Source organism: Patiria miniata, unplaced genomic scaffold, assembly GCF_015706575.1.
Source record: "Patiria miniata isolate m_02_andy unplaced genomic scaffold, ASM1570657v1 HiC_scaffold_20, whole genome shotgun sequence".
Taxonomy (NCBI): Eukaryota; Metazoa; Echinodermata; class Asteroidea; order Valvatida; family Asterinidae; genus Patiria; species Patiria miniata.
This window is the reverse complement of record NW_024037059.1, coordinates 24,096,179-24,218,074: the sequence shown is the minus strand read 5'-3', so window position 1 is coordinate 24,218,074 and position 121,896 is coordinate 24,096,179. Positions and strand designations below refer to the sequence as shown.

At 38.4% G+C, this 121,896-nt stretch overlaps 3 protein-coding genes across 5 annotated transcripts in view; 2 read left to right on the top strand and 1 right to left on the bottom strand.

Moving 5' to 3' along the window:
* The first annotated feature begins 8,107 nt into the window (after window positions 1-8,107).
* On the top strand, window positions 8,108-11,563 carry LOC119727920. Its single transcript, XM_038200000.1, has 8 exons — window positions 8,108-8,325; window positions 8,437-8,682; window positions 9,011-9,087; window positions 9,277-9,482; window positions 9,785-10,120; window positions 10,470-10,616; window positions 10,743-10,953; window positions 11,265-11,563. The coding sequence occupies exons 1-8, from the start codon at window positions 8,129-8,131 to the stop codon at window positions 11,561-11,563; spliced, it is 1,719 nt and encodes a 572-aa protein (XP_038055928.1). The 5' UTR covers window positions 8,108-8,128.
* A 4,057-nt stretch (window positions 11,564-15,620) lies between these two features.
* Window positions 15,621-63,783, top strand: LOC119728265 (lysine-specific demethylase 4C-like). 2 transcript variants are annotated; one of them, XM_038200430.1, is made up of 18 exons: window positions 15,625-15,886; window positions 25,029-25,185; window positions 25,999-26,174; window positions 29,945-30,123; window positions 33,149-33,278; window positions 33,937-33,986; window positions 35,752-35,855; window positions 37,103-37,240; window positions 38,117-38,283; window positions 41,250-42,424; window positions 44,564-44,727; window positions 46,100-46,316; window positions 49,904-49,977; window positions 50,903-51,067; window positions 51,921-52,121; window positions 52,663-52,833; window positions 55,129-55,341; window positions 61,764-63,783. In XM_038200430.1, the coding sequence occupies exons 2-18, from the start codon at window positions 25,051-25,053 to the stop codon at window positions 62,151-62,153; spliced, it is 3,849 nt and encodes a 1,282-aa protein (XP_038056358.1). In that variant the 5' UTR covers window positions 15,625-15,886; window positions 25,029-25,050; the 3' UTR covers window positions 62,154-63,783. The 2 variants fall into 2 exon arrangements, with proteins under 2 accessions (XP_038056359.1, XP_038056358.1); XM_038200431.1 differs by lacking the exon at window positions 51,921-52,121 and having other exon boundaries at window positions 15,621-15,886.
* A 5,034-nt stretch (window positions 63,784-68,817) lies between these two features.
* Window positions 68,818-121,896, bottom strand: part of LOC119728263 (receptor-type tyrosine-protein phosphatase S-like) — a gene marked incomplete at its 5' end in the record, with an annotated part of 56,155 nt that continues 3,076 nt past the window's right edge. Inside the window, 27 exon segments of one of the 2 annotated variants that reach the window (XM_038200426.1) lie at window positions 68,818-73,295; window positions 77,272-77,407; window positions 77,779-77,933; window positions 82,524-82,649; window positions 84,255-84,389; window positions 87,485-87,561; window positions 90,062-90,155; window positions 92,279-92,564; window positions 93,139-93,290; window positions 93,802-93,987; window positions 94,331-94,570; window positions 96,586-96,683; window positions 96,861-96,961; window positions 97,076-97,299; window positions 98,044-98,350; window positions 99,475-99,577; window positions 101,636-101,840; window positions 102,546-102,652; window positions 105,467-105,772; window positions 106,546-106,839; window positions 107,052-107,144; window positions 107,635-107,823; window positions 108,491-108,608; window positions 109,613-109,630; window positions 111,041-111,237; window positions 116,533-116,847; window positions 117,560-117,841. In XM_038200426.1, coding sequence (XP_038056354.1) covers window positions 73,230-73,295; window positions 77,272-77,407; window positions 77,779-77,933; window positions 82,524-82,649; window positions 84,255-84,389; window positions 87,485-87,561; window positions 90,062-90,155; window positions 92,279-92,564; window positions 93,139-93,290; window positions 93,802-93,987; window positions 94,331-94,570; window positions 96,586-96,683; window positions 96,861-96,961; window positions 97,076-97,299; window positions 98,044-98,350; window positions 99,475-99,577; window positions 101,636-101,840; window positions 102,546-102,652; window positions 105,467-105,772; window positions 106,546-106,839; window positions 107,052-107,144; window positions 107,635-107,823; window positions 108,491-108,608; window positions 109,613-109,630; window positions 111,041-111,237; window positions 116,533-116,847; window positions 117,560-117,841 — 4,610 coding nt within the window. 2 annotated transcript variants of the gene reach the window in all.

The window sequence follows — 121,896 nt, the reverse complement described above, 5'->3', positions numbered from 1 at the left end:
TTGGCATGCCCCATCAGTACAAATGGGTGCTTGGCGTACCTTTTTACAAAGACTAAACACAACCTGTTAAATGTTTAACATCCAAATTCCAAGTCTTACTTCAGAACTAAATACCCAACTTGTTTATTTAGTTTGAATTGAGGCACTGCCTGTCGCTCCCAGGACCTTACTGCCATTTAAAAATTCGTAAAATATGGCGGATGAAGGGGAGGAGGTTTTTTTTTTTTTTTGATGTAGCGGTCTCAAAAAGCTACGCCGAACTGGCCTTTCTTGCGCGCGTGCATTGCAATGCACGCGCGTGAACTTGATACATTTGTATCAAATTAGCAAAAAAGATCAATCCTTATGCCAAGAACATTTAAGCCATCAAGGGGCAGATAACTGCAATTAGGCCAATCGATATGTTTACTTTTGTTTCCTTTTCCTACACCATAGCAACCATCAGCTGATAAAAGAAAGTGTAGGACTCAACTGTGCGTTTGTGGAGAATAATGTATTTTATCTTTCAGTGATAAAATGTATTATTTTTATATATTTTTTTGCACTGCACTGCGGGATAGATCATGATGGCCATCGTAGCTAGCTAGTGCGAGCGTTGTGCATAGCTACTTTCTCCGTAATTTTTAAGAATCGTTGACCTGAAATACGCTAGTTTACATTAATTGAGACAAGGGTTTACAACATTTGAGAGTCATTTCCAATAGCTTTCGGGGCGCAAATTACAAAAATTCAGACCCACCCAAAATACACAATACTGCATGTTTTCTATAGCAAGTGCGGTGTGCAATGTGATATGACTATTTAAAACATAGGCGTGTCCTAGTAAAGGTAATTTGCATGCGAGTTTCATTATTTAGCTCAAAAAAACATTATATAATATATAATGGTTTTGCTGTAGGCCTAGTCTTGTTCCCTTGTTTGCTGAAAATCATTATTTATAGATCATAGCCTCGTTCGCCTTGGACCGAACCAATTATTTATAAATAATGTGTGTGGCGCACAATTATATAATAAATAATGAATTATATAATAAATACTGATTTATATAACAAATAATTAATTATATAACAAATAATGAATCATATAATAAATAATGAATTATTTAATAAATAATGAATTATATAATAAATAATGCATTATATAATCAATAATGCATTATATAATAAAAAATGCATTAAATAATTAATAATGAATTATATATAAATAATGAATTATATATAAGTAATGAATTATAAAATAATTAATGGATTATTTAAGAAATAATAAATTATATAATAAATAATTAAAGTGTGCAAAAAATTATATATAAATAATGAGGTACCAAATAAATTATATAATAAAAAATTAAAGTGTGCAAAAAATTATATATAAATAAAAAGGTTGCAAATAAATTATGCATCAATAAAAAAGTGTGCAAAAATTATATATAAATAATAAGTTTGCAAATAAATTATATATAAATAATTCTAGTTTGCCCTAAACTATATGTAAATAATTAGGTTGCAAAAAAAATTATATATAAATAATGCGGTGGCAAATAAATGTATTTACATATAATGCAAACGGCCAAACAATTATTTACATATAATTATCCGAAAAACTGAATTATATAATAAATAATGAATTATATATAAACAATTTTGTTAAATAATTTATTTACACATTGCGCCCCATAGGCACGACGGTTTTACTCACAGGCACGATGGACCTGCTCACAGGCACGATGTTTTTACTCACAGGTACGATGGTTTTACTCACAGGCACGATGTTTTTACTCACAGGCACGATGTTTTTACTCACAGGCACGATGTTTTTACTCACAGGCACGATGTTTTTACTCACAGGCGCGATGTTTTTACTCACAGGCACGATGTTTTTACTCACAGGCGCGATGTTTTACTCACAGGCACGATGTTTTTACTCACAGGCGCGATGTTTTTACTCACAGGCGCGATGTTTTACTCACAGGCACGATGTTTTACTCACAGGCACGATGGACCTGCTCACAGGCACGATGTTTTTACTCACAGACGCGATGTTTTACTCACAGGCACGATGTTTTTACTCACAGACGCGATGTTTTACTCACAGGCACGATGTTTTTACTCACAGGCGCGATGTTTTACTCACAGGCACGATGTTGTTACTGACAGGCGCGATGTTTTACTCACAGGCACGATGTTTTTACTCACAGGCGCGATGTTTTACTCACAGGCACGATGTTTTTACTCACAGGCGCGATGTTTTACTCACAGGCACGATGTTTTTACTCACAGGCGCGATGTTTTACTCACAGGCACGATGTTTTTACTCACAGGCACGATGTTTTACTCACAGGCACGATGGTTTTACTCACAGGCACGATGGACAGATAGGTGTCCTTTATAGTACACCATAAGTCTAAGCAATTCCTAAATTATATACTTTCACACACGTGGTGGTACGGTGACAAGGTCACACCGTGTTTGGGTTCCTCGCTCTATGCTTTATCACAATGGCGACGATCTTTTCGCGTTGTGAAAAATGGAAGTTGTTGGAAACATTAGGTGTACATCGAATTCTTAAAATATTAACGACATCACATTCACGAGATTTTTTTTGTAGATGAAGGTTCACTCTTTCGTTTGATTACCTCAACATTTGGGAGACTTTCGTCGTTCTCGAAAAATCCGGAAATTTCATGACCTAATTTTTAGTCGATTTGTCCGTGAAATAATTTCGTCAAAATGCATCGAAATCCTTTTTTTTTGAGAAACAAAAATACCTTAATCAGATGTATGAAGTAGGTCTTTAACTACCTAAAACAACCAAGTTGTTGTTTGGATCAGTTGTGGTTTGAATTTTCTGAAGCCCTTTTTACGGCCATCGTTCGCTGGCCTCGCGTTGCTATCAGTTGTGTGGACGAGAAAATAGAGCAGCTACGCGTGACACGGCAACTGACTGATTATTTACACTATATCACAGAATAATGTACATGTACCCCCTAATCAATAACCAAGCTGGATCTGTGCGTATTTTGTGCAAGGCGGACATTATTACTAGCAAAAACCATTTGGGTGTCGGAGCAGGGGGGGGTTTGCATTTTTTTTCCAGGAATTTCTATGAAGAAAAAAAATTGACAGAGGTGTATTTTTTTATTTTTTTTTTAGACTCCCAAAACTCCCCCCCCCCCCCCGCTCTGGATCCGCGCCTGCTAATATGAAAAGGGCGTTTTGTCAGTAGCTATACGGCCCGACGACTAGCTAAGGGCGTCACGTGAGGATCGTGATGGTCCGCGGCTAGGCTGAGCGTTCGATTAGCCCGGCTGTCGTGGCTGACCCGTCTGCCTTTATCCGCGTCGACCCGGCGGGTCGTGAGCTAAACGAACGCGCAAAATAAATACCCGTGCGCAGTTGCAGGGCGACGTTCTCTGATCCTACAGAAATGGCTGTCTTTGAGAGAGACCTACGGGTGCACACCGGTAAATAGGCCTAAATCCATCTGCCGAGCTGATGAAAAAAAAGTTATACCCTCAAAATATTCTATATTCGAGTTCTCAGAGCCATAACATTGGGGAATTAAAGATATGGCAATGAACCTCTGGCTCTGACTTGGGGCTTCCAATTCTGAGCATTTTGGATACAATTGGGCTCGAAAGTGGTATTTTGCCATGGTGTGGATCGGAGCAGCCTCGACTCCAGGGGTGCTTGCTCGTTCCTTACACTAACCCCTGGCAGTGATGATGACGGGACACGCCGGGCACGCCCATAATGCGCTCGCGCTCGCGTGCCTAGCTAGCTTTGCACGTATCGTCACGTACGAAAAAAAAAATTATGATTCAAAAGTCGCGATGCCTGTACGATATGGATTATGTCAGCCGCGTTTTTCGCTAAAAAAAGCCCCTGTATCTGTGGTTGTAAAGGCACGAAAGGGGTACGTACATACAAGACTTTGCTAATTAACACAACGTCAAAGCGTTGCGTTTGAAATGATTGATTCTTCAAAATCACAACTTTTAACATTTTAAAGATGGCGTCGGCGCGTAAAACGGATAAACTGCAGCCCTAATTATAATGTACCGTATTTCGGTATATTTAAATTACACAATTCCAGGGGTTACGATCGCGCAAGGCATGATGGGAAACAACATGACGCTGCAAGATCGTACCCACGGGGCACGAGGTTGGGTGTGGAGGGATCGTTTTTCAAGATGGCTACCGTTCCGCTTTGGGGAAAATAGGGGTCGTCTTTTTTGGGCGAGAATTTCTCGAAAAGTAATGGTCAACCCACCAAAAGTTGAAAAGAAATGAAAGATGACAGGTTGATCATCATTTCATGTGCAGCTTACCTGTGAGAGTTCTGAGTATTTTTAAAGGAATTTTGAAGTATGGGCATTTAGCACTAGTGTCTATGGGAATTTTAATAAGGGAATAAATGTGTGCTCCGGAGGTTTTTATCACTCGTTTAATACCGCTTAGAGTCTGGGTGCTGATAATTACCCGAGCCGGAGGCGAGGGTAATTATCAGCACCCAGACTCTAAGCGGTATTAAACAGAGTGATAAATACCGACCGAGCACATATTTATTCCCATTCATAAATACCTTATCCGTAAAAAAATATCAAATAATTCGTTCAAAAAATCCCGATTTTGTTCAACAAGTTCACTTCATGCTTTTTGAAACATCCCTCTAGCAAAATAATGGAGTGTTCAGCTGGCGAGTAAGATGTAAACAACCCTTTTATGGAGATTGACGCGCGCGTAACATGTTCTGCGCGATGTCACGCAGAACGCACCTGGGGCGTTGCGTTTTGAATTTAGAACTATAAAATTCTGACTCGCTTGTAGTGTTGCGCATGCCTACGTGAGGATTGTGAACGTTCAACCAATGAAACGGTAAGAGGCACTGAATTTTAGGAGTCCACATTTTATTGTGACACTGGAAAAGTGTTTGAAGACCAGCTAGCCATGTCTTTATCATCCGTTTAAGACCGGCCACGTGACGGGCTCTCGACCAATAGGAATAGCTAAACTGTCTGAGGTATTTATGAATGCAGGGTTGCACCCACTGATCTCTATATAAAGACTGGATAGCTAATACAGAGCCGCACAATGTACGAATTTGACGCCATATTGGTGAGACCGGCTGGTGATCTACTAAGGACAAGTTGCCGTTTTTATAGACAGCATGATTTCTTTTGTAGCGTCGCGGTTCACTTGACTTATATTTTGACCACCATCACTGACCAAGGTTAACTACAATTTTTCTAACGTCGTGGTTACTAAAATGCCGCAAATATAACTTTTTCGGCGTTTTGAAATAATAATCACTACGGAAATGTGTCCCTTTTAGAACATCATAATATGTGTACGTGACCAAAATGCGCGTCAACTGTTGATTCAACGCGCGCGTATTTACGCGTAGAACGTTCGTATTATACGCGGCCATCTTCGTGAGACCGGGGGCGAATTGGTCAATATGCGAAGTCTACTGTGTGAATGTTGTATGCATATCCGCTATCCAGTCTTTATATAGAGATCAGTGGTTGCACCCCTACAGACAATTCTCACGGCTGTTTCATATGCGTAGCGCGTGTATTAATAAAGTATACGCTGCGCGTACGCTTGGAACATCTTCACTCCAGTAATTATTGTGACGTCACGCGAAAACATGGCGCTCTCCACGAGCGAGAGTGTCGTAGTTTTCGTGACAAAGAAACAAAGATTTAAACACGTTCTTCACTGTACATGTATTTATTTATGAAAAAATAAGACATATATGTTTAAAACCTTTGAGAAACCTTCAATAAAATCGAGGTCCCCGATTTAACATTTAAGTTTTAGTGTTTTTTGAGGTGCTAATTTCATCGTACGTCTGCACGAAAAATGAACTGAAATTTTCTCCTACAACAACGAAGATACAGTGGTTATACAACAACTGATAAATGGCAACTGTAGTTAAATTCTTTTTACAATGAATTTTTAAATTCTTGTGTCTGGGACAGGTAGTTGACCAAAAATACTTAAAGAAAAAAATGCACGAAAGTGACGCGGCAATCGTCGAGATTTCGCGAAGTTTTCGTTGGTGCGCGTCATGCCATAGTTTTAGTACACGTTTATAATAACGTGCGGGAACCAGCGCATTAAGGCGCGCTATACAAACTTGTTTATTTACAACTTCACCGACTGTGTGATGTACATGTACATGTGCAACACAGTCTGAATTATGTTCGATTCAAAATTTATTTCAGTCCTTTATTAGATAAAATGAGTTTTAAATTCCATCAAACTTCATTAGGGAACATTTGTAGAATTTGTACAAATAGAATTCATCCAGGAGTACAAAAAACAACACGAAAACCAGTACTTTGCAGCAATCTTACGAAGGAGATTTACAGCGTGTTTAGAGTGAGCACATGGGATGATACACCGGATCAGCACCCTCCAGCTCTCTGTGAGAAGTGCTCCAGACAAGTAAGACATTTTACTGCAGGCACGAGAGATATTGATCCGGATAAATTGGCCCAGCATCAGAAAATTCAGTTTGACTGGCCAAAGCACTCAAGGACAGGCTCTTGTTTTGTGTGTGATACAGTGAAACAGCAGGCCAAGGGGGGAGGTTCTCACAAGAGAAAATTATCTGCAACACAAAAACCTGCGGTTTACGCAACTTGCTCCTTCGACACGACACGCAGCAACATTTTTGAACATTTGGGAACAACGGCATGTGCAGTATCGGTCGATTTGGACATCATCAGTCACAAAGGGGAGGAAAGTATTTTCATCTGCTGTGTGTGCCAATGTATCTTGAGTAGACCTGCTGTGCAGACAACTTGCGAACACAACTTTTGTGCTGTATGTCTTACAGCTTGCTTCCAGCACTCACGAAGTGATAGCATAAAATGTCCAGTGTGCAGTTCAATAATAAGTTACAATGAAATCACCAAGAGTCCACGAGTGTTAACAGTTCAACTTGACAATTTAATAGTTGTTTGCTGTAAATGCAACAGGATAGGGAGATTGGAGCAGCAAGTTCAGCATTCGTGCTCCCCAATTAAACCCCCAACCCCTAAAGTAACAATTGTCAAGGCACAATATTCTCTTCCCCTCCATGCCGAATCATCAGCTGTAAATGAGGTCACAAATGCAGTTCAAGTCCTTAAAGATCTTGCAGCATGCCATCAACCTGGAACACCAATACCACTTGAGGTAGAAGAGGTCGCAGACCGATGGACATGGTTTAAATTAAACCGTGATGGATGTATTTCTTCTCTCAAAACAGGAGGTCGGGTAAGCATAGACTTCTGAATTTTCATTTTTATTTGCCGGAGGTCCATATTAAAGTGAGTTTTGTCAAGTAAGATAACTGAAAATACTAGGCCTATACATGTATATGCAAACACCAAATACACACTCAAAGAAATGACTTAAAGCCTTTTTTCATCATCATTTATTATTATTAAAAACATCAACCTATTTTTTTAATTCACTTTGTCAGGTACACCATTTTCATTGGTTCAAGGCAAACTGACTTATTATACTTGAGTTTCAGTAAGCTGACCAATTACTGGATTTTTAACAACACAGTGTTTTGTGGTACTTTTAAACATTAAGCTACAGGAAATGTGCACTGCATACTAAGTATTCAAAGTTCGAAAACAGTGCGACATTTTTTTTTCTTGTTTTTTTCAGCCAGCATATATCAAGCGGACTGTAAAGTCTTCCAAGCTCGATGGACCACCATGTAGTAAGAGGAAACGTAGCAACTCCTTGTCGAGTCCAACATCCCCAGACACTCCTCTGACTGTAGAGAGATCCATGGCGATGATGCGGGACTGCCATTTGGCATGGGATCAACTCAGGAAACTTCGAAGGTACCTACATCATTCACAACAAAATTATAAGAATCCTTGAGACTGTGAGCTTCATTTGCCTGGCACATTTATCTGATTTCAAATACTGAGTCTTTGATATCCCCTCCCCAAGATAAACTAAAACACTTGTGCATTTCATAAACACAATATAAACATTATGCACAAAGTTGCTTAAACTGTCAACGATCCTTTGTACCCACATGAACTATGAAGCAGTTTTTAACTACATAGTTTTTACTACTTTCTAATGTTGCCAGGTATCTAAATAGCAGGAGCATGATTCCCTCAGAGCGAGCCATCAGGAAACAACAGAAACAGTTGCTGAAAGACAACCTGATAGGCCAGAAGATCAAGCTGCTTTTTAACAGTGACAAAGCTGATGGAATGAATGGCTATGAAATCAGAGAGGTGCCATTTGTCTTTGTCAAAGATGTGCCTGCTATGATATTGGACTACTTGGACCGCTTTGAACGGTAATTTTTCTTAGTTGCAGGAGATCAGTGGAAGTGTGTACACAAAGTACATAATTTTCATTTCAAAATTATATTTTTCCTAAAATTATCTTCATCCATCTTTTTCTGCAGTCAGGGAACCCTCACATGGCACAATGGCATAATCCCCAAGGACGAAGTTTGGATTAAGATAGGAGGGGACAAAGGAGGGGACTCATTCAAGATGGACTTTCAAGTTGTCAATGTGGCACACCCCAACTCCCTTCAGAACACCGTCGTGTTTTCTTGCTTTGAGGCAACAGATTCAATGGCCAATATCGAGCGAGCTCTCCCCCCAATTCTTGAACAGATTTCAGGACTTACCTCTGCAAAATGGTGGTAAGTTATTCCAACCCTCATTTGTTCGAATCACTGAATTGGGCTCTTCCTGCATTATCAATACAAAACAAAGATAAAAGGAAAGTGAACATTTGGAGTAACATTTCGAATGAAGCTAATGTTTAAACCTTATTATCCTATTCAGTGACATGTCACTAGTGCAGGGTTTAGGTGGGGGAGCAAAACAGTTTTATATCTGAAGACAACCCCATTCTTTTTGGTCTACTAGTGCCCATTTTGTGTTGCCACTTTCAATTCCAACCCCCCCCCCCCCCTTCCACTACTACATCATTAACAAGGTGAAACACAATTTCATGTTTTTCCTCAGTGAACGGTCCATCCGTGTTTTCTGCTTTGGAGACTATGAACTGCTGAATAAGATGTATGGACTATGTGGCTGCAATGGTAAGCAGAAATAGTTTGAACGTTATTCAACTGAGCACATGTACTCACATGGGTGATGCAAACTGTGTTGGCAGGTCCTGTGGAGAGGTTGTTTCCAAGTCTTCCTCTAACAGTCGTTTCACCATCATAAACCTTCAAAGCAAAAATTGTATATTACTTAATGAACTACCTTTTCTTGTGCTTTCTCAGCTCGTTACTGTTGCATATATTGCCTGGCAAGCAAAACTGACATGCAACAGCCACTCCATGAGCGGGGCAAGTGCCAGCCGCGTACTCTGAAAAGTATCAGAGAACACCATCAGCTGTTCCTACAGGATGGCGCAAGACGACCACGAGCCAAAGACATCTCCTTCAGTGTGGTGAACCGACCATTGATACCAGTTGAAATTGACCATGTAAGTTAATTTAATAACTATCCAAGAATATTATAAAGATGAAAACAATATTAACAAAATGGATAAGAAGAATACCAAATTTATAGATGCATTGCAAGTACAGTTGTGAATCTTTCTTTTTGCCATACTGACAGACTCCACAGCTTTTATTACCATGTTCCTTACCACATATCCTTGTACGGTACATGGACATGTACTTTGCATGTTAAACCACATGGCCTCTTCTTGCACAGTCCCTTCATAAAGAAATGTTATGAAATGTTGAAATGTAATATTGGTTCAAAAATCTTAAATCTTTTTAGGTTGTTCTACCCACCTTGCACATTTCACTTGGCGTCTTCAAGAAGCTGTACGATCTTTTTGAGAGAGACTGCCATGATCTTGATCTGGAATTGTTCCATCTTCGTGTCAAGGCTCAGGACAACTCGGATTTGACCAACTTTGATGACCAAGTTGCAAATGAAATAGAGAGGCTCAGAAGAATCCAAGAGCAACTTCATGACAAGAGGTCTGCGCTTGAAAGTGCTGAAGAAGATCTCCCCCTCTACGTCCTGCAAAATGAGATGGAAGAGATAGATGACAGGTTTCGTGATGCTGCCTCTATAGCCTTCAAGCTCCGGAATGACATTCAGAATTTGGTATAGTTTAAATAACTTGTTTTCCTCAATGTTTTTTTGGCAAAACGGCTGCTAAAAGAAAAGGGAACACTTTTAGAAGCAGGTAACATACATGTACCACATGTACAGTACTGATTACTGAATAGAAACGTCAACACACAGGCTACACTTGTACATCATTTACTTTCTCAAGCTGCCAAGAATGTCGCCATGTCCAAGGGCATTAGAGCATGGTTTCATTTATTTTGGCAGCAGGGAGGCCATTCCAGATGTAAAGAATCACAATTGCACCTGTATGAAAGCCATTAAAATGCTACAATTAGACAAACAAAATTATGCTGTAAATCATTCTTACATTTGTGTCACATAGGAAAAGGAGGCTGAAACATCACAGCTCTCATATGCAACTGGGCCTGTGGCTAGCTCTCTTGATAAGGTGCTCCACACATTCAAGGTTCAGCGACAGGCATACCACGGAAAGGCCTTTGTGGGTAACCACGTCCACAAGTGCTGTGAGGTAAGAAAAAACAAACTAATTTACACATACGTGTATAACAACATTGTTTAACTTATGTGCAAATTGTGTTGGACTTGAAAAAAAATTAGAACATTTGAAATGTACTTTTCTTCAATTTTTCTTCAGCCTAAAGTGATAGAGGCCCTCACAAAAACTCCATCCAAAGTCATCGAGAAGCACCTGACAGACAACATGCCTTTAGCAGCACTAGACAGACTAAGGAGGAAAGCTGCAACCATCCAGGAAAAGTTTGAGGATATTTTCCTCAAATTTGCAGATGTGCACAAAGGCATCAACCACACCCATGCTGTCACTGATAGTGACATCCATTGTATTGGTAAATGCATTTTACAGTATACAGTCGAATCTCGTTACTGCAAACTCTGTTAATACAAAATTCTGGTTATAACAAACATAAAGCCTTAGTCCCGACTGTGCATTTATGTGCACAATGAATGGGACTGATGTTCCTCTTAATACAAAATTCTGATATAACAAACAATTTGGCTAGGTCCGAACGAGTTTGTATTAACGAGACTCGACTGTATACACACATTCACTAAATGATTTTTTAAAGCTATGATGAGCACAAATATTATACCCACTCACTCTCATCAACAAAATTCAATTCATTCTTTCATTTTGCAGACGTGACCATTCAGGCGCTCTTAAGCAGCTATCGGGGACTCTTCCCGAGTCAAAATGTCACACCAAAGCTCCATCTGCTGGAGGATCATGCGGTTGATCAACTGCGCCACTTCAGAGCTGGTTTTGGGCTGCTTAATGAGCAAGGTGGCGAGCTCATCCACTGTGACTTCAACAGAATTGGCCGAGTAGTACATGGCATGAAAGATGATGTTGAGAGGTTGATGGCCATCATGAGACGTCATCACATCAGTACGACACCTGAGGTTTCCAACAGTAAAATCGGAATAAACGAGCAGTAAAAAGTAGTAATACAAAATATATGCATCTTTCAGCTGCATAGTGCATAGTGCACACCAATTTGACAAAACAAGGCCCCTATGTGCATACATGTAAAACTGTGCATTCTAATGTAATGTAGTTAAACCATGCTTTTTACATGCAAAAGTAATTTAATTATGGTTGGCTACAATTCGCACCTGAGTTTGCCCATGGTATTCCTGTAGATGAATTTTTGTACTTTATATTTGTTGATTATTCTTTTGTTTTATTTTATTTTAGTATAACATATTTTTTTTGGGTGGGGGGAGGGGAATAAATTTTGTTAGTTTCAAGTTCATTCATGACAGCTTTCCTGATGAGTAAGAGGATGTTTTGGATTTGAACACAAAAGTTCAGCAAACTTATACCTTGCCACGTTGAAAAGACAATAACTCACAGACACATAAGGCACAGACACATACATGTAGTTTGAAACATACATGTACATATGTACAAATATGTACATGTACCGTATATGTCACCATTACATGTGCAGGAACATACATGTTCATGTCAGACGGAAAGTACATGGCAAATAAAAGGTCACATTCCTGTGCATGTACACATAAACACAAACATTTCTACATGTACATGTGTACTCAGAAAAGTACATGTACGTGAGGTCCTTGATTTATGATTATGCACGACGAACATGGACTGGAAGTTTGTGGTTGAGTACAATTCTGGGAATTAAATGTAAAATAATGTAAATATTAATAGATATGTATACTAATATTAATAAATATGTACTGTATGTACATACGTCATCATTACACGTGCATACATTTTCATGTCAGATGGAAAGTACAAGGCAATAAAAGGTCACATTCCTGTGAATGTACACATACACATTTTACGTGTGCATGTAAAAGTACATGACATCCTTGATTTAGAAATGCACGACAAACATGATGAACTGGAAGTTTGTGGTTGAATACAATTCAGGGAATTAAATGTAAAATAATGTAAAAATCCATAAATACATGTACCGTGTACATGTAAACGTCACCATTACATGTGCATGAACATACTTTTCATGTCAGATGGAAAAGTACAAGGCAAAAATAAAAGGTCACATTCCTGTGAATGTACATGTATACACATTTTATGTGTGCATGTAAAAGTACATGAGGTCCTTGATTTATAAATGCACGACGAACATGATGAACTGGAAGTTTGTGGTTGAATAAAATTCAGGGAATTAAATGTAAAATAATGTAAATATTAATTAATATGTACCGTGTGTACATACCAACATACGTCATTATTGTACATGTAAACACAAACATTTTTACATGGGTACATGTACTAAAAGTACATGATGTAGGCGTATGTGAATTATAAATGCACGACGAACATTGACTGGAAGTTTGTTGTTGAGTAAAATTCTGGGAATTAAATGTAAATCAATGTAAATATTATTATTAATTAATCATGTTAATAAAACAATACAAAATATTATAGCAACATATTTTCGATCTTGTCATTGTACATTCATTTTCCATTTTGTTGTAGGGCATATATTCAGCTTTGCTGCCCATTTCACATTGATTATAAAACTACTACTGTATTGTACTAGGCTACTACTAGTACTACTAGTCGAAGTAGAACATGTCATTGTCAAAGTTTAGGGCCTGTTATTATCGAGCTACCCAAGTGTGCTATTTGCACGAATGCATGTGATAATTCGATTACACATGTATTTTTTATGTATAGGCCTACATGGTTTTTAGGTGAAATTCTCGTACATACAAGAGTCGTTGTGTTGTTTCGTACTGCGTGCTTTGAGAATATCCAATGCACCTACCTCACGACTGTTTTGTGTGTGAAATTGTAAATTGACGTTCATGTAAAGACGGACACTGATGGAAGAAAAACCTATGTCGCCTAAGTAACAACGTTGGAATACAAAAAAATACTTCTTCTGAGAAGATGAAAACGATAATATGTTAACTTACCTTGGAGATTTCCGTCCTGATCCTTCAAATCATGCCGAAACATGGTCGCGAAAATGCCAAAGGTCACACCGTATCCATGCGTGACTTGACGAATGACGAACCGCTGTTTTAATCACCCTAAAATGTTGGCTGAAATTTCACGAAAGCAAGTGTCCCAGATCTGTCATCCATGTTAAAGTCAAGAGTGATAACCAATCTTTTGATATATTGACGACTGCAACTTCAGACCACCGCATTTCTACTAAATAAATAGTTTTTTTCGCAGTGGAAACGATAGCACACATTTGCAAAATCATTGCAAGAACACGAGTCACACGCCACGTGAAAGCACACAGATGAGAATTTGTGCACGAAAGATAGCCGACAGTTGTATACACACAGCTTCGTCGAAGGTTTTTAAAGCCTTATTTGGCAATGTTTTGCATATTCATGTTATCAAACCAATCGCAATTCCACATTATTGGCGGGGTATTTAAATCCACCAACCCAACAAAGGATCGCCGCGCGTAAATGCATAATGCAACGCACTTCGTGATCACGTGATTTTACCACTAACTACAACTGGCCAACAGAGGGCGTACTTTCGTAATCAGTGAAACGGCCGTGTTCTGTGGGTGCGTTCGAGTCGTCGTCTTCGTCTGTTGCCGCGCACTCGTTTATAAACAATGCGCGTCTGATCTGTTGTCTCCAGCCAGCTTTGTAATTGGTCTCCTTGTTCAGCAGCAGGTGTATGCTGCATAAGGGCCTAGGGGTTTGAGGTCGTTGTTAATTGTGTGGTCTAACAATGTTCGTTTTTTTCCCCCTGCCGGTCTTTTCACTTTTCTTTGAAGTTCGAGTAGCTCGATCACCCGGTCGACTCACAGACGGGTTAGCCAATAGCCACGGCAGCCGGGATAATACGCTCAACTTAACCGGAACCGGGGGCCGTGACTGCGCCTGTACTGAGCAGCATGCAACGGCCGTCGTTACATGGCCGAATCATTGGACAAAACCCGCCCGTTTCGGACACTGATCTCTATATAAAGACTGGGATAGCGGATATGCATACAACATTCACACAGTAGACTTTGCAATTGACCAATTCGCCCCCGGTCTCAAGATGGCCGCATATAATACGAACGTTCTACGCCTAAATACGCGCGCGTTGTATCAACAGTTTACGCGCATTTTGGTGGCGTACACATATTATGATGTATTAAAAGGGACACATTTCCGTAGTGATTATTATTTCAAAAACGCCGAAAAAGTGATTTGCGGCATTTTAAAAAGTAACCACGACGTTAGAAAAATTGTAGTAAACCTTGGTCAGTGGGGGTGGTCAAAATATAAGTCAAGTGAACCTTGACGTTACAAAAGAAATCATGCTGTCTATAAAGACGGCAACTTGTCCTTTGTAGATCACCAGCCGGTCTCACCAATATGGCGTCAAATTCATTCATTGTGATGTGCGGCTCTTTATTAGCTATCCAGTCTTTATATGATCAGTGGTTTCGGATTGGGTTTTAGTTTGAGATTTACTGCTTTTCAGTCAATTGCAAAACTCAAAGAAGATGGGCTGGAATTATAGCCTCAAAAAGTCTCAGAATGTATGAACGGGAATGGTTAGAACTTGATGAAAATATGTCACTTATTGTGAAATTTGAGGTAAACCTAGACCGGTAGCGCGCGCCACGTTAGGGGACGCGCAACGTTAGGGGCCACGCCACGTAAGGGCCCACTCATAGAGCAATATTAAATTTAATATAGCTCTATGGGCCCACGCCACAGGGAACATAATTTGAAACTGTCTTGGGTGGATTTATTCGTTCGATGTTTCATTCAGAAGGGAGCTATATAAACGAGGGCAGTTAAAAACATTAGCCTCTCATTGATTTGCCTATTATGAGGGACCTACTTTAGTGCGGACTCATTTAATAACCATCGCTTGGGTTGTGAATCGGCCCACAACTGAGCCCGTACTAAATCTTGTACTTTGTAGCTATGGATTCGGTTTCCCTGCTACACATTGTATGCTGCGGCTATCCATAGCCGTAGCGGATTATATTCGCCGGGCCGCCATCAGGGCAGAAGATGCAGGGCAATGATGCAGGGCCGCATCGCGTTCATGTAATGCAACGCGTACGTACGTATATACACAGAGCTGTATGGCATGTACGTCCGTACGTACATACATGTACACGTCTGGCCCCGTACTATCTTATCGCGGCTCGAATAGGATCAGTATAGTACAGTATACAAAAAACCTTGTAACATGGCTGCCATTCGGGATATGTTTGAATGTGTATCGGTAGAAGCTAAGTGCCAGTTTGACTTTGATTAGCCTGCTTAGTGACTTTTGTTTTGAAGGTAAGCAGTCTGCTTTTGTGTAGCATAGTGTTATTAATATTAGTGATTGAAAAGGGGGAAAATGCGTTTCAATTTAACGGGGCTCGTCAGTTACACGGCCGGAATCACGGATGTTCGATTCGGTTCGACGTTCATCATGTTCATGGTCGACCGGCCGTCCGGCCCGGGCCCGGTCCCGTTTACCATGTTTACTGCGTACACAGTTCATAACAGGGAAAAATGTTGCAACCTGACGCCACTTTTTTCTTCATTTATCATCTCAATGAAGGTCATTCATTGCAAAAATGATGATAAGACATGACTATTGGACTGAGAAACATTTCCAATATTCAGCTAGCTGTATATTTCGAGAAAAAAAAGAGCATTTTAGGCATGTTAGAATCTCGATTTCAAATCAAAAGTTACTGAATCATGTTTTGAATTGGGCCTGAATTCAGCGTCCCAGACACGTTCTCACTAATTTTGTTATCCCGAATGGCAGCCATGATTGCAGTTATGCGATGTCACGCACCGATCCTACGAATTATAGCAACCGCGCGCGCATGTGCGTCATGTCAACGTTTGCGCGTACTTCGCCGAATAAAAAAACCAACTACTAATAATGGAAAATTCCAACGGCGTTGAAAAGGCCTTCCTTAGTTGATTTCTTTAAAATGACAGCTTGCCAGAAAGAATAATTTCACAGGGAGTTTAGTCCCCTAACTATCTTTCAACCAAGTATGTTTTTCAACACTATTTACGTCAGTTACTTTTTGGATAGCTGCAAATGATGGACTGTAGCTTTAAATTATTTAGGAAAACTGGCACTGTCATGATCGTCTAGGGCGATCGTGTAATGTAGGCTGGTGGCAGGGCCCCTATTTTGTTTCGATCAAATTAGAATCAAGAATTTTTTTTATTTCTGAAAAATGACATTGTCAACCTAAAGCAGACTTTTCTCAATGTACATGTAATGACACCTCTTTGGTAATTTTATTTTTGAACAATTTCTTGGGGTAGAAATTATGATTTTCCTACGGGCCAGTCGGTGCTGTGCAACGCGACTTGCGTGCGCACGGTACGCATGGTACATCGCGCGGTGATCACCATCTTTATTTTCGTGTTACGTTTTGTTATGGTCATCATCATTTTATCCCCAAATTTCCTCAAAAATTCAAAACCCTGCCCTTTGACATACCCCTTTATATGTCTGCCAACTAGTTTGGTTGGTCAAATAATTGTGGCCTGCTTATGGCAAAATGAGGAATAACCCCCATCCTTTACTTTTTGAGTTTTATAAAAGGAAAAACTCTCTTGAGCTTGGTAATGATACCAATTTTATTTCTGTGGCCCATTTACTTCCAAAGATACGTCATGGTAAAGTCTGTAGTGCGTTGCCGAACTTCTGCGACCTCATTTCGAGAAAAAAAGCTTTGAAAAAAGTTGTGTGTTGCACGTTGTGCATTGCAAGCTTTATTTGTACGTACATACGTGCGTGGAACAATTTTCTTGCATTATAAACATTTTCTGATCGCGTGCGCTGTAGACACGCGCTCACAGATTGGATCTTTGCTGCAATACGTCACGTATCTAAGAAACAACACTTAGTTACAGCGCATGCTCTATTGCCTATTCATACAATGTGGTCCAATCAGACGTTGTTATTTTCATTACGTAGTGAAGCCCCGCGAACTTAACTAGACACTGTCATTGGCAACGTAACATTGCATTTTGTGCACCATTTTCCAGAGCTGATCATGAGTTGCCAGGCCAGTACCAGATTAATGACACTGCTAGAAATATACAGAGCAGGCAATATGCTTTCGAATGGTAACACACCAAGGTACCGGTATACACAATAATTGATTCTCTTAAAATGTCACATTGAACTTGAGTCATTGTTGTTGTTTAGAAGAAAATAACAGACAATTGTGGATAAACTTAATCCAAAATTGATTTTGACATGATTTTTCACACATAGGCAACTTAAAACGCTGATAACTCAAGACAAAGTTTGGGGGAACATTCCTCATTTAGCCTCAGCAGGTCACAATTTAAAAGTGGATTTTGTTCTATAGGAACCGGCCCGTATACAACGCCCTGTCTAGCAAAGTAGCATGCTGTAAATTGAGAGAGTGAGATCTTAACCATAATCACTCATAGTACATATCAGGTTGTTCATACTACAGCCACCCCTTACCTGCCCCCAAACACATTCATTTTCACCTCACCTCGTGATTTCACCCAAGACGAATTTAGGAACCTCCGGCAATGCCAATAATTTTTATGAAAAATGTATTTTAGAGAATTTTAGATGCACACATCATGCAGAACTAAAGTTGGAGGCAGCTGGCCATGTAGTGATTGAAGCTGGAAGTCTAGCAGTATGTTACGCATGACATTGACAACGCATGAGCCAGCCAATGACAGTGCAATATGTCATTATGAATATTTTTTTCTTACCATTATTTAGTTTATTTAATATACATTAGTCTTATTTTGAAGGATACTTTAAATACATCCAAAGATTGATTATTGCAACAAGCAACCTTGCGCGGCCTTATTATGGCCTAGTGGTAAAACTGTTGTGTTTCAAACAAGAATCCGAGGTTCGAATCTCGATGAAATAAGTGACTGATTAGTAAATAGGGTTAAGGGAAAGGAGAGGGTGAGAGTAGAGTAGAGGAGGGAAAGTGGAGGAATAACCATAAAGGATGCAACTTTTTTGCGCTTGGAAATTAATTTAAAAAAAGTGGAGGCAGGAGGCCTAGTATGAAAACGTTCCCATACTAGTCTCATGACATGACATGACATGCATGATCATACATGTATACATGGTATACTTGCTACATGTATGTTTGCAGTACAGCGTCAACCCTAGTCAGACCCAAGGTTTTTGCTCAGTAACGATCGGTTGGATTCTGCCTCCAGTTGAATAGGCCTATACCCCCTCCGGTTGAATATACCTTCACTTACTGGTAAACAAAACAGTTGGCATGTCTTTCGACTTATGAATTCGGACAGAAATGTATGCGCTGCTCCAAATACTTTTGTGTTCATTACATTCCACATTGAGAGGACCAATCAGATCCACAGTCCAGCCCAGCCCCTGAAATCGCTACATTTACCTGATGACTAGTCTGTAAGGTTGATCATCTTTAAAAGAGATTAATAATCATCTCCAAAAAAATCAACATGTTACAAGCCGCGCCTTTTCGTTATGTGAAAATTGGAAAACCTAAATAATATTGAGAGTTGAGACAGGGAAATAAAGCACAATTGTATTGTAACAATCATACAAAAATATTTGGGAGACTGCAAGATATTTAAAGTATTTTTAGTAATATTCTGTAGTGGAAGGTTTCTTGAGGAAAACACATGCGCCAAGAGTAACTAACAGGGCTGTGAACATTTTGCAGCCTGTCTGGCCAAAGTGGCACAAGGGTCAGGGCATAAATGTCAATTTGTGATCACCTTTACGCAAATTGTAAAGTGCGCGTATATTGTGCATTGAAATTTATGTGCTTCCGATTTCGGAACTAATTGCTCAAGTTTGAAACTTGCTCGCTCAAGTTTGAAACTTGTGCGTGCAAGTTTAAAGCTATAGTCCATCATTTGTAATTAGTGCATTTTGTTCGTTTGAAGCAACAAACGTGTTCAAAATCTAATGAAGGATACTGAACAACTTACTTGATGAAGTTTCAGCTCAGCTTCAGCTGTATATTCCGAGAAAAACAGCATTCTAAGATCTCAATTTCAAATCAAAAGTTACTGAATCATGTTTTGAATTGTTTTGAATTGCAGCTATACGCGACGTCGCGCACTGATCCGACGAATTATAACAACCGCGCGCGGTTTTTTCTACGGTGCTTCTTAAGAATCACCGTTGGAAATGCCTTCTTTCGTTGATTACTTCAAAATGACAGCTTCCCAGAAAGAATAATTTCACAGGGAGTTTAGTCCCCTTACTATCTTTCAACCAAGTTTGTTTTTCAACAATAATTACGCCAGTTACTTTTCGGATGGCTGCAAATGATGGACTATAGCTTTAAACTTACGCACGGTATCCAAATTGTGCTTGACAATACCATTTCCAAACATATTTAAAATGACTAGACTTTTCCTGCTTGCCTCATAGCCTAGGCTAGCCTGAATGCCTCTGGCCAGCTGTGCACTATCACAAGCTCTGTAGTACGGCCAGAACGATAAACGTTCCCTGGATGCCTGAAACTGATCATGCTGATTTGCTACCGACTTTGAGCAAGATTATCTTCTCATCCAGGACAGAGATTTCCAAAGTTAGGGTACCTGCTCATAGAGGAAATCATACCTTTCCAAAACACGTTCCTTTATCTAGAAATCTTCATCCATCTGGCCAAAAAATGATGATCAGTCATCAGCTCCCTAAAACATCGTCACAAAATCTGCAGCTCCAATGCTCATCAGGAATTCGACATTTAGAGCTGGAATTCAATGTAGTTTGCATTAGTGGGTCAAAAATGATAGAGGCCATCAAATTTGGACTCCACAAAAACAAAATGAACTAGAGGTTGTAGGAACAACCACACGGTGTTGGGCCATGGATTACTGCAAACTTTGCCACACACATCAACTTAAAATATGCATGTTTAAATCCATGTTTGACTTTTTCAACATGCCGCCAGAGGGCGCTCTAACATTTGGTGACGTCACCTGTAAAATTTGTGTACAGTACTGCCTAGGCAGACACTCGCATCGTTGAAAGCAAGTTCGCATCTTCTGCCAATTACAAATAATAAGGCACTTCCGGTTTCGACCAGAAGGAAGGGTCACATGATTTTGCACTTAATACCAAAAATGAAGACCCTGCCGTATTGTATCGATTGCCATAAAAAACAAAATCAAATCTGTAGCAGTTGATTTTATATTGATTTTCAAAGATTAAATCTAGAAATCTTTGATTGCTTGTAATATGATACTTGATGACGTCATTGTGATGTCATTACCAGAAAGTTCAAGAGCTATTTTAACTGTGCTATATATAGCCAAATCTTGATTATATCTATCACGGTTGATTTTTTTAGCAATTTTTGAAGGTTTAAAGGTCTTTTTATTGTAACTTCCGATCTGATGACGTAATCAATTTTGTTTTCGCGCATAGGTCTTGTCTGCATTAAGGTCATTATGTACAGGAGTTTTGAAGCGAATACCGCAAACTTCGCCACAGACATCAAGTGAAAATGCATTTTTCGCGTTTTTTAACCTGCCGCTAGAGGGCGCTCCAACTCTTCATGGCCTCACCCATTATTTTTTTTGAAAGGTCAATCCAGGCACACACCAACACCGTTGAAAGCAAGTTCATATCTTTTTCCACTTTCAAATTATTAGGCACTTCCGGTTTCGACCGGAAGGAAGGGTCACGTGATTTTACGCGCACAGGATAAAAGGAAGAGCATGTATTATCATGTCGATTCCCGCAAAACTCAAGTTCCGGTCTCTCACAGTTGATTTAATATTGAATTCCAAAGATTAAATTTATTATATTTTGAAGTGATGTCACATGACCCATGATGACGTCATGATAAAGTAATTACAAAAAAATACATCTGCAGTTGGTTGGGCATTCGTGTATTGACAATTGAAGTTCATATATGTTTTCATTTTGACAAACAGTTCCGGAGAAGAATCTGTCTTGAATAAATAAAAGAATATTGAATTCTTACAATAACAATAGGTGTTGGGCTAAAGGCCCAACACCTAAAAATGGTCCTTTTCCCCTTTTAATAACCCAGATGAGATTAAACACACCTCATACCATGCAGCAGTCATGCACGAAGCTAATGATCAACTTGAAACAGAACAACTGTGACCAAAATATGAAAAATATTAATGATTTCGGCTTCTAATTCAAAAGATAGGAATCAGACCATTTGACATAATTGGACTTTACTTCCCTTAAAAGAAATTCTTCAGAGCAATGAATCAAAATAAGAAAATGTAATACTCTGTAACTAAGTGTTGGAGTCAGTGGAAAATATTAAAAGAAGAATAGGCTATTCTTAATTTTTGGGAATGAAAAAAAAACTGAAAATGTGGCTAGCTCGGAAGATGGACCACGGATCTGCAGGTGCTGCACAATTGATGGTGGTAATGCAATGCCTTAGCCTATCTCGTATACTTATCAAAGAGGGTGCTTTACAATATGTGGGTCAATATGTGGATTGGGTTTTCAGTCCCTGCATGATTCCGTGGGTTCCCCCCCCCCCCTTCCCCCCCGAATATTCTTCTGGGATTTTCCTCCTACCTCTAATATTGTAATTTCTTCTCATTGTCTTCTCTGTATGGGATTCTGTCTGCTTGCGAGCTACAATACCTGGGGTGCTTTTGAGGATTCATTAGTTTCAAAACCAGAAAATATTAACAATAATAATAATAATAATAATAATGTAAAAACAAAGTTCTTGGAAAATGGCCTTCCATGTGCCGTACTTTGAGTTTTCTATGTTTTGGAGGTAATTATTAGTAATTTTGAACAAAATCTTCTAGTAGAAAATGCATTTTTCAGTTGATGCCAATCGTATCAACTTAGTTTTTGTGTATTCACGGTGCCTTGAAGGAATCGACATCTTTCTTTTTGTGTTGCATTTTCTTGACAAATTGTCATTTTACTTCCAAATTTGAAACATTTGCTCTTAATCCACAACATTCCTGTTAGTTTTTAACATCGCTAACTAGTTGGGTGAGTCCAAGGACCTGCTACTACACAGTCACCAATAGATAGATAGATAGATAGATTGGTTCATTAAAAATCATCGTGGCAGCACACGCCGAATTAAGATGACAATACAATGTTAAACCATTAGAAACAAAAAATCAATTAGTACGGAATTTACACAAACTGCAATAAGATACGGTCCCCATTTAAATTGTAAAAAAAAAAAAAAAAAAAATTAAAAAGTGATGTTTAAAATATGATTGACACTAATGTTTGAAAAGAACAATAACACAGTAAGACTAATAGCAAATGGGAGTCAGTGCCATGTTGTAGCATTTCAGGTAGATTTATCTCACAGAAGATACTATGAACAAAATGAAAAATTACAAAAATAAGGCTGTCAAATCACACTTCCTGTTGGTTAGAATATAGGCACAAGTATTCTATCATTAACCCATGTTACAAAAAGGACATGGCAAAAGAACTGCATACCTCACATCATAAGAATGTTTACTTGTGTCTGTTTTCATTTGAAAGTTTTTGTTCATTGCACACGTATTTAAAGGGTATTTTTCAATGTGTATCAATGTGGATAATGATGTTTGCCGTTTGTTCAAAGTTTCAAGTACATGTATACACATTTAGAAGAAGTTGTGAAGTTTATTGTTTGGGAAAAAAGAAACAAAGAAAGATTAATTCAAACGATTATAAAATGGAAATGCCCGTCGACTCGTTCTGTCTGTAGTAGACAGAAAACACTTCTAATTTTTGTTGTTGTTTTTGTACTTGCAATAAGGTGGGCGATTCCACGGTTACTCACGTTACATTTTTGATGTACTTTTGAGTTTCCTTGGGCTGTAATTACCTTACTGAAAAGGTTTAATAACTGTTATCCCCATGTTAGATAGAGTAGACCTAGACCTACCTAAGCACCAAAGATGACATCCAGAAAAATGTGTTATGTATGATAAACAAGACGCACAAAATCGCAACGCGGTAAAATCTTAATTTTTTGAACTTGCGAAGAGAAATGAAAGCAAGTTCATTTATAAAAAATTCCAGTCTGCTTCAATGAATAATATAAAGTTTGTAATTAAACATTCCCTAATGTTTTAAAGCCATATTTAAAAAAAAAAATGACAGTAAAATAAGGCTGCATTGCGCCTGCATAAATAGTCTGGCGCCATCCCATTACACAGTTAACAAATAATGAAATACATTCAGGGAACTCGACAAAAATGGTCATTGAACTCATGAATAAGGACCATAGCCTCAATCCTGCAAAATCCTGCGACGGTGACTGTCATCAAATTACGTTTTTGCACTTCACCGACGTATAAACAGTGTATACTCAGTGTGTTACCTCCCGAGCGAAAGTTGGAAAAATCACTTGGGTGGGACTCGAACCCACAACCTCCTGCTTTCTACACCCACCCGAGTGGTTTTTCCAACTTTCGTTCAGGAGGTAACACACGGGTGCATACCTATTTTCCCCAATACCGATGTTCCCCAAAATCCCTACCCTATAAACCTAACCCTAGCCCTAATCCTAACCCTAATCCTAACCCTAATCCTAAGGATTTCGGGGAACATTGGTAGTGGGGAACATCGGTATTGGGGAACATCGGGTAGACCCCGTAACACACTGAGTATACAGTGTTTATACGTCGATGAAGGGCAAAAACATAATTTGATTTACATCACCCCAACGCAAAATTCCATCTTATGAATAGACTGTCATTATGTTCAGACTTGGCAAGTGACATCCTGGAGCAGTATGGAAGATTTCAAGCATAATCCAGCCCTATATCTATGCATTGCTGAGCAAAAACAACACAAGGTCTGGCGCAAGACCTTGACAAAGTGCATCCTACGAAATCAGTATCACTCTTTTACCATGTAACCTCAATTCTCCAAATTCCTCCACTTTGGCAAAGAGGATTTTGAAGGATTCAGGGCAGTTAGTAGTCTATGTAATAGATCCTGGCACCGGTGAAGCTGAACATTGTCTATTATACGTATACAGATTTGGCGATTAATTATGAAACTAGACTGCGTATGACCTCGAGAAACTGACCAATCAGCAGGCACCTTCTATACGCGCGTAATTCGAGCTCCCCACGTGCATAAACATCACGCCCACGATTAGTAGCATTTTTGTACAGGTTGTATTACAAAATGCAGCATCCAAATTGACCAATCACATTCACAATCTTAGTCCTGATTTTGAAATGAAATGACGTCACGCATGCTTAGATATATCAGACGTTAGACAGGAGACTAGGCTCCATGGATAATGGGTGATACTCAAACAGTTAGGGTTAATAAATAAATAAGTGCCGACTCAAAATTGTAGGGTCAGTGGGGTTACAGGAAAGACAGCATTTTTGGGGGCACCTTTATATTTATTCTTCAACATTTAAAAAAATCTTATTATGTGAGTAAATATATTTATCTGTTTGGTTCCAGTGAAAGCCTTGAAGTCACAATCATGAGTCCACCATCACATAATTCCTCAGTACCAAAGATCATGGTGTTTCGTCCTAGCCTGGAGGAAATGAAGGACTTCCCAGCCTACATTGCATACATGGAGTCCATGGGAGCACACAAAGCTGGCATTGCTAAGGTTGTGCATCTAACATCAATGCATGTTGTGGGTTAACATCAGTGTCAATGTATATGGCACACTATAAAGGGAATACAATATATGACTGTCCACCACAAAATTTCTGTGAAGTTAAAAAAACAAATCAGTTTTTGCAGTTAATGCATACTTTGAAAAAGTTCATTACCAGTTTCAAAGACGATACCAAAGTCAGTGTATTCCTAATTTTCTTGTTCAAGTTATTACTATTATATGTTTGTATAGTAGATCACCTATGTACTTCCACATCAATGTAAACAGGCTTTAAAGTTGTTGGAAAAATTAACCATTTCTGATTTGTTAAAACTGAAGGAAACTAAAAATTAATCATTCCTGAAGCTTTTCATGTGACGTGCCTTTTATAGCATGTCGATAATGGATACTCTCATCGATTGACAGAAATGGGGAAAGTTATCAGTTCCAGTAACACCAGCAAACAGACAACATGCCAAAAAAAGGTTTCCATCTTTAATCCATGTGTTAAAATGTCGTGGATGAAAAGTGCTGGGATTAATGTTTGGTGTGAATCTTGTGAATTATCTCTTTGGCTATTGAAAACCAACATATAATTTATCGGTCTTTCATTTTGTGTGACACAAAACTGAAAACATCTGAAATATCCTCCATAGTTCTAAAACAATCTTCGTTTCCTGAATTTTGTTTGATGAAAATGTATCCGTGTAAATATAAAACAAGTAAAAATCCAAGTCCAATAAGTTTTAGGAACTAATGCAGAGATACTGAATAAATTTCAGTGCTGTTTTTGTAAATTTAATGTTTGTTTGAATGCTTTAGATTATACCACCGAAGGAGTTTGTGGCAGCATATGACTATGACAAACTTGAAACCCTCACTATCCCAGCTCCAATTCAGCAAGAAGTAATGGGTCACCAAGGACTATACACCCAGTACAACATTCAGAAGAAGCCTCTGACATCACTTGAGTTCAGGAAACTAGCAAACAGCAGCAGGTAGGGTCAATTCAAATGACATGAGCTGTATGCATGATCTAACAACTCAAAAAAAAAAAACCTGCTGAAAACTCTACCTCATTTACATGTACATGTATGTCGGTATGAAACATAATTTCTCTCAATCCATCTTGGCAATTGATGAGCTTTCGGTGAAGGCATCTCTTAAGAATAGGGACATTAGTATGGAGGAACAAAAAGGAAATGTGTTTGATATCACTATGGTTGGAAATTCATCAAGGCTTGTGTTAACTGTTCCCTCGCGGCTAAGGGGTTTCAACTGTTTGGCTGTTACATGCATAAATTGTGATGAAATCAATCAGAATTGACCTGTTTCCACGTGGTCTCTGGGTAGGTACAGTAAACTCTCGTTACCATAAAGTCAGATACATGTACCTCGATACTCTGTTTACCCCATTTCCATCAAGCGAATATGATTTTATGTACATTAATACCACCGTACCTCACAATACTTGTGCTGGTACCTCCGTTTTGTTCAGCCAGTCCATAGAAAACACCACCAAATCAGTCACAAAGAGGTGTAAAAAGATCACGTTATGAGTTACATGTATTACTGCCCAGCGCTTTTTGTCTTTTCACGTTTGTACACTGTGTGTACGCTGCCATTGTGATAGGAATAGTCACAGTAACCAGCCCGTAATCGCAACAGTAGTGTAAAAAGATCACAGATTTTGTTTTAATGAGTCACTCTGCCAAGCGCACTTGGTCTTTTCACATTTGGACACTGTCCGCACACTGCCATTGTCCGTAACCGCAATGATCCTGTCTTTCGAGTAAGCCTGACTGCTACTGCTAGCTCAATTGTAGCCCGCATGCTGGCAGTCCTTTGCAGTGACTGCATTGGAAACCTTGGTGTATGCCGCATGGTATTGTCTGATCGCTACGCTCAGCTGCAGAGTTCGCTGGCATGCTGCTTGTCCAATCGTAGGATATCCAATCGCTAGGACAGTGGGGTGCCCATGTCATGCGATTTTTGAGTTTCCATTAAATTCCGAAAAAAACAACAACATAAAAGTACCAAAACTAATTTCACAAGCTCTGACTTGTACACGCTAGTTGAACTATTGCTTAAGTAGCCCGGCTGGCAAGTCAGAAACAAATTGGGATACGTCAAAGATGCAACACGTAATCAAGTTCCATGAGTCTACATGGAAGTTTACGGAAGTGAGAGGTCAATTCTTGGCACAAAATTTCTCTTTCACGTCATGCGACTTTTCAGTTTCCATAAAATTCCGAGTGTGATTTTCTTGTGAAATCAAAGTACCAAAACTAATTTCACAATCTCTGACTTGTACACATTAGCTTTCCTTTTATGAGGGGCCCTGAAGTGCGCTTACAGGGGTCAACTTTCAGGCTCTATACACGTTTTACATGTATGCATATTGATGTTTATGAGACACTCTATAAAAGAAAAACATACGGGCTAGTGAAAATGCCCGCGGGCTAGTTAAGAGTCTGTTTCAGTAGCCAGGCTGGCTAGTGAAAAAAAAGGTTAAGGTTGAACCCTGTATTCAGAGACTCTTCACCACCACTACATGTACAGTTTGTATCTCTTCATCCTTTTTTGGGATGCAGATTTTAAAGTTGGTGTATGTACGTATGTGCTTTTTGGGTATGGCACCTTGGAAATAGATTTTCAAATTGACTTTTCTAGCGTTACATTAGTTATGAGCTTTAGTTACGTCAGAAATGAAGCGTGCCATTTAAAACCACTTTTTGAAACTGTATAAAGGCATGCAAAAACAATAAACAAACTTATTTTTTTATTTTTTAAAATTTCTTTTGGAAAAGAAAATCCAAATTTTGAATGATGTAAATACCGACTTTAAGCTTTATTGCGTAGCCAAATCTCACTCACAATATATTAAAAAGATGGGAAAAAAGGAATTAAATGAAATATGAAGGAATACAAGGGATTAAAAGACACCAACACAACAAGAATCGAAATTTTATAGCGCTCTTATTGAAGCCCACAATAGTGCACCCTCAAGCGATTAAATAGGAAAGGTCATGTGACCACACCGGGAAAAAATTGAGCGCGGTGCGTCGCCAGACAAAACGATCCAAGAAAGAATTGCCACAGAAAGTTACGCAAGTTGAAAGGTTTATTGATATGTTTATCAATAGAATAGACACTTATACATAAGAACACTCTCCATTTGGAGAAAGTTGGTGACATAAAACCCAGAAGGAGAGTCAATTTTCAAAGGTTTTTCAGCAGATGAAAAAGATGAATTTAGAATGTTGAAAAAACTATTTTGGACAAGTGTAATTGTCTGAATAGTTTTGTGCACATGGAACCCCCCCCTCCACATTTTAATGTCATGGGCCCCACCCATAAAAGGGAGAGAAAAAATGGTTTTGAACTTGTTGAGGCATCCGTAAGTGATCCTGAGAGTTTCAAGATGTACCCCAAAGTGCATGGCCCCCACAAGCATATGCTTTTGTTATTGGCTGTTTCGGCAACCGGCCGAAACAGCCTTTGTTTTCGTTAAGATTTTTATTTTATTACTTTATTATTTTTCTTTTTCTGTCATTTTGCCCATTGCTTTTGTACACGTTTTTTTTGTCCCCTGCACTTTGGCCACTGAAATCCATCCGATTGCCTTTATACTCGGCACACACTTACATAGACCAGCACCTGCAGTTGTGCCCCTAACATTTACGTCATCATGACGTTGTCACATGACGTCACATTATATGCGATTTTTCTGTTATGACCATTTTCTAGCAGAATTCGGCTAGATCTGACAGATTGGGCTATATCTCCAAAAGTACAGGTCCGATTGGGTTGAAAGTTAGTACATGTATGTACCTAGACCGGGATGTCTTATAGATGAAAATTAACTTGACATCATGATGACATCATCACGTGACATATGACGTCATATAAAATAAACATATTTTGAAGGCCTATATCTCCTGAACTACAGGTCCGATGGGGTTGAAAGTTGGTATGTATCTAGACCGGGATGTCTTATAGATGAAAATTAACTTGACGGCATGATGACGTCATCACGTGACATATGACGTCATATAAAATAAAATTTTTTTGAAGGCCCATATCTCCAGAACTACATGTCCGATTGGGTTCAAAGTTGGTATGCACCTAGACCGGGATGTGTTAAAGATGAACATTGAAGTGAAGTCACGATGACGTCATCATGAGTCATGTGATGTCAGGTTAAATGTAATCTTTGAAAATCAATATAAAATCAACCGTGAGAGACCTGAACTTGATGTTTGCGGGAATCGATAGAATAATCCAGCTTCATTTTTGATATTACGTGTGAAATCACGTGACCCTTCCTTCCGGTTGAAAGCGGAAGTGCCTTGTAATTTAAAATTGGTAAAAGATGTGAACTTGCTTTCAACGATGTATGCTCTGGCTAAGTTGCTCTTTACAGAAAAAAAAACGGTGACGTCATAAAATGTTAGAGCGCCCTCTAGCGGCAGGTTGTTATAGATGATTATAGATGAAAATTGATGTTACGTCATCAAGACGTCATTACGTGACATGTAACGTCATAATTCAAGGCCTTATGACAATGTAATCACATATTTATGTGCCACCATTTATTATAACTTAGAGAACTACACATCCATTCTGGATGGAACTTACATGTGTATACTTGAAACTTTACATGTGACATATGTCACAAAAAAGTTACCGAAACAGCCCTGTGTTTGTCCACAAACATAAATCTAGTTTTTATATTTTCTGTTCATTTATGTTACTTGGGATACAGGTATGCAACTCCACCACACTTTGATTATGACGATCTAGAGAGGAAGTACTGGAAGAATATTACCTACAACCCTCCCATCTATGCTGCAGACATCTCTGGCTCATTGTACAGCAAGGGCTGTAATATATGGAACATTAACAAGCTCAACACACTTCTGGATGTGATTGAAGAGGAACAAGGTAAACAAGGGGCCATCAATCTTTTCATCATTTTCACATGCGCACAAAGAGTACTATTTTGGCTGGACCCCCTCCCCTCTCCCAGAGCGTACAAACTGAAAAGAAAAATGATGGTTTCTCTGCTGTTTGGAGGGAAGAGTATTATCAGCTTTCTGGAATATTTATTGAATAGCATACGTGGTCCTCTAACCCCTATCCCCAAAATTATGATAGAGATGGATGGCCCTTAAAGTGCTTTGAGAATAATTCCTCTGGCAGTCGTTACTTGTGGCCTGCATTTGATTGCCTTGCGTTTAATAATATTATAATATTATGCTCTTATCAGTGCCAGCCAGTGTTGAAGTACTCGTACTTGGTACTGGTACTTGTACTCTTACTCGAATGTCAAAGTACTCGTACTCGAAATGACGGTACTCGTACTCAGGCAGCAAGGAAAGTCGACTCCTGTTAGTACGAAATCCGCGGGACCCGGTCAATATGTTTGTATTATCCCAATTTCGTAATATCCGATTCAAGGGTTACCAACCCATTGTTCACTTTTGTGTTAGCCCAATGAACGTGCACGACATTCACGTGCGTAATCAAAGCGAAATACAACATTCGTGTCAGGTGTATGGAACTATCAACCAAAATTAATAAAATAATTATTTTATAAGGGTTTGTTAAAATATGTAAAATGTATGGTACATATATTCTTATTGTGATATGTAAATAAAAAACTAAACGAAAACGAACTAAAGTTATTAAAACGTCAAGGGTTGAAGACGGAGTCAACGTATCGACCGCCGTCGGAAATGTGACGACCAGAGCATAATTGTTCAATGTAAGTAAACTCTTCTGCACAAATTGTGTTGTGGAGATGATCAAATAGACATTCCTATTTTATTTTCTACACATTGTACCTTTCGTCTTTCAATGTTTAATGTCAGTAGTCTTTCCAGCAAAAATTAAGTGCGAGAGACCTTCAGACCTTGGTTCGTTTCTACATGTAATTTCCACGCGTTGATCGGAAATCCAAACTTGCTTGTACCAGCTGATGAGAAAGCGCCCTCATGAGACAGTTTCCTGAGCAATGTACATCGTGATTGGATCTTAATGTCTGACAAAAGTTTCGTCACAGAAGCAACATTGTCTTGCACCATATTTTACTCACAATTCTGTGCGTATGGTCTGCTTAATGCAGTTAGGATCGATCGTTTTTTTCCCCAGCGGTTGCCTTTTTGAAATTCATGGAACGGGAAGGGCCGATATATATTTTGCGAAGGCAATGTTTCGATAATGAATTCAAAAGATCTTGCAAGAATTATTTCTGTGGTATGGGCTAAAATGATAGTTAGGATAAGCTAGTTTGGGAGTTGATGTTTCTTAATTTGGATTCGGTTTAATCAGGTTACAAACATGAACGTAACTTTTAGACTTTTTTTAATGGCGCGGAAATCGTTTGGGGGTAAGAAAGGGTTGGTGGAAAATAGTTGATGGTTGATCTGTTATGTTTTCGTTCTTTATATTTACTGGCCAATATGCTAATCTTTTTTTTTAACTGAATACAAAGCCATTTGGATTTGTTGGGTTGGCTTTGTGATTCACTGAAACCTGCATCAGACCATGGGTTTATAGCTCCATGGTCGGACAAACTTGTCCTGGCAGCATGATTGTCCACGTAGCTCTCGCAGTCCATGTCAGCTTGGGTGCAGAAGATGTCACGTACTCGGTGATTGTTCCCGGCTTGTGGTTTCTTCTGTTGCCGTGTAGGCGTCGTTGTATCATGGTACCGGTATCATTAGCTTGCTTTCACAGGCCTTTGTTGGTAACCGCAGCCGACGATTAGTGAACGTACCACAGTGTCGGCAAGATTAAATAACTGACTTAATCCCATTGATGACCGTAATTATGCTGCTTTCAGATTAGGTCTGAAAGAAAGAAAAAAAAGCCATGAACTTAAGCTTTTGTGGTTTTAGGGTTTTTTTTCCGTAATAAATGGGTTGCTAACAATGCTTTTTTACTCAACGGGTCGTCAAAACCTTTCATTTTAACGGGAAGTTTGTACTGTCCGTTTTTGTCTTTAAGTGAATTTTTCCCCATAGACATGTGCACAAATGTGCCGGGACCAAAGACGTGTTTGTAATAACCGGAATTTCGTCTTAACTGTTTTCGCTATAACGGGAGCCGACTGTACTCGTACTCAACATGTCAAAATTGTACTCGATCATCAAAGTACTGGTACTTGAATAGCAGTACTTGGGGGGGGGGGGGGGAATGGTATAGCTTGACTTACCACAGCTTTATTTTATTATTGATACTTTCAGTTGGAAATGGTTGATTGGCTTGTAGAGAAATCAAAGTTTCCTGATTTTTCTATGTGCAAGTCCGAACAAACACATATAAAAGCTAGCCATGAGTGGGTATGTGTATCAGTCTGACTGGGCCTGGGCCTATTATGCACAATGAACCATTTGCCATATGGCCGTATTCAGAAATAGAAGTACTCGTACTCGGAATACAAGCACTCGAAAGTACAAGTACTCATACTCTGAGACCTGAACTTGTACTCGGAAGTACAGGAATTTGTACTCGTACTTGGCAACGTAGGTACTTGGCAGTACTCGGTACTCGGGAAAAAGCACTCGGTACTAAAAAAAAAGTACTCAACTACAACCCTGGTGCCAGCCTGTGCAAGAGATGATTAAACATAACGTTATTTATTAGGAATATCCTTGAACATAAAATACATAGCAATTACTTAGTAGAGAAGCAGTACTTCAGGAACATTACATTGCATCTAGGTAAATATACACAGATGGCTGTCCTGTGACTTTTTATTCTGTTCCTGTGTCTAAATTTCTAATTTGTAGTGCATCCAATTATAACACCCCTCCCCCCCCCCCAAAAAAAGGGGTGAACAAGTTTAGCTATATTCATTCTTTTCAGAACCACACATACTCACAAAAGAGATTTATTCACATGGTGCTACCGCAAACTTATCTTGTCTTATATTCATTTATTTATATGAAATCTTCCCCACAAGGTGTGAAAATCGAAGGAGTTAACACTGCATATCTGTACTTTGGAATGTGGAAGACCACATTTGCCTGGCACACAGAAGACATGGATCTGTACAGTATTAACTACCTGCATTTTGGAGCCCCTAAATCCTGGTAAGCCTACTGTTCTGCTATTTTTTAAAGACCTTTGACCCGTGTGTGTATCATTCTGTTAAAAATCTAGATCTAGAATGCGTGAATTGAATATTAAACACATGTTTCATTATCTGTTACGTATGCAATTGTTACAGAAGATGTTTTTCAACAGATGTTTTTCAACAGATGTTATTCAACAGATGTTATTGAAAAGAATACGTTTAACAAGAATGCGTCCAGCATTTCTCAGCACTAGTATGTGCAAGAGTCAGTAGTCCATGAACTCTCATCAAGCATCCAGCATATTGCACTGACCTTTTGCAGACATTTTTATGTAACAGGATCACTGTTTCAGTCAAGAATATGAAGTGGTCGGGTTAACCCTTCCAAACAATCGTTTGTTTTGAGTGGCCAACTGGAGATTATCTTCATGAATGCTCGAACATAAAGTGAAGGATTTGTTAGCTGTTAATCAATATGTATTTTAAACTATCTCCAAGTCAGAGAGCAAATAATCTTGGATTTGAGTGTTTCTATATATTTCAGGAACACATGTTGTTCCCACTGTGCTTTTACAGATTGATGCTGCTCCAGATACATATAACTAAACATAGGTAATAGCGTGAACATTAACGTGTCATGTCAGATCTGAATAGAGAATGTCTTGATTCTGCAGGTATGGGATTCCGCCAGAGCATGCCAAGAGGTTAGAAAGACTTGCATCTGGTAAGCAACATACAATCTCAGCTGTGTATACAATCTAACTGTGATCCTAAACAACACAACCACAAGCTTTAATCATACACGTATTCTTCGTACACGTTTGCCTGAGTTTGAAAAAAAAATGCTTCTTTTTTTTTAAAGTTTAACTTCATAATAAAAAAATTAAAAATATGTTTAGCGTCCCCGCCCGTTTCCTTTTTGGAGGCCACCTTTTTTCTTTTTTTTTACCCCAAAAATGATACATTTTCAACAGTGACATCATTTTCAAAAGATGGACATTTTTGCTTATTTGTCTGTTGCATGTAGCCCATATAAAGCTGGTGTGTCTTTTCCTGAGTCCAATGGCGGCCATTTAAAAAAAAGTGGCGGCCATCTTTTAAAAAAAGCCCGTTCAGGCGGCCATTTTGAAGGGGAAAAAAGGGCCTCCTGCTTCCTTTTTTCCCCAAAAGGCAGGACGCTAAACATGTTTTTATAAAATGTATTTATAATCAATCACAGAACAAATCTACTTTAGGTCACTGTGCACGAACACAAATGGTATAAAAAAGTATGCACTTTAAAGGGATGAGACCCAAGTAAACATAATTAAAGAAACCTTTAAAGAAAAAAATCTGAACACTTGGAAAGAAAAAAGAAATCAAATATTACGCTTCAATAAAAATGATATCAAAACTTTAGGTCAGAATATATTCAGAGCGGTGAGTTGTTCTGGTGTTGAGCTGCTAAGGTAACACAAATTGTTCCAGTTGTTCCATAAATGATATAATGGTGTTTTGTTTTTGTTGAAAGGGAAGATACAACATTTGCAAACATCCAAAAACGAAATGATCACAATCATGAAATACCTTACTGGATTGTTAGGGAATAACAGTCTAAGCATCATGTAAAATGGTAACTCCTGGGGTGCTGACAATTTCAAATAAAGTTTTATTTTTTTCTAACGCTGGTCGGCTGACCAGCGTTGGAGAAAACTTTTTTTTTTCCTTCAAAAAGTGCTCCCAATTTTTCAAATGTAGTTATTCCGCATTTTCTTTGCAATTGATTACACACCTGTGGAAGAGTGCAAGCCAGCTAGACTGATTCTCTGACCTTACAATTCCTCATAGTCTATAAAGTGCTTTGTTTCATCTTAAGTGAGGTCTGGGAACCAGACTACAAGAACATAATTGGTTTTCTTGGTTTTTCCAGCATCTACAAGCCCAAAAAGTGAAATAAGTCAGTTTAACAATATTTGCTATAACATACTTATCCTCCAAATCCATTTATTTCTGAAAATTGTAGCAAAAGCATATGTTATACATTCCTTTTGACAAGTATCACTTTATGGTTATCACCAATTTTACCACAAACGTCATAGAAATGTCTGTTCAGACAAATCATTACGCATATTTTTTTATCACCGAGATGGTGAATTGCGAAGGAAACTTGTAAAATAAAACTGGTTTCTTTTCGAAATAATGAATGTACATGTAAGTTGGCCAACAAATAAATGCAAGTAGTTTCAATTGAAAATGTTGTCGAGTGGCATTTTGGAAGACAGACAAGACAACAGGATTAAAAATGTTTATTATTTTTGTTTGATTAATTTTTTTTTTACTTGTTGATTAAAAGTTGACTTGGTTATCAGTGTGGACTTTGACCTTGCTATACAAATGTTCATGAAGTTTGAAACCACATTTTGCAGATACCGGTAGTAGATACAATGAAAAATTCTTTTCGTATTATCTGATTTATTTTGAAGTTCCATTGATCCTTGTTTTTGCTACAGGTTTTTTCCCACAGAGCTTTCAAATTTGTCCCAATTTTCTAAGACACAAGATGACATTGATCTCACCACAGATATTGAAGAAGTACTCAATCCCATATGACAAGGTCAGTCTTCAGTTAATTAAAGTAATACTTCCAAATTAATGCATTGTGTGAGAATTGAAAATAAACAGTAAATCAAAAGGTTGAAAATACAAATCTAACAAATGCAGTATAGAACTGCATTTTGTTCATGTTTAATTTTTTGTTATAATTTACCTTAGCCTGCATTTGGTATTCTTTTCTTACAGGGTGAGTCAAAAAAAGGGGAACCCAAACTCCCAAAATTATATTTCATCTTGAAAAAAAATATTTAGCACCAAACATAATAATGACTGAAAAGCCAATTTCATAAGCTACTTTTAGGTTAAAAAAATTGCTGAAATAGCTCAATTGGAATCCGTTCAAAGAATATTACCATGTAAATGCAATGACCCTAAAATCTGTTTCGTCCAAAAAAAGCAGTTTATTGTGTATTTGTACTGTTTGGAACAACAAAGAAAATGACACAGAATACTTGCTTTAACAACTGTAAACAGCTGTAGTACAAAATATCTTTATTAATAACCCTGGTTAGGCAAACAATATGATTTATAATATCCCCTTTTTTGATAAGACGGGCCTTCAAAAGGACTTTGTTGAATATTTTCAACTTTTAAACTGAGGTTTTATCGCTGGTGATATTAGGAGACAGTTGTGACGACGAGTCTTGAAATTGCATTTTTGATCAAAAGAGGTTTTAAGGTCATTGTGTTTAAATGGTAATATTCTTTGAACGGATTGAGCAATTTCAGTATTTTTTTTTCATCTAAAAGTACCTTATGAAATTGGCTTGCCAGTCAATGTTACTTTGGGTGCCACATTTTTTAAATATGAAATATAATTGTTGGGGTTTGGGTTCCGCTTTTTTTTTACTCATTCTGTATATCATTGCTGAGAGCTTGATACGTGTTCAGAGCAAAAAGGGACAACTTTACTGACAAGCATCCTAAATATTGTGTGCAATATGAGATTATTGTGAAGTTATCAGATTGTAAATTTTAATTTTTAGATTTTCATTGGAAACCTCTGTCGTGTGCCACTCAAAATGTAAAAGTTGGTTCTCCAGAGCAGTTATGTACATATAAATTTGTCATAGCTACTGCAAAATTGGTTGAAGTTTGGTACTGAAGATGATTATAGACCATCCTTTATTTCTGTTTATGCAATGACTCCTCAGTTCCAGTTTACCAGATTGTTTTGGTACTAAAGTTGTTTTGATTAGTTTATATGAGGTTAAAGGATTAAATACATTATTTTTTTTTTATTCTTAGATAACACAAGAAACAGGAGAGTTCATGGTTACTTTCCCTTATGGTTACCATGCTGGCTATAACCATGGCTATAACTGTGCCGAGTCAACCAACTTTGCTTCACTTCGTTGGATTGATTTTGGAAAGAGGGCAAAATGTGTATGTATACTTTGTACTTCATGCAGTTTCCTCCTTCTAGGGATGTTATACATGTATTTTTTTCCAGTCTGTAACTAGTAGTAATAATCAATAAGATTACCAAATCAGTGCCTTGTGGATGTTAGTGAACATGTCTGTAGCATATGGGTTGGTCTGTGTTGACATATACGCCCAGTGAAACATTACCTACCTTGTGCGTAGGGTCTGTTCTAGTGTTTGTAGAAAGCAACAGGGATTACAATATTCCAGAGTATTCCAAGAACGATCCAGGTGATGTTCAAGGGGTACTTGAGTGGTCATACATGAAAATGTGACTGGAGCAGGTTTCGATCAGTGAAATCTTGTAACATGGTATACATTGTTTGTGTTGTAAAAGTGCCTGTTCATGTAGGTACACCTTAATGTATTTAGTTAAGTGCTGGACAGAAACACCAGTACCCAATATCCGACCAAAATGGCAGGTACACAGTCAAAAAAATTTTGGTTTTGATAACAGAAACCTTGTGTTGCTCATTCTGACATAACTCTTCTGATAGGGAATCACAAGATGTTATTGATCAGTTGCTGATGCCTTTGTTTCCAAGGAATACTTGCATTGAATCCAGTCTCTGATAAGTTCTGTCTTGGGATTTTTTGTTTCAATTCAGCTGTCTTAGAGACAGGTTTGCACTAATGTGTGGGTCACGTATTGTAGGAAACACCATACTTTGTGTGTTTATGTTTTTAATGAATGGTTCCTTGAGTACCTGGCCATTAATTCAACAGGGACCTGGTTTCAAAAGGACCTGTACAATCTCACACCTCATTTAGTTTGACCAACATACCGGGGATACACCTTACTTGTGCTTACATAAAGTTTGCTGATTGTATCAACAGTGTTCCTGTCAGAGGGACTCGGTAAAAATCAACATGGAACCATTCATCAGGATCTTCCAACCACATCGCTATGATGCATGGAAGCAGGGTAAAGACATGGTCTACATCGAGGATATTGACAAACCTAGTAGTGGAATGCAGTCCCAAAATGTCATGGAGTATAACAGGTAAATATTGTCAATGTGTTACTTCTGGTAGCCATGAAGCCCCATCAAATCAAACTGTTTGTTCATCAACTGAATGTCTGAAATCTGAATGAAGATGGTTACTTTATTTTCAACTAGAGCATTACTTCATGCAATGTCTCCAGAGGGTGAAAGCCATGACACATCCACTTTTCTCTTAGCGCGTGCAGCAGGAAAGACATATTTTTCTATAGAACTATAGAATATACTATTCTATAGACTATACTATCTGTCACGATATGCCTATGTGGCATCAGCCTGGACCTATCCTCATTTTTCCGCCTAGGTATGGGATGACATTTCGCCCCATTGCGGCAGAGCACACACTCCATATTGCATGACCAGTTCCGTCATATTGCATGACCGTTTCTAACCAGTTGCCTTGACTGATCTCCGAAATTGCTGCCATGGTTCATTATTAAATGAGCTATCGAATGTTTTGACGTCCATGTTGTTGTCGGACCATAGGCATTCCTTACAGCCATCTATGGTTGTGTGCGTGATCATAGCTCAATCATCAGCACACTGCTCAACTGCAAGCACGGATTTATGCAGAAATACTCCCAATGGCTACACATTGTGGCATATTCAACTGGGTATTCTACAGCTGTATGCTTCCAACTTCATACGCTATCTCTCAGCTTTTATACTGGCTCACTATTAAATGCAAAGAATTGCCCAGGAACACATTTGTTGGTAGGCACTATGTACAGTCAGCTCCCGTTATTATGAAAACAGTTAGAAATTCCGGTTCTAACAAACTCATATCTTCGGTCCTAGCAAAATTGTGCAAATTTCTATGGGAAGAAATTCGCTGAAGACGAAAACGGACAGTATGAAATTTCTGTTACAACGAAAGGTTTGGCGACCCTGTTGCGTAAAAAAAAATTGTTAGCGACCCATTTTGTGCGGAAAAAACACACAAAAGCTTTTTGTTCTGTCTTTCAGACCTAATCTGAAAGCACATAATTACGGTCATCAATAGGTGAAGTAAAGAATGAAAACACACCAGATCAACAATTTTCCACCAACACTTTATTACCCCCAAACGATTCCTGCACCATTAAAAAAAGTCTGAATGTTACCTTCATTGTTCGTAACCTGATTGAAACGAATCCAAACTTAGAAATATGAAATCCCAAAATTATCATTTTAGCTCGTACAACACAAATAATTCTTCCAAGATCTTGTGAATTCATTATCCAAACATTGCTTTCGCAACATTCACCGAAAGTAAGATATCGGCACTTCCCATTCCGCAAATTTAAAAAAAGGCAACCTCTGGGGAAAAAAAACCGATCATCTTGTCACTGCATTATGCAGACCATACGTACAGGATTGTGGGTAAAATATGGTGCAAGCCAATAAGCTCACGTTGCTCCTGTGACGAATATTTCACAAGTCATTAAGATCCAATCGTGATGTACCATTATGACATCAATGCTCAGGAAACTGTCTCATGAGGGCGCTTTCTGATCAGCTGATGGTACTTTTATTGTAGGATCGTACCAGCTTGTACACGTTATGTTGTAGTCTCAAACCCATCTGCCTATAGTGCTATTCAGCATATGTAGTAATGCTTTACAGGTAATATGAACACAGTAGAATCTCCCGTCCCCCCCCCCCCCCCCCCCCCCCCCCCGAATTGTGGGCTGATTCTACTAGCAAGTACTTACCAGTAGAGCACCGCCCCGCCTCCCCACTCTCACTTCCGCATTTACTTATGCACTTGTACCCTCCAGAAAAGGGGATGTGTCATGGCAGATGAAATGCAAGGCACTGTGGGAAATGGCTAATGCCGTCTAGGAAATATTGCATATGTAGTAATGATCTGTAGGTAGCTCCTCACTAGTAGAATCAGTCCACACTTCTGTGAGAGGGGGTGGGGGATTTCCAGGCTGTGATATGAACAGAAAAATTGCCAGCCATCTCGCACTGCACTGTAATGTACATTGTAATGCACATGCCATGGAACTGTTATTTAAATTTGTTTATACTGCAAGATATTAAAAAGTGGAGATGTTTGAAACACAGCAAGAGTAATACCTTTCTGTTGATGGCGATACTAACACTTTGAAAGGGCAATAGACCTTTTTTTAATGGGATCCTGGAAATGCTACCATGATTTCTGTTATAACCTTCTTAAAACTTGATGTCAAGGTTGAATACCAAGGTCAAAGGTTATATGAGGTCAAGCTGCATAATAGGCTGAACATGTAAAATTGGTCTCATTTGAAAAGTTTAAGTCTAATTGGAACCACTTGGGTCATAGATGCAACATGGGAACCTTCAAATGATAATGATGTCAAAGGTCACACATCAAGGTCATGGACGCTATACTATAAGTCTTGATAGTTACGGATCATTGATTGTACATCGTCCTTGAATTTTGAAATGTGTATCTTTCAAAATCTAACATCTTCAAACTACTGCTATTTATCTCCAATAAATATGTCATTAGGTGGGAAAATATCTTATTAACATGAATGACTGAAATAATTCAAGTACACTCACTGTCACAAAACATCTCTCTTGCTAGTAAATAAGGAATGTGATCTTTGGTAAAGTTACACAAATCGGAGGGCATTAAAACTGCAGGGCAATCATTTGATAGCATGGCGATTGGTGCTTTTAAAACTGTCAAGCCTTCTGCCACACCTTCAAGACAAAGACCTACCATAGCAACGACACAAAGCTCCCACAAGTCCCTTGGACAAAAAAATCCTTCTCAAACTTCCCGCAATGACGTACAGGTCATCTAACTACTGAATATAAAAACTTACTTTGAATGTACGTGCTAAATGCAAGGGACTTTGTGACATTGCTTTGTACCTTTGATTTGTATGCAGAAGAAATTGAAACCTTTTTTTTTTTAGGCAAATCTGTTCCCAGATCCTGGTAGTTTAAATACCTGGAAATCACCCCATCATTTTGTTCTTATTTTTAAGTCCTAGAAAATCCAATGATGATGGAATGCCGCTCAAGACCAGACGTCAACCACTGCACAAAAAGGATGGGAGACGTGTCAAGACAGGAACAACAAGTCAACGAAAACGTAACCATAAAGAGTTGCATAAGGAAGATGAGCAATCCAATGTGCAGACAACATTAATCATGCAACAACAGACTGCATCGCTTACAACCCCAATTGTAAGCATTGAGATAGAACCTTTGCAAGCAGCTACTACAGTCACTTACAGTGATGTGCCAAGGGTCTTGAGCAGCTTGGAAACAACTGTACAAGAAGATATTGTCAATGAGAGTGAGGAGCCTAAACCAAAAATACCTCGCAATGAGCTGCCATCACCAAGTCCTGACCTTTCAGAAAGCAGTACTCTAAAAGCCAAGAAAAAGACCTCCAATTCTGGAAAGGGGGATTCAAAATTGAAAAAAAAGCTTTCTCACAAATACAAGGAATCTAGAACTGAGCATTTGGACTCGGAGAGAATCAATGCAAAGTCAAAAAAGAAACATCCAAAATGTATGAAAGAGAAATCCAAGTCAAAAAATAAAGAAAGTAAACTAATGAGAGAAACGAAACCAGCTGCAGAGATGTCCATACATGTAAGTGCAGGAGTTGGCATACACAATCAAACTGAAGACCATCAGAATGTTTTTACCTCTAATGATGGCCTTCTGAAAGCGAGTGGTAAATATTCCCATCAGAAGACAAAAGTAAAACCACAGAAAACAGGGTTACTGTTGGAACAGGAGAAAGCAAGAAAGAAAAAGAAACTCAAATCCCAGAAAACTGCATTGCTGAAGCTGAAAGATGGAGTAAAAAGGGAGCATGCATACAGCAGCAGCCCAAGCAACCAGCAATCCAGAACAACCAGCCAGACGACCAGCAGTCCAGACCTTCATAGAAACAAATCCAACCACAAGAAAATCAAGCTGAATAAACTTGTAGAAAAATCTACAAAGACCGAGACAAATACTACAGAGGAACAACTGGGCTACTTATCAACTGACAAAGCTGGAACAAAAGTTAAACATGAAGGATGTATGCAAGAGTTGCTATCCAAGTCAGCAGATAAAATGGCAGATCAGAATTGCATGGAGTTAACATCAAAGAGCAAAGCAGCTGCCAAGACTTCAGGACCAAAGGGAAAAGCAAAGCACGGTAATGGATAGATTTGGGAAAACAGTAACAAAACTGACAAACTTTTTTTGGATGGCAAGCTTTGTGCTTGTTCTGAAGATCATTGCATTGAATAGATATCAGATATGTTTTTGGATCAAGTAGGACCCATTTTTGGTACCATTTTCTCCCCTTGCCCTTTTGGGGCTAGTCTGAGAATCAGCCGTTATCCAGGGAGCCAAATCCTGTATAACATCTGATATATCTAGACATATACATATATGCAAGCTGTGCGCCAGCCAATCGGAGTCGACTTTACTAAATCGTGACGTCATTTCATTTCTAAATCAGGACTAAATGGTGTGATTGGTCAATTTGAAAGCAGTGTTTTGTAATACAACAACAGCCGGGCGCGATATCGCGTAACATACAGAGTGCGTGACACATTTTTTAAAAATCCATTGTCTATGACGCGCAACGGATGAATGACCGAAGACCCGATATAGAAAGCAGATTGGTCAAAATATAGGAGGTCAAGAGGTGGGGTCTTGCCTAAGTAATCAGCGAATCTGTTCACGCGTAATAGACCACGGCATTCCTATTACATAGACTATTTTGGGGCTAGGGAGAAAGGGGAGTTTGTCTGTTTTTTTTTATGCCGAGCCTATGTGAGCTTCTAGACTGATATCTTGCAGACGTTTTGATGTCAATTTCATAACTGGATGTAGTTTTTTTGCAAAATGTCCTGGGGTGCCTGAAAATCTTTTATCATTGCCCATGGACATAAAAATGCACTAATTATACAGACATTAACCCTAACTCCCTAGGCCTTTTTGCTAGGATGTAGCCTCAATCCTGCAAAATCCTCCAATTGGCCTCATGGAAAAATAGCATATAGCCTCAATCCTGCAAATTCCTCCGCTATTTCTTGAATATGGTCCATGGAGGGATGACCACTGCCTGAATCCTGCAAAATCCTCCGGCTATGACTGTCAATAGGCCGAGGCAGAGGCAGTGACATCCTGGAGCAGTGCGGAGGATGTCAAGTATAATCAAGGGCTAAATTTATGCACGGCTGAGCATAAACAACACAAGGTCCGGCCCAAGACCTTGACACAGTGCGTACTCCGAAATCAGCAACGCACTTTTGCCATGTAACCTCAATCCTGCAAATTCCTCCAATTTGCAAAAAGGATTTTGGAGGATTCAGGGCGGTTAGGGTTAATGGCATCTCTTTATCTGTTTATATGGCTAACTCTCCTACCTTCTAAAACATTTTCATCATAAGGAAAAAGGTGTTGAGGAAACCATGATATACTTGTAGATCTAGTATTATGACACGACACATGACATATTGAGTGATGCAGAGTTTTGTTCTTTTTCAGCAACACTGGAATTAATGTTATGTATTGACAGATCCGGGTACTTGATTACTGTACATTCACAAGGCCCCCATCAATGGATAAACTATTGTGTATGCTACTTTAAAGTTGGTATATACATGCTTTTTCAAAATTTCAATTTTCTTTTCTGAACGAAATTTAAAGGATGCAGCGTAGTATAAACGAGTCCTGTTTATTACGTCACGATTTACTATGTTTTGTTTGCTGCCCCCAACGACGACTTTTACACAAATTGCACGTTGGGGTCGAAACAGGACCTGAAAAACAGCTCTCAAAAGTACCTTTTGTACTCATTTCATGACAGACACAATAGTCGTTTTTATTTCATCACACCTTAGGCTACATATACCCGAAAAATGACAGAAATGTCTTCGAGCATTTCACAACCTCTTTAAACTCGAAAATAGCACAGGGAATGCAAATTTAAATAGTGATTGAAATGAATGGTACTACATTTGCCTCAAAATCCATTTGTGTCATTATTTGTGTCACTGCCTACGAAATTAGGCAAACGCCACCAAACTCTGATCTCAGTAGCTTGTATACAGAGTTTATTTTGTGTCTGTCATAGCATCTAACTATGCAAATGTACATAGTACAGGCATGCAACTTTTCCTCGGATCAGCTGATTTCCTTGTTTTTCACTTCACACTTATGCCATTCAAAATTGAAATCACTGTACAAAGTCTTGTAAAGATTGAAGTTTCCTCGTTTTTCCTTTCTTCCAAGTTGCATGCCTGATAATAGCACTTTCTCTTTCATTTTTTCTTTTGGTTAGATTTCACTTCACAAGAGTTTGCCACAATGAAAGTTTGGGCTCGTTCTATGAATGGTCTGTGGGTGACCCAGCCACATAGCTATGACATGGAGCTTGCATATAACTTGTCCATGGCGGACCAGAGACCAGGCTGCTGTATTTGTATGCTGTTCTACAATGAGAAGGTGGGTTTCTTAACAAGTTTGAATCGGGAATATTTTGACATCGACCGGACCCAGGCGCGGGATTGTTTTTCACGAACGTCGATGCCAGACGGGTTCAGGCCGTCCTCTGTGGGTAGCACACCCTGATATTTCTGGCCTCGCTCCCTGTGAGCGGGACGCAGACAGATATTCCCGGCCTCGCTCGTTACATGTTTATCTGTCATCCGTTCTGAATACCACAAAACCTTTGCGTGTATAGGCCTACACATCATCCCACGTGAACTGGTGAATCATCCTTGTTCAAGTTGTCTTCCCACAGTACCTTTTCATCACTTTTCTTGATACTTCAATGCCTGTTTAAATCCAGCAGTCAGCCAGACCGCATATTAAACCTGTTTACAGAGCATTTTCTGCATATTCAATACAAGGCTTCACCTCACCTGGAGGCTGTCCCTCGCCTGGAGGCTGTCCCTCGCCTGGAGGCTGTCCTTGTAAATTGGATTGTTATTCACTCATCCAACAGCCTTCAGGTTATAGCCTACAGTATGTGAGCACTGGTTCAGTACAGGGTACCATAGAAAAAACGTCCAACTCCAGAATAATATGCCAGGCATTCTGGCAAAAAATCAGACAGAACTGGGCAAAGGTCAAAATGAGGGTTTGTGAGTATTAGGAAAGAGAAATAAAAATATTCTAACAAGACTGTTTGTTGCACTACAATCAGACGTATCATCTACAATACTGAGAAAAAGTTTCAAATTCAAGTTTTGTAGTCATGAAAATGAAAGATGCCAATTATTAATCCTTTAAAACACTTTCATTCCACACTTTTTATACTAGTAGACATCAAAGATTACAAGTAATCTGAAAATCCCCCCAAAACACTCACCCCCTTTCGTTTTTTTCCTTTTTTCTCCACAACAGCCTGTGCCCAGTTCTATCTTTTTTTGCCAAAATGCCTCGCATATATCTGCCTAATCAAGTGTAACATCATGTGTAACATCATGTGTAACATCATGTGTAACATGTGAATACGGTACCTGATATAAAGCGCCGTAATATGAATAAACACTATCCATTGCATAGTTATGACCCATAGGTCATCCTCAGTTATTCATCACACGCACAACACACACACATATGAGTGCAACAGAATCATACATTGTGTGTCAAATGGAATTTACACAGGCTCAACAATGAAAAGGGTTTTGGGCCAAAAGTACCTGAAAATCAACCAAATTGCATTATTGAAAGTGTGATCGACTCGTACATGTACTGGCAGTTTGGCCTCCATTATTAATGTTCAGGGTGGAAACCCTACATCAACATACAGTATGTTAAAATTCCAATTGTCTTTTGTACTCCATCTTTTCTTGCTTTACTTCTTATATAGCTTGATGGTAAGGACTGGGATAGCAATAAAACAGCATGCAGTAGTCTGACAGGGCAAGGTGCTTCCATTGACCGACATACACTTGTTCTAACACCAGAGATGTGTTTTGCTGCAACCAGTGAGAATCGATTCCCAGATTGTAGAAACATGGCACTGACCTCTGAAGGCCGAAGTGTACTGCTGCACTGTAACCAGTGCAAGATCGCAGTTCATGCAAGTGAGTTTACATTTTTATTATTATCATTATTATTATTATTATTAATCATTTCTGGTAAAGAAACCAAGGATTCCTCAAAAGCGCCCTAGGCACTGTAGCTCGCAAGCCTGAAGAAACCTGTGGAGAGAAGACAATGAGAAGAAGTTACAGTTTTAGAGGTGGGAGGAAAAGCCCAGAAGAATATTCTGGGGAAAACCCACGGAATCAGGCAGGGACTGAAAACCCAATCCACATATTGGCCCAGGCGGGATTCGAACCCGGGTCACAGCGGTGGAAGGCGAGGAAAGTACTGCTGTGCCAACCTGACTCCCCACGCCAACCTGACTCCCCAAATCAAGTCAATGAATCTTGTTAGCCCCAGTTTTAGCATGACTTTTCACACACACACACCATGGAGAGTTAGGATTTTATACCATTGTTCGACAGGAACATTTTACATGTGTAAGTACTAAATGTGTCTGTTGTACCTCATTTGGAAACCGATAGAGTAATTCAACTGGAAAGGATGGTCATCCTTTTTCCTGATTCTCTTTACTGATTCTCATGCCATTAGTGCTGTTTGAAATTTCAATCCTCAATTCTCATTCACTATTGAAATCACTATTGTCCCTTGTTTATTTATTCTTCAACTTTTGAGGACCTCCCATATGTTTTGTAAACACACCTCAAAAGTGGACCTTGGCCAAATTGTGGACACTATTCTATATTGTTCAAGGCCCACAGTTTGAATACAGTTACATACACACTCTTCGCATACTGTGTGTAGCAACGATGTGTGGGAGAAGCTATGACACTGAAGCTTCTTCCTACTGTAACCGGGGAGAGTGGAATTAGTTAGTTTTTAAAATGTGGCACTCTCCTTATGTCCGAGGGGTTCCACTAAAAAATGATTTGGGTAGAGCGAATGTTTTCTGTTGTCTCACAAATATGAAATGGTTTATTTACAGTACAAATAGAGACAATATATATACAAATTATTAGGTATTTACACAAGAATTATATTAGAAACTTGGTTGGGTGTATAAAAACGACAGTCAAAAGGGAAATGGGCTAATGAAGTAGCTCCAAGGATATTATCTGAAATGCATAAAAACAATAAATGTCTAATGAATTATGGGAATTACTGTGGCATAAACTGACTGTTGCCCAAATGGAGAATTATTTAAATGGCAATTATGCAAGAATATGGATATTTTATATACATGTAGTGTAATTTTAAATCCGAAAATAGAAATGAATTATTCACCAAGTTATGTTAAAAAATTAAATCAGAATATAATACCATGCTCTAATAACTTATTCCCGAATGATCGTAGCAATAGAAAACTTATAGTTTTGGGGAAATGGGAAAAGTCTATTTCAAAAGATAAATGAGAACGTAAATATTATGGCAACACTAAAATTTAAGTTGAAGTTAGCGTACTTGTGTTGCTCATAAGTTCCAATTTGTGTTTGTTTCAAAAGGAAAATTTGAAGTTCACAAAAATAAAGTACTTGATAACATTGTTTTCCGAAATGCCAAAAAATATTAAAATAGTAGGAGATTGTGTTTAAATAAATGGACGGTGTTTACCCGAAATGTTTAAAGTATAAAATAAAGTCAACAGAAAATCCTTTTTGCCATCTCATGCAAGAATTAAATAGAGACTCATTAAAATCATTCTCAAAAATACTTGCAAATCACGACGACAGATTTGTTTCAAAAGTTAATAATCAGTCGTGATTACAAGACCAATATCCGGCCGTGTCCGTTTTGACGGCCTTTAATTCTGGCAATCAACCAACATACAAAAGACCAGAATGTTTCATACATGATGGCATAAAAAGATTTTAGGCATAAAAATGTTTTAGGCATAAAAATGTTAAATATCAGACAAAGGATTTACTCACCACTTGTCCGATGTGAAAATCGAAGTAGAAGCAGCAAAAAATAGATGAAACTATTCTACTGCAGTATAGGGAGCCTCTCTCAAAATTGCAATAAAAGTGGAGAGTGTAAGCGCTCGTAATAGATGGTCTGCTCGCAACAAGATGTTGGATCGAAATCAACAGTATTCCGCAGCTAGCCCTACAAGAAAACTATACCGAAACGCCCGGAATGTCAACTATTCCTCTTAAACAAAGCGCGTTGGAATGCAAAACTTGCACGCTCGCTACGCCCATCGCATAGTTAAGCAAAATTCTAGGCGGCGCGCGCTGTTAAAAAAAAGTTTAGTTGGCCGCGAGAGGGCGCTAGGCAAAAAGCATGATCGCAATGGCTGCTCACATGTAAATCTACACAAACACGAAGTTACAAAAGTTTGGTATGAAATAATGCTGGAGTAAGGAACCAGTCGGGGAAAAGTAAGTACTGCAACCCGACCTGGTTACACTACTTACTGTTTGCTCATGAACATGAACTTTGCATTGGAATAAACTCTAAAGGTACCACAAATCTGTTCTTAACAGAACAAAAACTACTTAGCAAAGTTGATAACAAGCAGGACAAGTTCTTCTCAGAACTAATATCTTCTAAGCAGTAGTTATTACCACATGGTGTTACCGCAAACCGAAACGATACCGATATCCCACCTTGTAAAGCCTCAAATCTTGTACCACAAATCCTTCAGAATCATTACAGGATTTGAAAATGAAGGTAAATGTAAGTAGGGGCAGGGCCATACAAGAGAGAAAACTCAGAAGAGCTATACTGATGTAACATTTACAAAAACATATTCATTTTAATTTTTTTTACAAAATTCATTGTGGTGTTAAGTTTTGGAGATGTTCTGTCCATACCATTTTTCATTTTCACCCTGTAAAATAATTTTTGCTTGTAAGTTGATATTTTCCTCGCAAGACCAAAGTCATTCAGTTTTAGAATGTGAGATTGACAAATAAAATCAATTAAGTTGTGTAATAATAACTTTAATGATTTTTAATTGGTTTTGGCTGAACAATTATTTGGCTCCCCTCCTAGAATTGGTTATGTCTGCTCACAGGTCAGATCTGTCTCTGTGCAAAAGCAACTTCAATTAATCCTGACCTTCCCAAATCCTCCCAAATCCTCTTTGCAAAATGGAGGATTTTGCAGGATTGCGGCTCTGTGACAAAAATGTGTGGCTGATTTTGGAGGATGCACTGTGTCAAGGTCTTAGGCCGGACCTTGTGTTGTTTATGCTCAGCTGGCATAGATTTAGGCCTACATGTAGATTATACTTAAAGTCCTCCGCACTGCTCCAGGATGTAACTGGCTCTGCCTCAACATATTGACAGTGATTGCTGGAGGCTTTTGCAGGATTGAGGCAGTAGTCGCCCCTCCAAGGACCACGTTCAAGTATAATTAACAGATGATTTTGCAGGATTGAGGCTGTATGCAAGTTTTATACGGAGGCAGTTGGAGGACTTTGCAGAATTGAGGTTGCATCTTAGCCTAGGGAGTTAGGGTTAAAGCCTTTTCCAGTAGGTTGCATATATACGCAATATATAAAGGCCATTTTTTCCTTTTGTTACAATTTAAAATGCATTACTAAAGTAGACACATTGGATGCTCTGCAAAGGCTTAGATCATTAATATTATTGTTTCCTTCTGTCTTTCCTTTGTTCAGGTTGTTATGGTGAGTCTGGGAGCGAGTCTGACTCATGGAAATGCAGACGATGTAAAGAGCAGGATTATCTGGCAGTAAGTGTTAATGCTGAATATGTAGGACAGGACTGACAGCAGTGTTCATGTATGTTCATGTTTATATGTACATGTTTGACAGATATCCATCCTGTTAAAGTTAAGTGTAAGCACAACTGACTAAAAACTACATTAGCTTGAAATAATGGCAATAATGATCCGCAGGTTTAGAAATCAATAATGTTGAAACAGAGATAACAAATACTGATGTCATTGGCACAAAGATCTAGAGCTGGGGCCTGTGGCTTAACCCAAACACCCTAAGCCCTTTTTGCTAGGAACCATCCTCAATCCTCCAAAATCCTCCAAAATTTTGCACCTATGTTCAAGTGAAGGATACTCAGTGACTCAATCCTTCAAAATCGTCAGACAGTCCTGCCTCAAAAAATGCATTCATTCTCAATCCTCCAAAATAATCCTCCTTTTCAAACACCACTCATTCTATATCTTCCAAAAACCTCATGTTTCTTAAACACTGTTTATCCTCAATCCTCCATAATCCTTTCAAAACTGCCATGAGGATTTTGGAGGATTGAGGTGGGTTAGGGTTTACTAGGAGTGAAGAAAAGGGATGCAGGTTACTATTAGTCACTGCACATTGTACACCTCTTACCATTTTTTTTAATATAAGAAGGTGTAAAAAAAAAATGATAATATTGATGCTGTCTTTATCAGTGAATATTGATCTTGTAGAATTTTGGCCATTTTGGATGAATAATAGGCAAACCCATACTAGTTACCGTCACCCAGTTTTATTCTGCTTAATGCAAATCTTAAGAAAAAAATGGATCAGCAGTTGAGGATGGAAATGTTTTTACAACTAAGTAAGTTAATTATGTATTGATGCAGGAATTTCAAAGAGTGTTTTGCTGTTTCTTACTTGCCACCACATAATACACATCTGTTTGTGGCGTCTTATTTGCAGGAATGTTGCTTATGTAATCTTCGTGGAGGCGCTCTCAAGCAAACCACAAATGGGCGTTGGGCACATATTGTGTGTGCTATGGCTATTCCTGAAGTGACATTTGAAGATGTACAAGCTAGAGAGCCCATTAACATAGACAAAATATCCCCTGCAAGATTAAAACTGGTAAGGCATGTTCAGAAAATCGACCAGATAAAGATAAGGAAATCAATCTAGATCCTTGTTTTTGTCCCTTTAAATGTTTTTGCTGTAATTTTCAGAAATTGATGGAGGGGGTTAGTATTTTATAGCAAATATTTTTACACTGACCTGTTTAAAGTTTTGTGTTCATAGATGCTGGAAAGATCAATAAAAAAAAACGCTCTTGTTGTCTGGTTCTGTGTTGACCCTACTTCAGATGAAACAGAGCAATAGATATGGACTGGTCAGAAAAAAAATCAAGAAAAGAAATGCTCTTGTTGTTTGATTCCGTGACCACTTTTCTTGAAAATGACAGCACACCAGGTGCCATGATTTCACAGGATGCTTGAGACCATTATTCACTTACAGTCAAGTAAGAAATTTCAGAATAATTTTTTTAGTTTTGTTTTTTATGTTTGCAAATGTTGTATAATACCTTTAACTTCCATTCATAAATACCTAAGACAGTTTACCCATTCCTATTGGTCGAGAGCCCGTCATGTGACCGGTCTTAAATGGTTGATAAAACACCGGCTGGCTGGTTTTAAACACTTTTCCGATGTCACATGAGTCTGTATTTCAAAGAGTCCTTAATTCACACAATACCGGCACCCATGCATTGTGCACCACATTTCACGCATAAAAGGAGAATTTTAGTTCCACTCGCGCGAGGTACATACCATAGACATAGCTAGAGGGGCGTTTCACAAAACGTGAAGTAAAATTGTTGTACAAAATCGTTGGAAATTTGTAATTTTGACTTGTTTTGACTTTTTGATTGAAAGTGTGAATGGAAATAAATATGTGCATGGATTCATGAATTTTCTTGTTGGTCCAGAAATGTTTCTTCTGTCGGCCATTCATCAAGATGGGTAGCAAGTTTGGCGGCTTAATCCAATGTTCAGTGGGTAGATGTGCCTTGGCATTCCATGTAACGTGTGCTCAAGCAGCAGGAGTGGTAATGGAACCTTGTGACTGGCCATTTGCAGTGTATGCTACTTGCCTCAGACACCCATACTCAGACAAGATGAGGGACAATGTAAGAGTTCAGGAAACAATCATTATAATTGTACACTCACCATAGACCCCTCTCATAGACAGCCACCTTGCCTACGTCAATTACAAATGTGTATTCAACGACATCAGGTGCGTGCAGTACAAACACAAATTTCTTTGAAATACTGCACAGCCGATGCATGTCACGGAAATTTGACACCCACTTTGCCGATGCATGTGACAATCTGTAGGCAGTGACGTCATTTGAGAGGGGTCTATTTGTGTATTGACTAGAGAGATCATGACAGCTAACAATAACTCAAATATTTTTAAGTAATAGAAAAGCAGAAGGTGACAAATCAGAGGGATTAGCTTAATGCAGTGTTGCCAATATGAATATGGTAAGAGTGTTGTATTACCTCACATGAGTAGGGCACAACAGTAAGTAGAACAGTTCATACTGATCCTTCACATCAAGCATAAGTATTGACAGTGAATGTCAGCAAACTACAATTATTGATGCCGTAATGTTTATTTTACTTGTGATTTGACATGAACAATTTGACATTGTTTTCTGATACTAGCCTCGTGATTACCCACTGAAGGACATCTGTGTTGGCCAGACAGTCATAGCCAAACATAAGAACAGTCGATACTACAAGGCAGAGGTGATTGCAGATTACCAACAGGCCTTCTACCATGTGAAGTTTGATGATGGCTCATACAGCGACAATCTTTATCCTCATGATATTGAGGTGAGTTGAGTTTTGAACAGAAGAGGCAAGAAAAATAGTAGGAATTGTAATTGTAATATTGATGATATGTGTGTACATGTATTTGATTGAATCAATGTAATGTTTGAGACATTGAGAAGACTTTAACCATTCATTGGTAGTGTTTCTAGACATAGCTTGGTACTTGTGTTACTGAATGTAAGAACTAAGTAAGGAGATGTATCCAGGAGTATTATTCTTATCTCACTGACAGTTACTGTTCTCAGAAAATGGGCAAATCGTCAGTGGGATCTAATATTAAAGTAAAACAACACAGAACAAGACCAGCAAGCCTGTAAACAAAATTGTATTCAATGGATTCAGATTGGCTATTGACTGGAAGTCTATTCCTGCATTTGGTCTGCACAATGAGCTGGATTCCTTGGCATTACAGGGCACATAATCACAAGAGGCCCCCTTCATTGGCCAAACCATTGTGCATGCTGTCCTATAAAGCAACTGCCCTGTGACACATTATGTGAACAAAAGCTAGCACACTGCTTTTGCCATTGAAAGCGTCCTTGATAGAATGTACAGCGTGCCAGGATCAGTTTTACGACTGCCCGGCTTCTCTTACAGGGTCCATGAAATAAATTTGTTTGAGGAACACATTTTGTGCAACTGTCTTTTAATACTCCTCTTAAATGTATGAAAACTATTTAACATTTTATCACCCTGGTTTTTAAGCCAACAGGGGCATATTGCGATAGCGTATTCCTTCTGTGTGTTTACATGTATGAGTGAGTTTGTTTCTGCATTCAATAGGGGACGTTGAACAGTAGAGGACAATAGGGTCCCCAATTCCCGAAGGTCCCCAGTTTGGCGACCGTGTACAACTATATGGGAGGTCTTCTAAAAAGTTACAAACAAAAAAGGGACAATAGGTGTCTGTGCCGCCCGCTGGTAGCACATGGCTGGGTCCCCGATTGCAGGCAAATACACACTTGGGTGAGCTTGTCTTACATACGCAGTGTGGACTTCCGAACAAAAGACGTCCACATAATGTAGGTAGCAGCGACGAAGTGTGGACTTACCCCACGTCCACACAGTGTTTCCCCATTTCTGGAAAACAGGTTTAGAGGCATTTTTGGGTTAGGTTTATCTGTAGCAGAATGAAGAGAAACACTAAAGGGAATCATTGAAAAAAAATTGGGTTGTAAGAGTTTTCACAGTTTGAGAAAAATGAGTTTTTCCAGTGGTGTTCCTTAACTACACGAAAAGAAAGGAAAGTCCACACTAGGTATGTGAAACAAGTCTGGGTGTGTTTATGGTGTAAATCGAGGACACACACGTGCAACATCATCAATGAATTGAGGACAGGAACCAGATCAAGGATGACCTCGATTACAAAACGTTTACAAAACAAATGAGAGCTGTTACAAAAAAGTTGAGAGTATAAACAAAGGAAAAGGGAAGAGGAACAATAGAAAATCCTCGATTTACACCAGAATACATGGTACCCTGTGGAGACATGGGTATAATAGGGAACAAAAGATAAGTCTTCACAGGGCAATTTTCTATTATACAGATATTGAGTGGATCAGCGTGGAATGGGAGGAATATTATCGCAAGGTAAAATCTGGACTTTGCCTCGTGAACTGGAAAAGTCCAGATTTTACCGAGCGATAATATTCCTCCCATTTCACAATTTAAAGCCACTCAATATTTGTTTTATATAACTGACAATAGATCCTTGTCATTTGATATATTTGAGCTTTTATTTCAATACAAAAGTGGTGAAAAATGTATTTCTCTCTTCCAAACCACCCCTTCACGAAAATGTTTGAACCCAACGCTGTAGCGCTGGCTACAATACGCGCTACGCGCAACGTTGAACGCGCACACCAGCATGCATTTGCACACAAATACTGGTCATGGAACAAGAATGATCCTATAACTGTTCAATAGTATTTCCCATTCCCCATGGGCGGATAGTACTTTTTGAGCCCGGGCGTGAATGGTAGTAATAACGAATGACACGTGATGTGAGTTCCACCAATTAAATGACAAGGATCTGTAAGTCGGATATAAAGGTGAAAAGGTGAATACTGTACATCTCCACAAGGTTATCACAAAATAGATATATGTGTATATGTATTTTAATTCAGGATTTCAGAACAAATACATTGCAGTGCTATGGTATGAAGGTACATGAAACTGGTCAGCACTCTGTAAGTGGCAGTGTAAGTAATGCAGGTTGGTTATTACAAAGCTGAATGTTTTCATGCAAAGCAGACAATATTTCTGAGATTGTGTTTCTACTGTTTCTGTATGTAGAGTCATGACTGCATGAGAAATGGCCCTCCAAGTGAAGGTGATGCAGTTACAGTGCGTTGGACAGATGGTCTCGTCTATAGAGGCACCTTTGTCAAAAGCTACATGGTTCAGATGTATGATGTAGAGTTTGAAGATGGTTCTGTATTGAGAGTCAAACGTGAAGACCTTTACTCACAAGAAGAACCCCTTCCAAAGAAAGTGACTACAAAACTGGTTAGTTCAAATCCTCTCACTCATGTAAGGTCTTAGCTGCTCCATATTTTTCTCAGGACCGGGTGGCTTGTGCTTTGGTTTCCTTTCTGTCTAGATTTTGTTGCACTAATTTTTTTTCTGTCGATGTTAGAAGCAAGGATGGACTAGTAGGCACTGTGCCGAGGGCTTAGGAACATTTTAGGCCTATGGAAATCAAGGGCCTATAAAACTTGGAGGGCTCCAGAAAAACCAAAGGCACCTTTAACACAATGCGGCATCAAAAACCAGACCAAAAGAAAGAAAGCGGGCCTAAGGGTGCAACCCTGCAAAAAAAATCCCATAGACACTAGTGCTAAATGCGCATACTTCAAAATTCTTTTAAAAATACTCAGAACTCTCACAGGTATTCAAGCTGCACAGAAAAATGATGATCAATGTGTCATCTTTCATTTTCTTTTCATTTTTAGTGGGTTGACCATTGACTTTTCGAGATATTCTCACCCAAAGAAGACGACCCCTATTTTCCCCAAAGCGGAAAAGTAGCCATCTTGAAAAACGATCCCTCCACAACATGGCAAAATAGCGCCATTTTCGAGCCCAATAGCATCCAAAATGCTCAGAATTGGAAGCCCCAAGTCTGGGCCAGAGGTTCATTACCATATCTCGTCAATTCCCCAATTTTATGGCACTCAAAACTCTCTAATATAGAATATTTTGAGGGTATAACTTTGATTCATGAGCTTGGCGTACGGATTTTTGGCCTATTTACAGGCATGCACCCCTAATTTCATGGCTCTACTAATCACACAATTCAGCACTCACCATCACCAGCCTGTGCTAACCATCTTGCAAATAATTATGTGCTAACCATGCTAGCAAATAATTATGAGCTAACCATGCTAGCAAATAATTATGTGCTAACCATGCTAGCAAATAATTATGAGCTAACCATACTAGCAAATAATTATGTGCTAACCATGCCAGCAAATAATTATGAGCTAACCATGCTAGCAAATAATTATGAGCTAACCATGCCAGCAAATAATTATGAGCTAACCATGCCAGCAAATAATTATGTGCTAACCATGCTAGCAAATAATTATTAGCTAACCATGCTAGCAAATAATTATTAGCTAACCATGCTAGCAAATAATTATTAGCTAACCATGCTAGCAAATAATTATTAGCTAACCATGCTAGCAAATAATTATGTGCTAACCATGCTAGCAAATAATTATGTGCTAACCATGCTAGCAAATAATTATGAGCTAACCATGCTAGCAAATAATTATGAGCTAACCATGCTAGCAAATAATTATGTGCTAACCATGCTAGTAAATAATTATGTGCTAACCATGCTAGCAAATAATTATGAGCTAACCATGCTAGCAAATAATTATGAGCTAACCATGCTAGCAAATAATTATGTGCTAACCATGCCAGCAAATAATTATGAGCTAACCATGCTAGCAAATAATTATGAGCTAACCATGCCAGCAAATAATTATGAGCTAACCATGCCAGCAAATAATTATGTGCTAACCATGCTAGCAAATAATTATTAGCTAACCATGCTAGCAAATAATTATTAGCTAACCATGCTAGCAAATAATTATTAGCTAACCATGCTAGCAAATAATTATTAGCTAACCATGCTGGCAAATAATTATTAGCTAACCGTGCTAGCTAGTAATTATTTGTTAGCATGGTTAGCTAATAATTATTTGCTAGCATGGTTAGCTAATAATTATTTGCTAGCATGGTTAGCTAATAATTATTTGCTAGCATGGTTAGCACAAAATTACTTACTAGCATGGTAAGCACATAATTATTTGCTAGCATGATTAGCACATAATTATTTGCTAGCATGGTTAGCACATAATAATTTGCTAGCATGGTTAGCACATAATTATGTGCTAACCATGCTAGCAAATAATTATGTGCTAACCATGCATACAGTACATGTTACTGCTACAGTACATGTTAGCAGGGATTTTTCACTAATAGAGCGTGTAAGTTGACCCTGAGAACATTCAAGAGTTTACAAGAAACCAAACTTCCGGGCACCTCGAGCTTCAACTTGTAAAACGAGTAGTTTTCTTGAAATAGTTTGTTTTGACACTGTTCTTTTCATTTCAGTTTGCAAAATGTGAATGATACATCAAATTAGGGAAAAGGAGAGCGAAAAAATGTGAAACGTTGCTGCATAATGTAGCCGGACTTATGTACAGATTGAAATTGACCAAGTTCTGTACTTTTGGCTGGTACCCGTTATTGTTTTATGCGTAGATTACCAACATCCCACTAGTGCTTTATAACGAGCGCTACGGTATGTTGTGCTTTGGAACTCTTGCTGGACTCTATAATTCACTCCCATTTTTCTGAGTTTTTTATGAGTTTTTCCTTTTGTTTTTTAATATCCAATGGTGACTCTTACCAATAAAATAAAAAGATTAAAACCAAGAAAAAAAATGGTGTCCACGTGACACAGTCGCACATTGTTTGATTCACTGATAACCCAACTCTGTAAGTGCGTTACTTCTATGGGAATTACAGGGCAGGGTACCAGCCACAAATCTTTTGATTCCAGTTTGCCATGCCGGCGATGATCATGCAAGTGTAATTAATCGGCCATTTTTATTGGGCAACTGAAAATGAAATTCTGGCAACCAGATTTCAAACACCCCTGCCCGAAGGGCAATTACATTTTAAAAAATTTTGCGAGGCCTGAATGTACATGTACATACATGTACGTTCACGTCTGCACACGTCAGTGCCAGAGTATGCAGATGCCGTACAGGGATTTGGAGGGGGGGGGGGGAGGGGTTTCCTCATCCCGATAATGAGCCAATCACGTTGCAACCTGATGCTCAGGTGAAACATTTTTTTCTGTGTTTCTTCAATAATTTAGACAACAGGCATGTAGTTTTCATATATCGTCAAATTCCTTTTGAATTTATCATCCATACGTATGGCCGTTTCGTGATTCAGATCTTCATAAAAACAAGGTATTATAGAAAACAAAATCAACCACACGTAAAAGTCCTATACCTGGCGGCTCGGAGGTGCCCGGAAATTCAATCGTGACCTTGGCTTATGCGCGAGACTTACATGGTCTATAGCAAGCGGAGCCATGAAATTGGGCACTTATCTCTACATTGGTAATTTCAGCATAATGAAAGGTCCGCAACAGAGCTTTTAAGAGATCAGTGACCAAACCTTAAAATGTATTTTTCAAATCTTAGCATCCATCATGTGGTTATGTTAAAAGAGATGACATTATACAAATATTGAATGCTTCGAGTGGTGTAGTAAAACTAGCCTCCCGAGGTGATCCATGGACATTCTATTTTCCCGAGGCGAAGCCGAGGGAAAATAGAATGGTCCATGAATCACCGAGGGAGGCTAGTTTTACTTCACCACGAGATAAAGCATTCAATATTTGTTTTATAACACTTCACCTACAGATTCTGCTTGATTTTAATATTTTACATTATTTAAATCTGAACACAGTTGAAATAAACTTCAATTTCAATACAAAATTGGTGGGAAATGTATTTCTCTCTTAAAAACTAACCCTTCACGAAATGTTTGAACCCAAGTCTGCGGCGTGCTCTCTTTGGAATAATACGCGCTACGCACAACGCGCAACGCACACACCAGCATGCATTTGCACACAAATACCGCGCCGTGGAAATAGTACTTTGGTTGCTAATGGTATAGTACTTTGGTTGCTATGCGCATAGTACTTTTGGCCGTGCACAGAAAGATAGCAAAATTAGAAAGTAACATGTGACTCGCTCTCGGCCAATCAAGACACAGAATCTGTGGGTGAGGTGTTATAATTGTAAATATAATCACTGCAGAAACACTTTTCAAAATGTATCCGTCAGTAACAGGTTCTGTACGTTTACAGTGTTGTAATGATAATGGGAAGCCATGCTTGAGTCTTTTGCAGATGGTTGTAGACATAGGATGGGCCAAAATATGTGGACATTAAACAGACTCATTCTTTATATCAGGCTTCCAGCGGTAAAAATAAATCAGCATATTGGATGCTTTTGTAAAATGTACCCAGGTTGACAGCAATTGTCACTAAAAGTACCCGGATTGTGGACAATATTACTTTTGATATTTCCCGACGCGCCCTTATCCAGGCATTTCTGCTGGTTCCTGCATGACCAAGAGCGTAGAAACTCACAGTTGTCAACCACTCATCAGAGCGTAGCGCGCGATACCATCAAACATGGACGCCCATGCAGCGTGTAGCGCACAGCACACAGCAGGCCAGGTATACGCGCACTGATGTCAATTATCACAATGGCAGCTTCAAATAGTTTGACGAAATAGGAGAAATAAAGACAGTGTCTTGAAATGTATTTCTTGTGAATCAAGTCAGCCTGATATAGATAATATTAACATTGGATGGCTTTTTTTCGGGGGATACAAGAATATATTGCACTCGCTATGACAATATTGCACTCGTCTTCAACTCGTGCAATATCATAGCTCGTGCGATATATTCTTGTATCCCCTCAAAGCCATCCAATATTATGTAATTAATGTCAACATAAAAGTGAGTTATTGTCCACACATATTTCATCTAAACACTGGCTGTCTTTGTTAACTCAAGTAAATGTGATTAGTTGAATAATGTCATACATCACAGTGTTTCCCTTTCTGTCCAGCACAGCTGTCCATAAGTGGTGGCCTTATTGAGGAGAAAGAATGTCCCTACAACATTGTGTACTATCCAGTCAGGGTTGTGTGCTATCCAGTCAGGGGTGTGTGCTATCCAGTCAGGGGTGTGTGCTATCCAGTCAGGGGTGTGTGCTATCCAGTCAGGGGTGTGTGCTATCCAGTCAGGGGTGTGTGCTATCCAGTCAGGGGTGTGTGCTATCCAGTCAGGGGTGTGTGCTATCCAGTCAGCATAAAGAGATCACTGGGTTTACAGCAGGGAGAAACAAACATCTTTTAGTGTTCCACAGATGCCTGGGTGCAACCACTTTACATTCATGCATTCACTTGGTCAAAATCACTGATTTGAGATTTGATATCGCAACAAGTGTGATTTGTTCGATGCCAATTAGATACAGTAAACTCCGGCTAAACCGGCACTCTCGGGACCCGAGGATTTGTGACGACTTACGTGAATGCCGATATCTGCTGTAAGTTGTCATTTTGCCGACTTACATGAATGGTCTTTTGCACACATGATTCATTGCACTAATTGGCTTTGATTTACCCTGGATTATCTCCTTAATGCTTGAGTTAAATCCAGCAAATTAATCCTCGAATTGTGCCATCACGTTTGGGTATGATAGTGGAGACCATGATACATGTACGTGCACAGTAACGAATTGAATACTCAAATTGTGCCATCACGTTTGGGGTATGATAGTGGAGACCATGATACATGTACGTGCACAGTAACGAATTGAATACTCGAATTGTGCCATCACGTTTGGGGTATGATAGTGGAGACCATGAAACATGTACGTGCACAGTAACGAATTGAATACTTGAATTGTGCCATCACGTTTGGGGTATGATAGTGGAGACCATGATACATGTACGTGCACAGTAACGAATTGAATACTCGAATTGTGCCATCACGTTTGGGTATGATAGTGGAGACCATGATACATGTACGTGCACAGTAACGAATTGAATACTCGAATTGTGCCATCACGTTTGGGGTATGATAGTGGAGACCATGATACATGTACGTGCACAGTAACGAATTGAATACTCAAATTGTGCCATCACGTTTGGGTATGATAGTGGAGACCATGATACATGTACGTGCACAGTAACGAATTGAATACTCGAATTGTGCCATCACGTTTGGGGTATGATAGTGGAGACCATGATACATATGTACGTGCACAGTAACAAATTAAATGCGTGGGTGGTCCGGTGTATACCACACACGCATTGACTGCAGCAGTAGTCATTCAATAAGACAACCCCCAAAATGGACAGAGCGCATGCGTACAGCCTAGAGGGGTATGCTCACGATGCATATGTGATGTATGCAGTAGGACACCCTTTTTCGACACCGATGCATGCAGTGATCACGGACCGTGCGAAACCACTTTTCACTCGACACTTGACACTTTTCCAACCGCAGTACGGGAAGTCGATGCCAATGCGTGATTTATTGAATGCCGACTTACACAAAGTATTTTGTAATGCTTTTATGGAAAGGGGACCGAGAATAACACGACAACTTGAGCGAAATGGCGACTCATAAAAGCTGACTTAGAAGTACAAAATGCAATGGAAATGCATTACAATCGGGACTTAAGTCAGACGGCCGACTTGAGCGATTTGACGAGTTGTACGATGTCGGTTTAGCCGGAGTTTACTGTATGTTTAGTTATTTATTTCATTGGTTTTTCGCGGCATCTTAATACATTTTATAAATACATTTTTTGTAGTCTACTGCTTCGGACATGCGGCATGAGAATTTCTGGGAAAACAAGATAGTGAAGGAACGTCATCGTCATGTGTACAGCCTGTATGCTTCAAGTGGATCTGAACCCGAGGACAAAACATCCATTAATACAAGAGACAAGGCAGCAAACAGTAGAAGTACTCATGGCATGCCTAACAAGGCAATGCAGGAGGTTATCCTGGCACACCATAGTGAACATACTGAAGAGATCCTAGACCAATCACAGGCAGTGATTGATGGAGTAAGACCAGATAGAACACAGGACAACCTTACCGAAGCGCTCATTCCAGACACAGCACAAGCACAGGCAGATATGTCCCAGATTGAAGTCTTCCCTCAAGAGATGAAAGGAGATTGCAATATTGAAGCATGATGTGTATGGACGGACAGTTGCAGTGGCATCACATGGTATGTGTGTGCCCAATTCACAATCAGATATTCTCTTGCAATTTTTATTGAACGATTGCTCAACCAGTAAATGTAGTTCAAAGTGGTTTCAAATACATCAGTTTTCAGTGAATTTGTTCATTTTAGAATGTTATTTAGGTATTAGTTATTTATTATAAAAGTTGTTAACTCTCATTAGTAACACTTGTACATATGCATTATGTATATAGTGAGAAAGAGGGAAAGGTAATATCATTTGGTGTGTATCTAAGTTTTTTGTTAACATCAAACCTTTTACACACATCTGCATGCATGCTTGATGTCAATTATATTTATATATATATCTCATCCTTAAAATGTGTGTTTAATAAGGTAGACAAAGTTGATTTATTACATGTATGCATTATGCCATTCTTCCCAAATAATTGCTTCCAAAGTGAAGTACAAACAAACCATTCGTATTATAACGTCTGCGTCAATAAATTGCTTTTAATACTCCATGCCATACTGCATGGTTGACCATTTCTCACAGCTTATACGCAGCACCAATGAACTTCCTTTTCGCTTACTGGGAACCTTAAGAAATAGAAAGGAACTATAATATATTATTATTTATATCAGGCTTCCAGCGGTAAAAATAAATCAGGTTATTGTATGCTTTTGTAAAACGTACCCGGATGACAGCAATATTGTCAGTAAAAGTACCCAGATTGCAGACAATATTACTTTGGATATTGTCCGGCGCGCCCTTATCCAGGCATTTTCGCTGGTTTCCGTAAGATCAAGAGCGTAGAAACTCACAGTTTTCAACCAGTCAACAGAGCGTAGCACGCGGTACGATCAAACACGGACGCCCGCGCAGCACGAAGCGTGCAGCGTGCAGCAGGCCAGGTATACGCACATTGTTGTCCATAATCACAATGACAGCTTCAAATAGATTGCGGACAATATTACTTTTGATATTGTCCGGTGTGCCCTTATCATAATTTCTCCTAGGAGAAATTATGACAGTGTCTTGTATTTCTTGAGAATCAAGTCAGCCTGATATAAATAATAATAATAATATGGGATGGCTTTTTGTCGGGGGAAACAAGAATATATAGCACTCGCTATGACAACATATTCTTGTATCCACCTCAAAGCCATCCAATATATAATAATTTTAGTGGGTTTTGTTGGTGTTCACAGTGAAAGGATCAACATAAATTGAAATTAACAACAATATGATAATTTGAACTTTTCAAGGCATGGGTTCTTTCAAAGAAGTTATTAATATATAACAATAGCATTCTGAGCAGGTATTTTTGTACAAGTTGGATCTGTCAATTTTCAATAGAACAAATCAGCAAGAGAGTTTTGTTTAATTTGGCATAATTTTGAAATGTCACATCACAGAACATAGCTTCACTTTACTGATGAAACTGCAGTGACGTTTAGTGTGTCAAAACCTTCAGGAATGCAGATCAAGCTTTTTATATGAGCATGAAGTGATGGTCAAGAGTCTGTGTACTTGAACAAGGTGCATGATTTCAATTGATTGTATAAAAAGAATAGTGTTTTTGAGAATGAATTATTTCTTGAATAATATTCTGAGTCCATTGTTCTTGTGCTTGAAACCTTGCTTTGAGAGACCCACTTGACTTGAATGGCTTGCTGAGTCAGTTTCTCTAAACATTAACAAATTGTCACAGATACAAATATCTAGCCCCTTGTTAGCCAGTCAGGCAAAGCTGGATAGTTCACTAGTTTTGAGGAGGTTGCTCACAATGTCATGTCAAGTGCTGGGGCCGTATTCACACAAGGACTTGAGTCATCAGTCAAAAGTAAGCACCCCACTTAAATGTGCGACTTAGACAAGTCTTACTAGTTAAGCTGTATTCATGATACATTTTCGCAGAGTGCCCATCTTATTTTCGTGACATAAATGTAAACTGGACTTTCTAGCAGATAATGGAAATCCTCGTAAATATCTAACTATTGGAACCCTTCCCAACTGTGTTTTGAACACATTTGGAACACTGATGAAGCCAAGATGAAGAAAATGTCTGACAGCCCTATGATTGCAGTTTGTGGACATTCTAACAGATTTTGAATTTTAAGCGGGCGCGCGGGTACAATTGATGGCATTGCAATTGCAAAGAAAATGCGGAGTAGCTTAATATGAAAAATTAGGAGCAGTTTTTGGAAAAAGCCAGTTTTTTTTCCAACGGTGGTCGGCTGACCAGCATTGGAAAAAATGCAGTTTTTTTTTTTTAATGTCAGCACAACAGGAGCCACGATTTTACAGGTTCCTTTAGAAGGTATTTTGTGATAAATTAATCATCTGTTTTTTGATATTTGCAAATGTTGTATCTTCCCTTTAAGTGTGACTTACGTATTGTCTTAAGTTTGGGTTTTGTGAATACAGCCCCTGGCCTACTTGGATACAACCCTCAGTGGCCATCTGATGGGATAACTGTTTATTATTATGTCAATTAATTGGGTGCTGAGTTTTGGTAGGTTTTGTTGCAGTTGTGAAAGTGGTTCAAATATGTCAAAAGACAAACCACTCACAGTCAATCATCTAAATTGGCATTTACTTAAAATTGAAAGTTTAATGTAGCTAATTTATTTGGTTGTAAATTGCCAAGTAGTAAGAAAATGTTTATTTCATGCAAATGTTTTGTGGTACATATTCTTCCCTGATACCTACCAATGGATTTCTTTTTGGAATGGCTGATGTAAATATGTTTATATTTCTGTGTCAGACACGGAGTTTGTGTTTAGTTTGTTGCCCACATCCTGGAAAATAATTTGAATATTCAGTCAAACACTTCAATCATCATATTTTAAGGAGAAAATGTTATCAACAATCAAGCAGGTCTGTGTGGATGGAAATTGATTGCAAATGATTTGTTTTTTTATGGTCAACTACATGTATACATATTTGTTTGCCTTATAATTAATAAATTTTGATTCAATCCTGGATGTGTCATGTGAAAATTGGGATCATATACGTCTGCAGTTCGGATAAACTTGCTGGTTATATCACCTTTTTGTGTGATCATTTGACCAAACCCAAAGATTTTATTCATTTTGATGTGAAATGCACATTGCCCATGTTGTGCCATATGAAATGACCACACAAAATGGTGATTTGACAAGCAACTTATTCCAAGCTGCATACGTATCCCATATGCAAATCAGTTCTAATTACCAGTGATGCGGGAACCGGTGACTTCTCGAGCTTGGAAAAAGTTCCCTGTTAAACACTATTTTGGATGGTTATTTATTATCTGCACTGTTGAGATGTAGATATCTGGACCCGTTGTAATTATCACACAAAATGGTGATTTAATAAGGCCACTTTTTTCCAATCCACACACATATCACGGATTGAAAAAAGTGGCCTATTAAATCACCATTTTGTGTGATAATTACAACAATAATCAAGGCTGTGGACAACATTTGCATGTTCGAATGTGCAAATGTTGTCCACAGCCTTGATTTTTTTGCTAGTCCATTGCATAATTCACACAGCATGGCTGTAAAGTCAGGTCACATTTATAAGTACTGCACCACGTTTCTTTATTGTTTTGAACTGAATTCTGACTGAAGGTAGTGAAAATGTACGCTTACACAAATGTTATTCATACTGCATTTGTTCTTTATCTAATACTTTCATTGTTTGCAAGCTGAGAATTTTTTCTTCTTCAAACAATAGACAAATCTACTTGGGCCAAGCTTTCTAGCCAAATGAAAGTTGCTTCACACTGTTGTGAATTCATGTGCTTTATCATTGATGTACACATTATTATGACACGTTTTCTGTCTTCCTAGGGTTACAATGTACACCTACATCACATGTAATTTGTTACCAGCAGAGTACAAGGGTGCATACAAACCTCATCTCAGGATATTCCACCACATTTACAAATGTAACTTTTCTGTTATTAGTTATTTTGGATCAAATAATCTTGTAAGAATTTTGGTCATTTTTTATGCATATTACATGCACATACATGTAATGCCGTTTGTTTCTCGTACAAATAATACTTCATTTCACTGGCAGTTCTGTGATCAGTAGCTGGCATTTTATTGTTATTGTAGTGCTTGTAGCATATTTTTCCTAAATCAGTTCAGTTGTGGGGTTATGTGTGGCTCACCTAGTACGTACTCCGTTCAGTCTTGGATCAGCTCCAAGAGGTTATGACTTGATTGACTTGATTGTAGGGTAAACATGGAATAGGCATCAGCAAGCGTGACTACATGCTGGATTAATAACCTGACTTAAACATTTAATACATTCAATAAACATTGAGCCAATATAAATTAAAATCTCTAGTGGGTGCTTTTTTTTTAGCAATATACGGTTTTCCACCACTCACTTGAAAAGCAAACTTAAACAGAAAGGAAATTTGAACTTGCCTTTTACCCAAGTCACCTATACTCACATTTCGCAGGAGATGTCGTCATGTTGAAAAATGCAGAACATTTCTACCCAAATTTTTGGCTGCTATACTCATTTTATAAAAAACGTAATCAATTTTGTCAATTTCATTCAGCTAAAATGAATACCCGTTTTATTTATTTGTATGTTCCCATACCGGGATGTGTTATAGATGAAAATAATTGAGGTGATGTCATGATGACGTCATCACATGGATGGTTTTATATACATTTTAAAAATGTTGAAGTTCATAGCCTTATCTCATGAACGCAACATGCTAAATTAAAAATTATTTCTGTAATCGGTTTATGTCATAGATATTTGCAAAAAAAAAAAAAAAAAAATTCCCTACCAACCTACCCTATTTTTGAATGCCATGTAAACGGAATCAGAACTACTACTTTATTATTGTTCTAAACGCCATACCTCACGAACCTAACATGCTAAATTCAAAATTCTCTGTAAAATAGGTTTGTTAGGTCAGATATTTGCACAAAAATGTGAACACTCTTCATGACGTCATCAAAAATATGAGTTTTTTCAAAACATTTAAGGGTAGGTCCGATTGTCATGGAAACATCGTGGAAAGGTAGATAATGTTACTAGTATGCAAAATTCGCAGTGACATGAGATGACGTCATCAACTGATTTTTAATAAATGGTTAAACTTTTATATTTTTGGCTACAAGCAAAATTTTCCATTAAATGCATCTTGTTCGCAAAATTATCATTTTGATAATTCGCCAAATACTGATAATACTGCACATCGCCAAAAAAGCATAAACTTATAAGCATAAATCATTAGGCGGAGAGTCCTATGCTCAGTTCATTCGGTTTTTTTTGGGGGGGGAGGGATTCAGGTCAAATTGTTTACATACTTGTATTTAAAATGACCAGGTTTTTTTTTTAGAATGGAGCTGCTTGTTTAATTTTAAACAGTCATCATCAGATAATCATCATTGTTGAAGTTGATTTATTCATTCATTGTTTGGGTTGTTGGTTCTTTAGACATCAGAATGCTTAACATTATTTTGTATTGGTACCAATAGGTACAATGTTGTCGCAATGTTTTGTTTAATGTATAAAATATCAATATAAATGTCCTCATCGCAACATCAAAAGATAACAAATATTCTAGAATTTGTTTTTGTTCATGTACATATATTTTTAAGCAAATGTGTTGTCTTTATTTGCTGTCATGTTATGAGCTTGCTACTTTATTAAAACAGTGATGTTTTATGTTTTCATGTATACTGGTGATTTCTTTGAAGTGATGTCATATTTGTACTTGTGATCGTGTTGGTGTTAATCGTACGTGCATGCTTGTTGCAATAAAGAATTCAGTAGTTGAAAGGAGAAAAGCACATTAGTCTCTTTTCGTGTGCCTGAATAAAATCTGCTCACGCATAAAATCTGATCAAACTTTTTTAAGGTTTCCATTTTTTTTAATTCAGCCAAATGAAAAGTGGCCATCTGCTTTCTCCTTTCAGTAAAGTAGAAAAGCCGATCAAACCTTTCGACAACTGGTAAAAAACTTCAGCATTTTGGCTACCGAGAAATGAAAATGTAACGGGGGTGGCCAAAAAGTGGTTAAAATTGTGCCTAGTTACCCCTCAGCCGACAGGCCAGGGTCACCGTAATGAGTTAAAGGTAAATGGTTTCCGGATGATAACTTGAGTTAGAAGTGAGATTTTGGTGCCTGACTTAGGTAAGGGAGATTGCTACAGGCATGTTGGGATTGGTTTTGGGGTCAAGAGGTCAAAGGTCAAGGTCACCATGTTGAGTTAAAGGTTAATAGTTTCCAGATGATAACTTGACTCTGGCTGTGGGGTTTCAACAGCAACACCGTTATTTTATAATATGCTGTCATTTTCGAGAAAAAGAGGAATTACCATAATTTCCTTACGATGGTTAGGACCAACTATCATGAGTAAAAAGGTTTTTTTTCTTTCTTTAAATAGTGCCCAAATTGTCCAAATTTAGTTAAGTCTGCAATTGGTTACATAGCTGTGAATGGAAATGATTTGCCCAGAGTGAAAAATTGGGTTCACATCACAAGAGGACAAGTCAAAGCGTACAAGTGAATATTGTTCTTGGTCAGGCAACTGGGGTGTGGGGACGTGCCTGTAATACGTCAGTCCCACATATGTTTATATAAGCCTATAATAAATATAGTTTCATTTTTATAATTTATGAAGGTAAAAGAATTTGTACATATAAATACATTAGTATTGGATTTTTTTTTAATTGATACAAAATTTGAGCACATGTACACAATGAATGCATCTTGACTTAACACCAGGTAAAACTAAGCATTGGTGGGTATACAATAATAAAAACTATGCTAATTAACTTGTACATTTAAAATTGACGTATTAAAAGCAGTAATAATGAAGCATTAAAGTGAATAGCTATCTTGCTCATAAAGTTCCATCACTTTTACATGTAAATACTACAAAATCCAGTGTCTGTAGAGTCGGCATCATATTGCTATTGAATTATGCATAAGACAAAATGGATTTTTACATCACACTCGGTAAACCATAAGTAAGGTCGACTACCGGCTACAAAGTACATGTACATGTTAAGTAGAAAACTGAGACAAGCTGGTAAACTTACCATACTACCAAATCAACACATTGCCAACACTGTCTTAACTGTGTTAACCATTGACAAATACACATTAATTTATGTACTACAGTTAAGTCATATAATTTGAATTTTTTCAAAACAGTTTTCAAATTTAAACACGTTTTGTGTACCATTTGACGCTCGCCATTCCCTGCCTTCTTTCCAACAAGTGGCTTATGTGGCAACATATTTTCAAAACAGAAATGAAAACTTATTCTGCAGCAATACTCGATATTTTTGTGATCAAAGTGCTACTTCAAACATTGTACAACTTACTTTCTGTATACCTTTTGTATACCTTCTTCTTGACCTAAATGATGTACTGAATACAATGGCTTGAATGTATTTTTATTTCTTGATAGTTATATGAATAAGTTAACATAAAAAATATCTGTACTAAGTTCATCAGGATACAGAAAAATTATCAATTAAAAAACCTTAGTGTCGGATGTAGTAAGTGTAAGGAGGTAGCATAATCATAACGATAAGCAAATCGTTATTGTAGGTTTGTTATGCATGTCACGTTTCTCATGCATATACAGGGTGGTCCAAAAAAACCCTGCAATCTCATACTTCCAATATCCAGCAACCTAAACCATTAATATGTATGGCTAGGAAATTTTGTTAGAAGGAAAATGATACCAAGAACTCCCGATTTGGTTCAGTAGTTTTGATTCCAGTGCCATTTTTGTGAACCAATGTCAGGGGTTAAGATAATCCTTTTGTTCACTGTGTGCGATAATCCTAATTAGAGCCCATGACTTTGGTTCATAAGAAAAGCACTGGCATCAAAACTACTGGACCGAATCGGGAGTCTTTGGTATCATTTTCCTTCCAACAAAATGTCCTATCCATACATATCAATAGTGCAGGTCTCTGAATAGTGGAAGTATGAGGTTGCGTTTGTTTTGTTTTGGACCGCCCTGCATAGTACTTCACTGAAACATCATTGGTACTCATGAGCCCAAACTCACAAAACTGCCCCATAGCACCTTACTCATTCATAGCAAAACTTACACAACTTCAAACGAAGCAGACATTCACAAAACAAGGAAGGGATTGCATACTATGAAAATGAGGAAGGCGTGGTATTAAAATATGACAGCAGTGTTGTAGTCAAGTCCAGCACAAGTCAAGTCACAAGTGAATGAACAAGAGGATGTACTTATTACAGAAATGTGAATAACTTGCCACTTGACTTGGGCAGAATTGTGGACTCAACTTCAACACCACAAAAAGAAAGCTGTCAATACATGGGAACATTATTCTATACATCCTGTTCTATTTCTAGAACATTTACACTGACAATGATACCATTCTAATGCAAATCCAACAATGACAATGATACCATTCTCATGCAAACCCAAAAGGGGCTATACATAGTACCTGTACAATGCAGCCATGCAAATAGCCAAATACATTTCAGTGTTATAGTTCTAGTGCATTCAACCACGGGGTCAACAATCCTATGACACTTCTACTTCGAATATGTCCCACTAACAATGTATGAACTTAGCAAACAATGACAAATACTCAGTGTGATTGTAGTGAGTTCCAGCCAGATTGAATATGCAATATGATCCCAATAATTCCAACCAATATTGAATGTTGACTAGTCACCTTGCCGTTGACCATTCTCTTATCTGACTCTGATGGTTGTTATCAGTATGCAATCAACGTTCTCATACACACTTTTCAACATTTCAGAGGGAGGAAATTACCCATGCTAAATTTTCTATCAAATACGTACAAAATCTTTGACAACTGATCATTGTACACTATCTATCCTACACTCAACTTCAGAAGCACCAATTGCATGTTATGTACAAAAAGAAATATAAAACATTCTAAAATGCCCCAATTACATCATTACATTACATTTGTTAAATGAACTAATGAGGGTTGTAGTAACACCATGTGGAAGAATCTCGTTCTCTTTTGAGACTGCAAATCCTCACTAGTTGACACTACCGCCATGCAAAGTTTCAAATCTTATTTGTTAAATGTCCAATTACTTCTTAAAAGATGAACAAAGGTGAGTCTAAATTTCTCAATCTGCATTTATTGGGCATGATAGAGTGGAAGTGGCTATCTTCATGAAAGCAGATGGAAGACAACTTGATTAGCTGAGTAATGCATGTATATCCCCTTTGGCTCAAACTAAGCACCTATCACAAGTTCCATTATGTGCAGCTACAAGACTCTTGTGAAGTTTTGTTCCATTTATAAAAAAAAAAAAAAAAAAAATTTCTGGGTTTAAAATTCCAAACTGAAATGTACCCTCTTACACTGTGAAATGCCCCCCCCCCCCAAAAAGCAAAACCCCCCAAAATTGTTTTTTTCATCTTTCATCTTTAACAGTGTTGCGACAAAAAGCCCTTTATCTGTACTTTACTTGCATTGGGTACCTTTAAAATAAAATATGCAACAATAGAAAGGAAAAGAAGATTGATCAAACATCACATTGATTCTTTAAATTGTGCAAAGTCCTAAAAGTTTCTTCAAGAACTACATCCTGAGAATGTCCACGTGCCATAAATAGGACCACTTACATGCCAAGACTTTCTTGCAGCCCAAACATAACTACATTGATCTAAGTGGTAGAGAAACTACATCATCTGAATATACAGGAACACTGTGTACTTGTCATGAATATGTATTAAAGCAAGGGTTAAGACAAAATCAAATTACAACCTACACTTTTTTTTTTTTTTTAAATTCTTTTTCATGTCTGAACTGGAAGTTGAATTATGTCATCTGAATAAAGGTTGAATATCAGAACTTTGGCTGTATCGCTTTTAAATTCTAACTAAGACATACTGAATACAAAATCAAATGAATACATTTTTTTTGTTACAAAAGGTAAGCTTTAAAGATATACTCAATTAACTACACAAGTTACTTGATAATGAATGCAGCTTTAACAATTCAAGTACTGAAATCAATTAAAATGAGGCATCATATAAATGTTATCAACTAAACCAATTACTGGCGATCATGCAATCACTCAACTTCAAGTGTCATACACACAAACCAATACAACTTCCTAGGTACAGCCAATTAGTCTACAAAATATTACAAACACTTCCAAAATGACATCTTGTTCTTTACTTTAACACTAGATCAATGCTACATACAAGTCACCTACAAGTCCTTAGAAAAGCATGAACATTAACACTGTACCCAGCACCAATTGAATACCTCCAAGCTGGAGATATGTTCAAATTAACCTCTAGTCTACATCCATACACAGAAAGTCAACTTAAAAAAACACCCATTCTTTAAAATGTAAACATTGTACAAAATACTTCTTACTGCAAGACATATTTCAAGAATATTACAAAATAAGCTGTAAACTGAAGCTGTTAGCGGTAAACTTTACTTTACAACATAAGTACTTTTCTTTGAATTAATCAAATCAAAATAATTCATCCAATGATTGGATTATATTCTAGTATTGTTGCCTGATTGTTCATTATAAAGACACCCTATAAATAACTGATGTGTCAGTGTGTGTGCCAAGTCAAGTCACCAAACATGATGACCAATTGATTTCACTGTGCTTTTGATACTCAAGGCAATTGTTTTCATGTAAATTTGTTTCTTGGCATTTCAGAAGTATTGGCATTTCAAAGTTTAACCTCTCGGACCAATTTGTAATACTCACTTTTGTTACATTAGTATAATGCAATGTAGATTTTGTAACATAAACCAGTCAGATAAGTTGGCTCATTACCCTGACTCACCAACTTGTCATATTCACAACTATAACGCCCAGCAGCGAGGAGATGAGCCAATGAAATGATAGTAGTAAATTTGCCAACTACGCAACAAGCCAGGCAAATGCCCCATTTATATCAAATTGAAAACCCGCAACCACAAAAATAGCAAGGATTCTACAGGGAAATGCATCAACGTGCTATTTACAATTGTCGTCAGGATAGTATAGACTGTACGAGTTGTATGACGAGCAGTATGAGTTGGTCTTGACTACATTCTGCTTTATGTAAAGTGATCAAATGATCCAAGGTATTCAAAGGCTGCTCGGTAGCAGAACTGGTACTGATCCTGTGTCAAGCAAAAGAAAGTAAACAATCCAAATAATTACATCTCTATCACCACAAACTGCCTTTCTGTACTGAAAAGTTATCAAGTATAATAAAATTATAAGGTGAAATTGTAGAGGAAAAAAAGCAATGCAAAACTAGATTTATGTTTGTGGACAAACACAGGGCTGTTTTTGTGACATGTGACATGTAAAGTTTCAAGTATAAGTTCCATCAAGAAAGGATGTTCAAAATATGTTTATTGACCATGATGTCATATGTCACGTGATGACGTCATCATGACATCAATTTTGTTTTATTTATAAGATATCCCAGTCTAGGTATATTCCAACTTTGAACCCAATCGAACCTGTAGTTCCTGTAATACGGACCTATAAAATATGTATTTTTACGATGACGTCATATGTCGTGTGATGACATCATCATGACGTCACTTTAATTTTCACCTTTAACACATCCCGGTCTAGGCACATACCAACATTCAACCCAATCAGGCCTGTAGTTCTGGAGATAAAGGCCTGTAAAAGATGCAATTGTTCTTATAATGTCACAGGTCACATGATGACGTCATCATAACGTCACTTAAATTTTCATCTGTAACACATCCCAATCTAGGAACATATCAACTTTCAACCCAATCGGACCTGTAGTTCTGGAGATATAGCCAAATCTGTCAGATCTAGCCGAATTCTGCCAGAAAATGGTCACAACAGAAAAATCGCATATAATGTGACGTCACGTGACTCCTGATGACGTCACAATGATGTCAATGTTCGGCACACATCTTCAGATGCTGGTCTAAGTGTGTGCCGAGTATAAAGACAATTGGATTAATTTAAGTGCCCAAAGTGCCGGTGACAAAAATACATGTACAAATGCTATGGGCTTGGGCTGAAAAAGAAAAAAAAAAGAAAACTAGACATATGTTTGTGGACAAACATAGGGCTGTTTCGGTAGCTTTTTGTGACATGTGACATGTGTTCCATCAACCAAGGATGTGTAGTTCTGTTTATAATAAATGGTGGCATATAATATGTGATTCCATTCGCATAGGGCTTTAAATTATGACGTCACATGTCACGTGATGACATCATGATGACGTCACATGAAGTTTCATCTACTACTAAAGCATTATGGTAAAGAACAACTTAGCCAGAGCAAACATCGTTGAAAGCAATTTGCGTCTTTCACCAATTTTAAATTACAAAGCACTTCCGGTTTCAACCAAAAGAAAGAGTCACATGATTAATTGCACATATTTAAAAAATGAAGACCCTCGATAATTCTATCAATACCCGCCAAAATCATGTTCAGGTCTCGACCACCTAATTTTTTTTTACCTATAACACATCCCGGTCTAGCCACATACCAAGTTTCAACCCAATCAGACTTACAGTTCTGTAGATATAGGACTTCATAATATGCACGTACATTTTCAAAAATCAATAAAAAAAATAGGTGATGACATCATCATGACGTCATAGTCTTGGCATAATTTTTGTATGAGGGTCTTCCTTGGCTGTAACATTGATGATGATTCCAGATCGCCAAATTATAGAAATGGTGGCTTGAAAACGTGTACAAAGTCAATGGGCTAACACGTGTACAAAGTTAACGGGCTAAAAAAAAAACCCACTGCAGAAACATTGCACCTTTAAATTTGTAATTTGCCTTTGAACTGAAACATTTTTATGAAATATTACTTGATATTCTGACCCTTAGGAATATGTTCAATCGAATGACAGTGCGAAAAAATATGATTTCTGCTTCCTTCTCATAGTAATTCTCGGCTGAAGTTCAGAACTACTCAGTAAGATATCAGTGTTGTATAGGAAAAGACTTGTGGAAAATCCCACTGCAGAAAAACTGCACCTTTAAATACGTAACACATGGCTTTTCGGCATTATGATATTTTAGTATACGTCCCTGACTATGCACATGCATGAACATAAACTCTGTCAAAGTTAGCCGAAAATCGGCTAAAACGGTCACTGTGATGTGGACAGGATTTGACCTCGGCAACACGTGCTCTGCAGGCTGACTGACATACGATGTACAAGTACGTACATGTATGTGCGTAACGTACGTGTAGGTACATATATACGTTCTGTGCATATTTTAGAGCACAGGTATTGTCAGCCTGAAGTTTTAAGCGTGCGCAGGGCATGTCCGAGTTCGCTTATTGCCTCGAAGCTTTGAAATGTTTTAGACCTACCCTTAAATCGACAATTAAAGTAAAAACTAACATAAAAACTGCCATGGTTGATTTTTCAGGAATTTTCAAATGAAAAAGGGTATTTTTATTATAACTTCCGGTCTGATGACGTCATTCGCCTAAAACTTCGCACACGTCTTAAGTGGGTCAAGGTCATCATATACACCAATATTTAGGCGATTCAGACAAACTTCGCCACAGACATCTATTCAAAATACATTTTTGCTAATTTTCAACCTGTCGCTAGAGGGCGCTCGAAGATTGCATGACGTCATTGGTAGATGATTTGAAGAATACTTTTAGCCAAAAGACTAACACCGTTAAAAGCAAGTTCATATCTATTACCATTTTCAAATAATAAGCCACTTCCGGTTTTGGCCTTTTTCGACCGGAAGCAAGGGTCACGTGATTTCACGCACACTGAATAAAATAAAGACCTCAACCTACTCTACCACTTGCCGGTAACAGAATGCTGCGGACGCGTACGGTTGATTTCTTATGCATTTTTAAATATTAAAAGTGTCACAATTTAATTGCCTATAAATACACACCGGATGACGTCATCATGACGTCATCATTACACAATGTTGTTTGATTTAGGGTCTTTGCTTGGACAAAGATTGGTGTAAATGAATTACTGGCAAAGAGTTGAAAATGCCCTCTGAAAATTGACATTTTTAAAAAAAAATTGTGTACAAAGTCAATGGGAAAAATTAAATATTCAAAATTCTATAATAAATCACGTGATGACGTCAGCATGACGAAAAGTTTCGGCACACATCCTCAGATGATGGTTAATAACTATGCTGAGTTTAAAGTTGATCGGATTTAAAATAATTGCCAAAGTGGCTTGTACTATAAAAACGTGTACAAAACCTATGGGGAAAAGTGGAAAAAGAAAAAGAAGAAAAAAAAAAAAAAGGAAAAAAAAAAACTTTAACGAAAACAAGAGCTGTTCCCAATTGAAATTGGGAACAGCTAAAAAAAAAAAAAATCTTAACGAAAACAAAGGCTGTTTCGGCAAAAGTGCCGAAACAGCCAAAAAGAAAAATCTTAACGAAAACAAAGGCTGTTTCGGCTGGTTGCCGAAACAGCCAAAAATAAAAATCTTAACGAAAACAAAGGCTGTTTCGGCTGGTTGCCGAAACAGCCCAAAACCCAAAAGCCCTCAGGGCACTGCGGCTGGAGGGACCTGCTCAACCTTGATACATTGGTTCAGGTTGCACAGATGTGCAATACTGCCCTCATTGCCAATAAAGAAACACTACTATTCAATGGATTCTTGTAGATATTCTAATTTCTGATTCATTTGAATTTCTACACTGCCAAAGATCTGAAAATTATCCATAACAAAATCTGTTTTACACTAATTTACATCACACATGAATGTACTTTACCCAAGGCAAACACATTCTTGGTGATATAACGCAGTGGGATATAATGCAATTGAAAATGCTGATACTTCAATCTCGCAAGAAAGGTCAGGATAATAATGACCACAACTGCAGCACATCAAATAAACAACCACTTAATCCAACTGACAGCAGAAAAAAGAAGACAAAAAAAAAGACAAACAGACTGCCAGCCTGCCAGCCAACAGATAAACAGACAGCCCACCTAATAGAAACACAGACAAGGTGGATGACATAACATAGGCTAGAATTCTGCCACACAGCTGAAGATATGTTAACTGAATGATCACAGAATTAGGCAAATACTTTGCACAATTTATAAATCAAAATTATGAGCATTTGCTACATACCTCTGTCTGGACCATAGCTGGACGCTGAGTTCGCAAGATCTTCACTGTCTGGTACATGTCCACAACACTCTCAAATCGCATTCTTTCAAGAACAATACTGAGTGTGACAAACACACCAGTGCGTCCAACACCAGCACTGCAAGTAAAAGGATCTCAACGTCATGAATAGAAAACACTCCTAATTATGGAATGGAGAGAGCTTCTTTTCCCAATAATCCAACAAGGGTCATCTTATGATGCAACCTAGTACGCATGCTGAAGAGGCGTAACCATCCCATCATTGATATCTACTTAGAACACAACAAGCCAAAGTTTCATGGAGGTCCATGATATAATGATAACAAAAACAACACTTGTCAGGATATTTTCAATGACTTAAAGTCAAACCAAAGTCAAATTACTTTGCTGAGTAGATCACAAATGATCAATCCACAAATTGATAACATAGCCTTATGCTCCACCCTTCTTGGGTCTAGTCAAGTCTTCCAAGTTTAAAATAAGAAATACCTGCAATGAACTGTGATCGGTCCATCCTGGCCAAACTGTTCCTTGGTTTTGTGAACCTGGCCAATGAAGTCAATGAAACCTTCTCCTGACTTGGGAACCCCTTGATCTGGCCAGTCAGTAAACTGAAACTGACGAATGGTTCGTGACTGTCCATCCTACAAAATGTAACACAAACCAACACATAACTATGAAACACTTCATGTAATTTAAAAACAAAAAAAACACAGACTAGACTTATGTTTGTGGACAAATACAGGGCTGTTTCAGTAACTTTTTATGTGACATGTGACATATAAAGTTTCAAGTTTAAGTTCCATCCAGAAAGGATGTGTAGTTCTGTTTATAATAAATGGTGGCATATAAATATGTGATTACATTCTCATAGGGCTTTGAATTATGACGTCACATGTCACGTGATGTCATGATGACGTCACACCAATTTCCATCTCTAATCATCTATAACAACCTGCTGCTAGAGGGCGCTCTAACATTTTATGACGTCACCGTTAGTTTTTGTAGAAAAAAACAACTTAGCCAAAGCATACATCGTTGAAAGCAAGTTCACTTCTTTCACCAATTTTAAATTACAAGGCACTTCCGGTTTCAACTGGAAGGAAGGGTCACGCGATTTTGCACGTAATATCAAAAATGAAGCTGGATTATTCCATCCATTCCCGCAAACGTCAAGTTCAGGTCTCTCACAGTTGATTTTATATTGATTTTCAAAGATTGCATCTATTAATCTTTAACGTGACATCAATCAATCAATCAAATCTTTAATTTTCCCAACGCATACAAGTACATAATAATATTACTTAACATTTGAATTATTGTGTATGGCTGGATGGAGGTCTCCAAAAATCATAAGCTTGTCGAGTGGAGACCCCCACTGTAATAAAGAACAATTACAATTACAATTACAATTAATTACAAGTACAAGTACAACGATAGGAGTTAAATGACAAAAACATATTGGTACTGAGCTAGTAATACGAAATAAAACTAGAGTTATTTGGTCTTACAAAATGGGATTATTCTACCACATATTTGTTAATTAATTGGGTTTTGTATTTGCGTTTAAATAATGACACATTTAACACCTTTTTAAGAGACGGATGGAGAGAATTCCACAGCTTGGGGCCTTCATGTTTAACAGTTTTTTGAGTTTAAGTTGTACGAGCCCAGGTCTGGTGAATATCATGATAACGCCTAGTAAAATGACGGTGAACATCCTGATTTTTACAAAACATTGAACAGATAGTGTTAGGCAGGTTATTCTTGGAAAGCATCATGCAACCATTGATGACGTCATCATGACGTCACTTCAATTTTCATCTGTAACACATCCCGGTCTAGGTACATGCCAACTTTCAACCCAATCAGACCTGTAGTTCTGTAGATATGGCCTTCAAAATATGCTTTTTTAATATGACGTCACATGTCACATGATGACGTCATCGTGACATCACGTCAAGTTTCATCTATAACACATCCCGGTCTTGGTACATACCAACTTTCAACCCAATCGAACATGTAGTTCTGTAGATATAGACCTTCAAAATATGCATTTTAAATATGACGTCACATGTCATGTGATGACGTCATCGTGACATCACTTCAATTTTCATCTATAACACATCCCGGTCTAGATACATACCAAGTTACAACCCAATCAGACCTGTAGTTCTGTAGATATTGGCCTTCAAAATATGCACTTTTAATATGACGTGACATGTCACATGATGACGTCATCGTGATGTTGCTTACATTTTCATCTATAACACATCCCGGTTTAGGTACATACCATGTTTCAACCCAATCGGACTTGTAGTTATGGAGATATAGGCGTTCAAAATATGCACTTATATTGTGACGTCACGGGTCACGTGATGACGTCATGATGACGTCAATGTTCGGCACACATCTTCAGATGCTGTTCTAAGTGTGTGCCGAGTATAAAGTCAATCGGATTGATCTTAGTGGCCAAAGTGCCTTGGACAAAACAACGTGTACAAATGCAATGGGCAAAATGACTGAAAACTAAAAATAAAAAATATAAAAATAAAACTAGAGCTGTATGTCTGTTTGCAAACAGAACACAGGGCTTTTTCGCATTTTACAAATATTTGTTTCGTTTGTCCTTTTGCAGTCACTTTTCAAAGTGCTTCATGCAGTTAAAGGTTGTTCAAAACGCTTAGAATAATTCCTAAAGTATAATTTTATCAAATGATGTCACTTGCCCTGCAATGACGTCATCCTTAGGACCCTTCTCAATGCACATTTTGTCATTGTGATTTATGTTTAAACCAAGTTAAAGTCAATCCGATGAAAGAAAGTGTGCAATTTGTGGAAGCAGAATAAAATTATAAATATCTAAAAATTATAAAAACCAAACGATGACGTCATCGTGATGTGACTTTAAACTTTGTATACTAGTACCATTATTTACCTACCCACTAAGTTTCATGACAGTCAGACCTTTCCTCATATGTATTTTGAAAAATCGCATTTTTATGACGTCATAATGATGTCAGATATTTTTGTCAAAATGTTGTGCAAATACCTTTTACCTAACAGACCAAATACACCAAGAAATTTAATTTTGCATGTTACGTTCATGAGATATGGCTAAAAGGTCTAAAACTTCAAATATTCATATAAAATCTCCGGATGACGTCATCATGGCGTCACCTATTTTTTTTTTTTTTACCTATAACACATCCCAGTCTAGCCACATACCAAGTTTCAACCCAATCAGACTTACAGTTCTGTAGATATAGGACTTCATAATATGCACGTAAATTTCCAAAAATCAATAAAAAAAAATTAGGTGATGATGTCATCATGACGTCATAGTCTTGGCATAATTTTTGTATGAGGGTCTTCCTTGGCTGTAACATTGATGACGATTCCAGATCGCCAAGTTACAGAAATGGTGGCTTGAATACTTGTACAAAGTCAATGGTCTAACAGTAACACGTGTACAAAGTTAACGGGCTAAAAAAAATCCCACTGCCAAAAAATTGCACCGTTAAATTTGTAATTTGCCTTTGAACTGAAACATTTTTATGAAATATTACTTGATATTCTGACACTTAGGAATATGTTCAATCGAATGACATACCATTTCTCTTTCCTTTTCATAGTAATTCTCGGCTGAAGTTCAGAACTACTCAGTAAGATATCAGTGTTGTATAGGAAAAGACTTGTGGAAAATCCCACTGCAGAAAAACTGCACCTTTAAATACGTAACACATGGCTTTTCAGCATTATGATTTTTTTATTATAAGTCCCTGACTATGCGCATGCATGAACATAAAATCTGTCAAAGTTACCCGAAAATCGGCTAAAACGGTCACTGTGATGTGGACAGGATTTGACCTCGGCAACACGTGCTCTGCAGGCTGACTGACATACGATGTATGTGCGTAACGTACAGTCGACGTTCTGTGCATGTTTTAGAGCAGAGGTACCGGGGGTATTGTCAACCTGAAGTTTTAAGCGTGCGCAGGGCATGTCCGAATTCCCCTATTGCCTCGAAGCTTTGAAATGTTTTGGACCTACCCTTAAATCGACAATTAAAGTAAAAACTAACGTAAAAACTGCTATGGTTGATTTTTCAGGAATTTTCAAATGAAAACGGGTCTTTTTGTTATAACTTCCGGTCTGATGACGTCATTCGCCTAAAACTTCGCACACGTCTTAAGTGGGTCAAGGTCATTATATACACCAATAAACCAACAAACTTCGCCACATTACCATTTTCAAATAATAAGCCACTTCCAGTTTTGGCCTTTTTCGACCGGAAGCAAAGGTCACGTGATTTCACGCACACTAAATGAAATAAAGACCTCAACCTACTCTACCACTTGCCGGTAGTAGAATGCTGCGGACGCATACGGTTGATTTCTTATGTATTTTTAAATATTAAAAGTGTCACAATTTAATTGCCTATAAATACACACCGGATGACGTCATCATGACGTCATCATTACACAATGTTGTTTGAATTAGGGTCTTTGCTTGGACAAAGATTGGTGCAAATGAATTACTGGCAAAGAGTCAAAAATGCCCTTTGAAAATCGACCATTTTTTCCAAATTTCTGTGTACAAAGTCTATGGGAAAAATTAAATATTTATTCAAAAATCTATAATAAATTAGTCGATGACGTCACCATGACATCAATCTTCAGGACACATCTTTGCAATAGGGACTATGCTTATGCCAACTTTGAATGATGTCTGACAAAGATTGATATCCAAAGTGCTGCAGAGAAAAATTGTGTACAAAGTCTATGGGATTTTTGGCGCCAAAAAGAAAAAGAAAAAAAAATCAGAACAAAAAGAAAGGCTTTTTCGCAAATTTTGCGAAAAAGCCAAAAAATCTGAACAAAAACAAAGGCTGTTTCGGCCGGTTGCCGAAACAGCCAACAAACATATTGCATGTTCCGTATGAAAACAAAAATCAAACCTCAATATCATTAATATTTTCAAAATGTGTGCTATGATGTTAGATTTTGTACTGAAAAATATTCTTTTATGAATCTATTGTTTCATTGAGAATTGGTGCTTGATTTAATAGCGCTGATGATGACAAAATTGAGTAGCAATTACATTATTTACTGTACTTTTATATTGAAACATGTATTAATTTTATACAAATTGAATCAAGAGGTCATGAATCTGGCGGTGTGACATGAAGCATTGGTCAATTGGTCAGTTTACAAGAATAGTCATGAACTTACCCGAGCATCAGTGACCTTAAATTCCCGTAAGATGTACTGTGGCATATTGTACTCAGACATTGGATCAACAACGAAGTACTGGTATCTAGCAGACCGTTCAGCGGGCCAGTACTGATGACACTTCTCCTGAACGATTAACAAGGATCAACATGTTGACAGAATCAATGCAAGAGAATCTTATGACTTGTCACTCGATATAAGTACCACCTGATGCAAGTGCTACTTTCTGCATGACTCTGCATCAATTTTATCAATTTTATTTTGGTCATGCTTAGTTCGGTGAAAAAGAGATGAAACAAAACAAGTGCGAGTGCACAATAAGCTCTGGCCGTCTTAACCCTAACCGAACTCAACCCATGTCCAACAGCAGATGTTGTTGAAATCTGTTAGAATAGGTACAGTACCCCTGAACTGATGGTCTTTTACACTGGGTTTGGCATATCTCCAGAAAGAAACTAAGTCCAACAGTGTGTGTGTGTATGATTTCCCATGTGGGTGTTGGAATTTGCCTGGATGGGTATGGTTCCTAGTAAATTATGCTTGGGAGTTAGGGTTAAAGCTATAGTCCATCATTCGCAGCAATCCGAAAAGTAACTGGCGTAATTATTGTTGAGAAACATACTTGGTTGAAAGATAGTAAGTGGACTAAACTCCCTGTGAAATTGTTCTTTCTTGCAAGCTGTCATTTTGAAGTAATCAACGAAAGAAGGCCTTTCCAACGGTGCGTCTTAAGACGCACCGTAGGAAAATTTAAATTAGTAGTTTGTTTTGTTATTCGGCGAAAAGCGTGCAAGCATTGGCACGACGCACACGCGCGCGCGGTTCCTATAATTCGTCGGATCAGTGCGCAACATCGCGTAGCTGCAATCGGCTCAGTGAGAACGTGTCTCGGACGCTGAATTCAGGCCCAATTCAAAACATGATTCAGCAACTTTTGATTTGAAATTGAGATCCTAGAATGCTGTTTTTCTCGGAATATACAGCTGAAGCTGAGCTGAAACTTCATCAGGTTAGTTGTTCAGTATCCTTCATTAGATTTTGAACACTTTTGTTGCTTCAAACGAACAAAATGCACAAATTACAAATGATGGACTATATCTTTAAATGAAAGACTTGCATAAAATCTATCAAAATGATCCCTGCCAGAGCTTAAAAATGCAACGCCCAAAAGTGTGACGCGGATGGCACATATGGAACATCATACTTCAGATGTTTACCTAGATTTATAGCAATTTGTGATAAATACCATGTGACTATAACATTACTGCACATATGTTGCCTCCATTACAAACTTTTCATAAACATCTTTCCAAAGCACTGAATTGATTTTGTTTGCCTTTTTTTGAAAATTAAGATCTGGTAGTTATATTTTGTGGGAAACTTATGGGGCTATTTTGGTCAATTTTTGGGGGCAGACATATATGCAAAATAAATGTGCATACATCGATCGAAACAAAATGGCGGTTCCAAAAATCGTCAACAAGAGTGCATTTTATGAACACGGCATGGCATTTGGTCAATTAGTCTATTCTTTTGGTCAATTTTCGGGGACAGACATGTAGAAGCTCATGCCAGAGTTAAAAATAATGTGAATCAAAAAGTTGCATACATTTCGGACCATTAAGTCTAGTAGCTCAATGCAATTTCAATCAAAACGCAGAAAATAGAGAGGATACAAATGTTTTTTGGGGGATATTTTAATACACACTTGCTGTATGTACATATACTTACCCGTCCCATTTCCCTCAACTTGGTCAGCATGACAATAATGGTTGAATTCTGCTCCCACAGCATACGCCAAAAGTCTTCAGTGGTCTCTGCAAGGGGCCCTTGGGTAGCAACATACGAACTCTTCTGCTTATAGCCCTGAAGAATTACACCATAAACAAACAGAAAAATATCATACTGGCTTGATAAATTATTAGCATGTTAACAGCAATTTTCCTACTTCCTGTGTGGGTATATGTTCAATACACATCATAAAGATACACTAATTTGTTTAGCAGAGTTTTACAAATGTTAACTTGGCAGTACTGATGGTATAAGCATGAAGATACTCTCAACCAAAAAAGAAAGTTCCCCCCACTACTTTTTGGTATAACTCAAAAACTGCTGAGCACTTGGTCAAATACAACTAGTCAGTACAGAAATTCCTTAGGCATCCAGCCATACTCTTTATTTGGCCAGAAAAAAAGATAATGTGTAACACACTAAGCAATTATGACAAATGATGCTGAAAAAAGTTGCACTTCTGTATACAGAAAAGTTGTGTGTGAACAGTTTGTTTCTTATGCAATCTTCCAGCAACAAGTTCTTGAAAATAATTTCAAATTTTGTTTGTTATTTTTTCACCCTTTCCTTTACTGCACACCTTTCATTTTCTTCAAGGTTCAGTGAACAAATAAAATGTTCACATTAAATTAATAATGGGTTGGTCTACCCTTTTATCAATTACTTCTCGGCACCGTCTGCGCATACTGTTTGTCAAGTTCCATATACGTTGCTGGTACACATTATTCCAACAGCGTTGAAGGATACGTTGCAGTCCTTGTAGAGTGGTGTTGGGCTTCACTCGTTTATTGGTGTCTAGCTTCATGTAATACCACAGATTTTCAATCGGGTTGCAATCCAGAGACTTTGGCGGCCAATCCATATACTCTATTCCTTCATTCTCAAGGAATTGGTTTGTTACTCGGGTACTTGTGTGAGGTTGCCTTATCGTCCATGGAAACCAAATTGTCACCAACAGTGGTGGCATATGGCAGAACATTGAGCTGTAAGCCGACCAGGCACAATGACAAGATGCATTTTTCTTGGGTACTAATTCCTGCCCACACCATGACGCTTCCACCTTGGTATGGTTCAAGCTCTTGAACGCAGTCCTTATGCTGTCCTTCACCCACTCGCCTCCACACTATCAGACTCTGCCGTCTACCGTCTTGAGGTGCATTCGTCGCTAAAAAGGACATTTGCCCAGCGCTGCCTATTCCACCTGCATTGATGTCTTGCAAACTTTATAATGTATACAGCAACGTACACGGAACCTGGCAAAACAGTATGCGCAGACGGTGCCGAGAAGTAATTGAAAGAGAGGTTGCATGTACCTACCCATTATTAAACATTTAATTTGAACATTAATTTGTTCACTGAACCTTGAACAACACGAACAGTATGCAGTAAAGTAAAGAGTAAAAAATAACAAACAAAATTTGAAATTATTTTTATTTAAGAAATTTGTGTTGAAGGATTGCTTTAGAAACGGAATGTTTTCACAACTTGCCCGTATACAAAAGTGCAACTTTTATTCGGCATCATTTGTCATAAATGACATAAATTTGTACATATTTCTGTTGTTTTGGAGCAAATAAGGAGTATGGCTGGATGCCCAATGAATTTCTGCACTGATTAGTCATTATTTGACCAAGAAGTGCTCAGCAGTTTTTGAGTTATACCAAAAAGTATAAGTGGGAGGGGGACTTTCTTTTTTGGTTGAGTGTATAACGTTTCTTATTGGAAATAGTTAGTTTAATAGGCCCCCTTTACACAGGACTGGGACCTTTGTTCCACCTATGAGCGACCAAAAAATGGCCAGGACACTTAACGGTCGCCTTAACCCAGAAAAACATTGTGCCTCCCTTGAACTACCAAAACTGCAATTTTCGGTCATTTTCATGTCGAGCTACGAGCGACCTGTGCGTCCACTGAGCCACTTGCCTGCCTCCCCTGTGCTTCCCCTGTGCAACCTACGGCAACCAATGCGATTATAGGCAACAAAGGCGACCCCCTAGCAATGTTTGGGCAACCATTGAGCCTCCTCTGTGCCTCCTCTGTGCCATCATCGGCGACCAATGGCAACTAACGGCGATCACTGGTCAACCATTCTGCCATGCTCCTGTCTCCTAGGCGACCCTTGAGACACAAGAGAGGCAGAAGCATCGCCCAGATTGACGGTAAAAGTTGCAACAGAACGGATGTATTATGTTGCGACCATTGGCCGACCATTGTGCATCCATTCTGCAACCACGGCAATGCTTGTGCCTCCCTTCTGCCTCATGTGAGCCACCTTTGAGCAACCAACCTCCTCGGTGACCTTTGTGCGACTGTTTTGAACATGTTCACAAATTTACCGCGACCATGGCATCCATGGCGATGTCTGAACATCCTGTATACCACCTTTGAACGACCTAGGCAACCATTCAGCCTCTTTTGAGCCTCCAACGGTGACCTGGCCAATTTTATGGTCGCACAAAGGAGGCCCAAATGTCGCAGCCCTGTGTAAAGGGGGTCTTATCCACAGCCATGGATGGGATGATAACTTGTGATTGCGGGAGATAATACACTAATTTTATTAGTTTTCTTACATTAGACTCTTCTATTTGAATGTATTAAGAACCTTAGTATGTTTAAATTAAGAGAATAAAAGGGCTTCCCATTGGGAACACTGCTGGCGCTGAGACACTGCTGGTTACTTCAAACCAAAAGTCCTAGTTGTTGTTGTATCAAGTGTGTATGTTAGCAAGGAGAAAACTCAGACCTTATTAAAATTAATAACAGATAACACAACTTTCTTGTTTTTATTCTTTCCAGAGGCAAAAAGAAAAATACCCAAAAGTCAAAATATTGGTAAATCAAATAAAAACATGTCAACTAAATGTGTATTTCCCTCTGTTCTTCATGGAAATCCCGCAATATTTTTTAATTCATGTCTTTTATTCATTAATCATAAATCAACAACAACCAAAAGACATGGAGGAAACCTAGAACATCATGAACATGAAAGATGAATCAAAAGAAACAGTCTAAATGTCAATGAAGCAAGGAACTAAAAATTAATGTAGAAGTAAGAGACAAATTGACAAATTAAATAATTAACAACTATATCCAATAGACCTGAAGGTTAGCCTCCATTCCAGAAGTTTCAGCCTAACATGTAAGCAAATGCAGATTTGAGTATTACTTACATCGATATGGCTTGCATTGATGTAGTCAGAACCCTCAACGCCACGTATTGGCTGCAAACAGACACGAGTTGATTCATCTATAATGTACAACACAAAGGCAATGCAATTATAAAATGGCAATTTAAGGTAAGGTATAAGACAAAGTACAGACATTTGTTCCTTATTCATTCAAGCTGATTTGTGTCGGTAAACTGAGGTATTGAGCACCAGAAAACTGATACCTGTTGAAACTTAAATCACCACTATACCGCTTTAAAGAACGCAAAGCAGCACTTAATGTAAAACACTACAGTAAGCTGAGTTGTTGTATGTAAATTCATAGAGCTAGGACCCAAGGAGTTCGAACTCCAAGACTTCAAAAGTAAAATGATGGTCGCCGCGCTCGAAGCAACAATAGAAAGCACCTGGCAGCCAGCTTGCTCAGTTGCTCACCACGCTAATCTCTACACAATAGAGATCCGCGCTCACTAATCTAGAAAAAAGAGTTTGCCTTGCTTTGTAGACAATACCATGGTAAGTATGCATGCGCAGTTGTCATACATCGCCAAGAATGAATGATTTGGAAGTGTTTGTTCGCAGATGGATAATACTGTATATCAATGTAGTCAACATTGATCACTGAAACAATCATTTCATGACAAACAAATGATCTATACCTTAAGTCTGAAAACTTGTGAAATTTCCCCAAAAATAACATTTCATAAATGATATATTGCCCATTAAAATGTCTGAAAAGACATAACTTATCTGAAAAAAAATCCAATTTATCTTTAAATTACAGGGACAGGTAGCACTTTCAAGGACCAACAACTGCACATCGATAACTTGAATTCATAACTCACATCTAACAACTGCGCAGTTGTTAAAACCTATCTTGTCAAAAAATATATTTTTCAAAAAAGAGCAGTGACATGACATGACTTATTATGCAGCATATAGGGAGGTTGTTGGTTACCAACTAAAAAGGTGGCGACGATCATGGTGTTCAAAGGCCGCTGGCATTCACGCTTTGAATGGCAAGGCTTGAGGTTACAGTGCTGTAGCTATAGGCATTCCCGAGGGATTGGAATGTTAATGGTCAAAATGTAAACCGCCCAAGAGTTCTGACTCATTGGGTCCTTGCTCTATGGTAAAGTTTAATCACTACAGTAAATGGTGAAATAACGTGACTACATGCACATGTACAAATACAGTAGAACATTGCTGTAAGCCACCCCCTCCCAAAAAAAATCGGTGTCTGGTCAGCACGCGTGTTTATTTTGATTGTGCTCGTCAATGTTTTAGGGTTTTTTTTCAAAATTTTCTGCGCTAGCTACAACAACGCCCTCTATTGCCACACCGCCTCAAATGTTCGTGGGCAGCTCGTACCCAGTGATAGATCCGGAACAAGGTTGACGTTGAACGAATGATAGTTGACCATGGGTACAAGGCTGCTGCCAGCTGATCAACAACAATGGCGGCTAGTCGCGTATCGACACGATGACATGCGATGTGAGCAATTGGGATTGTGAACTAAAGCGCGTCTAAATACAAGAAATATGCCACTTATTTCGTGTCCGTTGTTTGTGGAGTGAAAACTCTTAGACCGTTCGGTATTGTGTCATGTGACGGCTGTACTGTACAATCCAAGCATGAAAAAAAAAATGCATCGCTGCATCAATTCTGGAACTTTGGTCTGACCAGAGACCGAATTATGTGTAACAATGATCGGTTGTTATACTTCTGCGATGGCATTTGTTTATGTGTACATGTACTTTCCCTTCTAATCAACAAGAAATAATGTGAGCTTGTCTCTAATCAGAACCATAAAAAGCTTGCATTCATTTTCACTGACTGACTTACATTGGTGACAACCAGTTAAAAAAAAAAATACCCCCTTTTTTTTTTTTTTAACAAATAATAGCGTATAAGTGTCAAGGGGAGCCAAAAAGAAAATATACATGTACAAAGAAAACAATCAAGGTTGTGCATTAAGTTTCTGAAATCTTCACTGTTAGATCATTTAAAACAATTGTTGCTGATCATTTTTTGTTTTGTTTAATATTTGTTATGGCCTTTCCATTATAGCAGGCCTGCTGTTTTAGACTGATTCTCAATCCTTCTGTTATCAATGCAGCCATTATCAATATAGTGACTGGATCAATGTTGGTTTGCTAGTGCTTGATCAACTTTCATTCATCCATAAGTAAATACTGTTTGTTTTCATAATATTGTTTTTGTAAATGTAAAGAGTTTGTAAAATAAAGCCTATGGCTAAATTTTGGGGTTTTTTATGACTATTGTCAAATCTGAGTGAACAATAAATGTGTTTGTATACAACGCACACATATATGCCTGTACAATGCATAATAGGCTTTTATTAGGAACTGCCAGTGACCACTGCATAGCAGCATAGTGTCAGATACCGCGTGCACAGTTACAGGCAGATGCTAGGCCTGTGGGCTGGCAGGTGATGTCAGCATACATGTTGTGCCTTTCAAGTTAAGTCGACTGAGTCAATCCTACATTTACTAGCTCCTGAAACACCCAACGTGATGGTTTCAGAGTGGTTTGGTGAGATGACAGGAAAATACATACATGGAAGAATGTTGACCAATCGGTTCTTAAACTTGTTGGCTGGTAGATTTGCACTCACAAACTTCGATGGCAGAGCCTTCTGATTGGCCAGACGCTGTCATGTTCAATGAAAGACAACATAAAAAAAAACATCAACACTCAAAAGCTTGATATATCCTTTATTACAGCTTGTAAAAATGTAAGGGCAAAAATTAAGTTACATGTATATAATACCTTGCCGAGTCAAATTTAGGAATCTGGTACAAAGTGTGTGCGTGTGTGTTCCTGTATTGTATTACGCTCGAGGACAGACAACAAAAGGAGCACAAAGGGGCCATTCATCCTCGAACGACGGTGCCTATTGTCCTCGAACGCAGGTTTGTGCACTAAGTCTATGGGAAAGGTTTAGATCAGGGAACAAAGGAAAACACAAAGCCAATCCTCGGAAGCATAGCAAAAAACGACTGTGTGTGTGTGTGTGGGGGGGGGGGGGGGGGGGGTGTTCAATTGTTTTACGCTAGGGGGCACTATTTGTGGACAAAGTTTACATAATAACACCTTTAAAATTGTAATATTGGCCAAGTATCCTTTTATAAATATTTCTTTCCTTTCTTGCTTTTGTCTTTATGTGAATGAGGTTGTTTTCATTTTTTTAATTAAACCAAATGCCCATTATTTCATGGGGATGTCGTAACTTCCTTGCTGGTCAGGTACGAATAATTGCTTTTTTTCGTCCAATTTTAGTCTGATTAGTCTGGGTGGCATGGGTGGCTTGTGCGTAAAGCGCTCGGCTCTCACCAAGGTGACCCCGGTTCAAATCCCGGCCGTGGGTCACGTGTGAGTAGAGTTGTGCGTTGGTTCTCTCCTGTGATACGAGGGTTTTTCTCCGGGCCCTCTGGTTTTCCTCCCTCCGGAAAAATCAAACACTTTTGATCTCAGGCTGTGCTCCGTGGTCATATATGGGTCGATGTGGCCGGCAGCCATAGGCGCCTTTACGTGCCAGCGGCCCGATCACATTGTAGCTGCGTCCTTCGCAATTCAGCATCCCAGCTGCTAGTAAGGATGATTAGCCTCCCAAATTGCTATTATTATTATAATTATACGTGTAATGGTACCATTAAGGAGACACGTTATGGTAATTTCTTTGCATGATGGGAGACATCGGTCATCAGAGAGACATTTTCATGTCTCCCTAATGTCACAGCCCCCCCTTTAGAGGCAACATTTTACTGTAGCAATTAGATTATATTTGTTGCTCGTTGTCTGATTAGTAAGATCGAGTACGATCTGAGTCCGCGATTTAATTTTCGAATCAATAAAACTGTTTAATTTTCAATTTTAAACTTGGCGGCAAACAATTTTCTAGAAAGTCTCATTCAGTTGAGTTTAACCCAACTCTATAGACTTTGCACATGTTTTATTCAGCCTGGCATTTTTGACCTACAAGTATCACAAACCTGTATTCTCATGAAACTGAACCTATGTAAAGACCCCACAGTGCACTTGTGTCCCAAAGAGTGACGTCATCTGAAATGTGCATATTTTAAATACCTATATCTAGAGAACTCAAAGTTTGATTGGATTGAAACTTGGTAAGTATTGGTAAAAATTGAGGTGACGTCATGATGACGTCATTGTGTGATTTTTTTATGAATTTTTGAACTTTAAAGCCGTATCTCAAGAACTGAACAAGTTCAAAACTCTTTTTGTAATTAGTCTGCCAGGTCATACATATTTGCACAAAAATGTGCCAAATGTTTGACATCATCATGACGTCATAAGAAATCAAATTATAAATTTTAAAGATAAATTCCCCTTGTTTTGGCAGATAAATGTTACAATTTTGAGAAATTTGTCTGGCGCATGACGTCGTCAATACAGATAGTTTCTGAAATATATATACAGATATTTTTTACATGCTGAAAAAACCTGTGTTCTGTTCATTGAACAGACATAGCTCTAGTTAACTACATGTATGTTTTCGTAACCTTCATTCAAGCTGACATTACAGCCAATAATTATTTTAAATGTCTGTTTTGCAGGATTACTGTAATTTCCAACCAATTCCTCACAAAAAATGGCTTATTTAGCATGGCAACAAGGAATTTTCAACTATTACTCTGACAATGCCAAATATCACTCATGTCTACAAGGAAACATGTTTTAATACAAAACGTGCTCCCTTTTAGCAAGTGGAAAAGCAACCTGTTTAACTCTTAGTTATCAAGATATACTCACCTTGAACTCACTCTCCATTCCTGTAATGGTTTCTCCTGGCTCAGTTTGTGTCAGTTTCTGAATGTGGGAATAAAGATTCCTTGCTGGTACTTCAGTGTTTCCACTCAGCACTGCCTCTAATAAAGCCTCATGGATGAAGATATACTGCTCCTCAGTCTGTACCATGTAGTTACGCTGTGCGCGGAGACAGGTGACATGACCATAGATATCCACTGTCTTCTCATGCTTGATCCTCTCCAACATAGAGTCGATTACAATGAAGGCTCCAGTGCGACCCACTCCGGCACTGTAAGAAGATACATGCAAAAACAAATACAAAAAAAAATAAACCCAAAAACTAAAAACTTGTTGCCAAAAAATCCAAATATATTTTTACAAACACAAACGATGGTTCAATATGATGGCAAGCAATTTTCCCACAGAGAATGCTTCTCCTAGGTTACTTACAGAAAAGCCAGCAAAGGAGAGTCATGTACCTAGGATTACACATTAAAACAAAGTTTTACTCCAGTCTGTCTTTTGGGCTATTAAATTAGTAGTGTCAAGCAGCGAAACATTCAAAAGTACCACCTAACACTGTAAACGTGAGGCAATACTTGCATCTACCTCCCCAACCACACCAGCTCTGTGCAGTTTCATTGATTCATATTGATTCATAAAGGATTAAATGAAGTGAAATACAGGTGCTAATCTTGAAATGTTCTTGTTAAAAGACACTGCCTGAATCAGCAACTAGTGGCTATGTCTGAATTACTTGGCTTGCGTCAGCAATAACACACGCATCAATGCGAGGTGGATTCTGCTGCCTATAGGACAGTCCTCAATTTGAATGCAGCAAGTGCTACATGTGTTTTGCCTACCTGCAATGGACCACAATTGGCCCAGCATCAGGAGGGTTACAGGCTTTGATGCGACTAACAAATGCCAGAACCTGTGTAGCATGCTCAGGAACACCATGATCAGGCCAGGCTGTGAACTGAAACTGACGAACCTCCCGTTTCTCTGCTGGTTTCTGATACCCAATAATCATAATGATAGAATGAATGTGGAACACATCAGTGAAGAAGAACAGGGACTGAAAATCAAACAAGTTCTATACTGTGCAAACAATGAAATGCAAATATATTTTGCTACCTTGATATTAATATTAAAAACAAAAATTACTGTATCTTTTGAGCTTTTAAGTGGGGGGGGGGGGGGGGGGGGGGGGGGAGGGGGGAGGGGGGGGGGGGGGGGGGTGTGTGTCACGGTGTAGGTCCTGGGTGATCGGAAGCACTCTACAACTAGGTTTATAATATTTTGAACAGTAATATCAGTTCAGGTACCAAACCATTTTGACACGAGTACCTAACCATTTTGGCAAGGAGGTAAGTGGTTAGAAAATAGCCATGCAATATATTCAAAGTAAATTTGAGGAGTTGGAATACATCTGTTTTTCTTGTGTTTGCAGAAAACTGAGTTAAACAACAATCCTGTGCAATAACAAGTAGAAGCTTAAATCCCCAAACTTGAGTACTTCTCACCTTAATATTGATCAGAGAAAAGTTGCGAACTGAGTAAGTAGCCAAGTCCGTCATATCATGCAAGGTGACCTGAATATCTCCATATGTCTCATGTCCCTTGCTAGGCCAGTACTGATCACACTTGACACGGTTTCTCTCTTCCAGCTTGGTCATCATCACAAGTGTGCATGTACGCTGCTCCCACACCTCCAAGATAAAGCAATACAAATCCAATTGCTTTAAATAAGTTTAGTACTACTACTAGTCGGCTGCGCAGCAGCCGGTCACAATGTTTTTCCAAATGGCTTGATTTTGGGCGGCCTCACGGATCTCCTTAGGTGTAAGAGCTACATCTTTAAAGAGTAGTCTGGCAAATAAGTTTAATCCAACCCTTTTTATTCCTTGAAGAACGGTCAGTTGGTCAGAAGAAATAAAATCACACACAAATTCCAATAAATACAAGTCTAGATGATAAATGAGTTCTGTATCCTTTATCAAGAACCAAATATAGCAAAAATATACATTTTGATCATATTTTGACTGCACTTACCATTCTCCAAAAGTCACCAAGTGTTTCTGGTAATGGTCCTTGTGTAGCAATATAAGCATTCTGCTTACGGTAACCATCACAATAGTTAGCATTGAGATAGTCACTGCCTGGCAGACCATCAACACGTGACAAGATGACCCGGGAGTGGTCATATGCAATCACATTTGCATAGCGATTCTTGGGCTTGTTTACTTCTAGATTAGAATGGTCCCATGTGAACTGCTGACCTGGTTCAATGGACTGAAACAAACAATTCATTATTAGAACAAAGGCCTCCATTGGTCTACAATAGTACATATGAAACTACTCACCAACAGAAATAACAACAGTAGTAACCTTACCCACAAAGATATGACATCAAGGCTGCTGTTACAAGTATTTTTTTTCAGGGGGTTTTGTGAGAAGTTTAGCAACTACTGTGTGCTAAAAGTTTTTTAACAAATGTATTCAGGGAAAATACATTACATTTGTTAAAAAGTCTCCCCAAAACCTGGAAAACTGCTAAAAGCATCGCCATCCCAAACCTGGGAAAGACCCAAAACTGGCTTCCAGCTACCATCCGATCTCCCTTCTCTCAATGTGCTACAAACTGTTAGAGCGGATCATCCTCCACCAGATCCAGCCAACTGTTGAGGATGTACTGCACATCGAGCAAGCGGGATTCCGTTCTGGCAGAAGTACTCAAGATCAAGTTTTTGCCCTCACTACCTACATCGAAAATGGATACCAACCACGCTTAAAGACTGGCGCTGTCTTCCTTGATATCACTGCTGCATACGATACTGTGTGGCACAAAGGTCTGACCTCGGCTCCACCATCAACAATGACATAGCCAAGATCAGCGAATACTAAAACACTGGCGACTTCAGCCCAGCCAAAACAGTATCTAGTGTTTTCCACTTGCACAACGCCAGAAGTGACCAAGAGCTAGACATTTTCCTCAACGGCAATCATCTGAGCCACATCTCTAGAACCACTTATCTTGGCGTCACCTTGGACCGAACACTCACCTTCAAATCTCACCTCCAGAAAGTGGCTGCCAAAATTCGGACCAGAAACAACCTAATCCACATGCTCGCCGGTACAACCTGGGGAGCAAATGCAAAGACACTCCGCTCATCAGCACTAGCTCTCTGCTACTCAGTGGCTGAGTACTGCACTCCAGTCTGGAGGAACTCTGCCCACACCAGCCTTGTCGACGTCCAACTGAACAATACCATGAGGACCATCACTGGTGCTGTTCGTTGCACAAGGACTGACGGGTTCCCAGTGCTAAGCAACATTGCCCCTCCAGACATCCGAAGAGAGGTTGCTACATCAAGGCTGGTCAGCAAGATCAGATCCAACCCTGAGCTCTCTCTCCTCAGTGTCCTGGACTTCCACCCAAGGCCTAGACTCAAGTCTAGAAAGCCAGTATGGTTCAATGTCCCGGACAGCACAGTGACTGCAGAAGACCCATGGCGCATCCGATGGCGAGACCACACTGACGTCCTGAACAAGTTCCTGGTCACCGACCCCACCATCCAGCTGCGGGAGATAGACATTCCCCGCGGTCAATGGTGTCTCCTCAACCGGTTCCGAACTGACGCAGGGCCATGCCGCAGCAGCCTATATAAGTGGGTTACATCTCATCTCCGCTTTAAGACTGTGGCGAACCCCAGACGATGCGCCATATGATCAATGACTGCCCACTATCTTACTGGTGGCATCGCAGCCCTTCACTTGGCCGAGGACCCAGCGACTGGCTTACGGACAATACAACAAGATCGCCATAGCATACGACATCATCATCATCAGGGAAAATAATTCATTGGAAATCTGGCAAAATTTGGAAATCTGGGTTGTTTTAAAAGACAGTGTAAAAAGGGTACTGAACAAGTGAAGAGTTTATATCCAAAACGCGATACCTGTATATCCATTTGGAAAAAACTTTAAAGAATGAAAACATAACAGGTGTTTATAAACCACAGCTTTTAAAAAAAAATATTATTCTTAAATTTTAACTATAGTTATAACAGCCATCGAAACTGACTTTGAGCAGCCAGGAGAAGGCGGGATTCTAAAATGTAACAAACTTACATTTATCATGTTTTTTGTCAAGTTATCAGTCCAAACCTCAGAAACTGTTTTCGAATCCAAAATCATATTAGTATCATTTTATATAGGGGACAACTGAAAAGACATCATAAATATTGTATTTTGCATTATTTGTTTACATGCTGAAACTGAATAGGTAATACCACTTAACATCTCACCTCATATTCCTGGGAGAAGAGGAGGTTTTCATTGCTCTTGAGATGCTCAATGTGGTCACTCAATTCCATAACAGGAATGGGAGGATGCGACATCATAGCTATAGTAACAAATAAATGACATGCCAAATAAGTAACAGCCAAGCCTCCTATCCATACCTGAGCATGATGTATAATGTATTATAATTATCTTATGCATGCTTCCATCAAATTATCACTGCCAAAATTTCCCTTGCATTCTTAATGATTACATGTAAAGAATCCAATATTGAACCTACCAGGTGTTTGGTAGTTCATTCTTCTCATCTCTACTGGGTCAGATGGGTTTGTTGACTTGACTTCCTTACGCTTCGGTCTACGCTCAGTGGGTCCACTTCTCCTGCAATGGGATAACAAAACAGCTTGGAATTGGTCTCAAATTCAAGTTCCATACAAAAAGTTTAACTCTAATGAAACACTTACAACAAGATAAAATTAAGATGCATAAACAAACCTCTTGTTCCTAAGGAAGATTATAATAATGACGATGATGACCAGGAGAATGATGACACCAATGACTGCTCCGATGATGGCTGGCATTGAACTGCTGTCACTAGGTTCTTTGCTAGGGTTGGAGCGGTTTGGTTCTGGTGTGCCATTATTACCACCAGGTGCAGTACTGATTCTTTTCTTAACTTGTACTGGATGGCTATAATCACTAGAAGCAACTAACAACTCCTGCAAAGAATAGAATAACAGCTGTTTTAAAGACTGGAATGTTGGTTGTTGACTGTAATTGTGTTGAAAATTGTTATCCATTGGTAAAACAAAGTTAAACATAAAAGCAAACATCTAAAAATTGTTTAAAACTTTTTACATCTCAAAATTAATGCATTCTTAATCAATGGAGTTTTTAAACGACCTTCATCTTGCACTCCAGCCATGAAATGATTTTGACAATTTAACATTCCAACATTCATTGGTTATTAAAAAAGAAAACATACACAACACATTTTATTATGGACTGTTCTCACTAATCAAGCTATTCCTCACTGTTACATTGGTAAGTACTGTCATTCATCCCTCTCAGACAATTTGGGCTCAACTAATTTGAATAAATCTTATTTAAGGCTCATATGCAGTAGATCATTGCTTGTATTTCTGAAAGAGCAATGGTAAATTACAGCACCGTTGATTTGACATCAAATTAACATGTGGATATAATGACTTGGGCATGCAACCCCCAAAAAACGATAATAAATAAGAAAACAATTTATTTAGGTTACTCAATTGGCTGGAGCAAAGCACTTGTACAGTATGCCTGAGGCTGCTAGCTAAATACCCACTTGAGTTAGTTTTCTGTTCAACAAACAAACAGAACCTTTCTAATGGCAAAAGAATGCCCATATCAACAACAGATGGTAATTTGTAATTCAACTATTACTTTTCAAGCAATTTGCTAATTTGATATGAATAATATACCTCATCTTCAGATAAAACTCTAGCTTTTATGAAGAATGTGTAGTAACGGTTTTCCTCAAGTGGCCTATTATGAAACCCATTGATGTAGTGCTCATCTCCAATGGTAAAGGGCACAGTCAGCTCACTTGCAAGGAGATAAGCAGTAATGTATGGAAGGGAATTACTGGTGGCCCGACGCTTGCGCAATGATGTATCTCGCTGGTTTCTATGGCCAGAGGAAGACAACAACTCCTCCATAGAGTAATCGCTAGGAGAGCCTGTTGGAAGGCTGGGCCCATCAAGAGGAACCACCACAATCAAAACGTTACTGAGAAAAAAAACAAATACACCAAAAATTAAGTACATGGTCATGCTAAAGAGCATCAGCAGAAAAGGCCCCATAAACGTCTTAAAAGGGAAAACTCATTCTAGTTTTTGCTAACAAAACTGAAATGGATTAGGTATCTGATGACATCAAATTTTCATTAACTTTTTTGTTTGTTAGTTTTTAGTGCAAATGCTAGAACAAAATCAACCACAAATTTTAATTCACAAAGGTGGGGAATTCCACCCCCCCCCCCAAGATCTCGACCATCGAGTGATGAAAAATTTTGAAACTCAGTACACGAATAGAGCAACTCATCATGAACATACCCAAGAAATTTCATGACTATAGGTCAAAGGCTTGAGGCTAAAAAGTCATAACAGCTCGGGTTCCCCCCCCCCCCCCCCCCGCCCTTTTAGGGTTAAAGGAAATATACAACATTTGCTTTTGCTGTAATTTTCAGAAATGGATGGATTTGGGGGATTAATATTTTATAGCAAATATTGTTACATTGACTTGTTTGAAGTTTTGTGTTCGTAGATGCTGGAGAAGCCAAGAAAAACAATGATGTTCTTGTAGTCTGGTTCCCTGACCCCATTAAATTGAAATGGAGCAATTTATTGACGTCAGGGAATGATAAGGTCAGGGAACCAGTCTAGAAGGCTTGTACCCATTGATAGATGTGTAATCGATTGCACACAAAATTCAGACTAACTAAACATGGTAAATTGGGGGCACTATTTGGAAAAAGCCAGCGTTTTCCGACCAGCGTTGGAAATTGATACAAAAACACCACTTTTCTTGAAAAAGTCAGCACACCAGGTGCCATGATCTTACAGGATGCTTTAGACTGTCACTTACTAAATGTTGTATATTCCCTTTAAGTGATAAAACCAATGTCCTAAAACATGCACGTATAAAAGTGCATATTTTAGAATTGACTTTGTCGAGAGGGCTACATTGAAGAGCGTTTCTTACCACAACTCATCCAAACACAAACATGAGAAGAAAACTTTGGAAGAAAAGAAATCCTTTGAGAGAGAAAACATGTTGGCAAAATTCCATTTACAAATATGATAATAAAATATTCCGATATTTATTATTCTTTATCAGACATTAACACTCACTCTATTTGGCCATTCCTTGAATCTAGCGGTGGAATTGTGATTGTCAGTGTCGTGGCTGTGGTTAATGCCATATCCACTTCTGGAATGGGCACATGATTGGGGGCTGCAAATATAATAAAGTACAAGACATGTAAAAAATATGTCATTTCAATGCGAACATCTTTTCAATGCAATGTACATCAAACCTGCCAGTAGTAAAACCTTCTTCAAAATCAATGATATTGATGATATTAATATAATTAGTTTGTGTGTGTGTGAACCTTTTAGTCAGGAGAGCCCCTCGACAGAGACTTTGTCTCTTTTGGGCGATCCTTCGGGAGCTGTTAGGTTCTTTTGTTTTCTGTTGTTGTCCTTTAATTTGTTTGTCTTGGTTTTTACTGTGTATATTTTAACTGACTGATAAATAAAGTAAATGTAAATGTCAATATCCTGTGGCCCCTATTTCACGGCTCTAAACTGCAGAATTGTGTGCATACAGTCACCAATTTTGTGCTCATAGCTCTAGCAAAACAAATCTGAGCTAACCTCGCATCACAGAATCCTAAGGGGATATACAAATGTGCATAAGCCAAAATTCCTTGTTTAATACCGCGGTCAATACTAACCGTTCCCACAGAATGTTCTGCTATGGTAAGTGGGAATGTTTTTTCCACCAAGCAGAGCCATGAAATTGGTGCCTGGTCAGTTGTGACCTGTTTTGACAAGACTTTGTCATTCGGTATCTACATATGTAAGTTATAGTCTTCCAATTTGTTTTCTCTCTTTTACAAACATTCTTTCAGATCAATTAACTTCCATTGTTGTAATGTAATTCAACAGATTTGGATTCAAGTCTTCTAACGTCAATCACAAGTCATCAAGTCTTCGCACATGTCAATATCAATTCAAATGAACTGTAAAAAAAAAAACAATCTTTGTCATTCTTCAGCAGCCTCTCTACCTTTAATTTATGATCTTACTTGTGATTGGACCTGTGATGGTCTCAAGTCGTAATGGTCTTGTCATGATATCTCCATATTTTGATCGTAACTTATAATTAGAAACCCAAATAGACACTTATAATCTGCTTTTCCTCCAGAGCAAAGTGCCTTTTTTCTCCTATTTGATTGTGGTATTGACATATTGAGGCATTAATATAAAATTGAAAGACAAAAACACCTTAGCACCATTTAAATTATATATATGAAATTGAGAAAGTACCTCATACGGCCCCAATAAACCAAACCCAAGCCTGGCTTTGTAGCAATTCAATGGATTCTGGTCCAACCAGCCTAGACTAAAATGCACAGGGGTCTTAATGCACAAATTTTGTCAAAGTACAAAGTATGTGCCACTGGTTTGGAGGTTAAAGGAAGCTTCTTACCATAGTGCAACAAGTACTAAGGTGAGACACAAAATAACTCTCATAAAATTTCATTGAAGGGCAAAATCAAATATTAACAAATTTTGCATTTCCCTGATACAAAAAAAACATCATTTAAGAGATTGGTAGTGGTACCATCAAGGCAACCAGCCCCAGAAAACTTGGTGGTCCAAGAATTAAGATATCTGCATTAGAAAGCAGCAGATCATGCATTACAGTCCCACCTTAGCAAGCTTCTGATCTCCACGGAAAAAGTGTGGATATCGGATTGGCTATTTGAATTGAAGACACCATCTGCCATACATGCATTATATTACTACTCCCATGACAATGCAAGTGTAAGCAAACTGGTCATAACTTCATTGGAATGTTACTTGTTTACTGAATTGATATTTTAGCTTGTATATGCAGGAAAGGCCTTAGTTGTTGTTCAAATTTATTTGCCTCGTCTTCTATCCGAAATATGCGTTTTGGTCATTGCAAGTGTACATGTACATACATTATGTGACAAGGCATGATTACCCTGGTACATACCATTAGAAAATGTGGAAACACTAGTCTGATTGTTATTAAATAAACAGGGAGCAATGGCCAATGTGCAATCCAGACGGTTTTAATTGGAACTTCTTAATTTTCCTCCTTTTTTGGTTATGGACAAGCAAGATGAAGTATGTATTAGCTTTGCTTATAGACACCTTAAAGTAATCCTTTAAGTGTTTCCATTATGTATAATGCTTTCACTAAACCAAGCACCAAAAATATACCAATATCAAATTATCTAGATGAAACAAAACATACCAGCCCGCCTCGTATGTACCAAGACAGTGGCAGGGGGACTACTTCCAGTCTCAGTAACAGCTGTGATGTTGAATTGGTACTCCATGTTTGGTTTCAAAGCAGATATATGGAAAGTCCTGTGTTCATTAGTCAGAGTAACGCTTTGGCCTTCATCAACGTGATCTGGGTGCTCCTTCTGTCCCTGGGGGCTTGTGGCATACACAATCTGTAAGTTTATAGCACAACATAAAATGTGAAATGACTGTTTGCAAGTGTTGCAAATACTAAATCTCTTCAAAGCAACCATCTGTTCAAACTCTCGATTGAAATATTTTTTAAAAAGTGCTTGGAACAGAGGGAAAAATAACAGAGACAACATGGAACATTAGAAATGTTAAAAATGATAATACTTGCTGCCACAAACAAGCAAAAAGGCCGTCTTTAAATACCTAATTCATCATTATTTCAAAATAGTTTGGTCATGAAATCAATCATTCATAATAAACCCTTCTGCGGTTTTTAATATTGTTCTTACTTTGGCATTTTGGGGTTACTGATACTCAAGGAAACATAAATGAGATGAATAGCTTTGATTACTTTTGTAACCTTTTGCTGAGATTTTCAAAACTATTGATGTGGTCTTTATCATTCAGAGTTCAATGCACATCAGTACTTTCAATACACAGCCGTTGTACCGGCAAGGAACTATTGTCACCGTAATAGGGTTTTGTGACAATAATTAATTTGTTAGTTATTGAAGGCTAAACATCTCACTGAAAGCTTGTTACTTATGTTATGCCACAAAAAGCAGTCTTTTAATTTAAAACACTTGTAGGATGCCTTGCCCCAAAGGCAGAATATGTATACCTTCATGAACTACGTATGACACAAGATTCTCTTAAATGAAGGATTTGTCCATCATGTAACTCACTCTGTATCCTGTGGTGGAACCATCTGTGCTAGATGGCGTATCCCAAACAAGCTTGACAGAATTTCCATCTTTTAGCTCAGCCTGAAATCTGTCTGGTGCAGTTGATTCTAAAAACGAAATCAAGTAGACCACATATGATAGGCTTGTCTGAATTTCTTCAGTTTAAAGCCAAAAAGAAAAGGACAGACTTGCATTTATGTATCAATTTTAGCATGATCCATATAATTTTACATGATTCACAATTTTTTAATTTTTTTTGTTGTCTTTAATGGTAAAGTACATCATTAGTCATTTGTGCATTTTTTTTTTCCATTTGAAGCAACAAAAGGTGCTCAATATCAAAAAGGGGGGGGGGGGGTTAACAGCTTAACCTGATGAAGTTTTAGCTCAGTGAATGCTGAGAAAACAATATTCTAGGATCTCGATTTCAATTCAAAAGTTGCCGGGTTATGTTTTGAATTACCCACCCGAAATCAGTCTGGGACATATCCTCATTCAGCCAATTGCAGCTACGTGATGTCTTGCACTGAACCAACAATTTGAAGCGTGTGTGCATTGTGTTAACGTTTGCGGGCACCAGTTGCCAAATTAAATACATGTACGAACTTCAAATAGGAATTTCCAAAAATGTGTCTTTAGAGGCATCTTTGGAAATGATCTTTTGTTTTCTTCAAAATGATAGCATGCCAAAAAGAATCATTTCACAGGGAGTTTAGTGCCCTTACCATCTTTCAACCAAGTAAAATTTTCAACAATAACTTTGTCAGTTACTTTTTGGATAAATGCAAATGATGTACTCTACCTTTAAAAAGCCAGAGTCAACCATGTCTTTCTGATAACCTGATATATCCATATTACTCAATAAGCCAATTTCAAAGTGACAAGTCATATTTTGATAAAAGCATCATAAATACCAAATACAGTCACTAGTTTCAGTGTTGAGTTATAAACATATTATCGTCCATTATGGATTCTTCATCAAATTTTTGATGTGATTATAAACAAGAGTACAAACAATATACTCCATCAACATGAAATGCTAATGTTGGATACTTGTGGGGGGGGGGGGGGAGAGGGTTCACCCTGTGGTATATTGTGGGGCCTCAACTGTGATTGGATGAACATAAACAATGCAGAGTACAGCCTACAGTTGATTTTGGAGGATTGAGGGTTAGCGTTAATCATGATTGGCTCCTTTATTTGCTTTTGATGACATGCACGCAGCATAATATATGGATAGTGTAGACAATCCGTTCAATTCTTCCGGGATGCTTTTATAGTTCCATAGCATCTTTAAGCATTATCATGCAAATTTTGTGCATCAAACATGTACCTCTCTTGTACACTTTGGGCATTGCTACAAATGTAGCACTGCTAATAGTTCTGGTGCAACATGATAGAGACAGGGATGAAACTGGCCTATGGGGACAAAAATCGGAAAATAGGCCAAACAAAAATCCATGTCCGAAATCTGGGCCGCGCCGAAGTTACACATCTACATGTACACGGTACATGTACTTCATGCCCAATTTCCGGACACCGCCTCCCGTTTTATTTTAGATCCAAACAAAATGCTACAATGAGAAAATTGTTGTGATTTCATAAAATTAAAAAGCCTGAATTACGGTAAGAGTAACAGACCCATCAGCAAAGAAGTTCACTTCTTACTTGAGAAAGTTGAGGAAAAAGCCTGAAAGACAAGTGCACCATAACCATTCATGACACCATTCAATCATGTCCATGATTCAATCAAACTCCACTAACGTACATGGGGAAAATCGGGCAATTATCGTCTATTTCTTCCAACAACTGCCAGTGAAATGTGTCACTTATGCTCTCTCCGCTATCCTCAATATCATCAACGTGATTTGATTTTTAAAGTATTGCATTTTGTACAACTAACTCCGAAACCTCCGAAAACCGCGCAACATATGGATTTCATTTTTACTGCACTGGAACTCCACATGCAACCACCTTGAAGTGCAACGTGAACGTATACATCACTTGAGTTTCAATCATGTCAGCACAGGAGCCACAACTTTACAAGATGCTTTTGACTGTCATTCCCTAACAATCCAGTAGGGTATTTCGTGATAATTTAATCATTCCTTTTTTTGATGTTTGCAAATGTTGTATCTTCCCTTTAATGCTTAAACTTATTTTCAGCCGTAAAGTACTCCAACCCAGCCTTACTTATTGTGTGCGTCATACAATCTGGGCACTGACGACTGGTAAAACAAATTAAAATTGCGCTCGCAATACAGATGTCGCGGTGCCGCTTTCATCAAATTTGTTGAAATATAATTTTTTAAAAATGAGATTTTGCAGGGAAAAGATTGTCCCCCCCAAAAATCGGTATTTTGGAAATAAATTTGAAAAATCAGAAAAGTTTCATCTCTGTAAAGAGAAAATTTAAGGCACAACATTCAACATCTTTGTTTACAGGACAAACAAAGCTTATCGATGAATTCCAAATGTGTCAGGATTTTTGTCAACTAGGGCCTGTCTGCCTGACAACAACTTGTAATCAACGTATCTGATCTCTCCCCCCCCTTCATTCAAAATCAAAGGAAATTTGACATCCATCCATTTTTATCTAGATTTTTATCTATTTATTGATAATCAAAAATGCCTATATAATTGGCAGCAGAATACAAAATTGTGTGCCAAGTTTTACAAGTTCACCATCAACATTTTAAAGGTATGTAACTACATGTACATGGCTGGCCAAGAAAGCATTTTGTATGTACATAGGGGCACCTAGTTTTGAGTATCCTAGTGAAAGTACATACATGCATGGCACATCACACACCACACTTAACAACAGCTGACTTTAAGTATAACATCTCTGGCTGAATTACACAATATCATGCCAAACTCTCTACAAAATGTATGAAAATGTTTTTAATTCAACAAATTACCTTCCTTAAGTGTTGTTGCACGCTCAACGTATGAGCGTGGAGAGTTGCCCTCAGGGGTTTGAAGCTGCACTACTATAGCGTAGACTGTTTTGGGCTCCAAACCACTTATCTCTTCAGAGTGAAAATTACCAACAACTCTCCGTTGCCAGCTGTCAAGATTTGAATCTACAGACCCACTTGTGTAGTACACAATGTAAGTCAAGCCAGGGCGACTACTATCAATGTCAAGAGGTGGTTTCCACTCAACTAGGATGGAGGTTGTGCTGACTGGCTTAGCATGGACATAACGCGGTGCTTCTCTAGGAGCTGGGGGAATGTGCAAGGAATGTGAGCAATTAAACAGAGATTCAATTTATAGCTTAAAGGTACTCTCCCTATGTTCTTCAACAAATTCCTAACAAGCTTAACTCTTATACTTTATTTCACCAAGAAAAAACACCTTTTCTTAAATTTGGGCATCTCCAACCCTCATCCAAAAAGAAAGGCTTTTCTTTCAGGCTGTTTGTATGACTTTAATTCACAGAGAGATCCACATGATTTATTGTCAGTCCACACATTTTTTTGAAAGTGTTGAAGCAATTGTTTCATAACATTAGATGTCTTACTGAAAAAATGAATATCGTTTTTATTGCTATAAGAAAAGTGATTGAAATTATTATTAATTAACTTGAAAATAGCATAAGAGCAAGCTATAAATATTTTATATGATCATAAAAAAATACCCTGACAGCATTAGTTCATTTTGAACTAAGGTTAAAGAACAATAACAACTCAAGAGGAACTTTTAACATGTTGATGTAAAACTTTACAGTGCCAAAAAAAACCCAATCCTATTCTACTGCATTCTCACCACTGAATCAGACTGGCTTGGCAAAAGAAAGTTTGAAGTCTTTGCAGAGTTATAAGTAAGAAATCAACGGATAGCTGATAAACCACTCTGTAAGATCCAACCATGCTGACAGAGCTTAAGCTAATATCATTAACATGCAATGCAGTATGAATGACCATATTCTTTGGGGAAATGCACCCTGTGCATGGAAAGGGGAGAAAGGGGTTTTGAAAGTCTTAGGCATTCTTACCTGGATGTGGTGTGACAAGAATCACTTCAGTTCCATAGGGACCTGAGCCAACTCCTGTATGAGCCCTCACTTTGAAGACATACTGTGTGCTAGGCTTCAAGTTAGTGAAGGTGACCTGAGTGTTGACAGTGTCATTGGTAAACTCTTGCCCTGGTTCCTTCTCCAAGTAATAGAGTATACTATAGAGTGTGATTACTCCATTACTCTCCTCATCAGATGGTTTGGACCAGGACAATTGTATAGATGTACTAGTTAATGCCCTCCCAGTGAAGTTTTGTGGGGCGCCTGTAGGTTCTAGAAAATGAGAAATTGGTCCAAACATTTAATACAAAAAAAGCTTGAGTTACATGTAATCTTTTCTAATATCAACAAAAACTCACTATAGTCATGATAGTAAGAAAACTGATTAGAGTTTGAAAAGTGCATACAATTTTTCAAGGCTGAATCATGTATACATGTTTTTGTACTCCTTTCACATCCTCAAACATATGCTGATACAAACTTACTTCCTTCAGGTGTGATAACATCAGTTTCTGCTTGAAGACCATACCCTTCACTGTTCTTTGCAGCCAATGTGAAGATGTATCTCTGACCCTTATCTGGTGGAAAATATTTGAGTATAGTTCATTCAAGAAGATCATTTCAACATCCATCCTGTATTTAAACATTGATCCTGAAAATTAATGTAACAATGGGAGGCCTATAGAGTACCAAAGTGTGCTGCGTGTTCTAGTTCACGTGCATAGTGAACCAGCGTCAGACTTTGGTACCCTACAACTTGACCATGTTATGTATGCAAAAATACCTACCTGTGTTACAGGAAAAGCAGAAATGCCGTAACTTAAAATTTTCAAGACATCATGGGTTAATTTCAAAAGAGCTGCTAAGCAAAGACTACAAGTTGAAAACAAAAACTTGGTAAACTTGGTAAACAAAAGCTAACAGAGAATCTGTCACTGATAACATTTTGCTGGTAACACATTTTCACTTATACAAATTAGTAACGATTTATAGTTCTATGAAATTTACCTCAAATTACAATGACTATCATTTAATCAAATAATGAAATCATAATGTGAATTTACTTACTAAGAGTAATAGGGTAGAACTCAGTGGCTGGAGGTCTAATCTCCCGATACAGAGGTCTACTGGTACTGGTCTGGTAGCTCAATTTGTACATAAGCAGGTCTCCATGGGTATCATCAGGCCTCTCCCAATGGGCATGGTAGTCACCACTCTCAATTCTCTCTACCACAAACCTTTTGGGTTGTCCAGGAACTACATGAGTACAACATAAACACTTTCGGTTATTAAGCGGTAGAAAGCGTTACTCCTAAAACTGCTCCCCTAAAAAGTGGCGCTGGAATTTCAAGAAATTGCCATCACAATTTAAAAGTATAAGGCCATTTAAATTAGCTCAATTTCAAATATGTTGCATGAGAACACATGATATAAAAACTGTGTTGATATATACCGGTAGGACTTAACATCTTGCTTCAAATATCATCTTTCACTCGCATCAACACTTGAGAAAGTTCATATTTTCAATTTCAGTCATGTAGTTGACCCGAAGTGCTTAACATGTTTATCATAGAACATGTAATACAACACCTGAATATCCCATCATCTAACTGGTGGGTGGATGATCACATGTCATTGAGGTATTCATCACAACCCACGGCCCAGCCACACCACAAAAACGGAAGCTCCATTCCACAGTAAATCAAAGTTCCATTGCATGGTTACACTTGTTACCAATCAGATGACGAGGATTTAGTCAGGCGTTGTATAAAACAAATAATTCATGCTCACATTTGTGCATTTGGGTCACGGAGTTGAATAGTTATTCTTACCATTGAACTCATAACATTCATTATTTGTAAACCCACCTACTATCTAACCAATAAGCTTTCATTTTAGTTTTCTTCCTCTAAATTCTCTGTACCTTGTCCTGGAGTTTGTACTAGTTTTGGTCTGCTACGTTCTCCATCTCCTTTGATGGTATAGGCAGCAATTTCAATTGAATAGTAAGTCTTGGGGGAAAGATTTTCCAGAATTTTTTCCTGTAAAAAAAACACCAAATCAGTTTAATTAACAAGGATAGCAATATCATCAAAGTGAATTACAAGGAAGTAACTAAAAGAAGGGCAAAACCTACTATTGATTAACAAAAAGAAGTTTTTGTGATTTAGTTTCCCTCCACAGAAATGTTTCATCTATGTACTACACCAAGTACAAAAATATTTGTTTTAACCAGTTCACGCGGGAGGCAGTATATGCAAAACTTGTGCAGTATTCGTAACAGATGACAGATAAACACGCAGGGATAGAGACCAGAAATATCTGTCAGCGACCCGCTCGCAGCGAGCCAGGCCAGAAATGCGGGTTGTGCTGCCCAAAGGTGATGGCTTCAACCTGCCTGGCTTGAGGTCGAGTGAAAAGTAATCCCGTGCCTCTTTTCATTCTTGTCAAAATAATCCCAGCATGAACTGGTTAAAGAAAGTTAGAAAACAAAAACAAAAAACCTTGAAAACGTTCATTTCTCAGCGGAAAACATTTCGTTAAAATTATCGTCTTTTGAGGTCATTATGCACACTTCGCACTGGTAGGAGACTGTGCTGACTCTCAGCATGCTGCTGGTACAAAGAGCCAGATCTGGGGTGCACATCACATGACACTACATTACTTCAATTAGTTAAGGTGACCACATACACGACATTACTGTTTGGGCAATGCACTTGACAGCTACTCAAAATTACTTTTAGGACTAAAAAGTGTAAACAGGTTTCAAATGAATTTTATTGGTGTTTTATTAAGTGCACTATTATTTTGACAATCTCACCTTTCAATTTCTGCCATCAAGTTCTGTCATCAACTACACCCAGAAGTGAGAGGTCTATGAAAATAAGACCTCCCACTCAAGGGTAACTACCCCCTGTTTATACCTACCACCCCAACATTCTTTGAAGACAAAATGCCCACTGAATGGATATTCCAAGGGGATATTGGGTGTACAGCACTAGAAATCTAGCCCTATAAGTACTGTGTTGTGTCAATTGTGTAATACCTGTTCATCTGCGTTTTCCTATAATAGAGAAGTTAGGAAGAGAGAGGACAAACAGGGCAATGTTAATAATACTCAAACTTGTGTGACATTCTCTCTTTTTTTGCCCCATTTGTTTTCTTTTCAGTGATCAGGTCTTTCTTCTTCTTTTTTTTTTGGCGGGGGATAGGTTGTTGCAGTTAACATTAATTCAGATGAAAATTAAAATCCTTTTCTTCTGAAATGTACGTCTGTGGACATTCAAAATGCATGACGTTTCTGAAAATGTGATTTTCTAACCATGGTGACTTTGGCCTTGATTTATTTTATCCTAAATCAAAAACAAGCCTTAAAAGATCCCTCCAAACAAGTTCCATTCATAAAATTATCATTCCAGAAACTATTGTTTTTGGTTCACACCCTTTTGGCCGCAAAACAAACTTACTTAATTGGAAGATGGCTATAAAATCTTCTTCTGTTAATGATATTAAAACTGCCGTCAGAATGTGTTTGTTTTCAATGATTAGGATGCACAATGCAATAGACGTTTCAAATTATGAGACATATACAACAAAGACTTCATAACCATTCACCATTCAACAATTTCTAAACTCATTATCCACACTCAGGAGTTGAAATAATGCTGGGAACGACAAGAGTCTTTGACTAACAAAGCTTAACCTGGGAAAAAAGGAAACACTACACCAACTAATGCTTCTGACAAGTAAAAATCCAAAGTAACACGCACACCCACAATTAAGTTGCATGTATATGTACATTTGTTTGTACATGCACAGACATGTAAATGTTCTAAATAAAGAAGCAGTAAAATTTAACCTTTCAGCACTCAAAACAATGTCTAGTACTGGTAATCAGGGTTTCTCCTAGGTTTTCTGAGAAAACTGTTGACTAACTTGATCCGATATAAACGATAACATTTTTGATCCTAGCAGAATCGTTTTACAAAAGCACAATGACAAGGGATCAATGATTGATAAACATGCAGGAGACACAGAAGCAAACATGAAAGGAGAAGGACAATGGATGAAGAGTTAGGGGTGCAGGAGAGTAAGCAGACAAAGGAAGCAAAGAACAAAGATAATGTGGTAATTAGGTAAACAAAGGAGATGGTGTCAATCACAAGAGGCGTTACTAGAGGAATTGACGTCACTAATAGTCTTTAAAGTATGGTTCATTCATAAGGAGTCAAACTATATAACAAGACAGCAGATGTGCATCGACTAGAATGTGTGTGCTAATCACACAGTAACCACGAAAACCAGGGGAAAATCCTTATGCTAGGTTTGTCGCCATGGTTCAAACAGCTCAAAGAAGTGACTTTTAGCTATCTCAGAAACAAATTCCTGATAATAAGCTTGCAAAATGAATAGCAAGGGATAAAGCTACAGAATACATGTAGCTTCACAGGGAATATAAAGCAGTACATCTTACCCTTATATCTGGAAGTGGAACCCACTTGACTTGGGGTGGTCCTAATGGGTCTTCATCAGCAGACACAACTTGAAAGTGAACTTGGTACCCACGGATTTCACCATGTTGTCGATCCAATACAGGAGGGCTCCAGCGAACGGCAATGGTGGTTGAATTCAAGGCTTCAACACTAACCTTGCGTGGTGGACCTTCTGGAACTGCATCAGGGGCAATCAAATATCCAGCAAAACGTGGCAAATTAAATTACTAACATTTGGAAAGTGCAATGTAGTTAAAGTGTGCTAGTTTTGAGTTTCATTGCTATTTATTTAGCAATGCAAAAGTTATTCACTTTTGAATGAGACATCAACCAAAACAAAATCTGCCCATGTTTAGTTATCGAATTATTACTTTACAAGAGCAAATTATTGGCTGCCAGTCAATAATTCTGTTCTCGCAGGGTAGGCTGGTTCCTGCCCCACACAGTATGGACTGAGAGCCAGCCTGCTCACAGTTTGTGCCCAAACAAAAACTTTTCCAGAGGGTTCCAGATGTCAAAAAAGGAAAAAGAAAGGTTTTTTTTGGTTGGAGTAAAACAAAGAAGTTGAAAATTTATTAATAGAAAAAAAAGTTGAATTTGTTACAGAACACTTTAAATCTAGCAACCTACAAAGTACTGTTTAATCTTCACTGTCATTTCCTGTCTTGGTGCCTGAAAAATCCAGACTTTTTTAGGGGCTGCAAAGCCATGTCCATTTTGCAACAAAAATTGCCAAGTGGAATTCTACCTATGGCTTTTAAATGATGTTTTATACAGGGATATGAACATGTGCTTATGCTTAGGTGTGAAAGTGTTGCCCTTTTATTTGGATCTCATGCAAAGAATTGTTTAAAACTGTGAACATTAAAATTTGGGCGCTAAATGTAGCCTAGAGTAAGAACAATGTGGCTATTTGCCGTGAACGTGTCCCATCAGGTTTTGGTACTTTCTTAAGCATTATTTAATCACTTTAAACAAGGATAAGCTCACTTTGTGCAGGCTACACAAAGTTATATTGACCATGTTAACAAAATCAGGTTCTTTAATTGTTTTCATTTGGTGCTGTAAGTATTACAGGGCTGTTTGCATGACTGTATTTTGTATGATGCTTTAAGTGGTACTCACAAAAGCCTTTTAGTTTTAAGCAACATAAAGTAATTGCCAGCTTTGTCCTTGTGTTTGTAGAACATAAAGAATACTGAATCATCACCTGTGACATGTGTTTTGACATGATGTAGAAACTTAACAAATACAAAGGGCACAAAAGTCACACATCACAATTTAACGCAATTTTAATAAATGCTTTTAACAGAAAGAGCAAGGTCTACCTGTATCTATGGATGCTGTGCATTGTCAGGCAATGTGCATTCAACTAGTTAATGAAAAGAAAGCAGGCCATTCAGAAAGTCAATGTTTAAATTTGACCCACCCACTCGCCCCGAATTTTGATTTTCAAACATTGAATGACTACTCAATATATCCTATACACTAAAGAACAAAGTAATGCTTCAAATGAATCAGATAGGTAAGGTCAATGCTCTCCCAGCTCAGGAGTTTTCAATGGCCTTTCCAGGCTTATCAGCATGCAACTTTGAAGTTGAAACAGAAGAGGAAATTGCCAAGTACACAAAACTTTGCACAATCATTTCCAGTTTTCTATGACACTGTATTTTACTTTGTTGTGATTAGCTTTTCTTGTGTCCAAAACCATGTCTCGATAGTCCACCTCATTCCAACGGTAGATAAATGGGGAGATCGTGTGAGTGTCGATGACCCTTCGAGCATATTGGGACGAGGTTGGGTTTTGTGTAAACATTTAAGTACACAGAGGTCGGCTATTGCAACAAGGTTAACCAATGACAGCGGAACAGCACAGACATGACAGACATCTTGAAGAGGTCGCTGAAGAGGGTTATTTTGGTGTTTTTTCCCTTCTTCTTTTATTTTTGTTTTCTATTACATTAATTCAAAACTGAATTTCCATTTTCAGTTATTTCCTTTGAAGATCTAAATTTGTAAACATTGACTATTCTGAATGGCCCCTTAGCCATGGTCAACTATGATCTGTTTAAGGTTTTATCCATGTTCCTCATGTACCGGGGTAGGTAATCATGGTTACAGTCATTTTAGCTGCAGTGACACTTGGAGCAGTGTGAAATTATGTTTTTGCATTTAACCATAAGACTGGACAGACAACAATCTTTGCATTTGGTAGTATTACACACATATTATTTATAAAAATCAAGGTTAATTACTCAAAGTGTCTGTGTCTTTTATATTAGTAAAAGATTTACAAAGCAAAGACATGAGTGCAAGGATGACATGTGTTAGGTTGTGAAATTGTTTTCATAAGTAATTCACTGCACAAGAACAAAGTGTGATGAAAAAGTGTGGGAGAAATACACATTTCATAATTAACTGTGGTGTACATACAGTCAACTCCAGTAGTAACAAATCTGCCAGACCTCTCCAACTTCTTTTTCATATCCGAATATCCAGCAGAGAGCTGGTTTTCCCATTCATTGCACATGTACACATGGTTTTGTGGTGCACGTACGTTTGTATAACACTTTCAAAACCGTCACACTATTTTTTTACAGTAAATAAAGATATTTCAACTTTGTTTGGAAGTGTTTTTGATTGTGTACTAACTAGTATTTCAAATGTCTTGATAACAGAAATCCCCATACTTTTACATCCGATGGAACAGTTAATTTTGCCTTAAATTAGCAGCGATTATGAGCCACGCTTTTTAAATTTAATTGCACATGTACGGCGACAAATCACTGTTATCAGATCCCACAATAATGAAGACCTGTTTTTGACATGTTTGAGGCACAGTTTTCAGAAAGAAGCACATTAACCCCTACAAGGGCTCTTTGGGGGTCAAGTACCAAATACCACAGAATACTACAGGTGTTGTGCACACTTGTATGGAAGGAAATGCATACTACAGGTTACTACTGAGTAGTACTATGTAGCTTTAGGTAAGGTTAGGGTTAATGACTTCAATCAATAATCAGCACTTGTCTCCAGGGTCCAAAATTTGTTACCTGAAAACCACAATTTCCAAGGTTGTATGTATTCTACTTTTTAACCATTTTTTTCAAACATCATTTTGTTGGAAATGTTTTTAGTGCCCAAAAGTGCACATACACGTACCAGTTGAAAGTGCTCCTTTAAAGGGAAGATACAACATTTGAAAACATTAAAAAACAAAATGATCAAATTATCACGAAATATCTTACTGGATTGTTAGGGAATGACAGTCTAAAGCATCCTGTAAAATTGTTGCTCCTGGTGTGCTGACATTTTCAAGAAAAGTTGTACTTTTCCAACGCTGGTCGGCCGACCAGCGTTGGAGAAAACTGTCTTAATTTAAAAAAACCCAAAAAACTGCTCCTAATTGTTCATATATTCTGCATTTTCTTCGCAATTATTACACACAGGTGTGAAGTGGTACAAGCCTGCCAGACTTATTCTCTGACCTTACAATTCCCCAAAGTCTATAAATTGCTCAGTTTCATCTTAAGTGGGGTCAGGGAACCAGACTACAAGAACATGAATGGTCTTGGTTTTTCAGCATCTACCACCCCAAAACGTGTAACAAGTCAGTTTAACAATATTTGCTATAACATTCTAATCCTCCAAATCCATTTATTTCTGAAACTTGCAGCAAAAGCAAATGTTGTACATTCCCTTTAACAGTTGTTCATATGCATACAAGTACTAGCAATGATTGATATGTCTAAGGAAGCCAATTAATCAGCACGACATGGACAGATGATGTAATGTATCCATCTTGTATAAGCCCAACAAAAGCCGCATTGATTGTACAGTTATCTCTCTCTGTCTCTATCCTTGAATGCTGTTGCCCTGCTAGTTATTTGCAAATGGTTGCCTTGCAAAGCCACGTCACCACCTGGTCGTCTGCGAGGTTAACAACAAACAGCAAGGGATATGGGCATGGGCCACGACCATAGATAACCGCAGCACAAGATTATCATGCTACATGCTACACACCATTTACATTGAAAGAAATAACCCCAGCTCACAAATTAAGCTTTATAATGCAAGCATTGCCTATTTTCACAGTTTTCAAAGAGGGTTTGTTGTAAATGGGACACAGACAATTTTGTTTCTTTTCTGCACCTGGGTTTTTAAAAATATCCATCTAAACCATGTGTGGTTTTTTTTCTTTGTGGAAGGATGCCATGCTAACTTCCTTGATATGATTTTGCACATGCTGTATGGTGCTCCTGACATAATGCAAATTGAAAAAAAATACTGTGGTTGTAAAAAGTAGGTCATGTTTAGCGCACTTTTCACAGAATATTTCTCAGGCATTTCCTTCAATCTTTGGACATTGTGTGTGCTGATTAGGGCATGTTGGCCATTTTGGTTGTGAAATAAGATTTTTATTTTAGGGCATAGTGGCAAATGCAACAACGGTGCAATGCATCACGCTATCATGTGAAAGTTGGACTCAATGAATTCTGGTCTCTTTTGTCTTACATGTACATGTACTGTACGTGTATTTAACTTTCACATGTGATGTGTCACTGTTCTTATTCTATCCACTAAGGAATGTGCAATACAACCACAGTACAACAGCAATGACTGCATGTGACAACCTATTAAAGGGACACTAGGTCCTGGAACAGCCCAATTGGGCTACAAAACGCGCTTTGAATGAAATTAATTTGATCGGAAATAACATTTAAAAGTAGGATATAAACATCCACACAACTATCCTTTCAAAACTGGGCGTTTTTGTGTAATTCCTGTATTATGCGTGCGAGAACGAAATTCGGGGTCCACTTTTGCGACCCCATAAATGATTTCATTCGTGAAGTGTTCGTCTTTTGCGGACATTGAAGAAACCACTATTTTTGCATTGGTGATTGGTCACCGCTGTTCCCGAGACACACAACGTACACTGAGAACGACACGAAAAACGTATTCATGCTCCGTCGTGTCCGATGTAAACAAGTGAGGTTTTTTTTTGTCTTTTCTCGGGAACGGTAAGACATTAGGTTGGTTTCCTTTCAACCAGATGTTTGAAATAGGCTAAGTAAACAATCCAAAACATGAAATTTTCGAGGATTTCAGGACCTTGTGCACCTTTAAGGTTGAGGCCTGCAATACTATACGCAAATAAATGCATTTCAAAATGAAAGTACTGTTAAAAGACTCAAAGTAAAACTATAGTTAAAAGAAGCACATTAATCAGTAAATTGACAGGCAGAATACAGTGATTAGTTGCATTTATGGTGAATATGGTGAAATAATTAGACAGACAAGATGGCAGATTGAGCACATTAGGGAGGTGTGATATGCATATAGCAGGGAAGATGTAAAGGTAGTGATGGGAATGCTACTCAGCTCAGTTATCAAGGATGGTGTTGTTCATGTGCTGCTGAATAACTAACATTGGCATGATTCTTCAGAATAAACTCAAAAATGTACATACCATCTTCATCAGTTTCAGCACTTATTGGCCGGGATGCAGGCCCATCCCCAATCTTTGTAGACGCCAACACAGTTATCTGATATATTGTCCACTTGTCAAGATTTACCAAGACACAAGATCTGTCATTAGGCCCCACTGCCAGTAACATTTCGTCTTGCGTATCCACTTCTCCACTACGAGGGACTTTCACATAGCTGACTTTATAGCCTGTTACATCGCCATTTTGGCGGTCTTGAGGTGGTGGTTCCCATTCAATCCGAAGACTTGTAGAACTCAGAGTAGTGGCTTTGACATCTTGTGGGGGAGCACCAGGGACTAGTGGAAGGAAGGGGTCAGTGATATGTACAGCACACAGGTTACACAACCAAGGTTAACATCAATATACTTTATATTGGAAATTACAACAAGTTTAAAGGAAATACATGTACCGGTATGTACAACATCAGATAATACACACGTCATTTTAACCCTTTCAGTCCTACACCCAAGATTCCAAGTACATTCATGAATCTGCAAATATCGTCACCATATTGACGAAGTGACGAAACTGCCCAAAAAGCAGCGAACCAAGTTTTGAGAAAATCAAAAATCAAGACTTGTCACTGGTTAAAACGCAAAACTGAGTGTGATTGAAGTAATTAACAATCGGTGCAATTTTCCATCTTAAAACTTGGCAGATTATGTAGAGGACATCATAATATGTAAGAATTTTCAAAAATGTCAAATTCCTTAAATCACTGGTTTTGGACAGATTCGTCACTTCTTCAATTGGGTGAAGATATACCGGCTTTGTGAACAAGTATTCCGGGAACTGGAATTGGCTACATCAGAGATCGATTCCTCAAAGAAGTGGAATCGATTTCCGATTTTGGAATCGATTCTATTTAATTTTGGCGTGGATTCGCCCAAGCCTACCTGTGACTGGATGGCAAGCATGTGCACTGCACATCTGTTATGCCATTCTGCACATTGTTCACTTGATAGAGTGACATCATCTGCCTATAATTGCTTTCATTACACAACTTACCAGCTTGTTCTGTGCGAACTGATACAATAGGTGTGCTAGCTCCCTGCCCTGCCCTGGATTTTGCAGCAAGGCGTATGTTATAGACTGTGTTTGGCTTCAAATCTTCGAGGGTGTATGTCTCTGCTTTAGGAATACTCCTATGTTCATCATTTCCAGTTTTTGAGTCATTGTAATACAGCTCATAGTAGAGAATCTGAGCCTCAGTTTCACGTTGTCTCCATGTCAAACGGATCTGTGTTGCAGAGATGGCTTCACCAACAAACATTTCGGGTTGGCTAGGAACTAATCAAGCAATGTGTAAAACAAAGAATTACATGGAGGTTACATCATCCAAAATAACATAACGAATCAAAGGAATGTCATTTCATACAAATCAAGGCCAAAGAAAAAATTGTGTGTTTACGGTAAACTGATCTACCTGCATTTTGTTAGACTAAAATGCCGACCTCAAACTGTTTATTGACACCTTTGCTGAAAATATAAAATAAAGTGTATTTTACAAATATAATGTTTTCCCTTTGCTAGTGGTTTATGTTGCTCCAACCAAGCATGCTGCCATGTCTCATTGTCTTGTGCCATGTTGTGTTGTGCCGTTAACATACACATGACAAATCATGTGGTCCTGGCCAGCCATGATATGTTGCACCAAGTCTGCAAATCCAGAAATGCTATGACCGTTCGATAAATTTTGCGCCATTTGTTTCTATTTGTGTAATCAAAATAATCAAAACATAGAATTATTATGTTTCCCTGTAATTAAAACAAAACAAAATTTTGACACTGACAGGACAGACCAAAATGAAAGGAAATTGAAGTCATATTTCACACTGTCATAGCCGAGAATTAGCTGGTTCTAGGGCTGTCCCAAATATACCAAATATACTGAATATTCGATCATCAACCAAATATTCGAATAGCTTTTGGCCGGTTGGAATCTTCAAAAACAAATATGCACACAACTGTGATGTTATCATAAAGTTGTGGCGCATTATCGTCAGGTTCCACTTTTTTTGTCGACGGTAACTTTTTGTCAACAGCGGTTCATTGTTTCCATCCTTTTAGCAGGTTGAAGCCCTTGACAGTTATAAAAATACTTACAACTGTACTGCAAACACTCCAGGAACCCATATCGATTGCCGGACCCCAATTTTATATGTCGCCCTGTGTGCACCTTTTCAATGGGGGGTGCCATCATGAAATTTGCGACGGACCATCTGTCACCATCTCACAAAATGAGTGTAATGTGAATAGTCTAATAACCCAACCTGACACTTACCCTGACCTACATTTTATAATTTAAATGTGTATGTCAACAGATAAAAGCTAGATGCTTCGTACAACGTCCGCAATCGTGCAAGATTAGACGAAAAGCAGGGAAATTTGCACATGACACCAAACCAATATGTTTCATTTATTATAATGAATTTTATCATTTATGTTTATGTGTTATACTCAAACTCCAATAAAGGTAGACAGACACCAAGGTTAAGTTTGTTTCTGCATTCAATAGGGACGTTGAACAATAGAGGACAATAGGGTCCCCAATTCCAGAGAGGTCCCCAATTTGGATTCGTGTACAAAACATATGGGAGGTCTTCCTAAAAAGTTGCAGTACAAACAAAAGAGGGACAATAGGGGGTCCCTGATTGCAGGCAAATACAGACTTGCGTGTGCGTGTTCATACACTTCAAACCGTGGACGAAAAATCCAGAGAACAAAAGAGAACAATACTGTCCACGATCCCCAGCATATGTCCACGATTGAGGTCGTGTTCAAAACCTATGGGAGTACAAACAAAAGACGGACAATAGGATGTCCACGATCGATTGTGAACACACATTTGGGTGTGGGTGTGTTCCTGTATTGTATTACACTCGTGGACAGACCACAAAAGGAGCACAAAGGGGCCATTCATCCTCGAACGACGGTGCCTATTGTCCTCGAACGCCGGTTTGTGCACTAAGTCTATGGGAAAGGCTTAGATCAGGGAACAAAGGAGAACACAAAGCCAATCCTCGGAAGCATAGCAAAAAACGACTGGGTGTGTGTGTTCCTGCATGGCATTACGCCTGAGGACAGACAACAAAAGGAGCACAAAGGGGCCATTGATCCTCGAAGGAAGGTGCCTATTGTCCTCGAATGCAGGTTTGTGTGCTTAGTCAATGGGAGAGTGTTATATTACAGGGACAAAGGAAAACACAAAGCCAATCCTCGGAAGCATAGCAAAAAACGACGGTGTGTGTGTGTGTGTGTGTGTGTGCGCCACAGCTTCAAGTTTATTTCAAGAAACTTAACGCAAATACCAAAAAGTAGGGCAAATCGGAAACATTAGGTGGTACCCATGACCAATTAAATAGAGAGCAGCCTAGATAAAAGTGGGGACTGAAAAGGAACAATTCAATGTTTCCAAAATACCAGACTATTATTGGAAAATCCTCACCGATTCAACCAACGCTATCAAATAGGTGGACTGTGGGTGCTGACTGGACCGTACTGATGAGGTTTATGGCCCGACGCCTCGGAGCCTTCGGATTTTCTCTCCTGGGGCTGTGAGGGCACCCTGGCCCATCTCTCAGCTGCCTTTAAAAAAACAAGGTGGTTCTCGAACCATGCGTCTCGCCTGTTATCTTTTTGATTTCTTTGATAGAGTAAGGTGTGCATAGTAGGGTGGCAATGGCAAGGGGTAGTCATGCGGATGAGAGGGCCCTGATCAGTGTAGAAATAATTGTGGGTAGTAATGAGGGTGGAATTGTACGAACTGCTAATAATGACCTCTAATGACCTTTGACCAGAGCATGTGCCCTTTCACATCATGATCATATGAAGATTCCCATGTTGCACCTATTACCCAATTTTAGTTGCAAGTGCACTTCAACTTCTGAATGAGATCAATTGTACATGTACATTGTCAGCCCAGTTGACAACTTGACCTCAGATGACCTGTGACCTTGGATTGTGACCTTTGACATCAGATATGAAGGATGCCATGTTGCATCTATGACTCAAGTTTGGTTGCAATTGGACTTCCAACTTTTCAAATGAGACCAATTTTACATTTTCAGGCCGTTTTACGACTTTACCTCAGATGACCTTTGACCTCTGTATGTGACCTTGGACTTCATGATCACATGTAGGTTGCCATGTTGCATCTATGACCTAAGTTTGGTTCCAATTGGACTTCAACTTTTCAAATGAGACAATTTTTTGAAACTTTAACCAAAATACCACATACATGTACCGGTACATGTATACGCATACGTGCGCCCGTCCATACGGACATAGGTACAGACATAGTGATTGCCTAGTCTCTCTCCTTAACTTTGTTAAGGAGAGCCAAAACAAGATGCTACCCCAAGCCATGTGAATCCACTTTACTCAGCTCCCTGACGAAGCGGTTCTCTAACAACCGAGGTATTCTTCCTCCATCCCTCGGTGTGTCTTGCTATGTGTTTTGCACAGCTGTAGCTGTCAACCGCCGTATATGAAGCGCCCCTCGCGGGGTTTTTAGCAGCTATGTTTATTATTTACATTCTCCATTTTTTCTTCTTCGCCCCTTTCTTTTCCATTCTTCATTTTCGATTTTGCCAACAGCACCATGATTTTGCCGACAAAACTGACTAATTGGGGGGGGGGGGCTCACATCCCCCTCTAGCTTTTGACTGGCACAGCACAGAGTTGCAGGTGGCAGTTTGGAATATCAGAATATTCATCCAAAGCACCGTTGAGTAATTGAATACTAAATTCATCGACAATGGACAGCCCTACCGGTAACTGGTTCACAATTCTTAACCTATTTCACATCTTTATCAGACTCAAAAGAAGTTTCAAAATAAAACCATTTACCCATCTGCCTGGAAAAATGTTCAGGCGTTTACCGTAAACACACAATTTTGGGGGGCCCAAGTTTTAAGATGACCAGCACAGACTTGGTTGTATTTGTCTTTGAGAAGTCCCTCCTTCCAATATGAATCCTAATCAATTTGTGGTTAATAACTCCATGTTGATTCCACGAATATGGCCCCCTTAAAGACAGTCTGGTTTCTTTTATTCAAATCCCAAATGCATTTGCGAATATGGTTTGATGTACACATATAGCTCAGTCAACAAAAGCTAGGTCAATAAAGGCAGAACAAAATTTTGCAAAAGGGTTTTGATTGCATGCTGTTAGACCAAGTGCATGTAAACATTGTGGTAACCTCGTTTGCCTTTTTTACTCAACAAAAGGTTGAATAACTTATTCATATTGCACAAATCTGGAAAAGAAGTGTTCTTCCAATTAACAGTCATACCGTTGTTGAATGTGGGAACAAACTATCAAACTGAAATTGGGTGAATGT

What these genes read in the sequence shown, in the direction of transcription:
- LOC119728265 (XM_038200430.1), top strand. Translation starts at nt 25,051, where the DNA reads ATGAGTCCACCATCACATAATTCCTCAGTACCAAAGATCATGGTGTTT. An exon ending in TTGGAAAGAGGGCAAAATGT is followed by an intron (nt 37,241 to 38,116) that starts GTATGTATACTT and finishes TTGTATCAACAG; the next exon opens with TGTTCCTGTCAGAGGGACTC. An exon ending in AAGAGCAGGATTATCTGGCA is followed by an intron (nt 49,978 to 50,902) that starts GTAAGTGTTAAT and finishes TCTTATTTGCAG; the next exon opens with GAATGTTGCTTATGTAATCT.
- LOC119727920 (XM_038200000.1), top strand. Translation starts at nt 8,129, where the DNA reads ATGATTCCCTCAGAGCGAGCCATCAGGAAACAACAGAAACAGTTGCTG. An exon ending in TACCAGTTGAAATTGACCAT is followed by an intron (nt 9,483 to 9,784) that starts GTAAGTTAATTT and finishes AAATCTTTTTAG; the next exon opens with GTTGTTCTACCCACCTTGCA. An exon ending in TAGTGACATCCATTGTATTG is followed by an intron (nt 10,954 to 11,264) that starts GTAAATGCATTT and finishes TTCATTTTGCAG; the next exon opens with ACGTGACCATTCAGGCGCTC.